At 45.4% G+C, this 144,179-nt stretch overlaps 7 protein-coding genes and 1 pseudogene across 8 annotated transcripts; 4 read left to right on the plus strand and 4 right to left on the minus strand.

Annotated features, from left to right (window-relative positions):
- Nucleotides 1–11,142: 11,142 nt before the first annotated feature.
- On the minus strand, nt 11,143–13,437 carry LOC123395938 (cation/calcium exchanger 1-like). Its single transcript, XM_045090962.1, has one exon. The coding sequence runs from the start codon at nt 13,058–13,060 to the stop codon at nt 11,384–11,386; it is 1,677 nt and encodes a 558-aa protein (XP_044946897.1). The 5' UTR covers nt 13,061–13,437; the 3' UTR covers nt 11,143–11,383.
- A 12,747-nt stretch (nt 13,438–26,184) lies between these two features.
- LOC123398107 (pectinesterase inhibitor 8-like) lies at nt 26,185–26,882 on the minus strand. The gene has a single exon (XM_045092606.1). The coding sequence runs from the start codon at nt 26,825–26,827 to the stop codon at nt 26,300–26,302; it is 528 nt and encodes a 175-aa protein (XP_044948541.1). The 5' UTR covers nt 26,828–26,882; the 3' UTR covers nt 26,185–26,299.
- A 2,521-nt stretch (nt 26,883–29,403) lies between these two features.
- Nucleotides 29,404–30,824, plus strand: LOC123395955 (glutathione S-transferase 4-like). Its single transcript, XM_045090979.1, has 3 exons — nt 29,404–29,612; nt 29,792–29,840; nt 30,240–30,824. The coding sequence occupies exons 1-3, from the start codon at nt 29,463–29,465 to the stop codon at nt 30,710–30,712; spliced, it is 672 nt and encodes a 223-aa protein (XP_044946914.1). The 5' UTR covers nt 29,404–29,462; the 3' UTR covers nt 30,713–30,824.
- A 4,350-nt stretch (nt 30,825–35,174) lies between these two features.
- LOC123395446 lies at nt 35,175–50,872 on the plus strand. 2 transcript variants are annotated; one of them, XM_045090449.1, is made up of 19 exons: nt 35,175–35,292; nt 35,676–35,820; nt 35,935–36,019; nt 36,396–36,498; nt 36,581–36,665; nt 37,082–37,165; nt 37,248–37,277; nt 37,361–37,464; nt 38,432–38,537; nt 46,200–46,624; nt 46,840–46,921; nt 47,131–47,307; nt 47,381–47,434; nt 48,379–48,471; nt 48,563–48,628; nt 48,740–48,786; nt 48,915–49,586; nt 49,724–50,229; nt 50,445–50,872. In XM_045090449.1, the coding sequence occupies exons 2-18, from the start codon at nt 35,704–35,706 to the stop codon at nt 50,112–50,114; spliced, it is 2,721 nt and encodes a 906-aa protein (XP_044946384.1). In that variant the 5' UTR covers nt 35,175–35,292; nt 35,676–35,703; the 3' UTR covers nt 50,115–50,229; nt 50,445–50,872. The 2 variants fall into 2 exon arrangements, with proteins under 2 accessions (XP_044946384.1, XP_044946385.1); XM_045090450.1 differs by lacking the exons at nt 35,175–35,292; nt 35,676–35,820 and adding an exon at nt 36,226–36,304 and having other exon boundaries at nt 35,978–36,019.
- Nucleotides 50,873–57,677: 6,805 nt separating this feature from the next.
- LOC123396170 (subtilisin-like protease SBT1.4) lies at nt 57,678–59,393 on the minus strand. The gene is made up of 2 exons (XM_045091213.1): nt 59,336–59,393; nt 57,678–58,546 (listed from the first exon to the last, which is right to left on the minus strand). Exons 1-2 carry the CDS (start codon nt 59,391–59,393, stop codon nt 57,678–57,680), a joined length of 927 nt encoding a protein of 308 aa, XP_044947148.1.
- On the plus strand, nt 59,392–72,535 carry LOC123396171 (chaperone protein ClpB1-like). The gene is made up of 9 exons (XM_045091214.1): nt 59,392–59,529; nt 59,595–59,701; nt 59,932–60,124; nt 68,722–68,829; nt 68,927–69,037; nt 69,203–69,391; nt 69,687–69,779; nt 70,714–70,734; nt 72,356–72,535. Exons 1-9 carry the CDS (start codon nt 59,392–59,394, stop codon nt 72,533–72,535), a joined length of 1,140 nt encoding a protein of 379 aa, XP_044947149.1.
- Nucleotides 72,536–72,960: 425 nt separating this feature from the next.
- Nucleotides 72,961–74,578, minus strand: LOC123397706 (basic proline-rich protein-like). Its single transcript, XM_045092242.1, has one exon. It carries the CDS (start codon nt 74,554–74,556, stop codon nt 73,000–73,002), a length of 1,557 nt encoding a protein of 518 aa, XP_044948177.1. The 5' UTR covers nt 74,557–74,578; the 3' UTR covers nt 72,961–72,999.
- A 502-nt stretch (nt 74,579–75,080) lies between these two features.
- On the plus strand, nt 75,081–77,483 carry LOC123396172 (annotated as a pseudogene).
- The last annotated feature ends 66,696 nt before the right edge of the window (nt 77,484–144,179 follow it).

Here is a 144,179-nt window from a genome sequence, read left to right on the forward strand (position 1 = left end):
TTGTACAAGGTTTATGAGAAACTTGTATTTCCAAAGAAGTGAATGGGAGCACTATAGAATTTTTGATAAGTATATGTGGTTGACATATTGTTGATCGGAAGTGAAGTAGAATTTCTGTGAAGCATAAAGGTTGTTTGAAAGGGGTTTTTGAAAGGAAGACATGGATAGAGCTACTTGAACATTGAGCATCAAGATCTATGGAGATAGATCAAAATGTTGAATAGAACTTTCAAATGAAATGCATGCCTTGAAAAGTTTTTGAAGGACTTAAAAATAGAGCAGCAAAGAAGGAGTGTATTGTAAGGTGTGAATTTGAGTAAGACTCAAAATCCCGGCCACGGAAGGAGAAAGAGAAAGGACGAAGGTCGTCCCCGATGCCTTAGCCGTAGACTCTAAAGTATGACATGTCGTGTGCCGCACCTAATGTGTGCCTTGCCATGAGTCTGTCAAGGGGTACAAGGAGTGATCCAGGATTGAATCACTAAAACAGCGGTCAAAGTTATCCTTAGTAACTAGTGGACTAAGGAATTTTTTCTCGATTATGGAGGTGATTAAAGAGTTCTTCATAAAGGGTTACGACGATGCAAGCTTTGACACTAATCCAAATAACTATGAGTAATAAAAACGGATTCGTATAGTAGAGTAGATATTTGGAGTATTTCTGAATAGCACGTAGTAGCAGCATCTATAAGATGACATAAAGATTTGTGAAGCACACACGGATCTGAAAGTTTCAGAACCGCTGACTAAAACCTCTCTCACGAGCAAGACGTGATCAGACCCCAGAACTATATGGGTGTTGGATTCGTTAAAATCACATGGCGATGTGAACTAGATTATTGACTCTAGTGCAAGTGGGAGACTATTGGAAATATGCCCTAGAGGCAATAATAAATTAGTTATTTGTTCGTGATAATCGTTTATTATCCATGATATAATTGTATTGAATGAAAACATAGATACATGTGTGGATACATATACAAAACAATGTCCCTAGCAAGCCTCTAGTTGGCTAGTCTGTTGATCAATGATAGTCAAGGTTTTCTGGCTATGTGCAAGTGTTATCACTTGATAACTGGATCACATCATTAGGAGAATCATGTGATGGACTAGACCCAAACTATGAACGTAGCATATTGATAGTGTCGTTTTATTGCTATTGTTTTCTGCGTGTCAAGTATTTGTTCCTTTGACCATGAGATCATATAACTCACTCGCAGCGGAGGAATACCTTGTGTGCATCAAACGTCACAACGTAACTGGGTGACTATAAAGGTGTTCCACAGGTATCTCCGAAGGTGTCCGTTGAGTTAGTATGGATCAAGATTGGGATTTGTCACTTCGTGTGATGGAGAGGTATCTCGGGGCCCACTCGGTAATACAACATCACACACAAGCCTTGCAAGCAAAGTGACTAAGTGTAAGTCACGGGATCTTGTATTACGGAACGAGTAAAGAGACTTGCCGGTAACGAGATTGAAATAGGTATACGGATACCGACGATCAAATCTCGGGCAAGTAACATACCGAAGGAAAAATGGAATGACATACGGGATTATATGAATCCTTGACACTGAGGTTCAACCGATAAAGATCTTCGGAGAATATGTAGGATCCAATATGGGCATCCAGGTCCCACTATTGGATATTGACCGAGGAGTGCCTGAGGGCATGTCTACATAGTTCTCGAACCCGCGGGGTCTGCACACTTAAGGTTCGGCAATGTTTTAGTATAGTTGAGTTATATGTGTGGTTACCGAATGTTGTTCGGAGTCCCGGATGAGATCACGGATGTCATGGGGGTTTCCGAAATGGTCCGGAAACAAAGATTGATATATAGGATGGTTTCATTTGGTTACCGGAAGGTTTTCGGACATTACCGACATTGTACCGGGAGTGACGAATGGGTTCCGGAAGTTCACCGGGAAGGGGGCAACCCACCCGGAGGAAGCCCATTGGCCTTAGGGGTGGCGCACCAGCCCTTAGTGGGCTTGTGGGACAGCCCAAGAGGGCCTTGGCGCTAAAGAGAAGAAAACCAAAGAGAAAAAAAAGGGAAGGTGGGAAGGAAGAGAAGGACTCCACTTTCCAATCCTAATTGGAGTAGGATTCCTCCTCTCCTTCCTGGGCGGCGCACCCTTGGGGACTTTTTCCTCAAGGCAAGCCTCCTCCCCCTCTCTCCTATATATAGTGGTGATTTAGGGCTGATTTGAGACAACTTTTGCCACGTGCAACTCAGATCTAGACACCGTAATTCTTCCTCTAGATCGTATTTCTGCGGAGCTCGGGCGGAGCCCTGCACGAGTAGATCGTCACGGATACGTCTCCAACGTATCTAATTTTCCAAACTTTTTTGCCCTTGTCTTGGACTCTAATTTGCATGATTTGAATGAAACTAACCCGGACTGACATTATTTTCAGTAGAACTGGCATGGTGTTTTTTTTGTGCAGAAATAAAAGTTCTCGGAATGACCTAGAAACTTACGAGGATATTTTATGGAATATATAAAAAATATCAGAGAAAGAATCAACTGCAGATACGCTGCCAATGGGCCACGAGCCCTGCAGGTGCCCCCCTAGGGCGCGCCTAGCAGGCTCGTGGGGCCCACGTGGCTCCCCCGACTTCATCTCCAACTCCATATAACCTCTCTCACCCAGAAAAAAATAGAGAGATGAGTTCATCGCGTTTCACGATACGGAGCCGCCGCCACCGCCTCTTCTTCCTCGGGAGGGCAGATCTGGAGTCCGTTCTAGGCTCCGTAGAGGAGAAATCGACACCGTCGTCATCATCAACCATCCTCCATCGCCAATTCCATGATGCTCTCCATCGTTCGTGAGTAATCTTATCATAGGTTTACTGGACGGTGATGGGTTGGATGAGATCTATCATGTAATCGAGTTAGTTTTTGATGGGGTTTGATCCCTAGTATCCACTATGTTCTAAGATTGATGTTGCTACTACTTTGCTATGCTTAAGGCTTGTCACTAGGGCCCGAATGCCATGATTTCAGATCTGAACCTATTATGGTTCCATCAATATATGTGTGTTCTTGATCCTATCTTGCAAGTTGTAGTCACCTACTATGTGTTATGACCCGGCAACCTCGGAGAGACAATAGCCGGAACCACTACCGGAGATGATCATAGTATGAGGATCCCATGTATTCACTATGTGCTAATGCTTTGTTCCGGTTCTCTATTAAAAGGAGACCTTAATATCCCTTAGTTTCCATTAGGACCCCGCTGCCACGGGAGGGTAGGACAAAAGATGTCATGCAAGTTCTTTTCCATAAGCACGTATGACTAAATACGGAATACATGCCTACATTACATTGACGAACTGGAGCTAGTTACATATCACCCTATGTTATAACTGTTACATGATGAATGCCATCCGACATAATTATCCATCACCGATCCAATGCCTACGAGCTTTTCCTATACTGGTCCTTGCTAAGTTACTTTACCGCTACTGCTGTAACACTTGGTATAGAAATTACTACTACTACTGTTACAGCGGCTACCGTTACTATCATACTACTTTTCTACTAAAACTTTGCTGCAGATACTAAGTCTTTCAGGTGTGGTTGAATTGACAACTCAACTGCTAATACTCGAGAGTATTCTTTGGCTCCCCTTGTGTCGAATCAATAAATTTGGGTTGAATACTCTACCCTCGAAAACTGTTGCGATCCCATATACTTGTGGGTTATCAGTCACCACCACCGGAGCGCCGTCACGCTGCCGGAGAACTCATCTACTTCTCCATCTTGCTTGTTGGATCAAGAAGGCCGAGATCATCGTCGAGTTGTACGTGTGCTGAACGCGGAGGTGCCGTCCGTTCGGCATTAGATCGAAACGGATCGTGGGACGGATCGTGGGACGGTTCATGGGGCAGATCGAGGGACGTGAAGACGTTTCACTACATCAACCGCGTTTCTTAATGCTTCCTGTTGTGCGATCTACAAGGGTACGTAGATCCAAATCTCCTCTCGTAGATGGACATCACCATGATAGGTCTTCGTGTGCGCAGGAAATTTTTTGTTTCCCATGCAACGTTCTCCAACAGACCCGCCAGAGTTCATGGTCACGACGTGTTAGGCCCCACCATGGAAAGCCTCTGCACGCTCCTCCATAGGGTCACTTGGTTGGTCTACCTGCTCAACCCGCAAATCGATCAACTTTCCTTCTGCCACCAACCTCATCAACCACGGGACACCGAGGGATTCGAAGACAATAAGGGATTTGTTGCGGATGCCAAGTATTGTCCATGCAACAACGACACCGTCGTGGTCCCTTTTGGTTTAATCAAAACGCTTGTCGTTGCCAAAGCCACGTGATGTGCATGAGATAGTGGTTCATCATGGTAGATACTTCGCAATCCATGTCTATCTCTGGCCGCTTTTACCACGTCACCAACAAGGTTGTGATTGTCGTGGAGACTTTGCAGACCAATACCACGGTTTGGCATTGCTACCGAACGAACTAGGATGTTTGCCAAGATAACGAATGACATTGCGTGTCCGGTGCAAAATGGCGGGGAACCATACTTGTGTATCGATAATGCAAGGACGATGATGATGACAATGAGGATATAGAATACCATGTGTACTGGGTTGACCTGGATTTAAGGGAAATGGGCCCATCAGTGGGCTCGATGGAGGTGTGGCGTTCATCGGCATTGCAATTTCCCTTTTAATCTCACCTTTGGTGTTCCCCTCCCTCAACGCCGACATGATCTACTTGGGATTTGATATGAAGATTGCAGGTATGCCGTACAATAGCCTAGTTCATATCCTGGATGGAACCACCAAGCCTCGTAAATCGACATTGCCACTTGAACCCCTCGGTCTCGATGACTATTTATCCTTGTGCGTCGCGGGCTATTCATGATCTTTTCAGTTTCGGACTTGCATCCGGAGATGAATTTGCCTTCCCTTACCTTTCATTGTGTTTTTAGGGGATTAGCTTTCATTGTTAAAGAAACAACAATACACGCTTAAGAATCATTCGGCATGTGTAGCATGTACCGTGATCCTTTTGCCATGAACCATATGGAATTCACCATGCATGAATTTAAATACCAACTTACCAGGGGCACAGTTTAGGTTGGCAAAAATGGAATATTGGCTACATGTTTAATGGAAAAGACTAGTGGTAGGCTTAGAGTCCTGGCCAGTTGTCCCATCATATTCCTTGTAACACGTTTGTGTTATGTTTTATGTGAAATCTCCCGACACCAGGATTGTTGCATTGCGTTTGCCTTATGTTTCGTGGAATGAGAAACAACCTCTATTATTGTGTGTACCATGGCCACAACAAAAGCACAACAATTATTCAGAGGCTCTGCCCGCATGCTTCTCATATTCCCTCACCTCAATCGCTGGAGTCGTCAGCTTGCTTAATCGTGTCCATCTAGCTAGGATAATCATCACCTTTTTGCAATCCCCGTGGTGCAATCTCCTGCTGATTCCTTGGGAGTATCTCTCTAATACGTCGTCTTTAGTTATATAGCTGGATGATATTGTTCCTTGCATGATTGGATTAGGCCAGCTTAGTTGGTAGGTGCAGATACACGCATCACCAGTACGAGGCTACTTGTACTGGTGCTACTCTAGCTAATGGTACCATCCTTTGTCTGGGATAACGATCGTGTGTGATCGCATGCACATGTTTTTCTTTAATAGAAAATGACGATCATCCCCGGTATGTGCATCAGAATAGAATGATGCATGCATCCTCTTTATTAAAGATGGTTGCATGTATCATTTTCATGTAGAGGCGGGGATGGTCACTATTAACGCATCTCCAACACCCGTCCAATACGTGGCGCGTTAAAAATGCGTTTGTAGCGCGTTGATTGTCTGTTTTGGCGCGGCGGGAGCGTCGGTTCCAGTGGCTGCTATAAACTTTAGCGCGCGCGTAGCTCTAGCAGACGCGTTAAAATGCAGCGCGTGCGAGCAGCCGACGCTTGCCATATGTTGCATTTTAGACACGAAATGAATTTCAAACATCAAAACAAAGACATGGCATAATTTAAATCACACGAGCAAGTTATTGGGTGCTGGAATCATGCTACAGAAACAAATAATTGTTTCCTTTGAAATTATATGAAAGTAGACCATGAAGAGAAAACCATATAGTTTTCAATCCTAACAGATGAAATGCTACGTAATTTCTTTACTACGGTAAATCCCCTTGATCTTCACCAGCGAGCCCGTATATTCTCCTCCTCTACGCGGTTGGTGGCGAGGAAAGGAACCTTGGTGCCTCGGAGATAGGTTAGAGTTTTAGTCCTAACAGGGTGGCGCTTGGATGGATGACGACGCTTCTTCTACGAGTCGGTCTTTTGGTCTCCATCCTCCTTAAGTTTGTCCACCAGAAAATATTAGATAGAGCTCCATCATAGATTTCTGACGGCGCCTTGGGGTAGCTTGCTTAGGCTTTCTCCTCGTAGGTACACAATGACAAGGCAATGTCAGGTTCTCCAGATCGGTTTAAGAAGGAAAAACTTTGTTTTTGTCACGCTAGCATTTGTCGGCTTTGTTTATGCCACTCTTAGCTTTCAATAATATATCACAAATGTCATTCTGTTAGGTCAATGAACATTTTGACCAAACAGAGCAGGGAAAAGACCAGCTTGCCCTCAATTGTTATGTTTTGCTTTTACCACTCTCCTTTTTTTCAGATATTGCTTTTGCCATTATAGTAACGTCATGGCTAGCCGCATACTAGTTAAAGAGGACATTTTGGTATGACATATTTGAAAATCTAACCATCACACATAGTTACATAATATTTAGAGATCATGACCAACAACATGGTAAATAGGAATCAAATCCATCATCTAATCTTAACAACTGGTTCACATGCATATAGACCACTCCAAAAGCAGCTCCACACAACTTGAGACATAATACAACCTGTGTGAGCTGTTGCAGGCAGAGGAAGGGGGTTCGCTGGTGCGGACAACATCAAGGAAGGAGGCCGGAGTAGAGGAATGGTCTTCACTATTGCGGACCACGTCGGGGAGGGAGGACGGAGCGAAGGAACGAAGCCCGCTGCTCCAGACCGTGTCGGGGAGGGAGGATGGAGTGGAGAAACCAAGCTCCATGTGGCGGACCGCGTCCGTGAGAGAGGCCGGAGAAGGGCGCCGTGGAGGGAAGGGGGAAGTTGCGCCATGCATCGGCGAGGTCGGAGCAGGGTGTCGCGGTAGGGGGAACTAAGATGCGCGATCCGTCAGCAAGGCTGGTGGAGGGGAAGCTAGAGGAGACATGCGTGTTGGAGAGGCCGGGGGGCGTGTTGGAAATATGCCCTAGAGGCAATGATAAATAGTTATTATTATATTTCCTGTTTAAAGATAATCGTTTATTATCCATGCTATAATTGTATTGAATGAAAACATAGATACATGTGTGTATACATAGACAAAACAATGTCCCTAGCAAGCCTCTAGTTGGCTAGCCAGCTGATCAAGGATAGTCAAGGTTTTCTAACTATGTGCAAAGTGTTGTTGCTTGATAACTAGGTCACATCATTAGGAGAATCATGTGATGGACTAGACCCAAACTATAAACGTAGCATATTGATCGTGTTTTTATTGCTATTGTTTTCTGCGTGTCAAGTATTTGTTCCTATGACCATGAGATCATATAACTCACTGGCACCGGAGGAATACCTTGTGTGCATCAAACGTTACCACGTAACTGGGTGACTATAAAGGTGTTCTACAGGTATCTCCGAAGGTGTCCATTGAGTTAGTATGGATCAAGACTGGGATTTCTCACTCCGTGTGACGGAGAGGTATCTCGGGGCCCACTCAGTAGTACAACATCACACACAAGCCTTGAAAACAATGTGACTAAGTGTAAGTCACGGGATCTTGTATTATGGAATGAGTAAAGAGACTTGCCGGTAACAAGATTGAAATAGGTATGCGGATACCGACGATCGAATCTCGGGCAAGTAACATACCGAAGGATAAAGGGAATAACATACGGGATTATATGAATCCTTGACACTGAGGTTCAACCGATAAGATCTTCGGAGAATATGTAGGATCCAATATGGGCATCCAGGTCCCTCTATTGGATATTGACCGAGGAGTGCCTCGGGGCATGTCTACATAGTTCTCGAACCCGCAGGGTCTGCACACTTAAGGTTCGACGATGTTTTAGTATAGTTGATTTATATGTGTGGTTACCGAATGTTGTTAGGAGTTCCGGATGAGATCACGTACGTCACGAGGGTTTCCAGAATGGTCCGGAAATGAAGATTGATATATAGGATAGTTTCATTTGGTTACCGGAAAGTTTCGGGCAATTCCGGCAGTGTACCGGGAGTGACGAATGGGTTCCGGGAATTCACCGGGAGGGGCCCACCCACCCGGGAGTGAGCCCAAGGCCATAGGGTGGCGCCACAAGTCTCTAGTGGGCTGGTGGAGTCAGCCCAAGGGGCCCATGGCACCACATAAGAAAATACCAAAGAAAAGAACAAGGAAAAAGGAAAAAGGGGAGGTGGGAAGGAAGGACTGGACTCCTTCCCCAAACCGAATTGGGGTGGGAGTCCACCTCCCCCTTGGTCGGCGCACCCTTGAGGGCTTGGCCCTCAAGGCAAGCCTCCTCCCCCTTCCTCCTATATACAGTGGTCTTTTAGGGCTGATTTGAGACAACTTTACCACGTGCAACTCAACCCTAAACCACATAGTTCCACCTCTAGATCAGATTTCTGCGGAGCTCGGGCGGAGCCCTGCATGAGTAGATCATCACCACCACCGGAGCGCCGTCACGCTGCCGGAGAACTCATCTACTTCTCTGTCTTGCTTGCTGGATCAAGAAGGCCGAGATCATCGTCGAGATGTACGTGTGCTGAACGCGGAGGTGTCGTCCATTCGGCACTAGATCGGAACGGATCATGGGACGGATCGCGGGACGGTTCGTGGGACGGTTCGTGAGGCGGATCGAGGGACGTGAGGACGTTCCACTACATCAACCGCGTTTCTTAACGCTTCCTGCTGCGCGATCTACAAGGGTACGTAGATCCAAATCTCCTCTCGTAGATGGACATCACCATGATAGGCCTTCGTGTGCGTAGGAAATTTTTTGTTTCACATGGAACGTTCCCCAACAGGGCGTTGATGCGGCGGCGACGAGCAGGGGACGCCACGATATGGATGTGGTTGGTTGAGTTATTTACCCAAAACCACCACACTAGGGGCTAGGGTAACAGGTTAGTACCAGATTCAAGCCAGGTCACAGAAAACCACCAGTTGTGAGCCAAATACATAACGCGGAGGAGTGTCGATGCGTTTTGGCCACGAAAGCAGAACCTATAGGTGGGGGCCGCCTGTGGGGCCCATGTGGCATGTCTACATGTATACATTTGCTGAGATAGACAAGGTCCCATCTGTGAGTGACTAGAGTTGGTGTTTATTTCCCATTTTTTATTTTTTACTTCTACCTCCATCTTCATGGGCATTTCAACAAGCAACTTCTACGCACTGCCCATCTCGTCGTTGTGGTCACCGCAGGAGAAGAGCAAGTCGGCGCGAGCTCATCCAGGCCGCCGCCTGCGGACAAGACGCTGTCAAGCACGCCAGACACTAAATCATGGAGCCTCCCTTGCCCTCCATCATGCATACAACAAGGGTGGCGCACAACTCAACCATGGCGCGGAGCAAGCATCCCAGCCATGGGGCGGAGCAAGCATCCCAACCATGGGGCTCGGCCTCGAGCACCGCAAATCAGCGCCCTCCGATAGCGCGCTGGCGACCGTTGGCCTCGGACTGGTCCTCGGCCGCAAGATGCCTCCCAGCACGCGCAATCGCGCCTCTGTCGTTGACGCATGTGAATCCCTCGACGAGGCGGCGTTGCCATGGACGACTAGCCCTAGCAGCGCAGTGGTGTCCAGTTTACCACCTTGTTGGTCGTGCACCACCTTGGCTCCTCCATGCCGAGCAGAGGCAGCGGTCAGGGCAACAAGGCGGATCCTCGCCGGATCCAGGCGGAACAAGGGCTAGAGGTGCCACTGGGGTTGGATCCACGTGGGCCAGTGACTTGTGGCGGCGGATGGTATGTGGCTGGGGCAGCATGGAGGCTCGCTGGGGTAAGGCTCCTGCGGGGTTGCATGATTTGGCTGGCTGTGTGGGGGTGGTGGGGAAGAAGGTGGCTGGGGGGAGAGAGGCTGACAGGCGGGGCCTTCAGCCACCTCGGCAAATTTATCCATGTAGAGATGCCATATCGGCCCGACAGGCGGGCCCCACCTATCGGTTCCGTTGTTTTCGTGGCCAAAACGCAACATCAGTGCTCCGCGCTACGTATTAGGCTCACGACTGGTGGTTTTTTCTGACCTGGCTTAAATCTGATACTAACCTATTACTCTAACCCCAAGTGTGGTGGTTTTGGGTAAATAACGCTGGCTGGTTAGGTCATGTTTTTGTGGTGTGGTTGGATCCATGTGTGGTGTGGTGTGTGTATATTTTCTGTTTGTGTCACTTACAAAGTGGCCCCACAAATCAGTAGGGGCAACTTATGTTATTTTTACAAATACTGAAAGCTCTTTTTATGGTCAACTAGCTAGAATAAACGATCAACTAACGGATGTGTAACAAAATGGCATTTATGATGTATTATTGAAAGCTAAGAGTGACAAAAGCGAGTGATGAAATTCTAGAGTGGTATAAGCGAAGTTGGCAAAAGCTACAGTGGCAAAAACAAAGTTTTTCCATTTAAGAATTGAACAACAATGTGTGTGGCTCTTGGACATTTTTAGGGGCACGTACACGAAGGCTTTCCGGGTGTTATCGACAAGGTTAGGAAAGAGACGACAGTGTCATGCCGGCGTCGTTCAAAATTTATTTGTGTTTTCAAGAAAGAGAAATTAAAAGTGGTTCATAATTTCAAAAAAAAAAGTCACAATTCAAAAAAATACTGGACATTTGAAAAAAAATGTCCACTTTTGGTTAAAATAACAATGTTCTATATTTGAAAATTGTTGAAGGTTTACAAAATTTATTTGCGTCTAAAAAAAGAACATAAGCTTGATTTTTATTATTTTTACGTTCGCAAAAAATGCTCACCTTTCTTCATAATATTGTTACCCATTAGAACCGGCTGCTAACATTGATCCACTTTTCGTAAATCACAATTTACAACACATAGAATAACTTTGTTTCCTGGCTTTACATATCCATGCATGCATGTACAAGTGATGAAGTGATCGTGAGACAGAGTGTGTGAGACCAAAAGCCGATGCTCCAGACAAGCATCCATCACTTCCGCACCAACCTGTTCAATTTGATCGTGTCTTGTTCGTCCTCTTGATCCTGTTCGATCTTGCCGGCCGCTGCACCATCAAATCAAATCAAATCAAATCCTACAGTCCTCAATCACCGCCTTGGCAGGAGAGAATCTAGGCTGAGGACACCGACGGCATCGGCGACCCGGACGGCGATGAAGCAGAGGTACACGGCGACCAGCCCGGCACCGAGCGTGGCGTCCAGCCTCATCCCCCTCGCCGGCAGCGCCACCAGCGCCCACGCCAGCCCGGCCACCAGGAACGCCACCGTCACGTACGTCGACGCGTCCACGGGGATCTTGTACGGCTCCGGGTAGCGCGCCCCCGCCGCCAGTGCCATCGAGAGCCCCAGCCCCACCACCGTGTTGAACGCCGGCCCGGCGTAGCACCCCGCCACGGCCGTCTGGGCGCCTGCCGCGCCGCCTTGCGTCGCCATTGCGACGTCCGCGACCATGTCGCCGAGGGAGTTACCCCACGCGAGCACCGTGACGCCGAGCACGCTCGCTGGGACGCCGATGATGACGCCGGTAGACACGAGGAGGGCCACGAGCTCCCGGGCCAGGAGGTAGGACCAGAGGATGGACATGAGGAACCCGCCGGTGAGCCACGGGAGGCGGGCGTACCGGCCGTGTGGGGGTGCCGCTGCGTCCGTGGTCGCGGCCGCGGCGATCGCGAGCAGCGTGCCGGTGAGGGCGCCGGCGAGGAGCACCGTTGTTGGTCTAGTCGGGGAGGTGACGGCGGCAAGAAGGAGAGGGGAGAAGAGCGCCGATGCGATGGCACACGGCCTGGACCAGCGGTGCCCGGCGATGTCTGGGATGGTGAGGCGGCGCGGGACGTAGAGCGGCGCGTGGAACGCTGCCAAAAGGAGGCCGCGGGCGAAGGTGTTCGGTGGCTGCTTCGAGTTCGAGGAGACGGCGACGGGGAGGAGGAGCGGGGCGGCGAGGTCATCGGAAAGCTTTGTACTTGTGCTCGTGCTGTCGGTATCGTCGGCGGCAATGGAACAGCAGTGCGATGTCGAGACGAGGAGGACGTATGCGGCGTAGAGGGAGAGGAAGCAGGCGGCGGCCCAGACGGTGACCGTGCCGGCGACCAGCACGGCGAGGAGGTAGCATAGCGCGACGAGAAGAAAGCACACGTCGCGCACGAACCCGCGCCGCTCAATGACGGCGCCTCCCCGGCGAGCCGCGACGATGGCGACCACGCCGGCGACAACGGTGGACACGAACAGGGCGCCACCGAGCGCGCCGCTGAGCCCCACGTCCCCGGCCTCCCCGCCGTCGGACGCGAACGCGACGACGCTGGAGAGCACGTCGGGCGCGCCGTTGCCGAGCGAGAGCAGCGTGACCCCGGCCACGGCGGGCGGCAGGCGGAGCGCGGCCGAGAGGCCCTCCAATGAGGCGCAGAAGTACTCCGACGCGGTGTCGCCGAGGAGGTAGAAGAGGAGGAGCAGCCAGAGCGCGATCGCCGCGCCGCCCAGCCACGGCGACCAGCGCGTGCAGTAGAATAGCGTGAGGTAGTCGATATACCCCGTCGGCGCGCACGGCGGGTGGGACGACGAGCGGAGGTAGCTGCAGCGCGCGGCGTGGCCGTCCAGTGCACGCAGCTCCGCCTCGCAGCTCCCCCGCTCCCGCGCGCCGGCGTCCGAGCGGAAGAAGAAGGCCCCGCCGTGCCGCGTGCGTAGGGAGAGGCAGAGCACGAGCGCGAGCAGCAGGAAGGAGGCGCTCGCGGCATTGCGCCTGCTCTTGTACAGCCGATGCAAGGAAGCCATGGGAGCTTGGTGTCCGGAGCTCGGCCTCAGGTGCAGTGATTATGTGGCGCCATGGCCGCGGTGGAGCTCGATTGCATGCATGTCTTGTAGCACAGCACTGGTCGTACGTGGTCGGTCCAGTTTAGTGATCAAATCAAATTTGCTTTTGTCACTGGAGAGATGAGTAAGTTTGTGACTTTGTGTGGACTTTGGTAGGCAGCTGAGCACGTACGTCCTCTTTGGAAGCTGCTTCATTCTTCTTCTTCTTCTTCTTCTTGGTGACGCGGCAGCCATGTCATAGCCCATAGGTGCTTTTGGAGTGATGGAATGTTCCATCTGCCATGCCATGAGCTGACAAATCATCTTGATTACAGTAACCCAGCTAGCTTATGATTCAGAAGCAAAGCTTAATTCGTCGATCTGTTGATCGACAAGCCACGTACAGTACAGTTATTTCTTCACCTACTCAATCCGGTCCATTGATGAACTTGATATATACTCATAATTCGGCAAAAAGACTCTTTGTAGGAGACAAAAAAAAAAAATTGGCGTTCAGTTCTGACAGAGGTCGTGACGAGCTGCCCGTGTTCAAGGTTGAGTCATGGAAGGAATAATACGCCCTTCGTTTTTATTTGCTGCGCATATTAGAGTTGACTGAAATCAAACTTGATAAAGTTTAATCAGGTCTATAAAAAAGAATATAATAAAGTTTAATATAGCAAATTCATATTATGTGAAAGTACATTACATGATGAATCTAATAATAATATTAATAGTATTTGTTATTGTATGTTAATATTGTTGTCTATCAAAGTTTGGCTTTGATGAATCTAGATCAACGAATAGCGGGAGATTGCACGAAAATCATTTGTAAAAAAAGGTGATGATCCAAGCCAACCTGCAGCGAGTCTCCATGCTGATCTGAATCTGCATGCATGCACACGTACCAAGTTAAGCAACTCGACTCCACCAACTACCGATCTTGAGAATAATTATTCAGACAAGATGATCATCTCCTTGCTCATCTCATCTCGTCTGAATAATTTGCTCTAGTACCGATGGTTGGAATGTTCCATCGTCTTTGTCCATGCTATGAGCATGAGTCATGTACCAGAACAATTTTGATGATCCTACGTACGTACCTACTTAGCCAGACAAGAGAACATCGACACGCATTGCATTGCATTGCAGACAGTACGCTTGCTATTGTAGACGTACAGCTCTCAATTCACTGGCTGTTAAGAAGCAAGCTTCATCGATTCATGTCAGATCAAGAGGTGTTTCTCTTGCGGGGTAGATCAACAGGACACAACACGATCCACAGCAGGCAGTATAATTATTGGGGAAAAATGTTCGCTATTCTCGGGGGAAAATGAATGCACAATTATTTCGGACAAGCTAGTGGTACAATTATCCCTGCATCTGCCCAACCTGGTCCATCGATGATCTTGATATTAAATGATTTATTTACCAAAAAATAGCTAATTTTAGATGTTCAAAATAACAGGGAAAAATAATCGTGCGAAATAGTTGAATTCCACAGAAATCCTAAGGAAATTCTCGTATAAAAGGTTCAGTCATGCAAGGAGCAATATACTGTATTTTCCAAGACAAGGTGGCAGAGGCAGTGAGGCACGTACTCTCAACGAATGAGCAGGGGATTTTGCTAGCTATGAGGACACCACACAATCATCTGCATAAAAGGATGATGATTCCAAGCCAACCTGCGTTGATTCACCATGCTGATCCGATCTGCATGCACACAGGTCAATTAAGCAAAGTTGACTCCAAATTCCAACGTCTAGAATACTTGTGAGGAGATCCTCTCATCTCCTTGCTGATCTTGTTTGAATAATTTGGTGTACTTGTACAACTGCAACCTTGGTAGCATGGTATGCACAATCGCACACCAGATGTCCACATCGGGCATTTTGATTATTATTCTTATTTTTACTTCTAGTTTTTCACGTCCACCACAAAAAGAGTGCCTAGTTTGGTTGATATTTCTGACAAGTTTAGAGCATCTCTAGCAGGCCTCTTAATAATTGTGAGGGGATCCTCTCATCTTCTTGCTCATCTTGTCTGAATAATTTGTTGTACTACTGATGGTTGGAATGTTCCATCGTCCATGCCATGAGCTTAGTCATGTACTAGAACAATTTGCATGATCCTAAGTACGTACCTACTTAGCGAGAGAGCATCGACACGCATTGCGGATAGTACAATTGCAATTGCAGACAGCTCTCGATTCAGAGGGTGTTTGTTTATAGGGATTTCTTAGTATAGAAATTAAAAAAAATCTCTTTTAATTCCATTTAAACTAATCATATGAGTGACTTTTAGGGAATAAAAGTGAGCATTTAAGACTAAAGAAAGAAGATCCTGAGAAAGAATCTTTTTAGGACTTTTTTCAACAATGCCTCGACTTTTAGCATTTCATTTAATAACCTCTAGTATATTATTAATGTTAACATGGTCTTTTAACATATTATTTAATAACCTCTATTCCATGTTTAGTCTCTGAAACCAAACAGACACGGACTAAGAACTTTTTTTGTTAAAACTAAAAAAAGTCCTAGAATTTTTTAACTAAACAGAGCCCTCAGTGTCTGTTAAGAAGCAAGCAAGCTTCAAAGATTTATGTTAAATCAAGAGGTGTTTGTTTTTTCCCGGGGTAGATCAACACGTGACCAGTCAGCTGCCGCGATTTGGACACGACACGAACGACGGCATGTGTGTGGCTGACAACCCGTTGCAGCTGTGCTTGTCTATGTGGACGAAAAAACGTCTATCATTCTCGTGGGAAATTTAATGCACAATTATTTACAAGCTAGTAGTACAATTATTTCTACATCTGTCCAACCTGGTCCACCTGATACACAGGACCACTTGGTAACCCACATAAAAACGCACATACGTCGTCGAGGAAAGAACACAACCGATGTTGCAACCCGGTGTCGTCGCCATCACACCTACATAAGGGCGACTTCGACGACCATTGATGTAGCCCTCCCCACAAGCAAACGCCGAGCTTGCGCCGGCCGATGCCAAACAGTCAACCACACACGCAAACTACCATGCAGCTCCGACTCTATCAACGAGCTTTGCGGGAGAAAACCACCGAGCCTAGGCCGAGCCAGCGCCAGAACCGACCATCCGCCTCGCGTCATCGTTGTCGCAAGGACCCCCCCCCCCTCAGCAGCTTCGACTCCATAAAGACGGGGTGAGGCACGACAACCCCTCGAACACGTTGGATGAGATCGACTACCAAAACTCAGCAGCAGACCAACTCCGCTCAAAGCCACCATCGTTACCACGCAAGAAGTCACGCCAACCATCCACAACGCTAGTCAGGCACATGCCAACCATGATGTTGTGCGCGTACAACTCCGGGAAAGCACGAAGGAGACCCATGACCCACAAGGCAACGCCCCGAAGGGTGTAGCAACGTGGGAGAACGATGCCGTCATCCGACTCACTTCGTAGTCTTAGGCTTTCGCCCGATGGCTATGGTCCGAAGGTGCTGGGCGAGGAGAGGCTCCATAACGACCCCAAGGAGGAAAAACGACGTCTAGGCTTTCGCCCGGAGCCACCTCGCCAAGCACCCCTACGCAACCGGCGGTGTAGCACCTGTTGGGGAACGTCGCAAGGGAAACAAAAAATTTCCTACGCGCACGAAGACCTATCATGGTGATGTCCATCTACGAGAGGGGATGAGTGATCTACATACCCTTGTAGATCGTACAGCAGAAGCGTTAGTGAACGCGGTTGATGTAGTGGAACGTCCTCACGTCCCTCGATCCGCCCCGCGAACAATCCCGCGATCAGTCCCACGATCTAGTACCGAACGGACGGCACCTCCGCGTTCAGCACACGTACAGCTCGACGATGATCTCGGCCTTCTTGATCCAGCAAGAGAGACGGAGAGGTAGAAGAGTTCTCCGGCAGCGTGACGGCGCTCCGGAGGTTGGTGATGATCTCGTCTCAGCAGGGCTCCGCCCGAGCTCCGCAGAAACGCGATCTAGAGGAAAAACTATGGAGGTATGTGGTCGGGCAGCCGTGAGAAAGTCGTCTCAAATCAGCCCTAAAACCTCCGTATATATAGGTGGGAGGGAGGGGAGGAGGCAGCCTCAAAACCTAAAGGTTTGGCCGAAATTGGAGGTGGAGGAGTCCTACTCCAATCCTACTTGGAGTAGGATTCCACCTTCCCACTTGGAAACTCTTTCCACCTTGTTTTTTTCCTTCTCAAACCTTATGGGCCTTAGTGGGAACTTATTCCAGCCCACTAGGGGCTGGTTTATCTCTTCCCATAGCCCATGAGACCCCTTGGGGCGTGACACCCCTCCCGATGGTCCCCGGCACCCCTCCCGGCACTCCCGGTACACTACCGATGAGCCCGAAACTTTTCCGGTAATGCACGAAAACCTTCCGGTAACCAAATGAGGTCATCCTATATATCAATCTTCGTTTCCGGACCATTCCGGAAACCCTCGTGACGTCCGTGATCTCATCCGGGACTCCGAACAACATTCGGTAACCAACCATATAACTCAAATACGCATAAAACAACGTCGAACCTTAAGTGTGCAGACCCTGCGGGTTCGAGAACTATGTAGACATGACCCGAGAGACTCCTCGGTCAATATCCAATAGCGGGACCTGGATGCCCATATTGGATCCTACATATTCTACGAAGATCTTATCGTTTGAACCTCAGTGCCAAGGATTCATATAATCCCGTATGTCATTCCCTTTGTCCTTCGGTATGTTACTTGCCCGAGATTCGATCGTCAGTATCTGTATACCTATTTCAATCTCGTTTACTGGCAAGTCTCTTTACTCGTTCCGTAATACAAGATCCCGCAACTTACACTAAGTTACATTGCTTGCAAGGCTTGTGTGTGATGTTGTATTACCGAGTGGGCCCCGAGATACCTCTCCGTTCACACGGAGTGACAAATCCCAGTCTTGATCCATACTAACTCAACTAACACCTTCGGAGATACCTGTAGAGCATCTTTATAGTCACCCAGTTACGTTGCGACGTTTGATACACACAAAGCATTCCTCCGGTGTCAGTGAGTTATATGATCTCATGGTCATAGGAATAAATACTTGACACGCAGAAAACAGTAGCAACAAAATGACACGATCAACATGCTACGTCTATTAGTTTGGGTCTAGTCCATCACATGATTCTCCTAATGATGTGATCCCGTTATCAAGTGACAACACTTGCCTATGGCCAGGAAACCTTGACCATCTTTGATTAACGAGCTAGTCAACTAGAGGCTTACTAGGGACAGTGTTTTGTCTATGTATCCACACAAGTATTGTGTTTCCAATCAATACAATTATAGCATGGATAATAAACGATTATCATGAACTAAGAAACATAATAATAACTAATTTATTATTGCCTCTAGGGCATATTTCCAACAGTCTCCCACTTGCACTAGAGTCAATAATCTAGTTCACATCACCATGTGATTCCAACGAATCCAACACCCATATAGTTATGGGGTCTGATCATGTCTTGCTTGTGAGAGAGGTTTTAGTCAACGGTTCTGAAACTTTCAGATCCGTGCGTTCTTTACAAATCTTTATGTCATCTTATAGATGCTGCTACTACGTGCTATTCGGAAATGCTCCAAATATCCACTCTACTATATGAATCCGTTTCACTACTCATAGTTATTCAGATTAGTGTCAAAGCTTGCATCGACGTTACCCTTTACGACGAACTCTTTAACCACCTCCATAATCGAGAAAAATTCCTTAGTCCATTTGTTACTAAGGATAAATTTTGACCGCTGCTAGTGATTCAAACATGGATCACTCTCTGTACCTCTCAACATACTTTGAGTCAAGGCACACTTCAGGTGCGGTACACAGCATGGCATACTTTAGATTCTACGGCTAAGGCATAGAAGACGACCTTCATCTATTCTCTTTATTCTGCCGTGGTCGGGTTTTGAGTCTTACTCAAATTCACACCTCACAACGCAACCAAGAACTCCTTCTTTGCTGGTCTATTTTGAACTCTTTCAAAAACTTGTCAAGGCATGTATCTTGTTGAAACTTCTATTAAGCGCTTTCGATCTATCTCCATAGATCTTTGATGCTCAACCTTCAAGTAGCATAATCCAGGTACTCCTTTGAAAACTTCTTTCAAACAACCTTGTATGCTTTACAGAAATTCTACATTACTTCTGATCCACAATATGTCAACCACATATACCTATCAGAAACTCTATAGTGCTCCCACTCACTTCTTTGGAAATACAAGTTTCTCATAAACCTTGTACACACCCAAAATCTTTGATCATCTCATCAAAGTGCTTATTCCAACTCCGAGATGCTTGCACCAGTCCATTGAAGGATCACTGGAGCTTGCATACTTGCTAGTATCTTTAGGATCGACAAAACCTTCTGGTTGTATCACATACAATGTTTGCTCAAGGAAACCGTCGAGGAAACAATGTTTTGACATCCTACGTGCAATATTTCATAAATAATGCAGCAACTACTAACATAATTCTAACAGACCTTTAGCATCGCTACGAGTGAGAAAGACTCATCATAGTCAACTGTTTGATCTCGTCGAAAACATCTTTGCGACAAGTCGAGCTTTTCTTAATAGTGACTTATCACCATCATCGTCTGTCTTCTTTTAAAGATCCATTTTACCCAATAGTCCCATGACCATCAAGTAGTTCTACCAAAGTCTACACTTTGTTTTCACACATGGATCCTCTCTCGGATTTTATGGCTTCCAGCCATTTGTCGGAATCTGGGCCCACCATCGCTTTCTCCATAACTCGTAGGTTCACTGTTGCTCAACAACATGACCTCCAAGACAGGGTTACCGTACTACTCTGCAGCAGTACGCGACCTTGTCGACCTACAAGGTTTGTAGTAACTTGATTCGAAGCTTAATGATCACCATCATCAGCTTCCACTTCAATTGGTGTAGGCGCCACAGGAACAACTTCCTACGCCCTGCTACACACTGGTTGAAGTGATGGTTCAATAACCTCATCAAGTTCTACTACCCTCCCACTCAATTCTTTCGAGAGAAACCTTTTCTCGAGAAAGGATCCGTTTCTAGAAACAAACACTTTGCTTTCGGATCTGAGATAGGAGATGTACCCAACTGTTTTGGATATCCTGTGAAGATGCATTTATCCGCTTTGGGTTCGAGCTTATCAGACTGAAACTTTTTCACATAAGTTTCGAAGCCCCAAACTTTCAAGAAACGACAGTTTAGATTTCTCTAACCTCAGTCTATACTGTGTCATCTCAACGGAAATACGCGGTGCCCCATTTAAAGTGAATGTGGTTGTCTCTAATGCATAACCCATAAACGATAGTGGTAATTCGATAAGAGACATCCCAGCATGCACCATACTAAATAGTGCGTGGCTATGACGTTCAGACACATCATCACACCATGATGTTCCAGGTGGCATGAACTGTGAAACAATTTCCACATTGTCTTAACTGTGTACCAAAAATTCGTAACTCAGATATTCATTTCTATGATCATATCGTAGACAGTTCATCCTCTTGTTACGATGAACTTCACTCTGAAACAAAATTTGAACTTTTCAATATTTCAGACTTGTGATTCATTAAGTAAATACTCCTGTATCTACTCAAGTCGTCAGTGAAGTAAGAACATAATGATATCCACTGCGTGCCTCAACACTCACTGGACTGCATACATCAAAATGTATCACTTCCAACAAGTTACTATCTTGTTTCATCTCAATGAAAACAAGGCCTTGCTCATGTGGTATGATTTGCATGTCACTAGTGATTCGAAATCAGGTGAGTAAAGATCCATCAGCATGGAGCCTCTTCATGCAATTTATACTAACATGACTCAAGCGGCAGTGCCACAAGTAAGTGGTACTATCATCATTTAACTCGTATCTTTTGGCACCAATGTGTAACACTACAATCGAGATTCAATAAACCATTGAAGGTGATTATTCAAGCAAATAGAGTAACCATTATTCCTTTTGAATGAATAATCGTATTGCAATAAACACGATCCAATCATGTTCATGCTTAACGCAAGCACCAAATAACAATTATTTAGGTTCAACACCAATCCCGATGGTAAAGGGGGCGTGTGACGTTTGATCATATCAACCTTGGAAACACTTCCAACACGTATCATCACCTCGCCTTTAGCTAGTCTCCGTTTATGCCGTAGCTTTCATTTCGCGTTACTAATCACTTAGCAACCGAACCAGTATCCAATACCCTCGTGCTACTAGGAGTACTAGTAAAGTACACATCAACATTATGTATATCAAATATACTTCTCTCGACTTTTGCCAGCCTTCTTATCTACCAAGTATCTAGAGTTGCTCCGCCTCAGTGACTGTTCCCCTTATTACAGAAGCACTTAGTCTCGGGTTTGGGTTTAATCTTGGGTCTCTTCATTAGTGCAGCAACTGTTTTGCCGTTTCACGAAGTATCCCTTCTAGCCCTTGCCTTTCTTGAAACTTAGTGGTTTTACTAACCATCAACTATTGATGCTCCTTCTTGATTTCTACTTTCGCAGTGTCAAACATTGCGAATCACTCAAAAGATCATAGTATCTATCCTTGATATGTTATAGTTCATCACGAAGCTCTCATAGCTTGGTGGCAGTGACTTTGGAGAACCATCACTTTCTCATCTGGAAGATTAACTCCCACTTGATTCAAGCGATTGTCGTACTCAGACAATCTGAGCACACGCTCAACGATTGAGCTTTTCTCCTTTACTTTGTGGACAAAGAATCTTGTTTGGAGGTCTCGTACCTCTTAACAAGGGCACAAGCATGAAATCACAATTTCATCTCTTCGGAACATCACTTATGTTCCGTGACGTTTTACAACGTTTTGGGCGCCTTGCTTCTAAGCCATCAAGTATCTTGCACTGAACTATCGTGTAGTCATCAGTAACGTGTATGTCGGATGTTCATAGCATCCACAGACGACGCTCGAGGTGCAGCACACCGAGTGGTGCATTAAGGACATAAGCCTTCTGCGTAGCAACGAGGACAATCCTCGGTTTTACAAACTCAGTCTGCAAAGGTTGCTACTATCAATTTTCAACTAAATTTTCTCTAGGAACATATAAAAACAGTAGAGCTATAGCGCAAGCTACATCGTAATTCGCAAAGACCATTAGACTATGTTCATGACAATTAGTTCAATTAATCATATTACTTAAGAACTCCCACTCAAAAAGTACATCTCTCTAGTCATCTGAGTGGTACATGATCCAAATCCGCTATCTCAAGTCCGATCATCACGTGAGTCGAGAATAGTTTCAGTGGTAAGCATCCCTATGCTAATCATATCAACTATACGATTCATGCTCGACCTTTCGGTCTCATGTGTTCCGAGGCCATGTCTGCACATGCTAGGCTCGTCAAGCTTAACCCGAGTGTTCCGCGTGTGCAACTGTTTTGCACCCGTTGTATGTGAACGTTGAGTCTATCACACCCGATCATCACGTGGTGTCTCGAAACGAAGAACTGTCGCAACGGTGCACAGTCGGGGAGAACACAATTTCGTCTTGAAATTTTAGTGAGAGATCACCTCATAATGCTACCGTCGTTCTAAGCAAAATAAGGTGCATAAAAGGATTAACATCACATGCAATTCATAAGTGACATGATATGGCCATCATCACGTGCTTCTTGATCTCCATCACCAAAGCACCGGCACGATCTTCTTGTCACCATCGCCACACCATGATCATCCATCAACGTGTTGCCATCGGGGTTGTCGTGCTACTTATGCTATTACTACTAAAGCTACATCCTAGCAAAATAGTAAACGCATCTGCAAGCACATATGTTAGTATAAAGACAACCCTATGGCTCCTGCCGGTTGCCGTACCATCGACGTGCAAGTCGATATTTCTATTACAACATGATCATCTCATACATCCAATATATCACATCACATCATTGGCCATATCACATCACAATCATACCCTGCAAAAACAAGTTAGACGTCCTCTAATTTTGTTGTTGCATGTTTTACGTGGTGACCAAGGGTATCTAGTAGGATCGCATCTTACTTACGCAAACACCACAACGGAGATATATGAATTGCTATTTAACCTCATCCAAGGACCTCCTCGGTCAAATCCGATTCAACTAAAGTTGGAGAAACCGTCACTTGCCAGTCATCTTTGAGCAAAGGGGGTTACTCGTAACGATGAAACCAGTCTCTCGTAAGCGTACGAGTAATGTCGGTCCAAGCCGCTTCAATCCAACAATACCGCGGAATCAAGAAAAGACTAAGGAGGGCAGCAAAACGCACATCACCGCCCACAAAACCTTTTGTGTTCTACTCGAGAAGACATCTACGCATGAACCTAGCTCATGATGCCACTGTTGGGGAACGTCGCAAGGGAAACAAAAAATTTCCTACGCGCACGAAGACCTATCATGGTGATGTCCATCTACGAGAGGGGATGAGTGATCTACATACCCTTGTAGATCGTACAGCAGAAGCGTTAGTGAACGCGGTTGATGTAGTGGAACGTCCTCACGTCCCTCGATCCGCCCCGCGAACAATCCCGCGATCAGTCCCACGATCTAGTACCGAACGGACGGCACCTCCGCGTTCAGCACACGTACAGCTCGACGATGATCTCGGCCTTCTTGATCCAGCAAGAGAGACGGAGAGGTAGAAGAGTTCTCCGGCAGCGTGACGGCGCTCCGGAGGTTGGTGATGATCTCGTCTCAGCAGGGCTCCGCCCGAGCTCCGCAGAAACGCGATCTAGAGGAAAAACTATGGAGGTATGTGGTCGGGCAGCCGTGAGAAAGTCGTCTCAAATCAGCCCTAAAACCTCCGTATATATAGGTGGGAGGGAGGGGAGGAGGCAGCCTCAAAACCTAAAGGTTTGGCCGAAATTGGAGGTGGAGGAGTCCTACTCCAATCCTACTTGGAGTAGGATTCCACCTTCCCACTTGGAAACTCTTTCCACCTTGTTTTTTTCCTTCTCAAACCTTATGGGCCTTAGTGGGAACTTATTCCAGCCCACTAGGGGCTGGTTTATCTCTTCCCATAGCCCATGAGACCCCTTGGGGCGTGACACCCCTCCCGATGGTCCCCGGCACCCCTCCCGGCACTCCCGGTACACTACCGATGAGCCCGAAACTTTTCCGGTAATGCACGAAAACCTTCCGGTAACCAAATGAGGTCATCCTATATATCAATCTTCGTTTCCGGACCATTCCGGAAACCCTCGTGACGTCCGTGATCTCATCCGGGACTCCGAACAACATTCGGTAACCAACCATATAACTCAAATACGCATAAAACAACGTCGAACCTTAAGTGTGCAGACCCTGCGGGTTCGAGAACTATGTAGACATGACCCGAGAGACTCCTCGGTCAATATCCAATAGCGGGACCTGGATGCCCATATTGGATCCTACATATTCTACGAAGATCTTATCGTTTGAACCTCAGTGCCAAGGATTCATATAATCCCGTATGTCATTCCCTTTGTCCTTCGGTATGTTACTTGCCCGAGATTCGATCGTCAGTATCTGTATACCTATTTCAATCTCGTTTACTGGCAAGTCTCTTTACTCGTTCCGTAATACAAGATCCCGCAACTTACACTAAGTTACATTGCTTGCAAGGCTTGTGTGTGATGTTGTATTACCGAGTGGGCCCCGAGATACCTCTCCGTTCACACGGAGTGACAAATCCCAGTCTTGATCCATACTAACTCAACTAACACCTTCGGAGATACCTGTAGAGCATCTTTATAGTCACCCAGTTACGTTGCGACGTTTGATACACACAAAGCATTCCTCCGGTGTCAGTGAGTTATATGATCTCATGGTCATAGGAATAAATACTTGACACGCAGAAAACAGTAGCAACAAAATGACACGATCAACATGCTACGTCTATTAGTTTGGGTCTAGTCCATCACATGATTCTCCTAATGATGTGATCCCGTTATCAAGTGACAACACTTGCCTATGGCCAGGAAACCTTGACCATCTTTGATTAACGAGCTAGTCAACTAGAGGCTTACTAGGGACAGTGTTTTGTCTATGTATCCACACAAGTATTGTGTTTCCAATCAATACAATTATAGCATGGATAATAAACGATTATCATGAACTAAGAAATATAATAATAACTAATTTATTATTGCCTCTAGGGCATATTTCCAACAACCGGTCCGCAAGCCGTTGTCTCACACACCTCCTACGAGACGACGACATCACCCCCATGCAGGAGCCACCAACCTCACCGCCAGCAATCATCGGCGAGCCGAAGCCGGCAAACTGGCCAGATCTGGCGCCCACCATCGCTCTGCCACGGAGACCACCAAGCTTCACGAACAGGAAGGTGGGCTGCCACCACACGCTCACACGCTAGAGAAACGGCCAACCGAAGCCTTCAGATCCGTCAACGCCGTCGGAGGCGCTGCAAGAAAGCCATGATGATCGCCAACGCAGCCCGCTGGGCAGAGCCTCCCCCCCCCCCCCCCCCCCCCGTCGCCAGGCACGCCGGGCCAACAAGGCCGGCAGAGCCCCAGCATGAAACCGGGGAGGGGGGGGGCTGTCACCCCACCCCATCCCGTCGAGCAGGAAGATAAATTGTTGTGAAGAATAACCAAATCTAATAAAGGAAAACTCAACAATAGTCTGGAAATAATCCTTCGGCAAGGAAGACAATTGTTGTGATTTTATCATGAAAAAAACTGGAAAATATATACTTTGATTACGTCCATATGCAGAATTATGTGATACATTTAAGATCAAGAAGGACGACACGGCAAAAATAAACATTTTAGTAACGTTTATATATGCAATTATATACTACATTTAAGATTAGGAACAATGCCAGAAATTGGGTCCACGCCAGCGCGAAACACTTGAATGCCATTATGTCAAGAGAGTGATTATTTTTGTATCAGTCTTCGCTCAACCCTTCTTTGTTTTGGTGACATATAAGACAATTCTTTGGCTACGTTACAAGAAAAATAAATATATCACATTGAAACGGCATAGCAAAATTTAATGCACTTTTTATGGAAAGAGCAAAACTAAATCGAGATGCGTTGAGGACTCTATTAGGCATGTAATTAAACCCACAACTAAAAAAAACATGTTTTATTCCTTGCATGTATCTTACAAAGGTTCAGAGTACATGCTACAAGTTTGATCGAACCTCTAAACTCTCCCAGGATTTGGATCCATGATGCTATTCATCACTTGATAAGGTTGATGATGGCCGTGCAGACTATTGCTATCTGCATGGAGTAGATGCTACGTTGCCTGAGAGGCGACGGGATGGCAACCTTCATAAAGGCATCATCGCACTGGTGCGCCAGAGAGACGGCTTTTGCTGCCTCCTCCTTTCCGGCGGCGTAATTTCGACCATTGATTTCATCATAGGCTCCGGCGAACGCGAACTTCATCTTGTCGTACAATCCCTGACATTGTCCAAGCACCACCTTTGTATTGGCATCCGTGCTTGGCTTCGCTACTAGGCCCTCGATGTCATGGAGGGCGCCATAAGCGTTGTTGACACCCATGTTGGCCGCTACCTTGGCCAGCCCCCATGTGTCCGCGTCGGAGCTCCGATGGTGCTTTCTCAACTCCGACACGCAGAAGTCATAGTTGACATGAGTGTCCTTGTCAACCGCTGCCTTGCAGGTTGTTTCCACGGTCGCATCGGCACCGGACAACACGAGAACGACGGTGGCTACGACCACAAGAGATGTTGGTGGCATCATGGATCTTTGTTGTTTGTATTTGAATGGAGACAGATGTTAGGTTGTTTGCGCCGTACAATACTATCTATTTGGAGAAAGCTCGTAGGATGGCTGGCTATTTATAGACGAGGGGTACCCTGGGTCAGCACAACTATTTACAGGCTACAGCTATATCTAGGATCTTTTTTTCAAATATTATTAATTGTTTCATTTATTTAGGGTAGTTATTACGATATTAACTGTCAGTTACATTTTTTTCTAGAAACGTTAGTTACATGTTTTTCCTTTCTTTCTAGAATCATGTTTTTTTAGCGGTGTCAGTTACATGTTGTAAAAAGGGCTATGAGTAAGAATAGTTTTTCCTAAGCCCGACTCAAAATTCCTACGCCTGATCCAGGCCCAAATAAAAATGAAAGTTTCCTAGTATTAACTTCAAAAGAAATTTTACTTCGGCTGCAGTGACCATTGGTTAGTGGCATGTTCACGTGGATGGCTTCTTCGAATAGATTTACTTGGCATGTTTGTACTTGTGCCCGTGCGATATTGGCCATGACGGCGAATTTAGTTGGGTAAATATTTTATTTTAAATAATAACGTCCATACATGTGGCAGGAGGCAACATGGTTCATTCATGTGCATACTCATCCATCTTGCCAAAAGTTACCATGATGTTTATGCTGAAGTTGTCACAGTGTTTACAAGAAAGTTGTCATGACATGTTTCATCTATTTTTTTTCTATATTTAAAGCTACCATTTTATTTCAACTACTTTTCACCGCAATTTTTATTAATTGACCGTGGTAAATTTTAGTAATTAACCACGGCAAATTTAATTCATGGATCGTGACAAATTTTAGTAATTTATAATGGCAAATTGATTGCATAGATCATGACAATTTTACTATTTTGACCATGACAATTCTAGTATTTTGAATCGGGCTGCAAGTGAGACGTTAAGCGGAGGCCCGCCTCCACATCATACATGCCACATAAACTAAGTGGGTTGTCCGCCAAAGCCCACATATTATTATGTGGGATATGTGGGTTTAGTGGGACAACCACATAATTAACTATTTTTAACACGAGTGAAATATTCCCACGAGACAATGTTTCCAACTGTACTATTATGCAGGTTCCTCTAGATTCATACGGAGTGTAGGCGCATAATTCTTGTGCCTCGAGAAGACAAAGAATACTCGCTATAACTCTTGTCATTAGCACAACTCGGTGCTTTGGTTTTGAGGGAAGCCGATTTTGCAGTTTGCGCCTCAAATCGGCTTGCTAGGGGCACAATTGATTTGATCACGCTCACGCATGCAAGATGCAATCAGGAGCTAGCCATCAAATAATTGTCCTAGTGAACATTGGTCGGTGATGGGGATCGATCTGATGATGAAGAGAATACAATTTGAAGGGGGATGCAAGTGAGACTGTCAATATGCTCTTGGGATTCAGGAAGGGCACTAGCACTGTCCCCTCGCTCATTCAACAACCAAAGAAGCACGCGGCCAACCAGGGATCTGTGGAAAGCTGCGACACCGACAACGCTCTCAATCGATGACCAGTGAGCTAGCAGCGGCGCCAGCGGCGCTCTGCATCGACACCCGGCGAGCTGGTAGCAACAATGAAGAAGCTCTTCCCCAGCGGCATGCGAGGGTGACAACATAAGAGCAGTGAGAAGGGGAGACAAACTCGGAGGCGAAGGGGGGAGGTAGAGGCGCAGCAAGCGGCGGCGCTTTGGCCGGCCGCATCATCCCGTATTGGGCTGGGAGAAGATGTGGGCATACATGGATTAAACGGGAAGACCCGCAAGTCCCACATATAATTTGACGCGATAGGCGGGTGTCGACCAACACTGTTTTTTGTGGGCTTGTTCATGGGCACCGTGGACACCCCGTGCCCACCTGCAGTCTGAATTTTGAACATGGAAAATATCTTTTGTATGAACCATGGAAAATATTAGTAATTTATCATGACAAATTGATTTCATAGATCATGACAATTTTATTATTTTGACCATGACAATTCTAGTATTATTAACATGGAAAATATTTTTTGTATGAACCATGGCAAATTTTGATGCATGCATCATGGCAATTTTAATTTATGGTTCATGGCAAATTTAAGCCATTGATCATGCACTTTTAAAGTAATTTACGACATATCAAGGCAAATTTTGTAATTCATCATGGCAAGTTTAAACTTAGAGGAAATATTAGTTGAAATATATCATGGCAAGTACGATGTAATCATGATGGCAATATGTCCCAATTTATAGTGACGAGGCTTGTGATCGGATACTACTTTCACTACAGTGTAGTAATTATCGGGACTTTTTTCTTTGCTTGGGAGAAAAATCCAACACAACACAGCAGGTTCATAGAATCAAAAGAATTGCACTGCGCACGCAAGCAGTGACGATCGGCGTCGCCTAAAAAACTCAAGTTTGACTGGATATACAGGGAACCCCTACTACCGACCAGCGACCACTACCTAGAATATTGTTTGGGATTGGGTTGGACTGACGGGGTACTAAATGAACAGATGTACAGTGTACTAAGTACTCGATGATGATGATTGATCAACTACATAAATGGACGCATAGGAGTACTACATTGCAAACGCAAAGGGAGAAGAAGAAGGAGGAGGAGGAGGGATGGCGCCTATGAAGTTGTACGGCTGGGCGGTGTCGCCATGGATGGCGCGGGTCCTTGTCTGCCTGGAGGAGTCCGGCGCCGAGTACGAGCTCGTGCCCATGAGCCGCAACGGCGGCGACCACCGGCGGCCGGAGCACCTCGCCAGAAACGTACGTGTGCTCTGCCAAGCTTCTCCATATCTGATTCTGCTGCCCCTGCGTGCGTGCGTGCATGCATGCGTACTTGACTTCTGTTGGAAGCAAGAAACAGAGCGATGATCAATTCTGCAGCCGTTTGCGTGGCCAAGCTCACCTACTAACACTACTGTTCCCGTCCAACGATTCTGCAGCCCTTCGGTGAGATCCCGGTGCTGGAGGACGGCGATCTGACGCTCTACCGTAAGCCTCCATGGTTCTTATTTTTATCAGCAGCTACTCCTCCGTCTTACTCCCTCCGCTGCTAAATATAAATCATTTTACAGGTTGCACTAACCGATTTTTTTGTTGTTGTTGCTGTAGTGTTTAGTAAAATTTCTAAAAAAACTTATACTCCCTCCGTTCCAAAATAAATGTCATAAGCTTAGTATAATTTTGTACTAGATGTAGTATAAAGTTGAGATAATTATTTTGGGACAGAGAGTGTATTTAAGAACGAAAGGGGTATAATATAAGAGCTTTGCATAAAAACGCTTTTATATTATGCGACGGAGGGAATATGTTTTTCTATGAATTATTTAGCAATTTAGTGGACATTATATAAAAAGGGTTGCTGATTTCTTGCCGTAATTTTTTCTTTAGAATCCCGCGCCATCGCAAGGCATGTTCTCCGCAAACATAAGCCCGAGCTTCTAGGAGCGGCGGGCAGCCTCGAGGAGTCGGCGATGGTGGACGTATGGGTCGACGTGGATGCCCACCAGCTCGAGCCCGTACTCCAGCCTATTGTGTGGAACTGCATCATCAACCCGTTCGTCGGGAGGGATGTCAACCAGGGCCTCGTCGACGAGAGCGTCAAGAAGCTGAAGAAGGTGTTGGAGGTGTACGAGGCGAGGCTCTCAAGCAGCAAGTACTTGGTCGGGGACTTCGTGAGCTTCGCCGACCTTACACATTTCTCCTTCATGCGCTACTTCATGGCGACGGAGCATGCGATCGTGCTCGACGCGTACCCTCACGTCAAGGCATGGTGGGAGGCGCTGCTGGCAAGGCCGTCTGTAAAGAAGGTGATGGCTGGCATGCCTCCGGATTTTGGATTCGGGAGCGGGAGGATACCATGATAAGGCATGTTTTTGTGTGTTTGCGACCCTCTAATAATCCCAATCCAACCCATTTTTGAGAAATAAAGTAAGCAAAATGTAGGTGTGGATATGAAATAACCTGTTCGGTGAATTGTTCTCTAATCCCCATTAGAAACTGATTCCCAAATTTGCAAGTTGAAGGTCCATGTCCACTATTTTTGTCAGTATTACCATGGTTTTCGCACCAATGTTGTTGCAAAATCAACTAAAGATATTCTATGTGGTTCTCTTCTTGAACAAAAATTAACATTGGAATCACGCCCACTTGGCATATAAGGAAAAGAAAAAAATAAATTGTTCGCCAAACTCATTGTAAATGGGTACTTATTACGAGAAAACTCACGAGCCTACATTTGCGCAAAGGATGATGAAGTAGCCATGAATTATCAACTATGCAAGAATAGGAAGATTCACCCACTTTATCGGCTTCACCTAATTGCATGCATTCGCCTACAAAAGTTGGGCCAATTACGACATGGTACGGGCTACCGATCTTGATTCCAGAAGAGGAAGGACAACTTTTTCTTGCGGCTACGAAATGCTCAGTGTGTAGAGGGGGTAGAGTTAGCAATCCCTCGTGGGTAAGGTAAGGATAGATTGATAAACGCAAATAAAAGTGATAGCAAATAAAACGGAGCAAGGTATTTTTGGGTTTTTTGATGATATAGATCTGAAAATAAAAGAGCAAATAAAATAGAAACGCGAATAGCAAAGTAGAGATTGCAAATAGATGATGTGAACTAGACCCGGGGACCGTAGGTTTCACTAGTGGCTTCTCTTGAGAAAATAGCAAACGGTGGGTAGACAGATTACTATTAGGGAATTGATAGAGGAGAAAATAATTATGATGATATTCAAGACAATGATCATGTATATAGGCATCACGTCCAAGACAAGTAGACCGACTTCTGCGTGCATCTACTTCTACTACTCCACACATCGACCGCTATCCAGCATGCATGTAGTGTACCGAGTTCATTAAGAAACAGTGTAATGCCTTAAGAACAATGCCATGATGTAGACAAGATCTATTTATGTAGGAATAGACCCCATCATTTTATCCTTGATATCAACGATACATCCGTGTCATGCCTCTTTCTGTCACTGAGATTGAGCACCGCAAGATCGAACACGTCACAAAGAAACTCTTCCCAATGCAAGATAAAAGATCAAGTTGGCCAGACAAAACCAAATATCAAAGAAGAAATACGAGGCTATAATAATCAAGCATGAATATGATTTCATAGATCTAATCATTAACTCGCAATTCATTGGATAACAACAGACACACCGCAAAAGAAAGAGTTACATCATATGAATCTCCACGAGACCATTGTATTGAGAAACAAAACGAGAGAGAAAAGCCATCTAGCTACTGCATACGGACCCGTAGGTTTGATATGAACTACTCACGCATCATTGAAGGGGCACCAATGAGGATACTAAACCCCTATATGATCGTGTTCCTCTCCGGAACGGGTTGTAGATTGGATTTCGTGGCTTCTGGAAATTGCGGTGGCTGAAATGATTTATCGTCGACTTCCCTAGGGTTTTCTGAATATTGTGGTATCTATAGAGCTCAGAGGCGGTGGAGGAGACGCTCGAGGGCCCCACTAGGCATGATGCCGTGCTAGGGGCCCTAGGTGCACCCTGGTGTCTAGTGGGCCGCCTGGGCCTCCTTTGGTGCTCCTTCTTGGCTCCCAAGTTTCCTTCTGGTCCAAACAATGTGTGTAAAGTTTCATGACATTTGGAGTTCATCTGATATTAATTTTCCACGAAGGAAAAAAACAACAAAAAATGGCAACTAGCACTATGCACTATGTCAATAGGTTAGTCCCAAAAAATGATATAAAGTTGCTATAGAATGATCATAAAACATCCAAAAATAATAATATAATAACACGTAACAATAAAAAATTATAGATACGTTGGAGACGTATCATCCATCCAGATCATTGTCGAATTCATGGATATGTGGCTAGAAATCAAAAACTCCCCCCTTTATATCGAGACGCAGATAATTTCATTTGGCGTCTTGATGCAAATGGGCAGTACTCTACCAAATTGGCCTACAAGGCCTACTTCTTTGGAGTTGAGATGTCTCACTATGCAACACACTTATGAAAGAATGACGCGCCGCCCAAGGAGAGGTCTTCCACTTGTATTGCCATGCATGACCCTTGTTGGACGAAAGATCACCTGCAATGCAACAGAGAGGAACATGCATTGACCACCAGATTGTTTGCTTTTGTGACCAAGCCCACGAGAATATAAAGCATATGCTGGTCCAATGTTCATATAAGCGACAGTTCTGGTTTTTGCTTCTAGCTACAGTCAGACTTGGGCTTCTTGCTCCTGCTCAAAATAACTTGGCTAGGGTGCACTGGTGCTCCATTGCGAGACAGAACGGCCAATGATCAATGCGATAGAGGGCCGCATGTGATGAATAGTGTCATGCCATTTCACGTGGATGCTCTGATGTTTGAAGAATGTAGAAAGGTGAATCTTGACACGATTATATTTTGAATAAAGGTAATCGTGAATCTTGCGCGCATGAGCTAGCTCGAGTGAACAAGAATAATCCACTAGAGTTGGCTGGATGCCCCCCTAATCAGATTATCGATTTCCTGATTATTTTTTTTGCCATCATTAGTTTATGATACAACTACTCTCTCCTTTCCAGTTTATAGGACTTAAATATGAAATCTCATCAACCAAGATGAATTATGAGTGAATGACACTACTCCCTCCGTCACGGTTTAGAAGACACGCTTGGAAAATCTCTGAGACCAAGGTAGTCATCGATTGGTTGTGAGATGTAGCAGATGTAAATGCTAATGCGCCTAATCAACTGAGAAAATACCAGTACTAATGTGTGAGCAGCAAATTGGGAGGGCGCATGCATGAGTAGTACTAGTACTAATTAATAGAAATAATTGCTTTCGCGCCTTAAACCTTGTCTATTTTGAAAACGCACGCAAGTTTAACCGTGCCTTCTAAACCGTGACGGAGAGAGTAGTTTTGACTAGTCAATTAAATATTTTCTCCCATATTCAATTTTCGAGTCAATAAATGTGGCATCCTCTTTTTCATTGAACTTGCATGGTGGATGTAAAAAAGCGATGCATGCTTAGCCATTCATTTCCTTTCTCTAAACTCTATAAATTAAATATGGCGTGAGACTCAAAGCACTTTAACTTAGTTAGTTTCAAAATGAGCCTAATATAATGGAAATTTGATTTTTTTAAGATGAGCCCTATAAACGAAAAAGGAGGGAGTACGGCGTAAGTTTATTCTTTTTGAGAATGAAGTTAATGACACGGCATCGGTTTGGCTTCTCCAAAATAACTAAAATAAAATTATACTTCCTCCGTCCCAAAATTCTTGTTTTAGATTTGTCTAGATATGAATGTTCTAGTCAAGTTTTAGTATCTAGATACATCTGTTTCTAGACAAACATAAGATAAATTTTTTCGGACGGAGGAAGTACTGAATATGTTTGTGTCTCCAACACGTGTGTAAATTTTCATAAGAAGGCAACGCATATTGTGATCGTTCGGGAGAATAGAACATAATCTATTCTATGAAAAGTAGCTTTTCCCGTAGCAATTTTCTTTCTTGTCCAGATCACAATGTGCGTTGTTTCCTCACATATGTTTATTTTTTAGAAACATGTGGTGCGATCCCTTTGATCTGACCGTCCGTCTGCCCCTGCGATGTTGCCGCCCCTGCATTGCTGTCGCCCGCATCACCGTTGCCTGTCCCCGTCGACCGTCCGCATGGCCGGTGCTCGCCCCTGTTGGCCGCCAGCTTCGTCGGTTTCAGCCTTCGCCTATCGTCCTCGTCGCCTGCTGCCATGGCCGGGATCGCGCATATACAAGTGTTGCATCCGTTATCTAATTTTTTTATCAAACGTTGTTGAAAAAGCTTCAACCATATATAGGGAAAACTTCAATCGGCTATGCTCAGCAAGGAAAGCTGCAACCGTAGTTGCATTTTGCTACTACCGGCTAACTTTTTTGCTACATCCATCAAGGTGGATCTGCGACCTAGCAACAACTGCGACGAATTTTTGCTGCAACTGTAGTTGCATTTTGCTACTACCGGCGATCTTTTTTGTTACATCCATTAAGGCGGTGTTGCGACCTCGCGACGACGACGACGATGGTTTTGCTGCATCAGTGGCCGAAATTTGCTACATCGCTGTTTGTTTTTGTTACTATCAACGATTTTTGCTGTATGACTTGATTTGACGGTTAAACAAGGTTCGATCTGACGACACGCGCATGACCGGCCGAAAGTGTCGGACGGGGCGTCGACGCAAATCAATGCCCTGTTTTTTTTTTAAAGAAAAACAGATGTTTCGACCTTTTTTTTTCTCCTTCTTCTGGTTTTACTGTTCATTCACTTGAGAGGACGTGAGGGCTCTGTTTCGAATTTCCAACCGATTGATGGCCTTTTCGTAAAAACAAAACCTTGCTCACGAATCCCCTCTCTCTCGTCGGCGGCGGCGGCGACGGCGACGGCGACGGCCACGCGTAGTTGACGGCGAGCCTTAGGTCAGTGCCTCCTCTCATCTATCTCTCCGGTATGCCCTGCCCCCCGCCCCCCCCCCCCCCTCTCTGCGCGAGCGGTGGCGGAGGTGGCACCGGAGAACGGGGGGCGGCGGGGGCCGAGAACGGAGGCCGCGCGCCCAGCCTAGGAGATCGCCATAGCCGTCGTCGTAACATCGTTCGCTCCCCGCCCCTTTCCCTGTTCGCGCAACATTTTCCTGGCCTCCGACTGATGCGACTCTGTAACGGACACCGTATCCCTAGCAAAGCTCAAACCTTTTTTTAGCTTATGAACTTGAAATTAGCTCCAGGCGATTCTGGTTCTGGACTATAATCGCATGAATGCAATGTCAACTATCACAAGTCATCACATGGCATACGTTTTGCAGGGTTTGATGCTCTAAGGTTTCTCTGGCCATGGCTCCGCATTACCAGGCCGCCACCCTGATTGCCTCCCCGTCCTATCCAGACGCCATCACTTGGTCAAGCGACAACTTGGTGGCCGTTGCCTCTGGCCACATCGTCACGATCCTGGTACGGGCAATTTCAGCGCCCTATTGTGTGCTGCATTCACTTCCACTCTTCAGTCATTATGATAATTAATCAATCTGTTGGGTTGACCTTTTATTCGTCATGGTTTTCTTGTAGAACCCGGCGGCACTTGACGGGCCTCGCGGACTCGTTGTGCTTCGCCCTAGGGATCCTTTTCCCATTGGAGTGGTCAACAGGGAAGGTAGGTCCTAAGTTGAATGTGTATTGCACATGTTAGTAGAGCACTCATGCAGTTTGACAGGCACAATGAGGTGAAATAATCATTCCATCCTGAGAGTCTTTTGAAACGAGGAATTTAGTGACTTGTTTAGCTGTTCGTTCTGTCAGAAATATTGAAGATTGTTCAGTTGTTCTGTAGTAAGAAGTTTGTTAACATCTATATTTCAGTGAGAATAGGATATGCTAGTATGCTGTTCAAATGAAGTGGAAATACTACAGTACTTGTTTTCGACGGACTACAGTGAAAGTATCTGGATGACATTTAAGAAGTTGCCTGCTTTATGATAACTGGAAAATAGCAATTCTTGTTTCATTTGAAATGTTCTCAACGTTTGCAGATCTCTTTGAACCAAGTTTAGTGCCTACATCCTTAGCCCGTGATACTGAACCGTGTGCACGGTCAGTTTCATGGTCCCAACAAGGATTTGCTCCAAATTCTGGGTAATTTCTGTTGACTGATATATTAAATTCATGTATTCATCTTTTTGCCTAATATTTTTGTTTATATGGATCATTATTTCAGTTGTTTGTTGGCTGTCTGTACTGTTGATGGTCACGTGAATCTTTACCGCTCACCAGTTTCTGAATTTTGTGATGACTGGATTAAGGTAAACCTGTTTGGCTAAATTAGTTCATATTAAGACATCTGGAGTTAGAATCGGTACCCGTCACATTTCTCTTTTTTTTGTGTACTTGGGATTAAAGTTTGCATGATCCATATGCATATGGACCCTATTTTTTTTTTATATCAATAGCTCACTATTAACAGCTTCACCTAGTTTGCAGTCAAGTTTTATATGTTAATACCTTTTTTTCACCTGTTACAAACAAAAGAAACTTGTACATTACAATTTTGGGTTATAGTTTTTTTTTCATTTTTATTAAATCTCCCACAAGTTTGTTCTTGCCAAAATTAATATTTCCTGTTTTCATTAAATTTTATTTTCTTCTGTCATTGTGGAGTTATCACGTGGTCTAGGCCGCAACTTCAAGTATGCTCATCAACTCCTAATCTGTTGGTTAGGTTGTGGATATATCTCAATTGTTGTTTAACTATTACAAAAATATTAACTTTGGAGAGGATGATGGTCCAGATTCATTTCCTCAGGTACGCTCCCTTCCACCTGAGCAACGAGGTTTCCCTGATTATTTAAGAATTTTGTTGTTGACAGTTTTCTCTCATACATTAGGAAAAGGCAAATACTGACCACGCTCCTCAGGTATGCTCCCTTCCACTTGAGCACTGAGTGGTTTTCTTGATTATCATAGAATATCGCCATGATTTTCCCCCTTCATATAATAGGAAAAGTTAAATAACAAGCACACACTGGACACAGGATATGCCGGTGAATTGCAAGAACCTCTTTCTCGGAGGGGTCCTGGACGGAGAAAAAGGAAGCCAGTAAGGTGAATGGTACTGTCTGTTAAATCATCAAAGCTTTACAATTTTCACTGAAAACATAACCAAGTTTTGAAATAACAAGATAATCCAAAGGGGTTAGTTCAAGCAAAATAATAAGATTGATTCACATGCCTTAATGGCTCGGTGACGGGATAGTAGTTTGTGTGAAAAGATTTGCATACCAGTATATTTCTAGATCATACTAACAGCAACTCTAGAGAACTATGGGTTTAGAAGTTTGCTCTGGGCCTCACACTTTCAACACTTGCTTTCTGGGAGACAGATTGTACCTTTATTGCATTAGGCATTTTCTCTGTGAGTGAAGTCCAATGCTTAGTGAGCAATGATGACCTCCAATCATAAGAAGTTAGTAGATTGCAGTAACAGAGCACCACAGCCCTTATATCTAAGGAGCTCGAAAAGGAAAGACCACGCCACAGTATCTAAGGCTTTAGCTATGTCGAGCTTCAGCAATAAGCATTGACATCTCTTTTGGTAGAATTAAAAAGGAGCATTCAAAGTTTTGGCCATGTTTACAAAGCACCTAAAGCTTGCTCATTATATAAAGGAGTGCATGTCCCCTTGTGTGGTTATAAATTTACACTGCAATGGGAAAGCTATGCACGCTTTTCTGTTGTAGTATTGATAGTTAATGTGAGAAATAGGGTAAGCCAAGCTAAGGGTGCACGAAATTGCTAAAAACCTATTCATGTTAGCTATTATCCAGTGCCAACTGTTGATATATCAGCCTCATCTGCCACACATAAATAAGGGGTGTTCGGTTTCAACTTTCAAACCCATCATGCCACATTTTTACTAGCATACATTTTGGTTTTTAACTGATTTATTTTATTTTCATTTGAAATGCCACCATTTGTTGGTGGCCTTCTAGCATTCTTATATTGTGCCTGAACAATCATCCAAAATAATTTTGTGCCTGAATTATTCGAAGTGGATTTTGACCGATTGTAGAGTTGAAGGCTATGTTTATGATGATGATGATGGAGATGATACTTCAAAGGATGCAGACTTCTCTCTGAATCCATGTCCTACATTAGCGAAGATGCCTGCGAAAAAGGTAGTTTTTACATGTTGATATGTAGGCTTATGTTCAGTTTAACTCGATTTATTTGAGAAATTTGACAAAATGACACAGTTTTTCTTTGATTTTGCTTCAAAGGCACACGTTCCATTGTCTTTGCCAAAATGACACATATTTGGATGACAACTAGACAAAATGACACACTTTGTGTTTTTTTCTTCTTCTCATTTTTGTGTTTTACGACCACATATCAGACTTTGTTGGATGAATATGCCCTCTGGTCTTACTCCCTGTGCATCTCCTGATCAAATCGATCAGAACCGGTTTTAGAAGCGATCGGATTGATCAAAATCGATCGAGTCCTCTCCTCGCCTTTCCCCGTCCGACCCTCACCTTGTTCCGCCCCTCGCTGCTGCTTCGCCGCGTCCCTCCCTCTAGCTTGCCGCCGTCCCTCCTCTGTCTGTCTCAGCCGATGGTACCTGGAACTAGGCCATGCGGTGGCTGCCCCGGAGCACGTGAGTCTTGGGTGCTGTGGTGGACAGGGAGCAGCCGACAGGTGAGGGGCGTGCTGAGGTGCCCTCTCAGCCGTCCGTTTCTGTGTGTGCTGAGGACAGCGGCGACTTCTAGGTTCTGCCAACTTGTGTATTGGTGGTGCAACTGGCCCCAGCTAGGCGCTACTTTCTCTGCTCACTGAAGGTACCTTTTTTTTTCGAGAAAAAGCAAAAGACTTTTGCGTTTCATTGTATTGAAAAGAAGGGGTTTGGTACAATCCTCCTAGGAGGCAGATTTACAAGGTGAGTACAGGCACACTAGTGGACATCCCAGGTCTGTGGCAAGATGGCCCGGAGCCCCAAGGCGCCAGCTCTGGCCCAGAGTGCGGCCTCTTCCTTAATCCTAGCCGTCAGGGAGGTAACCGACGGTGTTGCGCCCTCAAACACACATCCGTTGCGATGCTTCCAAATCATCCAAGGGACGAGCAAGGCAGCGAAAGCCAATCCCTTGTGCATAGGTTTAGGGGTGTCATGTCGTGCAGAGCGCCACCAGTCGTGGAGAGTGGCATCGTTATTGGGCAGCGGGCAAGAGAGGCGCAGCCATGAGAGGATCTCGTGCCACACTTCGCGGCTGAAAGGGCATTCCAGCAGAAGATGATGAATCGTCTCCGGGACCTGATCGCAAAGAGGGCAGCGCTGTGGGTGCGGCAGGTTGCGCCTCGCGAGGCGGTCGGCCGTCCAGCACCGATCGAGGTTGGCAAGCCAGTGGAAGAAGCGCACCCGAGGTGGTGCCCAGCACTTCCAGGTAAGCTTCCAAGCCTGGCATCTAGAGGAGCCTTGAAAAGTGGCAAGGTATGCGGACTTGGCGGAGTACTCGCTGTTCGCGGTCCACTTCCAGCGAATGCAGTCCGGTGCGTCAGTGAGGGCAGTTTCGGCGAGCATGTGCCAGAGGCGCAGGTATTCTCCAATCTCCGGGATGCCAATCATGCCGTGGATGTTCGTGGCCCATTGGTTCGCATGAAGGCCGTCCGCAACAGTTCTGGACTTGCGACGCCGTTTGGGGATGAGAGCAAAAAGGAGAGGCGCGATCTCGCGGATCGCATGCCCGTTGATCCATCTGTCCTCTCAGAACAGGGCGCGTTGGCCATTGCCAATAGTCATGGAAGTGGAGGCGAAGAAGAGGGCGCGCTCCTCGGGCGCGAATTGCAGGCAAGGCCGCTCCAGGCCCTGCCATCATCGACTCGGCTGAGCCATTGCCACCGCATGCGAAGGGCGAGGCCAGTGCGCTCGAGGTCATGAACGCCGAGGCCACCGAACTGGATAGGCCGGCAGACGCGCCGCCAGTTGACGTGGCAATTGCCTCCATTGGCCTCGGCGCGGCCATCCCAAAGGAATCCTCTTTCAATCTTCTCCAAGAGTTTGATGGTCTTCTTTGGCGGCGCAAGCACAAGGAGCTGATGAATGGGGATCGCGCTCAAGACAGCCTTGACGAAGGCAAGGCGGCCGGCTTTGTTCATGAGCCAAGCCTTCCAGAAGGGCAGCTTCCCAGCGACCTTGTCGACGACGGGTTGGAGCTGGGCAGCAGTGGGGCGACCCTGCGTGAGCGGGATGCCCAAGTAAGTAAGCGGGAATTCGACGATGGGGCATCCCAGGTGCGCGACAACATGAGCAGCGTCCGCGGTGTCGCAGCGGATGAGGGCCGCAACGCTCTTCTGGAAGTTCACGTGCAGGCCAGAGGCGCGCCCAAAGAGCTGCAGGATCTCCTTCACCGCCGCGATATCATCCGGCGAGGGGTGGCACAGGAGAATCACGTCGTCGGCGTAGAGGGATATGGTAGGGATGGTGCGGCGCGGGTGTAGCTGCTGCATGACTCAGAGCTCAACCGCGCGATGGAAGAGCCTGCCCAATGTATCGACAACAAGGACGAAGAGGTGCGGGGAAACTGGATCACCTTGGCGCAGTCCACAGCGGTGCCAAATCGCGGGTCCAGGGTTGCCGTTGAGGAGAACCTTGGTGCTGGCCGACGACAGGAGAAGGGCGATCCAACCAAGGAAGCGGTTGCCAAAGCCATGGCATCGCAGCACCTCGAACAGGAAAGGCCACGAGACGGAGTCGAAAGCCCGCGCCATGTCAAGCTTCAGAAGCACGCGAGGGGCACCAAGCTGATGCAATAGCCGCGCGGATTGACGCACTAGGATGAAGTTGTCGTGAAGACTTTGCCCGGGGATGAACGCGTTTTGGACGTTGCTGACAAGGTTGTTGAGCTTGGGAGCTAGGCGGAGCGAAAGCAGCTTGGCCAGGACCTTGGCGACAATGTGAATTAGGCTTATGGGCCTATAATCTCCCAGGCCATTGGCATCGGCGCGCTTGGGGAGGAGCGTAATTAGCGCCTGGTTAAGGCAGCTAAACCCTCGTCCACGCAGCGCGTAAACCTGATCGAAGACGCATCGGAGGTCGTGCTTGATGACCGGCCAGCAGGAGCGGAGGAACTCCGCGGTGAAGCCGTCGGGGCCGGGCGCCTTGCGAGACGGCAAGCTTTTGATGGCTTGCCAAATCTCATCTTCGCTGAATGGCGCGTCGAGGTCTTCCAGGTTTGAGGGCTCAATGAATTGTGACAGGTCAATGGTGCAGTCACGCTGCACGTCCGTCCCAATCCGTCTGTCAAAGTGCTCGAAAGTGGCCGCGACCATGTCGCTAGGATCAGTGAGTACGGCGCCGTCGACAGAGATGCCATGGATCCAGTTCTTCTGCTTGCGGTATGTGCACTGGCGATGGTACAACATAGTGTTCGCGTCGCCGTCTTTGAGAGAAGCAATGCGTGCGCGCTGCCGGGCGATCGTCCGCTCAAGAGAAGCAAGGCCAAGGTAGGAGAGCTTGAGTTGACGACGCAACCAGTCCTCATGCGGTGATAGGGCCCGTTGTTCTTGCGCGGCGTCGAAGCGGAGCAGCAGCTCACCAGAGATCGCAAGCTGGTCTCGCACGTTGCCAACGGAACGCGCGCTCCAGCTGGTGAGCTTACGCGTTGTGGCCTGCATGCGCCGCATGAACCGCCGGAACGGGTCGGCGTCGTCCACCGAATGCCACGAGGCCGCCACGATCTTCGGGAAACCGGCGAGACGAGTCCAGTACTCCTCGAAGTGGAATCGTCGGTGCGTTGATGGGAGAGGCGAACAATCGAGCAAGAGGGGGGAGTGATCCGAGACGACCGAGGCCAGGCAACGCAGATGGCATTTGCCGTGCAACTCATCCCAGTCCGTGGAGCACAACACTCGATCGAGATGGACCAAGGTGGGCGGGCTCTGCTCGTTGGACCATGTATAGCGCCGGCCGCTGAGGTAAATCTCCTTGAGCGCGAGGTCGTTGAGGACGCGTCGGAACCGCCCCATCATTCTCCGATTGAGATTGTCGTTGTTCTTGTCTTCGTCACGGTAGATCATATTGAAGTCCCCGCAGATGAGCCATGGGCTGGGGCATGCGTCGCGGACGTCGCGGATCTCCTGCAGAAAAGCGATCTTGGCGTTGTTGTCTCGGGGGCCATAGACGATAGAGAGCCACCACGGCACGCTCGTGCTACCAGGTGTCGTAACCCGGGCGGAGATGGTGTTGGTGGTGAACATCGGGTCCGTGATCGTCACGTCCCGGCTCTTCCAAGCCAGCAGGATCCCGCCATGGGTGCCGTTCGCTGGGAGATAAACATATTCATCAAACTCACATCCCAACGTCTCAAGGACAGTCGACGAGTAGACGAATTCCATTTTAGTCTCTTGGAAGCAAGCGATCGAAGTGCTGGAAGTTACAACGAGCGAGCGTACTGCCGTACGTCTGGCACGGGCGTTGAGGCCGCGAACGTTCCAATTGATGATTTTGAGGCCGTGATCCATTAGGCAGAGGTCGACGAATGGGCACGCGTCGGCGCGGCTAGGCCTCGATCGGGCTGCCCGAGATCACCGTGGTGATAGGCGCCGTGGACGGGTCGGCGGGTAGCGCGCGGCCAACAAGCGTGGCAATGGCCGTCAACACGGCATGAGAGGGGCGCAGCAAAGACCCCATCGTATGCCTTCATGGCCTCGGCGGAGATCACCTGATCGGTTTCGATGATGCCAAGGGTGCGCAGTATCTGGACCTGCGCACGGCGCTCAGCGGTGGGCGGCACGCCGGGCTTGGCCTTCGCAGCGGTGGCAGATCATCCGCGGCGCGGCGAGAAGTTCAGGGGTTGTCGGCGTCGTTTGCGCGCAGGGTTGGGGAGGGCAGAGCAAGTCTGCTTTGTTGCCGCGGCGAGGAAGTCCCCAAGGGTCCAGGAGCTGACAGAGGCCGGCTGTCTGGTTCGTCGCAGAGTGATTGGCGGCGTGGCAAAACGCCCTGCGCTGCGCATCTAAGGCGCATGGGACACAGGGGTGGATTGCAGCGTTGACGGGCTTGGGGAAGCGGGCCTGTTGGCATGGGCATCAGGAGGCGTGGGCCTTTGCAGTATGCTTCTGGGCTCCTGGGCCGCGGGGGAGGGGCAGCCCAAGTCAGCGTCCCCGATGGCAGCGGCAGGAGGGGGCGAAGGCGCGATGGATGGAATCACACGACCCGCGTCCCACGTTGGCGAGGAGGGGGTGGCATGCAGATCAGCCAGGGCCACGGGGGTGGACGAGGGCGCTGCATCACGCGTCGCAGTGGCGGGGCCGGCATGCAAAGCAGCAGGTACTTCATCAGCCACAGGAGCTGACAAGGGCAAAGCGACCCGACAGCGGATCAGCCTCGGGAGCCACAAGGAGTGAGTCCGGGACCTCACTGGCAGAGGATAAGCCGTCCGGATCCCCAAGCGCGCAAGCATTGGCCGGGGTGGGTCCATCGCCAGAGGGGCTGTCTCCCTGCGCGCACGGCGACGCGCAAGACCGGGTCGTTGCGGGCCCGACTGCAGGAGGAGGGCGGGCGGGCGCCAATTGGCTGTTGCCAGCTGTCGGGGTGGCAAGCACCAACGCTGGGGTGGGCGACTCGGTCGGCCTGGGATCCGTTGCAGCTGCAGCTTTGGCCAGCGCAGCCTGAATCCTGGCACGCTTTTTCTTTCCGCCACGCTTTCCTCTTTTGGCTTTGCGACTAGGCGGGTGGGCCCCAGCCTGCGGCCATGCATCCATGCATCTGGCACGGGACGGGCGGAGGCGCATGCGCAGCCGCGGCGGCGCGGGACGCCAGCCAGCCAGGGTTGACCGCCTCGCCATCGGCCCGTAGGCGGCCTCTGGAGCAAGTCCAGCCGGCGGAGTCGACCGCCATGCCGTCGGCGCGTTCGTCGGGGGCGGAGGTTGGGCGGCGACATTTCCGGCTACGACGGCGTTGCTGCCCGCGTCCATGACCACGTCCTGCGGGGTCGTGCGTGCTGCCATGAGCCTCGCCATCGCCATTGGCAGCATCATCAACCACCCTGGGAAGGGCAGCGGACCTCACTAGCCGGATGGAGATGGGGTACTCCAGGGTGCGGACGGCCGGAGGCAGGTCAGGTCGGATGCCGGGGACGTGCTCGACAATCTCCAGGATGGCATCCCGGCGAATGGAGGCCAGGTCCCGCACGCGCCCGGTGAGCCGGAATGTGGCAAGGTCAACGCGGGAACGCGTGTTCGGGTGCAGCCGCTCAACCCAACAGCCAGTCCCAAGGATGTGCTCGGCCGTGGACAGGTGCCATGCCTGCGTCGGGATGCCGCGGAGCTCGAGCTGCACAGAGTATGCAAAGCTCCCAGCAGTGGCGTGGGCGAGCTTGCACCAAGGGCGGAGCAGCAGGGTGAAGTGGGCGGCGTTGATGAGGTGGTCGTCGGCCATCCGGTCCATAATCAGCCGCGAGGAGAAGATGATGAGAAAGTCCTCCGGGGCGTGCTTGTGCACAGTGAAGTCGCCAGGCTGCAGGTCGAACATGGCGTGCAAGGTTGCCTCCACGTCGGTCGGGGAGACAGAGGGCCTGGTGCCGGTGATGGTGGCCACCATGCCGCGCGCAAGCACCTCCTCCGCTTCGTCCATCTCGATGGAACGAGCGATGGTGACACGCGTCGGCGCAGAGGCAGGCGGCGGGGGCGGTGTGGTGTTGCGTGGCGGAGCGGCGTCGCGGGGGAGTTGAGGAGGGGGGTTGCGCGGCGGGGTGTCAGGCACAGGACGGTGAACCGCCGGAGGCTGAGCACGGTGGTCACCGGGCAGCAGCGTCTCGCAGCAGCTGGACTCGTGGCCGGAGATGAGGCAGCGACGGCAGCGCACGGGGTTGGTGCAGGTCCGCACCCGGTGTCTGGCTTCCAGGCACCTGAAGCACAGGCCGGCGACTTCCTCGGGCGACGGGCTGCGACGACGGCGCTGGGAGGGAGGGGTGGCCGCACGACGCGCGCGCGGGCGACGGTTCCTCCGCCGCGGCTGCTGGAATCCATCGGCGTCGAGTACAGGGCCTCCAGAAACGCGATGGACCTCCGAGCGTGGTCCCAGGCGGGCGGCGGCCGGAACGCGGGCGGCCGGCGCGGTCGAGCGGAGCGGCACCAGGGCCGAGGAAGCAGGGGCCGGACGCGGCGCGGCCGGCGGGGTGCTGACGACCTCGCGGTAGGAGCACGAGTCAGAGGATTCGCCCGCAGAGCCGCTCCAGCGGATGCGACCGTCGGGGCTGGAGTTGCCGGAACGGGCATCGGCGGAGGCCATGGCCGGGGGGGGGGGGGGGGGAAGGGGAGGGGATGGCTACCGGCGGGCACACACAACTATTTTGTTCTCACTGAAGGTACTTGTAGGCTGTTGATGTTTGGCTGTTGCTCTTCTGTCTGTAGCAGCGAGTGTCGCAGTTGCTTGCTGCCTGTTGTCTTTTTGATGTCATCAACATTTTGGCAATGTAATTAATTGTATTTGTTTGCCGTTCGTGAGATGAGTGAGGCCGGGGTAAAGCCCAGCAGCGCGACGCCTCTCTGCTTTTTCTCCTCTCCAGGTTGCACGTACTGGCCCTAATTGATCGATCGGTCTTTCTTAGATCGAAATGGGAGCAGGCTACAACAAAAATACCAGGAACATTTTCGTCCTAAAAACTCTGACATTGACTCAATGAAAAAATGAGAAAAAAATACTGTCATTTTGTCCAACTGTCATCCAAATATGTGCCATTTTGGCAAGGACAATGAGAAGTGTGCTTCTAGAGCAAAGGCATAGGAAAAATTTCATTTTGTCAATTCTTCTGATTCTGGATTTAACTTGGGCCCAATTGTGATTCCAGATTGACATGCCTGTGCATGAAATGGCTGTCGTAATTGCGCAAGCTGGCTCACACAATAGCAAAGAAGCATTATCTTGCAATGGAGAAAACAAACTTCCTCCTCTGATCACAGCAAAACAATATTCACGTCGCAATGCACTTTTGTCTTCTCTTGTAGTTGCATGGTCACCAGTTTTGCCATCACACACTGCTATTTCTCATTGGTGCATTCTTGCTGTTGGCTCGAAGTCTGGGTATGTTTCATTTTGGAAACTATACAAGCCCGAGCACTACACATTAAATGTTTGCACTGTTACCAAAGATCCAATATTCGTTGGCGTTCTTCAAGCTCATAATTCATCGGTTTGTGCCATGAGCTGGGAAGTTTCATGTTCAAGGTCTTCAAAGTCTTCATTGCTTTTAGCAACTGGATGCTCAGATGGAAGGTAAACACATTTATACTTATCCTTTATAAATGTTGCAACCTTATCGTTTGTCTTTAAATGGTTTCATTGACCTTGACTCATGACATGTGGAAAAGGGTAGCTATGTTTAATTAATTAGAAATAAGATGTTTTGTGCTATTTCACAAGAAGTCCTGGATGCTAGATCAGCAGCATAGAACCTGCGCGATCAATGATTTTCCATGAACTTTTTTCAGTGTGAAGATATGGTCAGGTGATATCGAAGGATTGAATGAATGTTCAGATGGAAAAGAAGTGTCATTTTCGTCAGCTGCAGAGGTACATATTAAGCAACATCTTTGTACCTGTGTTTATTTGATGCATATAGGTGGATATTGGAGACTAATTGATGTAACATCCAATGAATATAGGTGGATATTGGAGACTAATTGATGTAACATCCAATGAATATAGGGATGCTTGTCTTTAGCTTAATTGCTGTAGCTGCTCTAATTATATACTCAATTCTGAAATGTTCCTCTTTCCAGGTGACCACTAATTCATCAGCTCCTGTCTCATCAATTTCATTGTCCACACCAGCTCAGCCTCAACATGAGGTTAATTTGGCAGTTGGAAGAGTATCTGGATCACTGGAAACATGGATATTTGACCTGCGCAGCAACAAAGTTGAGAATAGCAGTGAATGTCATGCACATGATCGAGTGGTAAAATTTCATTGTAATCGAATGTCTTTTCTCTCCAATAAAATTCAACTAATAATTGTCAACACTACTATAGGTGACAGGTTTATCATGGGGTTTAGATGGCCACTGTTTATACAGCTGCAGTCAGGTGCATTAACTTGTTGCAACTCTGTGATTATTCCTTCTGATTGTGTTAGGGTAAAAAAAATTCATGAAATTGTGTCCTCTTCTACCCTTGGCTCCTAGTAGGCTACCTTAGCCGGTCCCTTAGCTCCCTCCCAGAGAGTGGCAATACTACTAGCTGACGTCCTAACAAATTTTGTTACTATGGTAGTATGGGTAGTATGTGTTTATTTGGTTGTTAAAGTTACTCAAACGCTCCAAATATGCTAGAATTAACAACATAATCATTACTAATATTGTGAGATGGATACTGATGTCAACTGACAACCAATACCATGTGAACATCCCATGGCAATGGCATCATACGAAATGTTGCTGTGACATGTTATGTCGTAATGTCGGTCTTTCTCTGGGTGTATTACGGTCCAATGAAACTCATTAGAGTGGTGGGGTTTTTAGTTCAAGTAACTGAAACTTTGAGGACATGAGTGAGAAGGTAAACGGAGTGCCGGATCTATGTTGATAGTTATCCCGAGCTAAAAGGCTAGTCAACCCCTGACATATGTTGTACTCCCTCCGTCCGAAAATACTTGTCCGAGTAATGAATGTATCTAGATGTATTTTAGTTCTAGATACATCCATTTCTATCATTTTTGTGACAAGTAATTCCGGACGGAGGGAGTATTAGTATTGTTGGCTATGTAGTAACTGTGCTGATCCCGATACCTTTTTATTACTGTTGTCCAAGCTTTGTTGCAAACTTGTAACTGCTAAATTTTACGAGTCCCTTTTGATGCCTTCTGTATTTGATGGAGTTACTTCAGTTTTTCACAAATATGCTTCTAATAATAACTCCCATGTCCATGTTCTTTTCTTGCACCTGAATTGTATTATACTGCACAGTATTATTTTGTGTCATCCTAAACATTGTTTTTCATGCGGATTCTGCAAATTTTCCATCTTTATCAGGATAATTCTGCACGCTGTTGGATCTTTGAAAAGAATCAACTTGAAGAAGTTCCCGTGCACACAAATTTCCCCGAGCTAAAAGAATCGATAGATGTAAAACTGAGACTCCTTGTCGACCTTCTCCTTTTTCCTGAATGTGTGAGCTTGTATCATACTAACTGGTATCTCAAAAATGTTCATGCAGCTCTCAGTAGTATCTCATCAATGCTTTGGTCTTACACTTGCACCTGGAGAAGTAATGATTGCTGTGGTATGCTGTAGGTTGTCCCTTAAATCTGACATATGTTGCTCAACTGCGACTTTTGCACTTGAGCTTGTGTATACATAAGCGACACTAATTGATGTATATTGTCTCTTTCAGGTCCGCAGCTTGGACCCAAATATGCTAGATCAGATGTATCAAGCCAGGTATTATTTATGAGCTTAGTATAGGAAGTACTAGAGTCTTGTAATAGAAATCTTCATGTATTGACTGCTTTGAGATAAAAGTCCATTATCAGTTCATCATGGTAACATTTTGGTGACAAAAACAACAGGACACAAAAGGCAGTGGTTGAGTTCATTTGGATTGGTGGTCAATTCCTTGGCATTCCACTAACCAAGGACATTTATATCTCCAGCAAACAACCTGCAAAGTCATCCGAGACAAACTTCTTATGGTGGGGTTCCAACATTCTTTGGTCATTGAAGAATTATGAAAAATGTGAAACCGGACTTGTGTTATGGGATGTCATAGTTGCTTTACAAGTGCTCATGAAATCTGCACCAGCATTTCTGGAGACACTAATGCATAAATGGGTCTCAGATTTGTTTTCAGATGATCAACAACGTGTTTCTATCGATACCCTGTGTCAGTGTAGAAAGGACATGATGTCGAATCTCAGCTCGCGGAAGCTACACCTGCTGAATATCATTTGTAGGAAAGTAATGCTTCGTGATCCTGCTGGAGAAAATGGTAATAGCACGTCAACTGATTTGTGGAGCAGTCTTCTGTTGAGCAGCGAAAGAGAGCTACGAGAGAGACTTGTGGCTTTCACTTTTGCGGCTGTCTTGAATCGAATGTCATATTTTCGCAAGGGCGCATGTGCTGAAAACATGTGGTTTCCTGTTGGTGTTGCCCAGATGCTTTCTTGGGTGTCTGTGAACAGTGGAGGAGTGCATAATCAGCTCAGGTCTCTCTGTTCGACAATTAAACGCCTTGGAAGCAGGTATTCAGGTTTTGCTAGACTTATTGTTCATCTAAATCTAAGCTGATTCCATTACTTCATCAAGGACCTAAAGTAATATGTTAAATTGTAGAACTGGGCATTCAGTATATCTTCTTTAAATTGTTTTTCTGTTGCAGGATCAACTCTGTTTGTGAATACTCGGCTGAAGAAACATGTGCCTATTGCTCCGCACCGGTTCACTTCGAGTCACCTGACATAGCCTTGTGTGGAAGCGTCGATCCTGCTATTGTTCCCACAGAAAGGCACAAGCTGTCGAGATGCTTGGCATCGATGCGCTTATGCTCTGTTCTGGAACCGACCTGGTACTGTGTATGTTGTGGAGGAATGGTTGATAAGCTTGTGCCTGAGACCTATTTCGCCATGAAGACATCTCCTCTGTTGGGTGCTGTCAACCCAGACGATGAATCGTCACTCTGTTCAGCGCCTGCTGTTCCTCGTTGCCCCTTCTGCGGCATACTGCTGCAGAGGTTGATGCCGGAGTTCCTGCTCTCCGTCTCCCCGGTATAGAAGCTAGTGGGACTTTCCTGCTCAAGTGCACGTCGTCTCTTTTTGCAGTATTGTGCGTTTGTTCTTTATTGCTAGAGTCTGCCAAAAAAAAGGATGGAAAGCAACGTCATCCTGTGTAAGTCCTGAATTTCTTTTATCTATATGTTTGAATTATTGAGCTCCAAACACCCCTTTAACACATGATTATTAAGTTTCTATGGAATATGACCAAGAACAATATGAGCTCTATCTTCCATACAGCATGCACATTATGTCAGTCTACTTTTTAATTGGCCTGTTATTAGGCTTTTGGTTGATTGTGCCACTAAGTTTCTTATAATGGTATTTCAGCGACAGCATGATTGTTCTCGGGGAGATGATTGGTCAGCGTGTGCAGTGGCATCTGTAGCTTCGGTAGAGCTCGAGGAACAGCCAGATAGTCAAGGCAAAAGGAAATGGTTCAAGAGAAGACAGCGCTGCACAATCTTCATGTCCCGTGTTGGAACGTGACCCATAATTGTCGTGTTGGACAAGAGGCCTGGCGGCTTACGGCCTTCCCCGCTCTTCATCATGTTGTACGTATTAATGTTTTTTTTTTCCTTTTGCCTCCGACGGTCCAAAAGTCTTCTAGAGCTTGTATCTGGTCAAGTGTTTTAGCATATGATGTTCACAAGATTACTTTCCACTGCTGAGTCGTGGACATAAGAGTTCATGTCTCCATTTATAAGATTTTATCGTCTTTTCATGTCTTGATTTATATGATTTGTCAGTTTAGCTTTTGGTGAGGCTGTGCTTTAGATTGTTGGTTACCTATATATATAATCGACAAGCAGCAAGTGAATTTGGCAAAACCAGAATTTATAACATTTATGTAGAGGTGAGGCTGCGCTGTGGAGCAGATTTGTTTGATGGGAGAATATCATACGGAAACTAATATTCAATAAAAAACCAGATACTTGACATTAGAAAAGCTTTAGCATACGAACAACACGATCTAGTGCTAAGCTTAGGATTGGGTCTTGTCCATCACATCATTCTTCCAATGATGTGATCCCGTTATCAATGACATCCAATGTCTATGATCCGAAAACAATGATCAACTATTGATCAACGAGCCAGCCAACTAGAGGCTTGCTAGGGACACATTGTGATCTATTTATTCACACATGTATTACTGTTTTCTGTTAATACAATTATAACATGAACAATAGACGATTATCATAAACAAGGAAATATGATAATAACAATTTTATTATTGCCTCTAGGGTATATTTCTAACAACCTCCCACTTGCACTAGAGTCAATAATCTAGTTACATTGTGATGAATCGAACACCCATAGCATTGTGGTGTTGATCATGTTTTACTCGTGGAAGAGGTTTAGTCAACGGGTCTGCAATATTCAGATTCGTGTGTATTTTACAAATATCTATGACTCCTTTCTGGACCTGGTCCTGGATGGAGTTGTAGCGGCGTTGGATGTGCTTGGTCTTCCTGTGAAATCTGGGCTCCTTGGCTATGTCAATGGCTCTAGTGTTATCACACAAGAGTGTCATCGGACCTGACACGCTTGGAACCACTCCAAGGTCGGTTGATGAACTCCTTCATCCAGATCCCTTCATGAGCTGCTTCTGAAGCAGCTATGTACTCCGCTTCACATGTAGATGCTGCCACGATGTCTTGCTTGCTGCTGCACCAGCTCACTGTCCCACCATTCAGAACATACACGTATCCGGTTTGTGACTTAGAGTCATCTGGATCTGTGTCGAAGCTAGCATCGGCGTAACCCTTTACGATGAGCTCTTCGTCACCTCCATAAACGAGAAACATCTGCTTAGTCATTTTCAGATACTTAAGGATATTTTTGACCGCTGTCCAGTGTTCCATACCGGGATCACTTTGGCACCTCTCCGTCACACGGAGTGACAAATCCCGATCTCGATTCGTACCAACCCAACAGATACTTTCGAAGATACCTGTAGTGCACCTTTATAGTCACCCAGTTACGTTGTGACGTTGATACACCCAAAGCACTCCTTCGATATCCGGGAGTTGCATAATCTCACGGTCGAAGGAAAAGATACTTGACATTAGAAAAGCTTTAGCATACGAACAACACGATCTAGTGCTAAGCTTAGGATTGGGTCTTGTCCATCACATCATTCTCTCCATGATGTGATTTCGTTATCAATGACATCCAATGTCCATGATCAGGAAACCATGATCATCTGTTGATCAACAAGCCAACCAACTAGAGGCTTGCTAGGGACACATTGTGATCTATTTATTGACACATGTATTACTGTTTCCTGTTAATACAATTATAGCATGAACAAGGAAATATGATAATAACATTTTATTATTGCCTCTAGGGCATATTTCCAACAAGAGCTTCTTCGACAGTGGCTGCAAAAAACACGCGCGCGGTAAACGCGACTTTTAGCGCGCGCGGGACGAAATCGGCGCTACAGCGGACGTAGCAAAAAAGCGCGCCGGTATACTTTTGCGCGCGCTCGGGAGAAAGTGGGCAGCCACGCGCTAGATTTGGCGCACCGCTTTCAGCGCGCTATAAAATGACGCCCGCCACGCGGCTGCCCACAGCCACGTGCCTCTCCCTCGCAGCTTTCTCGTCTCTTCCTCTGCCTCTCCCGCACTGCTCCCTCGCCGCTCCCTCTGCCACCATGCCGCCACCGCGTCGTGCATCCTCGGGCTATCGCGGCGTCCGCGAGCGCCCCTCCGACACCTACTACGTCGAGATCCGATCCGACGACGTCCGCCTCGGCCTCGGCACGTTCGAGACCGCGCACGAGGCCGCCCGCGCGTATGACACGGCGGCGTGGCGGCTAGGAAGGCCTCACACGTAGATGAACTTCCACGACGTCTACATGCGCGAGCAGGCGCATGACCTCACCCTCCCCCTTGTCTGATCATGGAGCAAGACCGTCAGGAGCACCGTCGGCAGCAGCGCCGGCTCCTCGTCGCCGAGGAGGACGAGCGAGCCATGGCGGAGTGGCGCCGGCGCCACCCGGAGGACGTCGCCGTCGAGAACGCCTACTGGGCGGAGAGGACGGCAAGGTGTCGCGCGGAGAGGCAGGACAGGCGTCGGCGCAAGTTACTCGCTATATCGCAGTGCGGGGCCGTCCAAAGCGGTTTGCAGTCCATCTTCACTTCCGACGATGAACGTTGGAAGAACGCATTTCTATCTACCTCGGTCAGCATCCACAGTGACGACCCAGAGTAGTTTTATCTATATATGCTAGTTTTATGTGTTGAACTAGTTTTATTATCTATATGTAATATATTATCTATGTTTTATTGTCTATATGTAATATATTATCTATATGTTTTATTTATACGACAACCATGAACTATATGCGTGTTGGATAAGTTTTGGATGTTATTTGCAGCGGCTGCTCGAGCGCCGCGCGTGCTAAGTATGCTGCGACCCCTAGAGCCGATGCTCGTCGGCGCCTCAAAAAAAGCTAATTGCGCGCTGTAAATCAGTTTTTTGGGCGTCAATAAAAGCGCGTCTGTTGGAGATGCTGTAAGAAACCATGAGGCAGTACAAAGTACACCAGCCACCATGTTAAAAAAAAAGAGTACACCAGCCACTGTTAAACAATATAGCAAAAGAGCCGTGCGTTGCAACGGGTAAAACAAAATACTACGAGGTTTTTTTTACTGTACCCTCATACTCCTTACATAGACGTGGGAGTGCCAACAAAGTCTCATCGTTTACTTTAGAGGGTATTTTAGACTTTTTGTCTCCTTAGAGCATCTCCAACAGCCGCGCTTCGCGCCGCGCCTAAAAAATATGTTTGCCGCGCGCTGGTTGACTGGTTTGGCGCGTCGCGCAGCGCTGGCTCCAGCGGCAGCTTTAAAATGCAGCGCGCGCTCCGCTCCAGCAGCGCGCAAAAATGCAGCGCGCGCGCCGCTCCAGCAGCGCCAAAATATATGGCATTTGGACAAAAAATAGTTTAAAACATTCATCAAAATGCAATGAACATGTAAAATTTAACACAAACAAGTTGATGAATAAAAAAGTCATGCCCACAAGTTCATCCAACCAAGTTCAAAATGCAAACCAAGTTCAAAATACAAGTTCATCCAACAAAGTTGAAGACATATAACACATCAACCATCTTCCTCGTCTTCTTCCTCTTCTTCCGAAGACGATTCTTCCGCCTTCGAAGATGAATCTTCCTCCCTAACCTCATCACGCACCGCATCACGTGTAGCTCCGACGCTCTTGGCAAGATCTTCAACGACATTTTCATGGGTATGTGTGTGAGGCACATCGAAAGACATTCCACCCATGGCCGGAGGTGCACCCATGCCTCCCATGAGAGAAGCAAAACTCATGCCACCCATGCCTCCCATAGCATTGGAGGGTGCTCCAAAGCCACCCATGCCTCCCATAGCGTTGGAGGGTGCTCCAAAGCCACCCATGCCTCCCATGGCGGCCGGAGGTGCACCCATGCCTCCCATGGCTCCGAAGCCACCCAAGCCTCCCATGGCGCCGAGGCCCATGCCTCCCATGGCGCCGAGGCCACCGCCACTCATTGTGCGGATCATGGCTCTTTTTTGAATCAACACTTCTTCACGGACAAGGTTGACATATTCCTTTTGCGCATCATTGAACAAAGATGTGTCCAAGAAGAACAAGTGCTTTTCCCATTCCAACAACTTAGCTCGCTCCTCCATGCCCACCTTAGTGAGCTCGCCGGCGCTTCGGTAGATGCCGCGCCCGTCCGCCGCCCTGCAAGCTTCTTCTTCGCCTTCGAGCTGCCGGAGCCGTCCGTCGCCTTCTTCTTCGCGGATGTTTTTTCCTTTCTTCGGCTCCGACGCATTGGGGAGCTTTGACGTTGCGGCGGCGGCACGGGAAGGCGCCGGCGCGACGCCACCCGTCGGCGTGGTCATCCGCGGCGGCAAGAAGAGACTGCGCGCGAGGCCGACGGTCGGCGGAGCTCCGGCGGCGGCGGCGTTAGCGCCAAAGCTCGCCGCGCTAGGGTTTTCGGCGGCGGCGGGGGGGGGGGGGGGTCGCGGCTATACAGCGGGGTCAGCGGGGTGCCGGTGTGCGCGTCCATGGTGGCAGGGGCGCCGGCGCCGGCACGCGCGGGTGCAAAGGAGGAAGAAAAGGGCGAGTTCGCGCGCGCGCTCGAGTCTGCCACGCGCGGAAGTGGACGCCCGAAATACACAACGCGGGATGAGGCTATGGCCAGCGCGCCCAACTCGTTTTAGTGCGCACGCGGTTTTTGCACGCCCGCTGGAGCTGTCCGCCGCGTTGCGCGCGCGCTATAATTGCCTTTTTTCCGGCGCGGTGCTAGTATAGCGCGACTGTTGGAGATGCTCTTAATTCAGGTATAGTGTTAAGATTTTTCCCTTGATCTAATTTCCTAAACTAAAAATCTCATCCGATCAAGAGCACGTCGCCTCCTCTGATCATGCACAATGACGGTTGTCGCATCCTTCGAGAGGAATCGACAACTTAGCCGCCGAGGGGATCCCGTTATTCTTGGCTTCACCCACAGCTTAATTGACGGATGCATGTTGATCATAACCCTTAATTAATATAGAATTAATGATCTAATCCTAGATTACCAAATTACCTCTGAAGTGGTGATACTCCGCACCTTTTAGTGGTAGTACTTCAAGACATCTATACTGGAGTATCAAATAATCATATCCATCAAAATAGAGCAAATGAAGGGTTTATATTCATTTGAGGCTACCATAAAACAACTCACTACTAAAATGGAGTGGGACGAAAAAATTGCATCGACAATTGTAAGAAGTAAACCAAAAATGTAAAATGACCAAAAGCCCAAATAATACATTTGCTTAGGGTATTTACGACCACACAATGGGCAAATTTTGGAGTCCGATCAGTGCACGGGTGAATACACCTTGAACCCCTATTTCCTGTGGACGCAACCATGCTTCCCATTTTTTCCCGTTCTTTTTTCTATTGAGGGTCGGGTCGGGTTACCTCTTCCCCCCCTCTCTTGTCCAGGCAGTGGCCGGTTTTTCTGTTCAGAATTTATCTTTTTTCGTTCTCTTTATTGCCTAGACAGTGATCGGGTGATCCCCCCAAACGTTCGAATAGAATTTGACGGGACCGGTTGTAGATGCTCTTAGTAAGTAAAAAATCGCTGTCGGGTCAGAAAGCAAGCTGAACAACAATGCATGGAATTGCCATCATTGAGATTTTCAATCCATTTTCCTATAGTGGTTACAAATCAGGAGTTGAACGGAGTGGGGCGTCGGTGAAGCCCGTTTTACCAAAAAAATCATAATATACTTTAGAGTTTTAAAAAATATCATTTTTCTATGTAAATACATATGCATGGTCGTCAAGTATGTAAAAAGTTTGATCAGGTAATTCGATTATTTGCATGCTACACAAAAAAGATGAATATCTGGCCCAAAAACAACAAAGACAAAGCGCATTTTAATCTGTGTATTTATCTTTTTTTAATATGTTACATGAGAGCATATATGTTCATGGAAACTTGTACGTGTGTAATACAAATACACATATATGTATATACTTTTTTTCAGTTTGTGAAAATAATTTTGGCTGAAAAAAATAAAGAGATATGTGGACCTCGGTCTCTCACTGTTTTTTCGGAGTTGAAGAATGGTACATAAAATTGCCGTCGTTGAGATCTTCAATCAAATTTCCTATAGTAAAATCATCCTCTGACAGAAGCGGTAAGGGAAGATTAATTACTATTTGTAGCAGGAGAATAATTAGAAAATTGACAAAATAATCAAACAAAACTCAAACAAACACCAAAAATGCAAAGTCCACCACTATGTTGCACAGTTTAGAGCATCGTATATCACCACACTTGATACTTGTTGATGATACAGTTTATAACGCATGTTAAGAAATGCATCAGGAGCTCATATTCTCCGTGCATGGCCTCAGCCAAGACTACGATTGAGGAACAAAAATAAAAGAAGGCCCGATCATCAGTAGATTAAAGTAAATGCATGTAAACAAATATAAAATTACCAGAGGTATATTCTACCATGAATAAAGAAAGACCCGATCTGAATTGCTACATCTTTTATGGCAAGGGAGTACACATGCACACACCACAACTGTTCCTGATCTGAACCACGTCCTCCTTGACCTCGCCCCCTCGTCTCAGCGCCTCCCATCTGAAGCACCTCACCGCCTTCACCCTTGGCCTGCATGTAGCTTTGGTAGGCGGTCACGGCGCACTTCACGAGCAGGCCCTCCTCGTCAACACATCAGCGTGGCACGCCCAGGGCTCCAAGCTCGTCGTTGCGTACTAAGCCTGAAGCCAAGTGCACCGGACCATGCAAGCATTGCATCCCGATCAAATCTCTCTTTTTTCTTTTCTCATCATCCGATCCGATCCAATCTCTTCATTTGTTTTTCTCATCGTCGACGATCACCGGGTTGCCGGACACGGCGAGGGTGATCTCGTACGCCAGGCTCCGGTGCTCCTCGTCGAACACGAGCTTGGCCGGAGTCATCTTGGCGACCACGCCGGCGGGGCTCTCCACCTTGGCCTCGTAGTCGTAGACCGCGTTCGCGTCGCTGCCGACGTTACTCAACACCCGGTGGTAGGCGCCCGGCGCCGCGGACGAACGGCATCAACTGGGTCCCGGTGGCCAGCTCCTTGATGATCTCCCCGGAGTTGTCCAGGTTGTACGCCGTGGTAATGAGCGCCGACTTGACCGCCGCGGGGCTCCAGTCCGGGTGCGCCTGCCGGAGCAGCGCGGCGAGGCCGCTCACGTGCGGGCACGACATGGACGTCCCGGAGATGATGTTGAACGGGATGCGCCTTGGGTCGATCTCGAGGTCGGTGGGGGAGGCCTCGCCGGTCCATGCCGCGAGTATGTTGACGCCGGGGGCTGTGACATCGGGCTTGAGGATCTCCGCCGTGCGGTACTGGGGGCCCCGGCTCGAGAACGCCGCGACGCACGGCGCAGACGGCGACTTCCCGATGACTGTGCGGTGGAAGACGATGGTCGCCGTCGGTGACGGGTCGGTCTTGACGTAGTGCCTGATCTTGTCGCCGAACTTCTGCCCCGCCATTGTCGCTGGGATGAGGTGGGAGTCGGCGATGAGCTCCTGGCCGCTCTCCTCCGTGTTGGCGAGAATCATGCCGATTCCGCCGGCCTCCCCGACGGCCGCGCCTTTGTCGACACGGGCGTTGCCTCCGCGCTCACAAAGGACCATCTTTCCAGCGACCTTGTCCTTGTCAAGCTCGCCCCTGCCGCAAAGCCGGGAGCCACAGTCCGTGGCGTACACGACGGGCAGCTTCGTGGAGTTTAAGGGGTCCCCGGCGTAGAGCGACACGCCGCCGTACACACTGCCTTCGTTGAGAATCGCGTCGGCGGGGAACTCCCACCACGACGTCTGACACGGCGCCGGACGCGGCGGGGAGGAGGAGCCCGACTGCGCTGCCGCTGCTGAGGCGGAGGAACTCCGGGGTGTGGGTTGTGCGTGGATGGGAGAGGTGGGTGGGGGTCTGCAGGACGAGACGTGCGTGTGTGGGCTTGGTGCGTGCGGGGAGGAGGAGGTTACGAGGAGATGCGTTTTCAGGTGGTGCAGAGATTTTGTTTTTTGGCATGTGAACCCAATTTTATGTATTTAATCGATTGGTTTAAGGAGGGATGAAAAAAATTGATGAAACTATGTTAACGGTGGGGATCTGTCGTGGTCGAACCATCACGACGACGGCAGATCCCCTTTAATAATAGAGATTGAGTGTTAACTTTATAAATCTCTTGCAAATCAGATAAAGTCTGATATAACGATTCCATATCTCTACTATTAAAGCAGGATGTGCCGTCGTGATGGTTCAACCTTCAGGATGGTTCGACCTCGCTAACAGTTCCACCGCTAACAGTTCCCTCGATTTTTTTCATCCCTTCGTAAACCAAACGATTAACCAGACAAGAAAGAAAAAAACCCTCGATCGATCCCACCTCGCAAGAAAGAAAAAATCGACCCCTCGTTCGCTCCTCCCCCACCCTCCTCGTACTCGTAATCGTGCGAACCCACGACGGCATCCCCCCATCCCCGCACTCCCCGACCCCATCCCCGAGGGCGAACCGCTCCTCTCGCGCAGCCCCCCGCCGCCGCACACGCCCCCGCGCCGCTCGGTGCCGCCGCCACCCCCCGCGCACTCTCCCTTCCCACCGGCCCTCCTCGCCGCCTCGCCCTCTCCCTCCCCGCCGGCCCTCCGCGAGTGAGACACGCCCCCGCGCCGCTCGGCACTGCGCGGAGGAAGGCCCCGCCGGAGATCTCGTCCATGGCGGCGACGAAAGCGTCGAGGTCGGCCAGGAGGGGCTCGGCGAGCGTGAGCGCATCGGGGGTGGGGGAGGTGGGAGTGGCGGTGAAGAGGAGCGCGTGGGCGAAGAGCAGGTCGTGCGCGCGGGAGGCGGCGGCCGCACGTTGGGACGGAGGGAAACATAAATTTTCCCTCAGGCCATATAAGGCTTGATATTTTCCAAGGCGCTCGCCGAGCAGCTGTTCGATGACGAGAACCTGCTCATCCGCATCGACATGTCCGAGTACATGGAGCAGCACTCCGTCGCTCGCCTCATCGGAGCACCACCTGGGTAAGCACACCGAGTCACTGATGATTCTGCTCAACGTTTTATCCCTGAATTTTTTAGCTGTAGAGAAAGACTGAATTGGATGCTTACAGGATTTAATTTATAATTCTGAATACTAAATTCATGCTGTTAAGTGTTACTACTTATTCACATTTCACCCTCCATCTGCAATTGTGAGGGTAAACAAAGACTGAATTTGTTGGGTGCTGATTAAATTGTTTCTCTGAATGCAGGTATGTTGGACACGAGGAGGGCGGGCAGCTGATGGAGCAGGTGAGGAGGAGGCCATACAACGTGATCCTGTTCGACGAGGTGGAGAAGGCGCACGTGGCCGTGTTCAACACGCTCCTCCAGGTGCTCGACGACGGCCGGCTGACCGACGGGCAAGGCATGACTGTGGACTTCAGGAACACCGTGATCATCATTGTTGGGGAACGTCGCATGGGAAACAAAAATTTTCCTACGCGCACGAAGACCTATCATGGTGATGTCCATCTACGAGAGGGGATGAGTGATCTACGTACCCTTGTAGACCGTACAGCAGAAGCGTTAGAGAACGCGGTTGATGTAGTGGAACGTCCTCACGTCCCTCGATCCGCCCCGCGAACAATCCCGCGATCAGTCCCACGATCTAGTACCGAACGGACGGCACCTCCGCGTTCAGCACACGTACAGCTCGACGATGATCTCGGCCTTCTTGATCCAGCAAGAGAGACGGAGAGGTAGAAGAGTTCTCCGGCAGCGTGACGGCGCTCCGGAGGTTGGTGATGATCTTGTCTCAGCAGGGCTCCGCCCGAGCTCCGCAGAAACGCGATCTAGAGGAAAAACTATGGAGGTATGTGGTCGGGCAGCCGTGAGAAAGTCGTCTCAAATCAGCCCTAAAACCTCCGTATATATAGGTGGGAGGGAGGGGAGGAGGCAGCCTCAAAACCCAAAGGTTTGGCCGAAATTGGAGGTGGAGGAGTCCTACTCCAATCCTACTTGGAGTAGGATTCCACCTTCCCACTTGGAAACTCTTTCCACCTTGTGTTTTTTCCTTCTCAAACCTTATGGGCCTTAGTGGGAACTTATTCCAGCCCACTAGGGGCTGGTTTATCTCTTCCCATAGCCCATGAGACCCCTTGGGGCGTGACACCCCTCCCGATGGTCCCCGGCACCCCTCCCGGCACTCCCGGTACACTACCGATGAGCCCGAAACTTTTCCGGTAATGCCCGGAAACTTTCCGGTAACCAAATGAGGTCATCCTATATATCAATCTTCGTCTCCGGACCATTCCGGAAACCCTCGTGACGTCCGTGATCCCATCCGGGACTCCGAACAACATTCGGTAACCAACCATATAACTCAAATACGCATAAAACATCGTCGAACCTTAAGTGTGCAGACCCTGCGGGTTCGAGAACTATGTAGACATGACCCGAGAGACTCCTCGGTCAATATCCAATAGCGGGACCTGGATGCCCATATTGGATCCTACATATTCTACGAAGATCTTATCGTTTGAACCTCAGTGCCAAGGATTCGTATAATCCCGTATGTCATTCCCTTTGTCCTTCGGTATGTTACTTGCCCGAGATTCGATCGTCAGTATCCGTATACCTATTTCAACCTCGTTTACCGGCAAGTCTCTTTACTCGTTCCGTAATACAAGATCCCGCAACTTACACTAAGTCACATTGCTTGCAAGGCTTATGTGTGATGTTGTATTACCGAGTGGGCCCCGAGATACCTCTCCGTCACACGGAGTGACAAATCCCAGTCTTGATCCATATTAACTCAACTAACACCTTCGGAGATACCTGTAGAGCATCTTTATAGTCACCCAGTTACGTTGCGACGTTTGATACACACAAAGCATTCCTCCGGTGTCAGTGAGTTATATGATCTCATGGTCATAGGAATAAATACTTGACACGCAGAAAACAGTAGCAACAAAATGACCCGATCAACATGCTACGTCTATTAGTTTGGGTCTAGTCCATCACATGATTCTCCTAATGATGTGATCCCGTTATCAAGTGACAACACTTGCCTATGGCCAGGAAACCTTGACCATCTTTGATCAACGAGCTAGTCAACTAGAGGCTTACTAGGGACAGTGTTTTGTCTATGTATCCACACAAGTATTGTGTTTCCAATCAATACAATTATAGCATGGATAATAAACGATTATCATGAACTAAGAAATATAATAATAACTAATTTATTATTGCCTCTAGGGCATATTTCCAACAGTCTCCCACTTGCACTAGAGTCAATAATCTAGTTCACATCACCATGTGATTCCAACGAATCCAACACCCATATAGTTATGGGGTCTGATCACGTCTTGCTCGTGAGAGAGGTTTTAGTCAACGGTTCTGAAACTTTCAGATCCGTGCGTTCTTTACAAATCTTTATGTCATCTTATAGATGCTGCTACTACGTGCTATTCGGAAATACTCCAAATATCTACTCTACTATACGAATCCGTTTCACTACTCATAGTTATTCGGATTAGTGTCAAAGCTTGCATCGACGTAACCCTTTACGACGAACTCTTTAACCACCTCCATAATCGAGAAAAATTCCTTAGTCCATTAGTTACTAAGGATAAATTTCGACCGCTGCTAGTGATTCAATCATGGATCACTCTCTGTACCTCTCAACATACTTTGAGTCAAGGCACACTTCAGGTGCGGTACACAGTATGGCATACTTTAGATTCTACGGCTAAGGCATAGAAGACGACCTTCGTCTATTCTCTTTATTCTGCCGTGGTCGGGTTTTGAGTCTTACTCAAATTCACACCTCACAACGCAACCAAGAACTCCTTCTTTGCTGGTCTATTTTGAACTCTTTCAAAAACTTGTCAAGGCATGCATCTTGTTGAAACTTCTATTAAGCGCTTTCGATCTATCTCCATAGATCTTTGATGCTCAACGTTCAAGTAGCGTAATCCAGGTACTCCTTTGAAAACTTCTTTCAAACAACCTTGTATGCTTTACAGAAATTCTACATTACTTCTGATCCACAATATGTCAACCACATATACCTATCAGAAATTCTATAGTGATCCCACTGACTTCTTTGGAAATACAAGTTTCTCATAAACCTTGTACAAACCCAAAATCTTTGATCATCTCATCAAAGTGTATATTCCAACTCCGAGATGCTTGCACCAGTCCATTGAAGGATCACTGGAGCTTGCATACTTGTTAGTATCTTTAGGATCGTCAAAACCTTCTGGTTGTATCACATACAATGTTTGCTCAAGGAAACCGTCGAGAAAACAATGTTTTGACATCCTACGTGCAATATTTCATAAATAATGCATCAACAACTAACATAATTCCAACAGACCTTTAGCATCGCTACGAGTGAGAAAGTCTCATCATAGTCAACTGTTTGATCTTGTCGAAAACATCTTTGCGACAAGTCGAGCTTTTCTTAATAGTGACTTATCACCATCATCGTCTGTCTTCTTTTAAAGATCCATCTTTACTCAATAGTCTTATGACCATCAAGTAGTTCTTTCAAAGTCTACACTTTGTTTTATACATGGATCCTCTCTCGGATTTCATGGCTTCCAGCCATTTGTCAGAATCTGGGCCCACCATCGCTTTCTCCATAACTCGTAGGTTCACTGTTGCTCAACAACATGACCTCCAAGACAGGGTTACCGTACCACTCTGTAGTAGCATGCGACCTTGTCAACCTACGAGGCTTGTAGTAACTTGATCCGATGCTTGATGATCACCATCATCTGCTTCCACTTCAATTGGTGTAGGCGCCACAGGAACAACTTCCTGCACCCTGCTACACACTGGTTGAAGTGATGGTTCAATAACCTCATCAAGTTCTACTACCCTCCCACTTAATTCTTTCGAGAGAAACCTTTCCTCGAGAAAGGATCCGTTTCTAGAAACAAACACTTTGCTTTCGGATCTGAGATAGGAGATGTACCCAACTGTTTTGGATATCCTATGAAGATGCATTTATCCGCTTTGGGTTCGAGCTTATCAGACTGAAACTTTTTCACATAAGTGTCGAAGCCCCAAACTTTCAAGAAACGACAGTTTAGATTTCTCTAAACCTCAGTCTATACTGTGTCATCTCAACGGAAATACGCGGTGCCCTATTTAAAGTGAGTGCGGTTGTCTCTAATGCATAACTCATAAACGATAGTGGTAATTCGATAAGAGACATCATAGTATGCACCATACCAAATAGTGCGTGGCTATGACGTTCAGACACATCATCACACTATGATGTTCCAGGTGGCATGAACTGCGAAACAATTTCCACATTGTCTTAACTGCGTACCAAAACTCATAACTCAGATATTCATTTCCATGATCATATCGTAGACAGTTTATCCTCTTGTTACGACGAACTTCACTCTGAAACGGAATTGAACTTTTCAACATTTCAGACTTGTGATTCATTAAGTAAATACTCCTGTATCTACTCAAATCGTCAGTGAAGTAAGAACATAATGATATCCACTACGTGCCTCAGCACCCATTGGACTGCATACATCAAAATGTATCACTTTCAACAAGTTACTATCTTATTTCATCTCAATGAAAACAAGGCCTTGCTCATGTGGTATGATTTGCATGTCACTAGTGATTCGAAATCAGGTGAGTACAAAGATCCATCAGCATGGAGCCTCTTCATGCAATTTATACTAACATGACTTAAGCGGCAGTGCCACAAGTAAGTGGTACTATCATCATCAACTCGTATCTTTTGGCACCAATATCATGAACATGTGTAACACTACGATCGAGATTCAATAAACCATTGAAGGTGATTATTCAAGAAAATAGAGTAACCATTATTCTCTTTAAATGAATAATCGTATTGCAATAAACACGATCCAATCATGTTCATGTTTAACGCAAGCACGAAATAACAATTATTTAGGTTTAACACCAATCCCGATGATAGAGGGAGCGTGCGACGTTTGATCATATCAATCTTGGAAACACTTCCAACACGTATCGTCACCTCGCCTTTAGCTAGTCTCCGTTTATGCCGTAGCTTTCATTTCGCGTCACTAATCACTTAGCAACTGAACCGGTATCCAATACCCTCGTGCTACTAGGAGTACTAGTAAAGTACACATCAACATCATGTATATCAAATACACTTCTTTCGACTTTTGCCAGCCATCTTATCTACCAAGTATATTGAGTTGCTCCGCCTCAGTGATTGTTCCCCTCATTACGGAAGCACTTAGTCTCGGGTTTGGGTTTAATATTGGGTCTCTTCATTAGTGCAGCAACTGTTTTGCCGTTTCACGAAGTATCCCTTCTAGCCCTTGCCTTTCTTGAAACTTAGTGGTTTTACAAACCATCAACTATTGACGCTCCTTCTTGATTTCTACTTTCGCAGTGTCAAACATCACGAATCGCTCAAGGATCATTGTATCTATCCTCAATATGTTATAGTTCATCACGAAGCTCTCACAGCTTGGTGGCAGTGTCTTTTGGAGAACCATCACCATCTCATCTGGAAGATTAACTCCCACTTGATTCAAGTGATTGTCGTACTCAAACAATCTGAGCACACGCTCATCGATTGAGCTTTTCTCTTTTACTTTGTGGACAAAGAATCTTGTTGGAGGTCTCGTACCTCTTAACAAGGGCACAAGCATGAAATCACAATTTCATCTCTTTAGAACATCACTTATGTTCCGTGACGTTTTACAACGTTTTCGGCGCCTTGCTTCTAAGCCATTAAGTATCTTGCACTGAACTATTGTGTAGTAATCAGAAACGTGTATGTCGGATGTTCACAGCATCCATAGACGACGCTCGAGGTGCAGCACACCGAGTGGTGCATTAAGGACATAAGCCTTCTGTGCAGCAACGAGGACAATCCTCGGTTTTACAGACTCAGTCTGCAAAGTTTGCTACTATCAACTTTCAACTAAATTTTCTCTAGGAACATATAAAAACAGTAGAGCTATAGCGCAAGCTACATCGTAATTCGCAAATACCATTAGACTATGTTCATGACAATTAGTTCAATTAATCATATTACTTAAGAACTCCCACTCAAAAAGTACATCTCTCTAGTCATTTGAGTGGTACATGATCCAAATCCACTATCTCAAGTCCGATCATCACGTGAGTCGAGAATAGTTTCAGTGGTAAGCATCTCTATGCTAATCATATCAACTATACAATTCATGCTCGACCTTTCGGTCTCATGTGTTCCGAGGCCATGTCTGCACATGCTAGGCTCGTCAAGCTTAACCCGAGTGTTCCGCGTGCGCAACTGTTTTGCACCCGTTGTATGTGAACGTTGAGTCTATCACACCCGATCATCACGTGGTGTCTCGAAACGAAGAACTGTAGCAACGGTGCACAGTCGGGGAGAACACAATTTCGTCTTGAAATTTTAGTGAGAGATCACCTCATAATGCTACCGTCGTTCTAAGCAAAATAAGGTGCATAAAAGGATTAACATCACATGCAATTCATAAGTGACATGATATGGCCATCATCACGTGCTTCTTGATCTCCATCACCAAAACACCGGCACGATCTTCTTGTCACCGGCGTCACACCATGATTTCCATCATCATGATCTCCATCAACGTGTCGCCATCGGGGTTGTCATGCTACTCATGCTATTACTACTAAAGCTACGTCCTAGCAAAATAGTAAACGCATCTGCAAGCACAAACGTTAGTTATAAAGACAACCCTATGGCTCCTGCCGGTTGCCGTACCATCGACGTGCAAGTCGATATTTCTATTACAACATGATCATCTCATACATCCAATATATCACATCACATCGTTGGCCATATCACATCACAAGCATACCCTGCAAAAACAAGTTAGACGTCCTCTAATTTTGTTGTTGCAAGTTTTACGTGGTGACCGGGGGTATCTAGTAGGATCGCATCTTACTTACGCAAACACCACAACGGAGATATATGAGTTGCTATTTAACCTCATCCAAGGACCTCCTTGGTCAAATCCGATTCAACTAAAGTTGGAGAAACCGTCACTTGCCAGTCATCTTTGAGCAAAGGGGGTTACTCGTAACGATGAAACCAGTCTCTCGTAAGCGTACGAGTAATGTCGGTCCAAGCCGCTTCAATCCAACAATACCGCGGAATCAAGAAAAGACTAAGGAGGGCAGAAAAACGCACATCACCGCCCACAAAACCTTTTGTGTTCTACTCGAGAAGACATCTACACATGAACCTAGCTCATGATGCCACTGTTGGGGAACGTCGCATGGGAAACAAAAATTTTCCTACGCGCACGAAGACCTATCATGGTGATGTCCATCTACGAGAGGGGATGAGTGATCTACGTACCCTTGTAGACCGTACAGCAGAAGCGTTAGAGAACGCGGTTGATGTAGTGGAACGTCCTCACGTCCCTCGATCCGCCCCGCGAACAATCCCGCGATCAGTCCCACGATCTAGTACCGAACGGACGGCACCTCCGCGTTCAGCACACGTACAGCTCGACGATGATCTCGGCCTTCTTGATCCAGCAAGAGAGACGGAGAGGTAGAAGAGTTCTCCGGCAGCGTGACGGCGCTCCGGAGGTTGGTGATGATCTTGTCTCAGCAGGGCTCCGCCCGAGCTCCGCAGAAACGCGATCTAGAGGAAAAACTATGGAGGTATGTGGTCGGGCAGCCGTGAGAAAGTCGTCTCAAATCAGCCCTAAAACCTCCGTATATATAGGTGGGAGGGAGGGGAGGAGGCAGCCTCAAAACCCAAAGGTTTGGCCGAAATTGGAGGTGGAGGAGTCCTACTCCAATCCTACTTGGAGTAGGATTCCACCTTCCCACTTGGAAACTCTTTCCACCTTGTGTTTTTTCCTTCTCAAACCTTATGGGCCTTAGTGGGAACTTATTCCAGCCCACTAGGGGCTGGTTTATCTCTTCCCATAGCCCATGAGACCCCTTGGGGCATGACACCCCTCCCGATGGTCCCCGGCACCCCTCCCGGCACTCCCGGTACACTACCGATGAGCCCGAAACTTTTCCGGTAATGCCCGGAAACTTTCCGGTAACCAAATGAGGTCATCCTATATATCAATCTTCGTCTCCGGACCATTCCGGAAACCCTCGTGACGTCCGTGATCCCATCCGGGACTCCGAACAACATTCGGTAACCAACCATATAACTCAAATACGCATAAAACATCGTCGAACCTTAAGTGTGCAGACCCTGCGGGTTCGAGAACTATGTAGACATGACCCGAGAGACTCCTCGGTCAATATCCAATAGCGGGACCTGGATGCCCATATTGGATCCTACATATTCTACGAAGATCTTATCGTTTGAACCTCAGTGCCAAGGATTCGTATAATCCCGTATGTCATTCCCTTTGTCCTTCGGTATGTTACTTGCCCGAGATTCGATCGTCAGTATCCGTATACCTATTTCAACCTCGTTTACCGGCAAGTCTCTTTACTCGTTCCGTAATACAAGATCCCGCAACTTACACTAAGTCACATTGCTTGCAAGGCTTATGTGTGATGTTGTATTACCGAGTGGGCCCCGAGATACCTCTCCGTCACACGGAGTGACAAATCCCAGTCTTGATCCATATTAACTCAACTAACACCTTCGGAGATACCTGTAGAGCATCTTTATAGTCACCCAGTTACGTTGCGACGTTTGATACACACAAAGCATTCCTCCGGTGTCAGTGAGTTATATGATCTCATGGTCATAGGAATAAATACTTGACACGCAGAAAACAGTAGCAACAAAATGACCCGATCAACATGCTACGTCTATTAGTTTGGGTCTAGTCCATCACATGATTCTCCTAATGATGTGATCCCGTTATCAAGTGACAACACTTGCCTATGGCCAGGAAACCTTGACCATCTTTGATCAACGAGCTAGTCAACTAGAGGCTTACTAGGGACAGTGTTTTGTCTATGTATCCACACAAGTATTGTGTTTCCAATCAATACAATTATAGCATGGATAATAAACGATTATCATGAACTAAGAAATATAATAATAACTAATTTATTATTGCCTCTAGGGCATATTTCCAACAATCATGACCTCCAACCTCGGCGTCGAGCACCTCCTCGCCAGGATGGTGGGCAAGAACTCCATGAAGGTCGCCCGCGACCTCGTCATGCAGGAGGTATGTATGGATCAGTTCGTTTTCGATTCCAGAACCACCAAAACTATCTCTGTAATCTGTATTCTGATACTGAACTTCGTGTGGCTTATGTGTGCAGGTGAGGAGGCACTTCAAGCCAGAGCTGCTGAACCGGCTGGACGAGATTGTGGTGTTCGACCCGCTGTCCCACGAGCAGCTGAGGAAGGTCGCTCGCCTGCAGATGAAGGACGTGGCCGTCCGGCTGACCGAGCGGGGCGTCGCCCTGGCCGTCACCGACGCCGCGCTGGACGTCATCCTGTCTCTGGCCTACGATCCAGTACGTGACAACAATCTGAATTTCTTCACCTTCTTTGGGCTCGGACGCTGACTCTGAATTTGTTCCACATTGTTGCAGGTGTATGGCGCTCGGCCGATCCGGAGGTGGATCGAGAAGCGGGTGGTGACACAGCTGTCCAAGATGCTGATCCAGGAGGAGATCGACAAGAACTGCACGGTGTACATCAACGCCGCCAACAAGGACGAGCTGGCCTACCGGGTGGACCGCACCGGCGGGCTAGTGAACGCCGAGACGGGCCAGAGCATGGCAGGTCTTGGCATACATCAGCCGTCGGCGACCTAGAGGGGCGCCTGAAGGACGCCGCGGAGGCTGCGGCGCACGCGCCGTATAGCGGGTGCCCATCGGGGTTCGCGGTGGTGTAAGAGTACTACTAATAGCCATAAGTATCAACCCCTATCTCTAGATCATCCTCTATGCCTATGTATAAAAATTCACAGTCCCAAGAGCTGATTAGAGACATAATTGAATATTGTCGTGTATTGTCATTGAGTGCATTAATTTTTTAACTCATTATACTGATTTCTTTCTTGTTCTTTGGCAGCCTCACTGCACACCAAGTCCAATGAGATGGAATCTCCTTTTCAATCAGGAAGGCTGCCTGGACGAAGATGGAATGACAAAAAAATACAGTGTGGTAAGCTATGTCTCTAAACAGAGCAGATGAGAGCTATAGTCTTTATAAGTTGTAGTGTAAAGATTGCTTTTGTAGTGCAATTATTCTGGGCAGTGTTAGATAATTAGTAATGCTTGCGGCTGGTCATTGCTATAGTGGAGATGTCTCCAAAGACCAAGGTTGTCGAGCCAACGAGCTCGATTCTGCCAGGCCCTCATAATTTGACCTCTCCCTTGATCATTTCCTCGTGTTTTTTCAGGTTTGCATTAGGCGTGGTATGCATGTAAAGCTAGATGAGATGACCAGGAAATTCACGAGGAAGCAAATAACTTGATCATACAATGTCACAAATTGTGTTGGTCGTTGGTGACTCAGACAAAGACCTTTATATGCACAAAACAATGTTTTGTGATAGTAGTCTTTCTAAGCAATGACATGACCCTGTGAACATCCTTATCATTAGTTGTTTCCTCATAGTGGGAACTTTCTATCCAACTAAACTAGAGCATCAGGTACGTTAGCTATCGCACACATCCTTTTGAGAACAAGAACACATTTATTTATATGTTTGTCTTATTTGTGTTTGTGCTTGCAGAAAAACGTCTAGCTACTAGAGATTTGAGCTGAAGCACAAGCCTTTCCTCTTGGAATTGATTTAGAACCCCAAGGACGAGTTCCTATCATCAATGCTAGGTGTACAATCAAATGCATATGGTTGTGAGCTCCGTTCTTCAAACACCATAAAGGTAATAGATGTTATTTTGTACTCTTAACAGGTCTCCCATATGGTAGTTGTCTTTATAAAAGCACCCTGTGACATTTCTAGAAAGTAATGTCATGTAGGAAAATGGAGCGCTCCATTTTGGTCATTCTCTACTCAGGTGTTTATTGCGGTGTTGTCCTTTCTTATCTTTCAGTAAACTGCAAATTTGGGACCTGTTTGTTCAATTCGTAGGCCGCAATAGCTGCCACCAAGGTATGTGCTTTTTTTATTATTTTTCAGATCCATTTTTTCACATGGGCATCAGTAAAAATTGGGGATCAATAAATTTGTCGCTCGAAGTACTCAGCATACATATTCTTTCTTAGGCTTCAAGGCAGGAAAGATGGTTTTGTTATCAGCACATGGAATTTTTACTGGCCAACCCATTACCCATCAGCCAATGCCCTCATGATCTGCATGTGTACTTGCACTTTTTTTAAGGCAGGAGGGCTGCTTTAATGAGAAGATTTACGAAATTTAGAGTTGTTGACACTTGATCTATGAATCTTTACACAGATTTGAATAACTTTGAGTCTATGACCAACCCACTTGTTACACCTAATTTCTGCAAAATATGGTTTTGCTGGTCTGAGTATTATTATCACTTATTTGTTGGTGTTCATGTAGCACATTTGCTGATTTTCTGTCTATATGTATGTGCTTCCTTTTAAACTGACGAAATTGTTCTAAGCATATTTCTCATCCAACTATCCTTAATCTAATTATTCTTTCTCTACTAAGGCGAGAATTCAGTTATCCTTTATCTTCTCGAAAAATATATTTGATTTATTTTCTTTTTATATCAACCCGAAAATTTATTGATGTCAGAAGGTTCAGTTAGGTGTCCCTGTTATTATGCATCAACACAAAAATTAACAATGCCCTGCAGCAGGTGCTGTCAGCTGGAGTGAATAATTTTATTTTAAACTCAGTTGATTGTGCAGTCTAAAAGTAGTACCCGGTGCTGAGCTATTGCAAGATTGGACAGTTGACTTGCATTTTAGCTGAAGAAGTGTAGATTCCGCTCTACTTCTCCATAGAGGTATTTTATTAAGCACAACTAACATTTTCTTTTTTGAACTTGCACAACCAACATTTTTTTTTTGAACTTGCACAACCAACAATTTATATTTGTGATGATCGATGGAAGCAACCAAACGCTCCCACTTGTTCCCCAGAAAGTCAATACTCACATTGGCTTCCATTTTTCCTCATAAGCAAGCATCTACTCACTCCACTACTTTCTTTTCCACACTGGACTGCAATAGTGTTTCCTTGTGTTGTGCATGTGTCACGAGCTCTGAGCATTCCAATAGCAGAGCTGGTGGCCAGTCCATTGTGAAGCCTGGACGAGTACAAGGCGATGGAGGTGCATGATGGCATCCCTTCATTCTGGTAAGTATTTTTTGTCTTTCTTAGTCTGCTCTGCTGGATCTCTCACATCCTCTGAATCAAGTGTCTTCACTGCTCTTAGTTGGAACATTTGGCCATTTGCTAATTATGTGTTGTAAATCGTAATATATCTTTATGGCTCACCTAGCAGATCTCTGAAGTTTGGTCATTAACTATTGTGAAGGAGAACGCTCGTGTTGTGGTTGAGGTTCACCGTCTTGGATGTCACAGCCGTTTTGGACCTGCTTGCCGTTGACAACACTAGGTGTGCTTTGTTTTCTCTATTCTTATTCGTCACAACCAATTGATCCACACAAACATGCAGTAAATGACTGGACTTCAGCTTTGGTTCCCAGCCCCTTCTCCAGGTTCAGCAGCAAGGACCTAGCTTGCTCACACCACCATTATCTCCTCCGCCCTATGAGTGGTTCTGCGTGTGTAGCTACGAGCTCTGAGCAGTCTGATTGCAGAGCTCGTGGCCACCATAGTGGTTGGGCCGCTGCTGTCCATTGTGAAGCAGAAGGTGTCCAGCCACCTGCTCGAGAAGTACAAGGTGATGGAGGAGCGAGCAGCACAGGGTGCTCAAGCGCAAGCTGCGCGCCTTTCTGGATGTCATCGTTGACGCAGAGCAGACTGCGTTAAACAGAGTCAGGTCCATCGCCTGGATTATTATTGTATGTTTTCTAAAAAAAAATCTTGAAATTCAGAATAAATCTGTGAGTTACCAAGATTTTTGACAACCATGATATATATTTTTTGAAAATGTAAATATTGCTTCAACTTGTAAATAAATTTAAAAGAAAAAACATTTTCTTGCATTTGTGCATAAATTTTCTAAATCAAGCGATGATATGTGAACATAATGTGGTCATCGTCATTGGAGATTATGTTTTTTTTTCTTCCGTGACAACGCACGGGCCATTTCGCTAGTGTTATTTACATTTATATATATATATATATATATATATATATATATATAATATATATATATATATATATATATAATATATATATATATATATATATAAAGTTTAATAACTTCAACAGATAATTATTAACGATGCACACATCAGCCATCGTAAGTTGCTAGCTGCTGCTCATGGTGCGCCAAACTGACAATGCAATCCCCACGAGCACCGCCACCGCGGCCGCCATGTTGGTCACCAGCTCCTTCGTCGGCGGCGTCCCTGGATCCTCGTTCGCGAGTGGCGATTCCATCTTCTCGTCCGCCGCTGGCGGTCTTCCGCTGTTGGCCGCCTCCATCGCTTTCTTGCCCTCCATCTTCTTCTCCTCTTGCTTCTTCATCTCCTCCAGCAACGGCAACCTGACCTTGCCGGCTTCAACTTGTACCTTGCCATGCTTCTTCTTCGTCTTCCCCTGACTGGGCGCCGGCGGCCGTGGTGGTGGTGGTGGTTTTGAAGGAGGTGGAGGTGGAGGCGGCGACGGAGATGAGACGCCGATTGTTATATCTGACAGCGCGGGTGACTTGGGCTGAGGCAGAGTGGCTGTGCTCTGTTTTGGAGGTGGCAATGGCGGTGGCCCGTGCTCCGGCTCGGCCGTCCATGGGCCAGGAATGATTGCCGGAGGTGCCCAGGGCTTCCGTTCGGCGGTGGCGGCAGGCTTTGTTAATGTGGGCTCGGGAGGGGTGTCTGGAGCGTGATCTGAATGCCGCCACGGCAGCCAGAGCTTTGGCTGGAAAAAGGTGGGCTTCACGAGTGGAGGAGGAGGTGGTGGCGGCGGTGGTGGAAACGACGGCAACCGTGCAGGTTCACGTGGTGGCGGCGGTGGCGGAGGTGGAGGTGGACGCGACGTCAATGGTGCCCGTGCTGGTGGAGGCGGCGGCGGTACATTTGGCTCGAAAAAGCTGGGCGGCCTAGACGTGAACGGAGGGAGTGGACGTGTTACTGGCGGCGGTGGTGGGGGCGGCGGAGGTCGGAGCTTTGTCGGCGGTGATGGAGGCGCCATTGTCTCGAAAAAGCTGGGGGGCTTAGATGGGAACGGAGGAAGTGGACGTGATACCGGCGGCGGCGGGGGTCGGAGCTTTGGCTCGAAAGCGGCGGGCTTCTCCAGCGGCGGTGGCTTTGTCTCGAAAACAGCGGGGGGCTCAGCCGGAAACGGAGGACGTGAACGCGACGATGGCGCCCGTGGTGGCGGCACCGGCGGCCGGATCTTTGGCTCGAAGAAGCTGGGCTTCCCGGGAGGCGGAGGCAAGCGTGGAGGAGGAGGAGGAGGCAGCGAAGGCGGCGGCGGCTGCAACGCCGTCCTCGGCAATGGCACGGGCGGCGACGGCGTGGGCGTTGGGGGCGAGTCAGCTTCACCGTCACCGTCGTCGGCGCCGGGGGGGACGATGGGGAGGCTGATGAGCAGCTTCTCGTCATCGAACCTGGCGCGGACGCCGTCGGCGTCGCAGTTGTCGGGGAGGCGGAGGTCCTTGGTGAAGCGGATCCAGCGGCCGCCCCGGGCCGGGCGGCCGCCGGTGACGCGGAGCACGCCGTAGTTGTCGACCTGCACGCGCACGTGCTCCTTGCGGAACCCCGGGAGCCGGAGCTCCACCACGTCCTGCTCGTCGCCGGCCTGCCGCCACTCCACCGCCGGGTCCAGCTCCTCCTCCTCCCCGTACGCGCGGCCGCCGGGGGCGTCCATGGCTCGCTCGCCGGACAGGCTTTTGGTATATGCCGTGTTTGTGATGGCGATCGATGTCGCCGACGTTCTTATATACATACAGATGTATGTATGTGTTCCAAGGGTTGGAATCGAATCCATGGATGTACGTGGCATCGAGGTTGCTTGATGGCGATGGCGTAGAATGCTACTCGTAGCATTTTCTTGTGCCTTGGGAAAGAATGGTTCCTTTCTTCCATGCCTATATATGCTGTGTGCTTTCATCTGCTTTTGGTTTCTCTCCCGGCCCGGGGCAGGTCTTTGGTTTTCCATCAAAGTCACATTTTCTGTTTGGTGACTTGAGTCTTCTTTTACGACAACTATATATGTTCCGTGCATCTTTATACTATTGAAAACATAATAAGAGGATAAATCCAAGTCGCCATCTCATCTCAGCCGTCTAATTACATCATCAACGGTCATAGATCATTGTTAACGAAATTGATCCCTTGGTTAACGAAACCCACCGCTAACAAAACCTCTCGCTAGCGAAACCCCCACTCTCCATGGTGGGAACTTGCGAACTCGGTTGCTCGGCCCGCCCCCGCCTCGCGCAGCCGCCGGTGCCGCCTACGCCCGCCCGCGCCGGTGCCCTCCGCTCGCCCCCGTCCCTGTCCCCGTCGGTGCCGCCTGAGTCCCCGTCCACCACAGCCCCGCCGTTCTCGCGTCGCCACCGGTCCCTGACCCATACAACGGTCCCTGACCCATACAACGGTCCCTGTCCCAGCCCCGTCGTCGCCGCCGCCGCCGCCGGTACCTATCCCGGCCGCCCCAGATTAGCAAGGAGCCGGTGCGGGGACCACCAGGCAAGCCCCAGATCAGCAGGACCACGGTTGCAGCGGTGGTCGTTTACCAGCAGCAGTGCACTACGGATGGATTTGTGCTCCACTTTCAGCTAAGGCTATCAGATTTCCCTGTTCTGGGAATCCAGCGAAAGAAGAGGATATAGAAAATTTCAATTCAATTAGTTCAGTCGTCAACTGGTTGTGCTACTTTAATTTCATGATTTCTGTTTTCCTCTTACAACATGTTTCCTTAGCAAAGCAATTCTGAAGTGGAAGCAACACTGCATGGGTATTTCTAGGGGTTGCTTTTGTATCCAGGAGCTTATGAAGTTATTTCAATGTAGTCTCTTGACCTCTGGCAACTTTCTTACCCTACATGGGCCTTAAAATTCTAAGATCTCATCACAAGCTAATGGAAGTAGATTAAGTGCATACTATTTTATACCTCGTATTTGAGTTAGATGGAGCTGTATGAAGCAATATCAAAATTCAGAATGGTGACTGAATTTTTCGGCAAAGCTTTCAGTATGTCAATATAATTGAATTTTCAGCACATATACAGATGAACTTTATACAACATGACCATTTTAACACTAGGAATATTTTAAAAATATTCCAGCAAGGAGTAATGCATAAATTTGGAGTAAATTTTGACAGTAATTCAGTTTACTGTTAATGCCAGTAATTCAGTTTACTATTGACCAACAAGGAGTAATTAAGTAGTTGGGTTAGCTTGGACTCCACCAAATGTTCGATGAGTTCCTCTAATCGATCTCTCTATATAGCTAGCCCTATCTATTTCAGTATCCCCCTGTTCATATACTCCATGCCCTGGTTCATCCATATATATATGATCTAATTTTGTTTCAGTTTTTTGCTCGATTTAACACTGACATTTGTTCAAATCCTATCCAGGTTGGACCAATGAAAGGGAACACAAAGCTGCAGAAGCAACAACTCCAAAGGAATCAGTATGGCGGTGTTGTATTTCTATATGTTCAGTGTGACTAGAAATAAACATGCTGACTGCTAAAGTTCTTGCAGGTGTGATTTCTTTAATTTGAGAAAGCACTGATATAACACAAGAAATAGTTACTACTGAAGAAACAATTTCTGCAATACTCGATCTTGAGTCTGCACTTGCTAACGGGGATGCACTCAAAACAATATACTCCTGATTGTTTGATTAGCAACATCCTCTTGCAGTAAACTCCATTTAGATTACTTTTGCATTTAAATTATTATCCTATGTGCACATGATCATAGAAAAATATTATTAATATCTACATTGGAAAGGATCCAAACGCTAAGCAAGTGATTGGTGAATAATTTTTATCTAGGTTCAAATGTTTATAATTCACTACAATTCCTTCATTGTGCATGCAACCTCAGGTTGAGGAAACGGGTTTCTTTTGCTTCCGTCGTCACATTGCTGAATATGACTTTGAATCTCAACCGCACTTCACTGCACCTTCTATCTTGATCTGCATGATGGGTGGGATACACGAGTGCTACTGTTGCCTGTGGCTTGGCGACCCGGCGCGGCTTACATGGTGGCGTGCAACGCTTATGCAGCAGCTTGCAAATGCCAGCGTCTTGGCACGGACGGGGACAGGCCGCGACGCTGGCTCTCGTGCGGTACATGGCGCGGCTCTAACAGGCAGGGCTTGACATAGTGCATAAGTTCAATGTGTCAAGGCGCGCATCACGACCTTGCCAGCGGGTCAACGATGTACGCAGAGGTGGAGATTCATCCGGTGTTTTGCGCCAGCAACAGAGGCTCGCCACTACGGGCTAGCCGCATCGCCTATCTACACTGCCGAGCTGCGGCCCTCGGTGCGTCGTCCCAGTCTGCTAGATGTGGAGCATGTCTCCGCCGCTCAGCTAGCAGCCGTCCTTCATGTCTTGTTCCCATATGCTAGCCATGGTGCATGTCTCCATGCCCAACCGCCCTCAACCCGTCCATAGGCAATATTCCTTCAAACTAACAAGGAGGAGGGAATCCTTTCCTTGGTAAGAGGGCCTCTGCGTTTACTCCAGCGATTTAGTTTTCTCATGTGAATAATTTTATTCGTCTTACTTTACATTGATCTAATATGCATTCACCCTGTCCGTTTCTTGCCATTGATTTCTGTACGCATGGTTAAACTGGCATATCTAGATTTAGAGTAACCATCCAGTGTGGCCGAGGTCGACGTGGTGTGTGTGCGGCTCTACCTCAGTTCCACTGCCCTCCATTTGTATAATTTTTTTCGCTTTCCGTCAAGTTTGAATTAAGTATTTAGGGGCATAGTTTTATTAATTGTTGAATTGTATTCTATAGTTGTTGCCTTCATTATCGATTTTGTATGAGGTAGCACTTTTCCCCCTGCACGAAGATGATCTGATTCTGCTCTATCGAGGGATGTACAATACATGATGCATGCAAGAGTGTATTTCTCTTACTGTCAAAAAAAGATGTATTTCTCTTAACATAATAATGAAATTGATTTTTTTTCCTTTCCAAATGTAAACTAAGTCATTGATGTTGCATTGATCTTTGGATCTGATTTTATCACAAACTAATAACATCATAGTAGAGGATTCATATAGACAAATGAGTGTACATTATAAAGCATCTTAGCACCGGTTTTGTATTTAGTATGTCATTGCAAGTTGATGCATTGTGTCAATTCTTGACTCGCAGCTGCCTATGACAGCCTCTCAAGTAATGGGTTTCGTACACCATTTCAGGACATAACGAACAAAGATAATTCAAGTAAATATATCATCAATCTTGCGTACATCATGCTTTGACATACTAAAGATGTTATTTGTAGGAGAAAGGGCGGATCCGAAAGAATTAAAGAGACAAAGGGAAAGGGGGCGGTATGCATGAAAGAGAGATGAGATATTAAAAATGCGGCATAATGTATCAAATCATAAATAAGTTGCGTCTGCATTTCACAATGAACAGGAAACTCCGTCTAACACGCCAGTAGTCATGTAACCAGCTACATTCATTTTTTTTGGTCCACCAGATATGATGCACTAATCATTATTATGATGTTGACACCATTCACATGTCTGATGCATTCTTTCTGAAGGCTTGATAATGATTTTGTGATGTTAATACATACTTGCTGATTACCTCGAGGAAGGATACTACATCCTTTATATCATATTTTGAGTACATGTGTTACTCATGATTTGGAACTGATGAAGCTCTTGCTTTTTCTCTAATATGCTGATAGAAGTCCAAAAGAAAGTATACTAATCTTATACTCTTCCGTTTAATTTTTCACTGAAATTTTTCTTATGGTTTGCGGTTTATGCTAATGGAAACATATGCTTTAGATATCATGCAGAATCGGTGTCCAAACTTACGATGTGGCTACTATCGTTACATCCATCTAGATATAAGAAATAAGCAGCTGAATTTTTTTACACATCAATATTTTGCTTGTTACATAATTACGAGATCACATAATTTAAAATTCAAGATGTGATGTCAAGTTTGGATTCTTTAAAAATGTTTTAACATGGGATATATTTGGGTAACCCTTTAGCGCATATCATTGTTAAAGTCTTGACTTAGGAAAATTTATGGTTTTTTTATACTGATATGACCCTATTGTCCACTCAGTTAAGTTGAATTGCAACATTATTTCTGCTTCCGGGTCTAATATGTTCTAAATTAACCTCACACCTACACATTTAAGATGATCCTCTTATATATGTCCTATTTGGGGTGATATAGAGCGATTGCACACAGTACTTCTCACTACTGGAACTATTGCTTTGCACGATGTGGAGAGAGTATTAAATCAAGTTCTACATCATCCAGCAATCCGTCTTCATGTTGCTCTTCTACCACGTCTGGTTCATCTCTGCTTTTCTATTCTCTGGCCCTATCATGGGTTCCATGTTTTTCATCTTTATCGATCTCATTTCTAGGCATAGCATATTCTTTGGTGTGGATATATTACGTTGGGTAGTTCATGAGGTCCTAGAATGAGCGATTGCATGTGTCATACAATGTGGTTCTAGATATTCATTGTTTTTATCCCATATAAACCGTTTGGCAACCTGATGAATGAGGAAATTCATTCGATTACACGTGCGTTGCACTTGCACTATTACTAGTACCTTGAAGGAGGTCAAGCAAACACATACATTTCATATTTGACGTCATAGGCGCCCGTTAATGTGCATTCTGCTAACGGGCTTATGAAGCGCGGGAGTCGCGGGTCGGCCCATCTTTGATTTCTTAAACGTGCAAATAAAGACACGCCGAAGGGGGGGGGGGGTCGAACCAGGAACGCCTCATACGAATTGCGCTGCGGTAACCACCACGCCATCTTGTCCGATATGTAAACTGGCCTCTTTTTTCGTCTCTTCTTACTTCTTCTCTCCGTGTTCCTTTCTTCTTTTTCCTTTTTTTTGTTTTCCATTTTTGTTTACTCTTTATTCCTTTTTCTTCTTTCTTCATGGTTTGATGATTTTGTTTCAAATATATGGACTATTTTCATTTTTTCCATGAACTGTTCTGAAAATCATGAACTTTTTTTTCTAATTTGATGAAATTTTTCTTAAACTCTATGAACATATTTTTGATTTCGATGAAATTTTTCCAAATTTGAAGGAAGTTTTATCTTACTATCAATTGGATGAACTTTTTTGTATTTCAATGATTTTTTTAATATTGATGATTTTTTTTCAAATTTGATAAACTTTTTAAAAACTTAATGAACTTTTTCCAAATCCAATGAACTCTTTTCAAGAATGATGGGTTTTTTCCTTCAAATTTGTGAAAATTTTCAACATTGATGAACTATTTTCAAAATCGGTGATTTTTTTGTCAAAGTCGGTGAAAATCTTGCCAAAATCGATGAACTTTTTCCAATAGTGATGGACTTTTTTTCAAGCTCGATTAATATTTTCTGTCAAATTCGATGAACTTTTTGCCAATTGATGGTTTTTAAAAAAAAATCAATGAAGTTTGTTCGAAGCGATGAACTTTTTAAACTCTTTCAGAAAGTTTTTCCAAAACCAGTGAACTTTAATAAGTTTTGTGAACTTCTCTTCAAAAGCGATGAAAAAATTTCAATTCACGATTTCTTAAAAAAATTGTAAGTGATAAATAAATAACATTCCCATACTTGTTCTTAAAATTTAGCCGCAATAAAAACAAAAGTGTGCAATGGCTGCATCGGTTAGCTACGCTCGAAACGCACAGCCTTCGTCGGCTGGCCCAACAATTTTGTTAGCTACGGCGGGGCCAGCTACCTCTTTTCGGACACTTAAGGTGCTGAACAGGAACTCCGAGTAAACATGAACCCGCGAGCGTTATTGCATGGGTAATACGGCCCTTCTGGTTCTGGGAAGGTTTTGTTTGGGTTATTTTTTTCTCTACCGTTTGTTTTCAAGTTTTATTGCCTGTTTGATTCGTATTATTTTTTGATTCATGAATATTTTTCAAAGTTATGAATAATTTTAATAATTTGGGAACATAATTTGAAATCTTGAAAAATCATCGAATTCAAAAATGTTTTCTTCAAAATTGCAAACATTTGAAAACAATCCATGATACATTTTTCATATTTGTCAGCATTTTAAAAATCTATAAATTTTTTATATATCTGGATATATTTTAAAAACTTTTGTGAACAAGTATAAAACTCGAATATTTTTTAAATTCATGAACAATTTTTATCACATTCGTGAAGAACTTTTAAATTTATGAACATTGTTTAAATTCAAGAATGCTTTTAAAGTTTGTAATTTTTTTGGAAATTCAAAAAATATTTATATTTCTGAATTATTTATTTATTTTCGAAAAAAGGTTAAATTTAATGTATTTTTTTAGAATAATACTTCAAATGGAATGTCGGGTCCGATATTGTAATGCAAAACCCATGACCCGACCAAACCCTTATAAGTGGGTCCACTTCAAGGCATAAACTCTGGAGCTGTCCTGCCTCTATTTCTAGGAAGCCTAGTATTTCTAGGAAGCCTAGTATTGTAAGGCTAAATCTATTCAAAGAAGAAGGCCAAAAGAAAATCATTTCAACATAGTTAAAACATAGACTATATACGAACTGAGTGCTTAGAGCCGAAAATAACCCGCAAAAAGAAGAGTTTATGTCATTAAAGACTAAATTATTTTTACAAGACAAAGAGGCAATTATACGGCATACACTCCCATCCTTACTAATGTTTTCACTAGTAAAAAAATGGCTAGTCACAATTTTAATTAATGGCGCTTCATTTTTAATTCACGCAATCACTGTCTTTTCTAAATAGTGGTGGTGTTGGCTTATTTGATAGGTCATCCGTAGTAGGTTACTGGTGGCGTGCCGACTAAAATCTATGCCACCAGCATTTGGGATCCAACAATACGGAGATGCAAGTTATTTATGATGTGTGAAAATATACCATGCCATTGATACTATAAATAACTAGCTAAATGTCCGTGCGTTGCCACGGTACAATATACCAATATGGCTCTAAGTGTATTTGTCATGTTTCAACACTTCCTCTATTGGTTCTATTTTTATGGACACATATCTTATTTCTACTTTTCGTACTAATAAAAAGATAAACGCTCCCCCCTCTTGAGAAGACAAATATGAGATAACAATTAGCTCAAAATAGTTTGTATTATTTTTCATCATACACCATGCATAATCCTATCTTTACATATATACAAAGTTCTACTTCAATGGAAGAATGCATCCAGCATAGATCCTCATGCTACTTCTGTTGGTACAAAATTGACAAAAACAGCACCAACCTAAGCTTCCAAGGAATGAGAATAATTAAATATTGATTAGAAATGTGTTAAGCAAGAGGTGCATACCTTTGGTTTAGAAACCATATTAGAACCCTAGAAATCCATCATCTCTTTTTCAACTAAGTAACCATCAGGTATGACACGTTATGAGTTCATGTTCTACACATGGTTACCCACATCAACTGTGTTCAGGAAAGACATTGTAAATTATGCAAGATGCTTCCATTTTTATTACCTGGTTAACCCCTAAAAGAAAATATAAAAGAGGAGATTCCGAGGTTAATCTGCATAAATTATATAAACAAAGTCTCTTTCTTAGAAGCGTAGCGAGATATTTTCTTCTATGATGGTCGCATAGTAACAACTAAGCTGCTAGGTAATGATATAAAGTACTGCTAGGTAATGATATAAAGTTACCACTCTAGTTACATTCTTCCTCACTTCACAAAAGGAAGATGATCCAGATCACTAAAAAGTCTAACAACATTAGATGCTGAGAAAATATTTTGACTGAGTAGGTTATCCTGCACGATGATTGTCAACATAAAACAAGAACAAGTAATAGCAAGGGTTTGTCCACTGAAAATACCTTATTAGTTTCAGATGAGGCCAATCGAAATGATATTATCAAAATCTAATTACAAATTAAAAAGCATTGCATGTGTGATCTTAACAATGGACTAAACAATTATATGGATGGCTCAACTACAGTGTCAATGATTGTGCACGTCGTAAACAATAAACCAACCGTGCCATTGTGAGCATTCTGATGCGAGTTGTATTGCCATAGAGTTATCAAATTTAATTATTTTAATAGTTCCCACTCGCCACGAACTTATCACGTATTAAGAGACCAGCATACAATAAATTTTCCTTGTTTAAAAATATTAGCGTAGGAGCTCTAGATGTTAATTAATGCACATGCCACTCTGAATAATATGTTAATCTGTCGGAGATTGAAACCAGGCAGGACACTCTTTCCAGGTCTATCTGATTCCTGATTGTATCCACGAGCTAAAAAATAAGAACAAAATCATCAACGAAACGACAAGAGAGCATATTGAACAATTTAAAGGTGAGTCAGACACAAACTTCATAAACTAAGATCTTCTCCAATCTCCAGCAAGGAGGCAGGATCATCCCAGGTTATCTGGTGGAGCTCTAGAGCCGATGGACTAACCGACGTCGCCCATCAGATGCACACAACACCGGAGCATTCTCCTACCTGCACTAATTTTTTGGAAGTGCTAATTGTTGGAAATATGCCCTAGAGGCAATAATAAAATGGTTATTATCATATTTCCTTGTTCATGATAATCGTCTATTGTTCATGCTCTAATTGTATTAACAGGAAATAGTAATACATGTGTGAATAAATAGATCACAATGTGTCCCTAGCAAGCCTCTAGTTGGCTAGCTCGTTAGTCAATAGATGATCATGGTTTCCTGATCATGAGCATTAGATGTCATTGATAACGGGATCACATCATTGGGAGAATGATGTGATGGACAAGACCCAATCCTAAGCATAGCACTAGATCGTATTGTTCGTATGCTAAAGCTTTTCTAATGTCAAGTATCTTTTCCTTCGACCGTGAGATTGTGCAACTCCCGGTTACCGTAGGAGTGCTTTGGGTGTATCAAACGTCACAACGTAACTGGGTGACTATAAAGGTGCACTACGGGTACCTCCGAAAGTGTCTGTTGGGTTGGTACGAATCGAGATCGGGATTTGTCACTCCGTGTGACGGAGAGGTATCTCTGGGCCCACTCGGTAGAACATCATCATGAGCTCAATGTGACTAAGGAGTTAGTCACACGATGACGTGTTACGGAACGAGTAAAGAGACTTACCGGTAACGAGATTGAACAAGGTATAGGTATACCGACGATCGAATCTCGGGCAAGTTCTATACCGACAGACAAAGGGAATCGTATACGGGATTGATTGAATCCTTGACATCGTGGTTCATCCCATGAGATCATCGTGGAGCAAGTGGGAGCCACCATGGGTATCCAGACCCCGCTGATGGTTATTGGCCAGAGAGGTGTCTCGGTCATGTCTGCCTGTCTCCCGAACCCGTAGGGTCTACACACTTAAGGTTCGATGACGCTAGGGTTGTAGGGAATTGTTATACGAGGTTACCGAAAGTTGTTCAGAGTCCCGGATGAGATCCCGGACGTCACGATGAGCTCCGGAATGGTCCGGAGGTAAAGATCGATATATAGGACGGATGGTTTCGGACACCGGAAGTGTTTCGGGCGTCACCGGTAACGTACCGGGACCACCGGGACCATCGGAGGTGGCCCCGGGGGTCCATCGAAGGGGGGCAACGACCCCGAGAGGCTAAATGGGCTAAGTGCGGGAGGGAACCAGCCCCTAGGTGGGCTGGTGCGCCTCCCACACCCAGCCCAATGCGCAAGTGGTGGGGAGAGGGGGCAACCCTAGGCGCAGGTGGGCCTTAGGCCCACCAGGTGGTGCGCCACACCCCCTCCCACCCTAGCCGCCGCCCCCTCTCCCATCTGGTGGCCGCCGGCCCCTAGGGAGGGAACCCTAGGGGTGGTGCAGCCCTCCCCCTCCTCCTATAAATAGAGAGGGGTTTTGGCCATTGAGAGACACACTTTTCCCTCTCCCTCGCGCAGCCCTGCTCTTCTTTCTCCTCCTCTCTGCCGGTGCTTGGCGAAGCCCTGCCGGGAGACCTCGTCTCTCCATCGACACCAAGCCGTCGTGCTGCTGGAGTTCTTCCCCAACCTCTCCCTCCTCCTTGCTGGATCAAGGTGCGGGAGACGTCACCGGGCTGCACGTGTGTTGAACGCGGAGGTGCCATAGTTCGGCACTGGATCGGAATCGCTGCGAGTACGACTCCATCAACCGCGTTCTAGCAACGCTTCCGCTTAGCGATCTTCAAAGGTATGAAGATGCTCTTACCCCTCTCTCGTTGCTGGTCTCTCCATAGGAAGATCTGAATATGCGTAGGAAAATTTTGAATTCATGCTACGTTACCCAACAGTGGCATCCGAGCCAGGTTTTCTATGCGTAGATTCTATGCACGAGTAGAACACAAAAGTTGTGGGCGATGATTTGTCAATTTGCTTGCCGCTACTAGTCTTATTCTTTTCCGGCGGTATTGTGGGATGAAGCGGCCCGGACCGACTTTACACGTACGCTTACGTGAGACTGGTTCCACCGACAGACATGCACACCGTGCATAAAGGTGGCTAGCGGGTGTCTGTCTCTCCTACTCTAGTCGGATTGGATTTGATGAAAAGGGTCCTTATGAAGGGTAAATAGCTTTGGCATATCATCGTTGTGGCTGTCACGTAGGTAAGGAGGCGTTCTTGCTAGAAACCCAAATCAGCCACGTAAAACTTGCAACAACAATTAGAGGACGTCTAACTTGTTTTTGCAGGGTTTGACATGTGATGTGATATGGCCAAAGTTGTGATGTTGCATGTATGATGTATGAGATGATCATGTTATTGTAATAGGTTTCACGACTTGCATGTCGATGAGTATGACAACCGGCAGGAGCCATAGGAGTTGTCTTAATTTATTGTATGAGATGCAACGCCATGTGCTTACTACTTTTACTTCATTGCTAACGGTTAGCTATAGTAGTAGTGATAGTAGTAGTTGGCGTGGCGACTTCACGGAGACACGATGATGGAGATCATGGTGTCACGCCGGTGACGATGATGATCATGCGATGCCTGAAGATGGAGATCGAAAGAGCAAAGATGATAATGGCCATATCATGTCACTATATGATTGCATTGTGATGTTTATCATGTTTTACATCTTATTGCTTAGAACGACGGTAGCATAATAAGATGATCCCTCTTAAAATTTCGAGAACGTATTCCCCTAAGTGTGCACCGTTGCGAAGGTTCGTTGTCTCGAAGCACCACGTGATGATCGGGTGTGATAGATTCTAACGTTCGCATACAACGGGTGTAAGCCAGATTTACACACGCGAAACACCTAGGTTGACTCGACGAGCTTAGCATGTACAGACATGACCTCGAATACAAGAGACCGAAAGGTCAAACATGAGTCGTATGGTTGAATACGATCAACATGGAGTTGCTCACCATGGTGACTAGTCCGTCTCACGTGATGATCGGACACGGGTTAGTCAACATGGATCATGTATCACTTAGATGACTAGAGGGATGTCGATTTAAGTGGGAGTTCATACTTAATTTGATTAAATGAACTTAATTGTCATGAACTTAGTCTAAAAGTTGTCTTTATAAATATTGTAGATGGCCAACGTCAACCTCAATTTCAACGCATTCCTAGAGAAAAACAAGCTGAAAGATGATGGTAGCAACTATGCGGACTGGGTTCGCAACTTGAAGCTCATCCTTGAAGCAGCTAAAAAGGCTTATGTCCTTAATGCGCCGCTAGGTGACCCTCCCGCTCCCGCAGCAGCCCAGGACATTCTGAACGTCTGGCAAACACGGAGTGATGACTACTCTCTGGTTAGCTGTGGCATGTTATACAGTTTAGAAACGGGGCTCCAAAGGCGTTTTGAGCAACACGGGGCATATGAGATATTCCAGGAGCTGAAGCTAGTTTTTCAAGCTCATGCCCGTGTCGAGAGATATGAAGTCTCCGACAAGTCCTTTAGCTGCAAGATGGAGGAGAACAGTTCTGTTAGTGAGCACATACTCAAAATGTCTGGGTTACACGGTCATCTGACTTCACTTGGAGTCGAACTTCCGGATGATGCTATAATTGACAGAATCCTCCAGTTTCTCCCACCAAGCTACAAAGGCTTTGTGCTTAACTACAACATGCAAGGGATGGAGAAGACCGTTCCCGAGTTGTACTCAATGCTCAAGTCTGCCGAAGTAGAAATCAAGAAAGAGCATCAAGTGTTGATGGTCAACAAGACCACTAGTTTCAAGAAAGGCAAGGGTAAGAAGAACTTCAAGAAAGACGGCAAAGCTGTTGCCGCACCCGGTAAGCCAGATGCCGGGAAGAAGAAAAAGAACGGACCCAAGCCTGAGACTGAGTGCTTCTATTGCAAGGGAAAGGGTCACTGAAAGCGGAACTGCCCCAAATACTTAGCAGACAAGAAGGCCGACAACGTTAAAGGAGCCCCTATTTTATTTACTTTTTCTATCTAATTTGTTTTCTTACCATTGTATTTCCATTGACAAAGGTCTATTGAACAAATAGAATTTGTAGATAGATGGGTCTCTTTATCCTCACTCCATATTTAATTTTTCAGCTTACACTTCGCTCAAATGATAAGGGTGTTCCTCTTGCATGTTATTGATGTGTACCTTACCAGCGCTCGTAGTAGCTCCTGGGTATTTGATACCGGTGCTGTTGCTCACATTTGCAACTCAAAGCAGGAACTGCGGAATAAGCGGAGACTGGCCAAGGACGAGGTGACGATGCGCGTCGGGAATGGTTCAAAGGTCGATGTGATCGCCGTCGGCATGCTACCTCTACATCTACCGTCGGCATTAGTTTTAAACCTTAATAATTGTTATTTAGTACCAGCTTTAAGCATGAACATTGTATCAGCGTCTTGCTTAATGCGAGACGGCTACTCATTTAAGTCAGAGAATAATGGTTGTTCTATTTATATGAGTGATATGTTTTATGGTCATGCTCCGCTGGTGAATGGTTTATTCTTGATGAATCTCGATCGTGATGTTACACATATTCATAGTGTGAGTACCAAAAGATGTAAAGTTGATAATGATAGTCCCACATACTTGTGGCACTGCCGCCTTGGTCATATCGGCGTTAAGCGCATGAAGAAGCTCCATACTGATGGACTATTAGAGTCTTTTGACTTTGAATCATTTGACACATGCGAACCGTGCCTCATGGGCAAGATGACTAAGACTCCATTCCCAGGAATAATGGAGAGAGCAACCGACTTATTGGAAATAATACATACTGATGTGTGTGGTCCAATGAACGATGAAGCTCGCGGTGGTTATCGTTATGATCTCACTCTCACCGATGATTTGAGTAGGTATGGGTATATCTACTTGATGAAGCACAAATCTGAGACGTTTGAAAAGTTCAAGGAATTTCAGAGTGAGGTTGAGAATCAACATGACAGAAAAATCAAATGTCTACGATCTGATCGTGGAGGAGAATATTTGAGTCACGAGTTTGGCACACACCTAAGGAAGTGTGGAATCGTTTCACAACTAACGCCGCCTGGCACACCGGAACGCAACGGAGTGTCTGAACGTCGTAATCGCACTTTATTAGATATGGTACGATCTATGATGTCTCTTACCGACTTACCGCTATCATTTTGGGGATACGCATTAGAAACTGCAGCATTCACTTTAAATAGGGCACCGTCTAAATCCGTTGAGACGACACCGTATGAACTATGGTTTGGCAAGAAACCTAAGTTGTCGTTTCTTAAAGTTTGGGGCTGCGATGCTTATGTGAAGAAACTTCAACCAGAAAAGCTCGAACCCAAAGCGGAGAAATGCGTATTCATAGGATACCCTAAGGAAACTATTGGGTATACCTTCTATCTTAGATCCAAAGGTAAAACCTTTGTTGCCAAGAACGGATCCTTTCTAGAGAAAGAGTTTCTCTCGAAAGAAGTAAGTGGGAGGAAGGTAGAACTTGATGAGGTAATTACACCCCCTCTCGAACAGGATAGTAGCACAGCGCGGAAAGTTGTTCCTGTGGCGCCTACACCGACTGAAGAGGAAGTTAATGATGATGATCATGAAGCTTCGGATCAAGTTACTACTGAACCGCGAAGGTCCACAAGGGCACGCTCCGCACCAGAGTGGTACGGCAACCCTGTGATGGAAATCATGTTGTTAGACAACGGTGAACCTTCGAACTATGAAGAAGCGATGGCGGGCCCGGATTCCAACAAATGGCTTGAGGCTATGAAATCCGAGATAGGATCCATGTATGAGAACAAAGTATGGACTTTGGTGGACTTGCCCGATGACCGGCGAGCCATAGAAAATAAATGGATCTTCAAGAAGAAGACTGATGCAAACGGTAATGTAACCGTTTACAAAGCTCGACTTGTTGCAAAGGGTTTTCGACAAATTCAAGGAGTTGACTACGAAGAGACTTTCTCTCCCGTAGCGAAGCTGAAATCAGTCCGAATCATGTTAGCAATTGCCGCCTTTTATGATTATGAAAATTGGCAAATGGACGTCAAAACAGCGTTCCTTAACGGGAACCTTAAGGAAGAGTTGTATATGATGCAACCAGAAGGTTTTGTCGACCCTAAGGGTGCTAACAAAGTGTGCAAGCTCCAGCGCTCCATCTATGGGCTGGTGCAAGCATCTCGGAGTTGGAACATTCGCTTTAATGAGGTGATTAAAGCGTTTGGGTTCATACAGGTTTACGGAGAAGCCTATCTGTACAAGAAAGTGAGTGGGAGCTCTGTAGATTTCCTCATACTGTATGTGGATGACATATTATTGATGGGGAATAATATAGAGATGTTGGAGAGCATAAAGGCCTATTTGAACAAGAGTTTTTCAATGAAGGACCTTGGAGAAGCTGCATACATATTAGGCATCAAGATCTATAGAGATAGATCAAGACGCCTCATAGGTCTTTCGCAAAGTACATACCTTGACAAGATATTGAAGAAGTTCAATATGGAAAACTCAAAGAAAGGGTTCTTGCCAGTTTTGCAAGGTATGAGATTGAGTAAGACTCAGTCACCGACCACGGCAGCAGATATAGAGAAGATGAGTTCTGTCCCCTACGCTTCAGCCGTGGGCTCTCTAATGTATGCCATGTTGTGTACCAGACCTGATATAAACCTTGCCATAAGTTTGGTAGGGAGGTACCAAAGTGATCGAGGTATGGAGCACTGGACAGCGGTCAAGAATATCCTTAAGTACCCGAAAAGGACTAAGGAAGTGTTTCTCGTTTATGGAGGTGACGAAGAGCTCGTCGTAAAGGGTTACGTCGACGCTAGCTTCGACACAGATCCGGATGACTCTAAGTCACAAACCGGATACGTATATGTGTTGAATGATGGGGCGGTGAGCTGGTGCAGCAGCAAGCAAGAAGTCGTGGCAGCATCTACATGTGAAGCGGAGTACATAGCTGCTTCAGAAGTAGCTCATGAAGGAATTTGGATGAAGGAGCTCATCACCGACCTTGGAGTGGTTCCAAGCGCGTCGGGTCCAATGACACTCTTCTGCGATAACACTGGGGCCATTGCCATAGCCAAGGAGCCCAGGTTTCACCGGAAGACGAAGCACATCAAACGCCGCTACAACTCCATCCAGGACCATGTCCAGAGTGGAGTGATAGATATTTGTAAAGTACACACGGATCTGAATATTGCAGACCCGTTGACTAAACATCTTCCACGAGCAAAATATAATCAACACCATAATGCTATGGGTGTTCGATACATCACAATGTAACTATATTATTGACTCTAGTGCAAGTGGGAGACTGTTGGAAATATGCCCTAGAGGCAATAATAAAATGGTCATTATCATATTTCCTTGTTCATGATAATCGTCTATTGTTCATGCTATAATTGTATTAACAGGAAACAGTAATACATGTGTGAATAAATAGATCACAATGTGTCCCTAGCAAGCCTCTAGTTGGCTAGCTCGTTAGTCAATAGATGATCATGGTTTCCTGATCATGGGCATTAGATGTCATTGATAACGGGATCACATCATTGGGAGAATGATGTGATGGACAAGACCCAATCCTAAGCATAGCACTAGATCGTATTGTTCGTATGCTAAAGCTTTTCTAATGTCAAGTATCTTTTCCTTCGCCCGTGAGATTGTGCAACTCCCGGATACCGTAGGAGTGCTTTGGGTGTATCAAACGTCACAACGTAACTGGGTGACTATAAAGGTGCACTATGGGTACCTCCGAAAGTGCCTGTTGGGTTGGTACGAATCGAGATCGGGATTTGTCACTCCGTGTGACGGAGAGGTATCTCTGGGCCCACTCGGAGAACATCATCATGAGCTCAATGTTACTAAGGAGTTAGTCACACGATGACGTGCTACGGAATGAGTAAAGAGACTTACCGGTAACGAGATTGAACAAGGTATAGGTATACCGACGATCGAATCTCGGGCAAGTTCTATACCGACAGACAAAGGGAATCGTATACGGGATTGATTGAATCCTTGACATCGTGGTTCATCCGATGAGATCATCGTGGAGCAAGTGGGAGCCACCATGGGTATCCAGACCCCGCTGATGGTTATTGGCCAGAGAGGTGTCTCGGTCATGTCTGCCTATCTCCCGAACCCGTAGGGTCTACACACTTAAGGTTCGATGACGCTAGGGTTGTAGGGAATTGTTATACGAGGTTACCGAAAGTTGTTCGGAGTCCCGGATGAGATCCCGGACGTCACGAGGAGCTCCAGAATGGTCCGGAGGTAAAGATTGATATATAGGACGGATGGTTTCGGACACCGGAAGTGTTTCGGGCGTCACTGGTAACGTACCGGGACCATCGGGACCACCGGAGGTGGCCCCGGGGGTCCACCGAAGGGGGGCAACGACCCCGAGAGGCTAAATGGGCTAAGTGCGGGAGGGAATCAGCCCCTAGGTGGGCTGGTGCGCCTCCCACACCCAGCCCAATGCGCAAGTGGTGGGGAGAGGGGGCAACCCTAGGCGCAGGTGGGCCTTAGGCCCACCAGGTGGTGCGCCACACCCCCTCCCACCCTAGCCGCCGCCCCCTCTCCCATCTGGTGGCCGCCGGCCCCTAGGGAGGGAACCCTAGGGGTGGCGCAGCCCTCCCCCCTCCTATAAATAGAGAGGGGTTTTGGCCATTGAGAGACACACTTTTCCCTCTCCCTTGGCGCAGCCCTGCTCTTCTTTCTCCTCCTCTCCGCCGGTGCTTGGCGAAGCCCTGCCGGGAGACCTCGTCTCTCCATCGACACCACGCCGTCGTGCTGCTGGAGTTCTTCCCCAACCTCTCCCTCCTCCTTGCTGGATCAAGGTGCGGGAGACGTCATCGGGCTGCACGTGTGTTGAACGCGGAGGTGCCGTAGTTCGGCACTGGATCAGAATCGCTGCGAGTACGACTCCATCAACCGCGTTCTAGCAACGCTTCCGCTTAGAAATCTTCAAAGGTATGAAGATGCTCTTACCCCTCTCTCGTTGCTGGTCTCTCCATAGGAAGATCTGAATATGCGTAGGAAAATTTTGAATTTATGCTACGTTACCCAACACTAATTACACACAGAACCAACAAGAGGACATCTGGGTTAAACACCTTTTGGTGGCAGTATCACAATAACAAGCGTGTCAATGGCAATATCAATCTCACCCAGCAAGGAGGCGAGCATGTAGTCTAGGATGACTTGGAGGAACTTCTCAGGAGCTTGAGGGCCGCCAGGTTGTGCAATTACGGTACAAAGCCGATGTGGCACCGTTGGCCGCCATCCTCTCTCTATTTGCCCCGGCTTCTCATCCCCACCCTTCCCGATATGTGTAGATTCTCACGTACCACTGAATGAGGTCGCGGACCTATGCACGACGCACGTCGTAGTCTGTGGCAAGGGATCGAAGGATGCTGTAGTAGCAGCCTTCCTCTCGGTAGAGAACGACATAGGGAGCAAGGGGTTGGGAAAGATTAGGGCGTGGCCGCCTGTGTTCGTGGGTCGTGCGATCGTGGTTGTTTTGTCTCTTTTTTACTTTTGGCTTATTCTTTGAGGGAAGACGGGAGGATCTGTGGGCTTCTTTTGCCATAGAAGGAAGGGGTTAATTGAACCGCTTGATTCTCTTATTTACTTGTCTCTTATTTTCAAAGGGACTACCAAAAAATCGGTGGGAGGAAGAATGTATCGATGGAATAGAGAGGGTGGTCGCTCCAGGTTGAACCATCACGACGGCAGACCCCCCTTTAATAGTAGAAATGATGGTGTGAGTAAATAGTGTCACACCACCAGTAATTAAACCAGTTACTCGTGGCTTTGATAAATAGTGACACATCATTAATAATAAAATCCATGCAATTTCTGTCCACGCCATCAATAAAAGTGTAGCCGAAAAAGGCCAAAATTGCCACGAGGACCAACCCAGCCCGCAAAGCATATCTTTCTTTTGTCTCCCCCATTCGCTCTCATCTCTCTCAATAGAACTCTCTGTCCCTAACTTCCAAAATCACCGTCATCACGTCACCTCGATCTCTACCCACATTGCATCCCTCTCTCCTCCCGTTCCTTACCACAAACCGCGTAATCCATCCACACCAAGCACCTTACCCATCCATCTTCTTGTGAACCTTCTCTATCTCTCCTACAACCCCTCGCTGCAGCCACCAACGCCGGCCGATTCCGACGACCCACGACGGCTATGGTCGGTGCGCAGCTCGATGCGACCTCGCCTGTCTGGATGTGTCCTTGCCTCCGGCCAGATCCGCCGCACACGACCTCGAGTGCTTGTGCCCAGCCCCTCCCCGCAACTAGGGTTTCAGGCACGACGTCGCCTTCGTCGTCCACATGGCTCCAGTGTCCCTGGCGGCTCCTCTCTTATGGCGTTTGTGCACGACATCTGCTACAAAATTGCCATCATGAGCTCCTCTCCTTCCTTCGTTCTCTGGCAGTGTGTGTACACCATGTAGTTCTATTCATTGTCATGTTGATGTTCATGTAGGTGTAGATGTGTGTACATCACCTCAAAATAAAATCGTCTTCCTTCCTTCGTCCTCCGGCAGGGTGTGTACACAATATGGATGAATGTATGGATTATATAACTGCTATATATGAATATATGCATGAATGTATAAACATTTGGATGCATGAGTAAATTATATAATTATTTTTTAAATCCATAAATACATAGTGGTGGCGTCGGTTGGTTTTGCTCACATCACTACTAGTAGTTAATAGTACTCACATGTATAAATGTCAAGGCCATTGCTATTTTAAATAGTTGTTATGTTGGTGAACAGTGCCACGCCACCAGTGTGTAAAATATCGATGGCGTGGTCGCATGAACGCCATTGGTATTTTGTTAACAATGCCGCCATACGGGGGTGCTACCTCTCGAGCTTGCCTTGGTTTTGCCCTTAAAGAGGAAAGGGTGATGCAACACAGTAGCAATAAGTATTTTCTTCAGTTTGAGAACCAAGGTATCCATCCAGAAGGAGTATCAAGATGAGGCACCAATGTACCTGCGCAAAAACAGACAAACTTGCACCCAACGCTATAAAGGGGTTGTTAATCCCTTCACGATTATTTGCAAGGTGAGATATGAAGGTGGAAAGTGCAACAAAGTAATTTTGTAGATCTGAAAATATGAGGTGAAGTAGACCCGGGGGCCATAGTGTTCACTAGAGGCTTCTCTCATGATAGCAAGTATTACGGTGGGTGAACGAATTACTGTCGAGCAATTGATAGAATCGCGCAAAGTCATGATGATATCTAAGGCAATGATCATACACATAGGCATCACGTCCGAGACATGTAGACCGATACTTTCTGCATCTACTACTATTACTCCACACATCGACCGCTATCCAGCATGCATCTAGTGTATTGAGTTCATAACAAACAGAGTAACGCCTTAAGCAAGATGCCATGATGTAGAGGGATAGATTCATGCAATAGATATAAACCCCATCTTTTTACCCTTGATGGCAACAACACGATGCGTGCCTCCCTACCCCTTCTGTCACTAGGTGAGGACACCGCACGGTATGAACCCAAAACCAAGCACTTCTCCCATTGCAAGAATTATATATCAAGTTGGCCAATCGAAACCCACAACTCGAAGAGAATTACAAGGATACAAAATCATGCATATAAGAGATCAGAGGAGACTCAAATAATATTCGTAGATAATCTGATCATAAATCCACAATTCATCGGATCTCGACAAACACACCGCAAAAGAAGGTTACATCGGATAGATCTCCATGAAGATCATGGAGAACTTTGTATTGAAGATCCAAGAGAGAGAAGAAGCCATCTAGCTACGAGCTATGGAACCAAAGGTATGTGGTGAACTACTCACGCATCATCGGAGAGGCAATGGTGTTGATGAAGAAGTCCTCCGTGTCCGAATCCCCCTCCGGAAGGGCACCAGAACGGTCCCCAGATGGGATCTTGTGGAGACAGAAGCTTGCGGCGGCGGAAAAGTATTTTCGTGGCTCTCTCTGGGGGTTCTGGATTTTTAGAGAATTTATAGGCGACAGAAGTAGGGCAAAGGAGCCACGTGGGGCCCACAAGCCTACTAGGCGCGCCCCCCAGGCCGTGGCTAGGGGGCTTGTGACCTCCCCCGGGGTCTCCTGCCTTGGTTCTCAAGTCCCATGCGTATCTTCTATTATGGAAAAAAAATCATCCCGCAGGTTTTTATTCCGTTTGGACTCCGTTTAATATTCTTCTCTGGAAAAGGTCAAAAACACGAAAAAAATAACTGGCACTTGGCACTGAGTTAATAGGTTAGTCCCAAAAAGATATAAAATAGCATATTCATGCATACAAAACATCCAAAGTTGATAAGATAACAACATGGAACCATCAAAAATTATAGATACGTTGGAGACGTATCAAGCATCCCCAAGCTTAACTCCTGCTCGTCCTCGATTAGGGAAGTGATAAAGAGCGAATTTTTGATGTGGAATGCTACCTAACATATTTGTCCTTTGTAACTTCTTTCTTGTGGCATGAATGTTCAGATCCGTAAGATTCAAAACAATAGTTTACTATTGACATGCAAACAATAATACTTCAAGCATACTAGCAAAGTGATCATGAACTTTTGACAAGGCCAAAGAAAGTTATCCCTACAAAATCATATAGTCTGGCTATGCTCCATCATCCCCACACAACAAATTTAAATCATACACAACCCCAGTATTGGCCAAGTAATTGTTTTCACACTCTTACTTTCTCAAACTTTTTGAACTCTCACGCAATACATGAGCGTGAGCCATGGATATAGCACTATAGGTGGAATAGAGTGTGGTGGAGGTTATGTGGCAAAAAGGAGGAGATGGTCACATTGACTCGGCATATCAATGGGCTATGGAGATGCCCAGCAATAGATATCAATGTGAATGAGTAGGGATTAGCATGCAACGGATGCAGTATAGCTATAAGTGTGTGAAAGCTCAAAAGGAAAACTAGTGGGTGCGCACCCAACTTGCTTGCTCACGAAGACCTAGGGAAATTTTGAGGAAGCCCATCATTGGAATATACAAGCCAAGTTATATAATGAAAATTCCCACTAGTATATGGAGTGACAAAACAAGAGACTCTCTGTCATGAAGAACATGATGCTATTTTAAAGCACAAGTGTGGAAAAAGATAATAGCATTGTCCCTTCTCTCCTTTTCTCTCATTTTTTGTTTGGGCTCTTTGGCCTCTCTTTTTTTTCATTTTTTTGGTGGGAGTCTTTGTCCTCTTTTTTATTTTATTTCCTCACATGGGACAATGCTCTAATAATGATGATCATCACATTATTATTTACTTACAACTCAATACATAGAACAATGATGACTCTATATGAAATGCCTCCGGCAGTGTACTGGGATGTGCAACGATCTAGCTTAGCGTATGGCGTTGAAGCATCTTGCTAGCTATCTTACGATCATGCAATGGCAATATGAAAGTGATGGCACATGTCATGAGACGAAAGGTGGCAGTTGCATGGCAATATATCTCAAAATGGCTATGAAAATGCCATAATAGGTAGGTACGGTGGCTGTTTTGAGGAAGGTATATGGTGGGTTTGTGCACCGGCGAAAGTGGCGCGGCACTGGAGAGGCTAGAAATGGTGGAAGGTGAAAGTGCATCTATACCATGGACTCACATTAGTCATGAAGAACTCATGTACTTATTGCGAAAGTTTTATTAGTAATAAAAACAAAGTGCTAAACGCATACTCCTAGGGGAAGGGTTGGTAGGTGTTTAACCATCGTGCGGTCCCGACCGCCACACAAAGGGTGACAATAAATAAATCAATTATGCTCCGACTTCCTAACATAGCGGTTCACTATACGTGCATGCTATGGGAATCACTAACTTCAACACAAGTATTTCTAGATTCACAACACCCTACTAATATAACTCTAATATTACCATATCCATATCTCAAAACTAATTGAGAGGAATCAAACTTCTCTTAGTAACCAATGCACTTGAATATGGAAGTTTTTATTATATCCTCTTTGGATGCCTATCATCTTTAGGACTACTTTCAAAGCACACGCCAATTGCCAAGTTACTTAGAGAGAGCATTCTCAAAAAGATATAAGTGAAGATCGAGAGTTCTTGTTTCTTCAAAATATGACACCGCCGTGCTCTAAAAAGATCTAAGTGAAGCACTAGAGCAAAGTTATCTAGCTCAAAAGATATAAGTGAAGCACATGCGAGCTAAATTGCCTAACTCAAAAGATATAAGTGAAGCTCAATGAGTATTCTAGCAAATTCACGATGAGTGCATGTCCCTCTCAAAAAGGTGTGAAGCAAGGATGATTGTGACAAAACAAAAAGAAAATACTCCTATAATACACGACGCTCCAAGCAAAACACATATCATGTGGTGAATAAAAATATAGCTCCAAGTAACGTTACCGATGGATTGAAGACGAAAGAGGGGATGCCTTCCCAGGGCATCCCCAAGCTTAGGCTTTTTGGTGTCCTTCAATTTGGCTTGGGATGCCTTGGGAATCCCCAAGCTTAAGCTCTTTCCACTCTTTATCCCATTGTCCATGAGAACATCACCCAAAACTTGAAAACTTCACAACACAAAACTTAAACAGAAACTCGTGATATCATTAGCATAAGAAAACAAACCACCAATTCTTTAGGTACGGTAGTGAACTTGATTTCTATTTAGATTGATGTTATATTACTGTATTCTCACTTTTCCATGGCTAGTACCCCCCGATACTATCAATAGTTTCATCAAAATAAGCAATCAACACAACGGAAACAGAATATTTCAAAAACAGACCAGTCTGTAGCAATCTGTATACTTCGTATACCTCTGGTATCCCAAACATTCTTAAATATTATGGAAATTAGGCAATTTGCATATCAACCAGCATAAAAACAAATCAACTCAAAACCTCTTTCTGGATAGGAATTAAAAATAATTTAGTGAGCACAAAGTTTTTGTCTTTTTCAGCACGATCAAACAACCATCACCAAAACTGATCATAAAGGTTCTACTTGGCACAAACACAAAAACAAACATAAAAAACACAATCAGAACAGAATTATGATGGTGTGAACATAACAAAACAGAAAGCAAAAAGCAAAGATAAATTCATTGGGTTGCCTCCCAACAAGCGCTATTGTTCAATGCCCCTAGCTAGGCATAAGGCGATAGAATCAAGTATCATCGTCTTTGGTGCTCAAACCATAAGTAGGGTGAACACTCAACATTTTAAGATCTTCATCTCTCTTACTATATGGTTCACCACTGTTTTTAGGAACAAAAACAAACTTGGTGGCCTTATTGTGGGCAAAATTTGGAGTGTTCTGAACAGTGGCAAAAGCGGAACCCAAGTTGGTTATAACATCCTCTAGTTTGCCAATTCTAGCGGAATCAAGACCTAGTTTTTCGTTAACTGTGGGTTCCTTCTCCTTTAAATTTTTCAAAGTTATTCCCACCTTGGATCCATACTGAGTGATTTGATTGTGGATCTTTTAATCCAAATTTTCAATGAGTTCTATCGTAGCAACTTTATTTTCAATGATATCCAGCCTACGCATCACATGTTCCAAAGTTAAAGTAGTTCCATTAACCATGAGTGGGGGTGAGCCAAACAAATTTATTAAAGCACGTATGAATCAATGGTATGGCTACCAAAAAAAATTCCGCCTACGATGGTGTCAAGAACATACCTATTCCAAGGGGAAATACCCACATAAAAGTTGCGAAGTAGAACGGTAGTAGATTGCTTACGAGTAGATCTATTCTGAGCATTGCAAATTCTATACCAAGCATCCTTTAAGTTTTCCCCCTCATTTTGTTTGAAATTAAGAACTTCGCTCTCGGGAGTAACGTTCAAAGCGATAGGACTAGCCATAAGGATAGGTAGACTATCCCACACAAGCAAACAGAAAGCAAGCGAAAGAAAAGGGCGAACGGAAAAGGCAAATATTTTTGTAAATTTTGTTTTTTTCAGAAGTGGGGGAGAGGAAAACGAGAGGCAAATGGGAAATAATGTAAATTCAAGAGATGAGTTTGTGATAGTTACTTGGATAAGCTTCACTTCGAATACTCCCCGGCAACGGCGCCAGAAATTCTTCTTGCTACCTCTTGAGCTTGCGCTGGTTTTTCCATTGAAGAGGAAAGGGTGATGCAGCACAGTAGCAATAAGTATTTCCCTCAGTTTGAGAACCAAGGTATCAACCCAGTAGGAGTATCAAGATGAGGCACCAATGTACCTGCGCAAAAACAAACAAACTTGCACCCAACGCTATAAAGGGGTTGTCAATCCCTTCACGATTATTTGCAAGGTGGGATCTGAAGGTGAAAAGTTCAACAAAGTAATTTTGTAGATCTCAAAATATGAGGTGAAGTAGACCCGGGGGGCATAGTGTTCACTAGAGGCTTCTCTCATGATAGCAAGTATTACGGTGGGTGAACGAATTACTGTCGAGCAATTGATAGAATCGCGCAAAGTCATGATGATATCTAAGGCAATGATCATACATATAGGCATCACGTCCCAGACAAGTAGACCGATACTTTCTGCATCTACTGCTATTACTCCACACATCGACTGCTATCCAACATGCATCTAGTGTATTGAGTTCATAACAAACAGAGCAACGTCTTAAGCAAGATGACATGATGTAGAGGGATAGATTCATGCAATAGATATAAACCCCATCTTTTTACCCTTGATGGCAACAACACCATGCATGCCTCGCTACCCCTTCTGTCACTAGGTGAGGACACCGCATGGTATGAACCCAAAACCAAGCACTTCTCCCATTGCAAGAATTATAGATCAAGTTGGCCAAACAAAACCCACACCTCGAAGAGAATTACAAGGATACAAAATCATGCATATAAGAGATCAGAGGAGACTCGAATTATATTCGTAGATAATCTAATCATAAATCCACAATTCATCGGATCTCCACAAACACACCGCAAAAGAAGGTTACATCGGATAGATCTCCATGAAGATCATGGAGAACTTTGTATTGAAGATCCAAGAGAGAGAAGAAGCCATCTAGCTATGAGCTATGGAACCGAAGGTGTGTGGTGAACTACTCACGCATCATCGAAGAGGCCATGGTGTTGATGAAGAAGCCCTCCGTGTCCGAATCCCCCTTCGGCAGGGCACCAGAACGGTCCCTAGATGGGATCTTGCGGAGACAGAAGCTTGCAGCGGCGGAAAAGTATTTTCGTGGCTCTCTCTGGGGGTTCTGGATTTTTCGAGAATTTATAGGCGAAAGAAGTAGGGCAAAGGAGCCACGTGGGGCCCACAAGCCTGCTAGGCGCGCTCCCAAGGCTGCGGCTAGTGGGCTTGTGACCTCCCCCCGGGTCTGCTACTGCAACAAAAGACCTTCCAACGGCGCCAGAAATAGTCGTGTTGACGGGAGACTGTCCTTGTCTTGGTACTCCTCAGCAACGACACCAGGAATCCTTCTGCTACGGCTACACTTAAGGGACTTCCTAGGAAAATATGCAAATGATTTCCCCCGTGGCCTTGGAGCCTTGTGTTGGTGTTCCCTCGAAGCGGAAAGGGTGATGTAGCGCAGTGGTGGTAAGTATTTCCCTCATTTTGAGAACCAAGGTATCGATCCAGTGAATGAGTATCTCAAGTGCCTGCACAAACACAAAAAGCTTGCTCCCAACGCTATGAAGGGCTTGGCAATCCCTTATAGATTGTTCGCCAAGTGAGAACTGAAAGCAACAAAGTAACAAAGCAAAGTAAAAAAGCGAAAGTGGAAACGATAGGTGTGAATAGACCCGGGGGGCGTAGTGTTTACTAGTGGCTTCTCTCATGAAAGCAAGTAGACAGTGGGTGAACAAATTACTGTCCAGCAATTGATAGAACCGTGCAAAGTCATGGCGATATCTATGGCAATGATTATATCTATAGGCATCACGTCGAAAACAAGTAGACCGATACTTTCTGCATCTACTAATATTACTCCACACGTCGACCGCTATCCAGCATGCATCTAGTGTATTAAGTCCAAAAGAACAGACTAACGCCTTAAGCAAGATGACATGATGTAGATGGACAATCTCATACCTACGACAAATCCCACCTTGTTACCCTTGATGGCAACTAGACGATGTGTGCCTTGCTGCCCCTACTGTCACTGGGAAAGGTCACCACACGGTAAGAACCCAAAACCAACCACTTCTCCCATTGCAAGAATCATAGATCTAGTTGGCCAAACAAAACCCAAGACTCGGAGAGACTTACAAGGATATCAAATCATGCATATAAGAAATGAGCAAAGACTCAAATATATATCATAGATAATCTGATCACAAATCCACAATTCATCGGATCTCGACAAACACACCGCCAAAGAGGATTACATTGGATAGATCTCCATGAAGATCATGGAGAACTTTGTATTGAAGATCCAAGAGAGAGAAGAAGCCATCTAGCTACTAACTACAGACCCGTAGGTCTGAAGTGAACTACTCACGAGTCATTGGAGGGGCGATGATGTTGATGTAGAAGCCCTCCAACTCCAAAGTCCCCTCCGGCAGGGCACCAGGAAGGGTCTCCAGATGAGATCTCGCGGAAACGGAAGCTTGCGGCGGCGGAAAAGTATTTTCGTGGATCCCTTGATTTTTTTCTGTATTTTAGGGAATATATAGGTGAAGGATCTAGGTCAGGGGGGCGCTAGGGAGGCCACAAGCCTGCCATCCGCCGTCCCCTGGTGGCGGATGGGGGGCTTGTGGGCCCCCTGCAGCCCTCCTGGCTTGGCCCTCAAGCCCCCTGATCTTCTTCCGTTCGGGAAAATTTTATTTCGGGGATTTTATTCCGTTTGGACTCTGTTCCAAAATCAGATCTGAAAAGAGCCAAAAACACAGAAAAAACAGGAACTGGCACTTGGCACTGAATTAATAAGTTAGTCCCAAAAAAGATATAAAAGGTACATAAAACATCCAAGGATGACAAGATAACAGCATGAAACCATCAAAAATTATAGATACGTTTGAGACGTATCAAGCATCCCCAAGCTTAACTCCTGCTCGTCCTCGAGTAGGGAAGTGATAAAGAATGAATTTTTGATGGTTTCATGCTACCTAGCATAGATGTCCTTTGTAACTCCTCTTATGTGACGTGAATGTTTAGATCCATTAGATTCAAAAAAATAGTTTGCTATTGACGTGGAAACAATAATAATTCAAGCAAACTAGCAAGGTAATCATGAACTTTCAAAATAACAAGGCCAAAAGAAAGTTATCCCTACAAAAGCATATAGTCTGGCTATGCTCTATCATCATTGCACAACGAATTTAAATCATGCACAACCCCGGTATTGGCCAAGTAATTGTTTCACACCTTTACTTTCTCAAACCTTTTCAACTCTCACGCAAGACATGAGCGTGAGCCATGGTTTTAGCACTATAAGCGGTGTGGAGTGTGGTGGAGGTTGCAAGACAAAATAAGGAGAAGATGATCACATTAACTAGGCATATCAATGAGCTGTGGAGATGCTCATCAATAGATATCAATGTGAATGAGTAGGGATTGCCATACAAATGATGCACTAGAGCTAAGAGTATGTGAAAGCTCTTAAAGAAAACTAGTGGGTGTGCATCCAACTTGCTTGCTCACGAAGACCTAAGGAAATTTTGAGGAAGGCTATCATTGGAATATACAAGCCAAGTTATATAATGAAAATTTCCCACTAGCTATATGGTGGTGACAAAACGAGAGACTCTCAATCATGAAGATCATGGTGCTTAATATGCACAAGTGTGGAAAGGTGGTAGCATTGTCCCTTCTCTCTTTTTCTCTCATATTTTTTTAATATTTATTTGGTGGGCTCTTTGGCCTCTCTTTTTTTTGGTGGGAATCTTTGGCCTCTTTTATTTCCTCACATGGGACAATGCTCCATTAATGATGATCATCACACTTTCAACTCAAAACTTAGAGCAACGTTGACTCCATATGGAATGCCTTCGGTAGTGTGCCGTGACAATGATCTGACATGGCATAGACATTAATGGAAACATCATGCTAGCTATCTTACGATCATGCAATGGCAATGTAGACGTGGTGGCACATGTCATGGTGGTAGTTGCATGGCAATATATCTCGGAATGACTTTGAAAAAGCCATAGTAGGTAGGTATGGTGGCTGTTTTGAGGGAGGCTAATGGTGGGTTTTGTGCACCGGCGAAAGTTGCACGACACTAAGAAGATAGTGATGGTGGAAGGTGAAAGTGCATCTAAACTATGGACTCAACATTAGTTATGAAGAACTCATATACTTGTTGCAAAAGTTTTATTAGTAATCGAAACAAAGCATTCAACACATACTCCTAGGGGAAGGGTTGGTAGGTATAAACCATCGCGCGATCCCGACCGCCACGCAAAGGATGACAATCAATAGACTAATCATGCTTAGATTTCATCACATAGCGGTTCACCGTACGTGCATGCTACGGGAATCACTAACTTCAACACAAGTATTTCTAGATCCACAACACCTTACTAGCATGACTTCAATATTACCAAGACCACAACTCAAAACTAATTGAGATGAATCAAACTTCTCTAACTATTCAATGCACATGAAGGTGGAAGTTTTCGTATCCCTTTGGATAACTACCCCTTTTGAGACTACTTTCAAAGCATAGATCAACTACCAAGCCACGCACCGCTGTGCTCTAAAAGATATAAGTGAAGCACATAGAGAAAAAGTATCTAGCTCAAAAGATATAAGTGAAGCACATCTGAGCTGAATTGTCTACCAAAAGATATAAGTGAAGCTCGACAAAATCACGGTGGGTGCATGTCTCTCTCTCTAGGTGTGCAGCAAGGATGATTGTGACACAACAAAAATAAAAGACTCCTACGATGCAAGACGCTCCAATCAAAAACACATAACATGTGGTGAATAAAAATATAGCCCCAAGTAACGTTACCGATGGATTGAAGACGAGAGAGGGGATGCCTTCCCGGGGCATCCCCAAGCTTAGGCTTTTACGGCATCATTGAATATCTTGGGGTGCCTTGGGCATCCCCAAGCTTGAGCTCTTGCCACTCTTTATCTCTTTGTCCATAAGAACCTCACCCAAAACTTGAAAACTTCACAACACGAAACTTAAACAGAAACTCGTGATAACATTAGTATGAGAAAGCAAACCACCACTTCCTTAGGTACTGTAGCAAACTTAAATTCTACTTATGCTGATGCTGGGTTACTGTATTTTCAATATTCCATGGCTAATACCCCCCGATACTATCCATAGTTTCATCAAAATAAGCAACCAACACAACAAAAACAGAATCTGTTAACAGCAGACCAGTCTATAGCAATCTGTATATTTCGTATACTTCTGGTACTTCAAAAGTTCTGAACAATTACGACAGTTTGAAGAATTTTCGTAGCAATCAGCATAAAAAAGAATCAACTCAAAAGCTCTTACAGAAAAAAATGAAAATTCTTTTCGTGAGCAGAAAGTTTTTGTCTTTTCCAGCATGACCAAACGATCATCCCCAAGACTAATCGTAACGGTTTTGCTTGGCAAAAACGCAAAAAGAAACACAAAAAACACAATCATAACAGAATTATTAAAGTTTGAAAAACACAAAACAGAAAGAAAAAGGATATATTCGTTGGGTTGCCACCCAACAAGCGCTATTGTTTAACGCCCTTAGCTAGGCATAAGGTGATGGAATCTAAGTCTAACATACTTCCTATGCATAGGCATTTTATAGGGAAACAAATTGGCAAGACAACCAATAGTTACCAAATGCAAGGAAGAAGAAAGATACAATACCAATCTCAACATAACGAGAGGTAATTTGGTAACATGAAAGTGTCTACCAAAATATCTTCCTCTCTCATAGCAATTACATGTGGGATCATAATCAAATTCAACAATATAGCTATCCCATAGGATATTCTTTTCATGATCCACATGCATGCAAGGTTGACGCTCTTCAAAAATAGTGGGATTATCATCAACTAAACTCATGACTTCTCCAAACCACTTTCAATATTATTGCAAATATCATATTCATCATGAGGTTTGAACAAATTTTCAAGATCATAAGAAAGATCATCACCCCAATCATGATTATTGCAACAAGTAGTGGACATAGCAAAACTAGCATCCCCAAGCTTAGGGTTTTGCATATTTTTAGCATGATTGTCACTAATAGAATTTATAGTGAAACCATTGCAATCATGCTTTTCATCCAAGGAGCCCTCGTGAATCACTTCATAAATTTCTTCCTCACAATTTTCAGATTCACGCATCTCAAGCAAAACTCCATAAAAATAGTCAAGTGCCCTCAACTTACTAGCAATTGGATCAACATAATTGGATCTCTTAAAGAGATTAGCAAGTGGGTGAGGATCCATATCGCTAGATTTTTAGCAAGCGAAGATGCAAGCATAATGAAGGCACATGTCACACAAGCAAAGGAAAGGCAAGCGAAGAAAAGGGCAAACAAAAAAGGCAAACGAAAAAAGGCAAATGAAAACGGCAAATGTGAAGTGGGGGAGAGGAAAACGAGAGGCAACTGGCAAAAAAGTAAATGCAAGAGATGAGTTTGTGAGACCTACTTGGATAGATCTCTCCTTCCCCGGCAACGGCGCCATAAATACTTCTACTACTACAACAAAAGACCTTCCAACGGCGCCAGAAATAGTCGTGTTGACGGGAGACTGTTCTTGTCTTGGTACTCCTCAGCAACGGCACCAGGAATCCTTCTGCTACGGCTACGCCTTAAGGGACTTCCTAGGAAAATATGCAAAGGATTTCCCCCGTGGCCTTGGAGCCTTGCGTTGGTGTTCCCTCGAAGCGGAAAGGGTGATGTAGCGCAGCGGTGGTAAGTATTTCCCTCAGTTTGAGAACCAAGGTATCGATCCAGTGAAGGAGTATCTCAAGTGCCTGCACAAACACAAAAAGCTTGATCCCAACGCCATGAAGGGGTTGTCAATCCCTTATAGATTGTTCTCCAAGTGAGAACTGAAAGCAACAAAGTAACAAAGCAAAGTAAAAGCAAAAGTGGAAACGATAGGTGTGAATAGACCCGGGGGCCGTAGTGTTAACTAGTGGCTTCTCTCATGAAAGCAAGTAGACGGTGGGTGAAAAAACTACTTTCGAGCAATTGATAGAACCGCGCAAAGTCGTGACGATATCTATGGCAATGATTATATCTATAGGCATCACGTCCAAAACAAGTAGACCGATACTTTCTGCATCTACTACTATTACTCCACACGTCGACCGCTATCCAGCATGCATCTAGTGTATTAAGTCCAAAAGAACAGAGTAAGGCCTTAAGCAAGATGCCATGATGTAGATGGAGAATCTCATATCTACGAGAAAGCCCACCTTGTTACCCTTGATGGCAACTACACGATGTGTGCCTTGCTGCCCCTACTGTCACTGGGAAAGGTCACCACACAGTAAGAACCCAAAACCAAGCACTTCTCCCATTGCAAGAATCATAGATCTAGTTGGCCGAACAAAACCCAAGACTCGGAGAGACTTACAAGGATATTAAATCATGCATATAAGAAATCAGCAAAGACTCAAATATATATCATAGATAATCTGATCACAAATCCACAATTCATCGGATCTCGACAAACACACCGCCAAAGAGGATTACATCGGATAGATCTCCATGAAGATCATGGAGAACTTTGTATTGAAGACCCAAGAGAGAGAAGAAGCCATCTAGCTACTAACTACAGACCTGTAGGTCTGAAGTGAACTACTCACGAGTCATTGGAGGGGCGATGATGTTGATGTAGAAGCCCTCCAACTCCAAAGTGTTGGAATTATGCCCTAGAGGCAATAATAAATATATAGTTATTATTATAATTCATGTATCAAGATAATAGTTTATTATCCATGCTATAATTGTATTGAATGAAGACTCATTTACATGTGTGGATACATAGACAAAACACCGTCCCTAGCATGCCTCTAGTTGGCTAGCCAGTCGATCAATGATAGTCAGTGTCTTCTGATTATGAACAAGGTGTTGTTGCTTGATAACTGGATCACGTCATTGGGAGAATCACGTGATGGACTAGACCCAAACTAATAGACGTAGCATGTTGATCGTGTCAGTTTATTGCTACTGTTTTCTGCGTGTCAAGTATTTATTCCTATGACCATGAGATCATATAACTCACTGACACCGGAGGAATGCTTTATGTGTATCAAACGTCGCAACGTAACTGGGTGACTATAAAGATGCTCTACAGGTATCTGCAAAGGTGTTAGTTGAGTTAGTATGGATCAAGACTGGGATTTGTCACTCCGTGTGACGGAGAGGTATCTCGGGGCCCACTCGGTAATACAACATCACACACAAGCCTTGCAAGCAATGTGACTTAGTGTAAGTTGCGGGATCTTGTATTACTGAACGAGTAAAGAGACTTGTCGGTAAACGAGATTGAAATAGGTATGCGGATACTGACGATCGAATCTCGGGCAAGTAACATACCGAAGGACAAAGGGAATGACATACGGGATTATACGAATCCTTGGCACTGAGGTTCAAACGATAAGATATTCGTAGAATATGTAGGATCCAATATGGGCATCCAGGTCCCGCTATTGGATATTGACCGAGGAGTCTCTCGGGTCATGTCTACATAGTTCTCGAACCCGCAGGGTCTGCACACTTAAGGTTCGACGTTGTTTTATGCGTATTTGAGTTATATGGTTGGTTACCGAATGTTGTTCGGAGTCCCGGATGAGATCACAGACGTCACGAGGGTTTCCGGAATGGTCCGGAAACGAAGATTGATATATAGGATGACCTCATTTGATTACCGGAAGGTTTTCGGAGTTTCCGGGAATGTACCGGGAATGACGAATGGGTTCCGGGAGTTCACCGGGGGGGGGGGGGGCAACCCACCCCGGGGAAGCCCATAGGCATTGGGGGAGTAACACCAGCCCTTAGTGGGCTGGTGGGACAGCCCACAAGTGCTCAATGCGCCAAGAGAAGAAAATCAAGAGGAAAAAGAAAAAAAAAAGAAGGAAGTGGGAAGGGAGGGGGACTCCTCCCACCAAACCAAGTCCAACTCGGTTTGGGGGGGAGTCCTCCCCCCCTTGGCTCGGCCGACTCCTTGGGGGTCCTTGGACCCCAAGGCAAGGCCCCCCCTCCCTCCTCCTATATATATGGAGCAATTAGGGCTGATTTGAGACGACTTTCTCACGGCTGCCCGACCACATATCTCCATAGTTTTTCCTCTAGATCGCGTTTGTGCGGAGCTCGGGCGGAGCCCTGCTGAGACAAGATCATCACCAACCTCCGGAGCGCCGTCACGCTTCCGGAGATCTCTTCTACCTCTCCGTCTCTCTTGCTGGATCAAGAAGGCCGAGATCATCGTCGAGCTGTACGTGTGCTGAACGCGGAGGTGCCGTCCGTTCGGTACTAGATCGTGGGACTGATCGCGGGATTGTTCGCGGGGCGGATTGAGGGACGTGAGGACGTTCCACTACATCAACCGCGTTCTCTAACACTTCTGCTGTACGGTCTACAAGGGTACGTAGATCACTCATCCCCTCTCGTAGATGGACATCACCATGATAGGTCTTCGTGCGCGTAGGAAAATTTTTGTTTCCCATGCGACGTTCCCCATCAGTGGCATCATGAGCTAGGTTCATGCGTAGATGTCTTCTCGAGTAGAACACAAAAGTTTTTGTGGGAGGTGATGTGCGTTTTGCTGCCCTCCTTAGTATTTTCTTGATTCCGCGGTATTGTTGGATTGAAGCGGCTTGGACCGACATTACTCGTACGCTTACGAGAGACTGGTTTCATCGTTACGAGTAACCCTCTTTGCTCAAAGATGACTGGCAAGTGACGGTTTCTCCAACTTTAGTTGAATCGGATTTGACCAAGGAGGTCCTTGGATGAGGTTAAATAGCAACTCATATATCTCCGTTGTGGTGTTTGCGTAAGTAAGATGCGATCCTACTAGATACCCTTGGTCACCACGTAAAACATGCAACAACAAAATTAGAGGACGTCTAACTTGTTTTTGCAGGGTATGATTGTGATGTGATATGGCCAATGATGTGATGTGATATATTGGATGTATGAGATGATCATGTTGTCATAGAAATATCGACTTGCACGTCGATGGTACGGCAACCGGCAGGAGCCATAGGGTTGTCTTTATACTAACGTTTGTGCTTGCAGATGCGTTTACTATTTTGCTAGAATGTAGCTTTAGTAGTAATAGCATGAGTAGCACGACAACCCCGATGGCAACACGTTGATGGATGATCATGGTGTGGCGCCGGTGACAAGAAGATCGTGCCGGTGCTTTGGTGATGGAGATCAAGAAGCACGTGATGATGGCCATATCATGTCACTTATGAATTGCATGTGATGTTAATCCTTTTATGCACCTTATTTTGCTTAGAACGACGGTAGCATTATGAGGTGATCTCTCACTAAAATTTCAAAACAAAATTGTGTTCTCCCCGACTGTGCACCGTTGCTACAGTTCGTCGTTTCGAGACACCACGTGATGATCGGGTGTGATAGACTCAACGTTCACATACAACGGGTGCAAAACAGTTGCGCACGCGGAACACTCGGGTTAAGCTTGACGAGCCTAGCATGTGCAGACATGGCCTCGGAACACATGAGACCGAAAGGTCAATCATGAACCATATAGTTGATATGATTAGCATAGGGATGCTTACCACTGAAACTATACTCAACTCACGTGATGATCGGACTTGGGATAGTGTAAGTGGATCATGAACCACTCAAATGACTAGAGAGATGTACTTTTTGAGTGGGAGTTTAGCATATAATTTGATTAAGTTAAACTCTAATTATCTTGAACATAGTCTAAGTCCACTTTGAATATATTTGTGTTGTAGATCATGGCTCACGCGAGTGTCATCCTGAATTTTAATACGTTCCTAGAGAAAGCTAAGTTGAAAGATGATGGAAGCAACTTTGTAGACTGGGCTCGTAATCTTAAGCTAATCTTACAAGCTGGGAAGAAGGATTATGTCCTTAATGCTGCGCTAGGAGATGAACCACCCGCTACGGCTGATCAGGATGTTAAGAACGCTTGGTTAGCACGTAAGGAGGACTACTCAATAGTTCAATGTGCAGTCTTGTATGGCTTAGAACCGGGACTTCAACGTCGCTTTGAGCGTCATGGAGCATTTGAGATGTTCCAGGAGTTGAAGTTTATCTTTCAGAAGAACGCCCGGATCGAGAGGTGTGAGACCTCCGATAAATTCTATGCTCGCAAGATGGAGGAAAACTCGTCTGTCAGTGAACATGTGCTCAAAATGTCTGGGTACTCAAACCGTCTAGCTGAGCTGGGGATTGAACTCCCGCAAGAGGCTATCACTGACAGAATCCTTCAACCACTGCCGCCAAGCTATAAAGGCTTTGTGTTGAACTACAACATGCAAGGGATGAACAAGTCTCCCGGCGAGTTGTTTGCGATGCTGAAAGTCGCAGAGTCTGAACTCCGCAAAGAGCATCAAGTGTTGATGGTGAGCAATACCACTAGTTTCAAGAGAAACGGCAAAGGCAAGAAGGGCAATTCGAAGAAGAGCGGCAAGCCTGTTGCCAATCCGCCGAAGAAACCCAAGGCTGGACCTAAGCCTGAAACAGAGTGCTTCTATTGCAAGGGTATGGGTCACTGGAAGCGCAATTGCCCCAAGTATCTGGCAGATAAGAAGGCGGGCAAAGAAAAATCAGGTATATTTGATATACATGTTATTGATGTGTACTTAACTAGCTCTCGTAGTAGTGCCTGGGTATTTGATACCGGTTCTGTTGCTCATATTTGCAACTCGAAACAGGAACTGCGGAATAGGCGAAGGCTGGCGAAAGACGAAGTGACGATGCGCGTAGGAAATGGTTCCAAGGTTGATGCAATCGCCGTCGGCACAGTGTCACTTCAGCTACCATCGGGATTAGTGATGAACTTAAATCATTGTTACTTAGTGCCTGCGTTGAGCATGAACATTATATCTGGATCTTGTTTATTGCGAGACGGTTACTCTTTTAAGTCTGAGAATAATGGTTGTTCTATTTCTATGAGTAACATCTTTTATGGTCATGCACCGAATGTGAGAGGATTGTTCATATTGAATCTTGATAGCGATACGCATATACATAACATTGAGACCAAAAGAGTTAGAGTAAACAATGATAGCGCCATATTTTTGTGGCACTACCGTTTAGGTCATATTGGTGTAAAGCGCATGAAGAAACTCCATGCTGATGGACTTTTGGAGTCACTTGACTTCGATTCACTTGACACGTGCGAACCATGCCTCATGGGCAAGATGACTAAGACTCCGTTCTCCGGAACAATGGAGCGTGCAAGTGACTTGTTGGAAATCATACATACCGATGTGTGTGGTCCAATGAGCGTAGAGGCACGCGGCGGATATCGTTATTTCCTCACCTTCACTGACGATTTAAGTAGATATGGTTATGTCTACTTGATGAAGCACAAGTCTGAAACATTTGAAAAGTTCAAGCAATTTCAGAGTGAAGTGGAAAATCATCGTAACAAGAAGATCAAGTTCCTACGGTCTGATCGTGGGGGTGAATATCTGAGTTTCGAGTTTGGTGCTCACTTAAGACAATGTGGAATTGTTTCGCGGTTAACACCGCCTGGAACACCACAACGTAATGGTGTGTCCGAACGTCGTAATCGTACTTTGTTAGAGATGGTGCGATCTATGATGTCTCTTACTGATTTGCCGTTATCATTTTGGGGTTATGCATTAGAAACAGCTGCATTCACTTTAAATAGGGCACCATCAAAATCCGTTGAGACGACACCATACGAACTGTGGTATGGCAAAAGGCCAAAGTTGTCGTTTCTTAAAGTTTGGGGATGTGATGCTTATGTCAAAAAGCTTCAGCCTGAAAAGCTGGAACCCAAAGCGGAAAAATGTGTCTTCATAGGTTACCCAAAAGAGATAGTTGGGTACACCTTCTATCTCAAATCCGAGGGCAAAGTGTTTGTTGCTAAGGACGGAACTTTTCTCGAGAAGGAGTTTCTCTCGAGAGAATTGAGTGGGAGGAAGATAGAACTTGACGAGGTTGTCGAACCTCTCATCCCTCTGGATGGTGGCGCATGGCAAGGGGAAACCTCTGTCATTGCGACGCCGGTTGAGGAGGAAGTTAATGATGATGATCATGAAACTCCAGTTCAAGTTTCTGTTGAACCACGCAGGTCGACGAGATCACGCGCTGCTCCAGAGTGGTACGGTAATCTCGTCTTGTCAATCATGTTGTTAGACAACAATGAACCTGCAAATTATGAAGAAGCGATGGTGGGCCCAGATTCCAACAAATGGCTAGAAGCCATGAAATCCGAGATAGGATCCATGTATGAGAACAAAGTGTGGACTTTGGAGATACTACCTGAGGGCCGCAAGGCTATTCAGAACAAATGGATCTTTAAGAAGAAGACGGACGCTGACGGTAATGTGACCGTTTATAAAGCTTGACTTGTGGCAAAGGGTTTTTTCACAAGTTCCAGGAATTGACTACGATGAGACTTTCTCTCCCGTAGCCATGCTTAAGTCCGTCAGAATCATGTTAGCGATAGCTGCATTTTTCGATTATGAAATCTGGCAGATGGATGTCAAAACGGCGTTCCTTAACGGTTTCCTTAAGGAAGAGTTGTATATGATGCAACCCGAAGGTTTTGTCGATCCTAAAAATGCTGACAAGGTGTGCAAGCTCCAGCGATCCATTTATGGACTGGTGCAAGCATCTCGGAGTTGGAACAAACGCTTTGATGAGGTGATCAAAGCATTTGGGTTTATACAAGTGGTTGGAGAATCTTGTATTTACAAGAAAGTGAGTGGGAGCTCTGTGGCGTTTCTAATATTATATGTGGATGACATATTACTGATTGGAAACGACGTAGAGCTTTTGGAGAGCATAAAAGGTTACTTGAATAAGAGTTTCTCTATGAAGGACCTAGGAGAAGCTGCTTACATTCTAGGCATTAAGATCTATAGGGACAGATCAAAACGCTTGATAGGACTTTCACAAAGCACATACCTTGATAAAGTTTTGAAGAGGTTCAAAATGGAACAGTCCAAGAAAGGGTTCTTGCCAGTGTTACAAGGTACGAGATTGAGTAAGACTCAGTGCCCAGCAACTGATGAAGATAGAGAGCATATGCGCTCCGTCCCCTATGCTTCAGCCATAGGCTCTATCATGTATGCGATGCTGTGCACTAGACCGGATGTAAGCCTGGCCATAAGTATGGCAGGTAGGTTCCAGAGTAATCCAGGAGTGGATCACTGGACAGCGGTCAAGAATATCCTGAAGTACCTGAAAAGGACTAAGGAGATGTTTCTCGTGTATGGAGGTGACGAAGAGCTCGCCGTAAAAGGTTACGTTGATGCAAGCTTTGACACAGATCCGGACGACTCTAAGTCGCAAACCGGATACGTATTTATTCTTAATGGGGGTGCAGTAAGCTGGTGCAGTTCCAAGCAAAGCGTCGTAGCAGATTCTACATGTGAAGCGGAGTACATGGCTGCCTCAGAGGCAGTTAAGGAGGGTGTCTGGATGAAGCAGTTCATGACGGATCTTGGAGTGGTGCCAAGTGCACTGGATCCAATAACCTTGTTCTGTGACAACACTGGTGCCATTGCCTTAGCAAAGGAACCAAGGTTTCACAAGAAGACCAGACACATCAAACGACGCTTCAACCTCATCCGCGACTACGTCGAGGAGGAGGACGTAAATATATGCAAAGTGCACACGGATCTGAATGTAGCAGACCCGCTGACTAAACCTCTTCCACGGCCAAAACATGATCGACACCAGAACTGTATGGGTGTTAGATTTATTACAATGTAATTCACATGGTGATGTGAGGGCTAGATTATTTACTCTAGTGCAAGTGGGAGACTGTTGGAATTATGCCCTAGAGGCAATAATAAATGTATAGTTATTATTATAATTCCTGTATCAAGATAATAGTTTATTATCCATGCTATAATTGTATTGAATGAAGACTCATTTACATGTGTGGATACATAGACAAAACACCGTCCCTAGCATGCCTCTAGTTGGCTAGCCAGTCGATCAATGATAGTCAGTGTCTTCTGATTATGAACAAGGTGTTGTTGCTTGATAACTGGATCACGTCATTGGGAGAATCACGTGATGGACTAGACCCAAACTAATAGACGTAGCATGTTGATCGTGTCATTTTATTGCTACTGTTTTCTGCGTGTCAAGTATTTATTCCTATGACCATGAGATCATATAACTCACTGACACCGGAGGAATGCTTTGTGTGTATCAAACGTTGCAACGTAACTGGGTGACTATAAAGATGCTCTACAGGTATCTCCGAAGGTGTTAGTTGAGTTAGTATGGATCAAGACTGGGATTTGTCACTCCGTGTGACGGAGAGGTATCTCGGGGCCCACTCGGTAATACAACATCACACACAAGCCTTGCAAGCAATGTGACTTAGTGTAAGTTGCGGGATCTTGTATTACGGAACGAGTAAAGAGACTTGCCGGTAAACGAGATTGAAATAGGTATGCGGATACTGACGATCGAATCTCGGGCAAGTAACATACCGAAGGACAAAGGGAATGACATACGGGATTATACGAATCCTTGGCATTGAGGTTCAAACGATAAAATCTTCGTAGAATATGTAGGATCCAATATGGGCATCCAGGTCCCGCTATTGGATATTGACCGAGGAGTCTCTCGGGTCATGTCTACATAGTTCTCGAACCCGCAGGGTCTGCACACTTAAGGTTCGACGTTGTTTTATGCGTATTTGAGTTATATGGTTGGTTACCGAATGTTGTTCGGAGTCCCGGATGAGATCACGGACGACACGAGGGTTTCCGGAATGTTTCGGAAACGAAGATTGATATATAGGATGACCTCATTTGATTACCGAAAGGTTTTCGGAGTTTCCGGGAATGTACCGGGAATGACGAATGGGTTCCGGGAGTTCACCGGGGGGGGCAACCCACCCCGGGGAAGCCCATAGGCATTGGGGGGAGTAACACCAGCCCTTAGTGGGCTGGTGGGACAGCCCACAAGTGCTCAATGCGCCAAGAGAAGAAAATCAAGAGGAAAAAGAAAAAAAAAGGAAGGAAGTGGGAAGGGAGGGGGACTCCTCCCACCAAACCAAGTCCAACTCGGTTTGGGGGGGAGTCCTCCCCCCCTTGGCTCGGCCGACTCCTTGGGGGTCCTTGGACCCCAAGGCAAGGCCCCCTCCCTCCTCCTATATATATGGAGCAATTAGGGCTGATTTGAGACGACTTTCTCACGGCTGCCCGACCACATATCTCCATAGTTTTTCCTCTAGATCGCGTTTGTGCGGAGCTTGGGCGGAGCCCTGCTGAGACAAGATCATCACCAACCTCCGGAGCGCCGTCACGCTGCCGGAGAACTCTTCTACCTCTCTGTCTCTCTTGCTGGATCAAGAAGGCCGAGATCATCATCGAGCTGTACGTGTGCTGAACGCGGAGGTGCCGTCCGTTCGGTACTAGATCGTGGGACTGATCGCGGGATTGTTCGCGGGGCGGATCGAGGGACGTGAGGACGTTCCACTACATCAACCGCGTTCTCTAACGCTTCTGCTGTACGATCTACAAGGGTACGTAGATTACTCATCCCCTCTCGTAGATGGACATCACCATGATAGGTCTTCGTGCGCGTAGGAAAAATTTTGTTTCCCATGCGACGTTCCCCATCACAAAGTCCCCTCCGCCAGGGCACCGGGAAGGGTCTCTAGATGAGATCTCGCGGAAACGGAAGCTTGCGGCGACGGAAAAGTATTTTCGTGGATCCCTTGATTTTTTTCTGTATTTTAGGGAACATATAGGCGAAGGATCTAGGTCAGGGGGGCGCCTGGGAGGCAACAAGCCTGCCATCCGCCGCCCCCCTGGTGGCGGATGTGGGGCTTGTGGGCCCCCTGCAGCCCTCCTGGCTTGGCCCTCAAGCCCCCTGATCTTCTTTCGTTCGGGAAAAAATTATTTCGGGGATTTTATTCCGTTTGGACTCCGTTCCAAAATCAGATCTGAAAAGAGCCAAAAACACAGAAAAAATAGGAACTGGCACTTGGCACTGAATTAATAAGTTAGTCCCAAAAAAGATATAAAAGGTACATAAAACATCCAAGGATGCCAAGATAACAGCATGAAACCATCAAAAATTATAGATACGTTTGAGACGTATTAGGGTCTCCTGCCTTGGTTCTCAAGTCCCGTGCGTATCTTCTGTTATGGAAAAAATCATCCCGAAGGTTTTCTTCCGTTTGGACTCCGTTTAATATTCTTCTCTGAAAAACGTCAAAAACACGAAAAAAAACAAAAACTGGCACTTGGCACTGAGTTAATAGGTTAGTCCCAAAAAAGATATAAAATAGCATATTCAGGCAAATAAAACATCTAAAGTTGACAAGATAATAGCATGGAACCATAAAAAATTATAGATACGTTGGAGACGTATCACGGGGCGTCGAGTGTCTACGCCAGCAGGGTCATTTTTAGAACGCCGGTACTAGGCTTTTCTGCACTAGTGTTTGAATCTAATTGGGATATTGTCCGACCAATGACAAAATAATTGGAAACAGTTGTATGTATATTAATTGAATGATTCCGATACCTAGCCACGTAGAGCGTGCAAATTTCCACCGGAATAATATGTGTCTAATTGTCTCAACATGAATACAAAATTTGTACTTCTTGTTTTCTTGCGAATTACGACAAACGAGGTTGTCTTTGGTTAGCACAACACCTCTCTAAAGATACCATATGAAAATTTTGTTTTTAATGGGATCTTCGACTTTCATATCTTGTTTTTATTCATTAAATCTCTGAATACGTGAGAGCATTATATGGTACATAGAATCAACTATTAAGGATCCAGATGTAATGAGGATCCTTGTGTTAGTTAATCAAATTCAATCGGGATAGGAGATTTTGCCCTGACATGAGACGGGAGGCAATCAAATCTCGTGGAAAGGAGATATTCGTTGGTGATGAACTGAGCACATGTGCAAGTGTTTCATCCTTATCACCTCGAATACACGAGGAAAAACGATACAAGGCTGGATATTGTTCTCAAAAACTAGCGTCGCCTAGCCAGTTATCCTCCCATAAACAAATCTATGACCCGTCCTCTAACGCGAAGGTTCCAATACGAGAGAGATGTTTTTTTGTCGTCGGTATACCAGCCCAAAAGTGTGAATCATCAGGTTTTCAATAGACCCGAATTAGAACCTTTTGTCCTAGATACTTGTTGAGCAATATGGTTTGTTAGGCACTATCCTGAATAAGTAGTTTGATCAACCATTACTAAGGAAAGCATCATTATTGACCTATGGATCCGGAATGCCAAGACATCATTAGTCTTTGGGCATGCAAACCACGCTTCATCTAGTCAATATATATTTCATTCTCCCAAAGCTTAATATGCCAATTCATATTCCGTGCATAGTTTTTCTTTTGAGAATTCTAGCCTGCCTTATTCATTCAAAACAAGTGCAATAGGTATAATGTTTGTGTCATGGGGGGTGCCCAACCACACATGTCTACCTACACCTAAATTACACGCAAACTTGACGAGATTATTGGCCTCACGATTAAAATCCCTAGTCTCAACAGAAAAAGAACTATACTAGAATCTATTACAACGGTGATTGATCTCATTGATTATGGCTGCATTAGGGCCTCCTCTTCCCCCTAGTGATGTCGTTTACCACCTCTTGACAGGTTGAGGCAACACAAATGTTGTGCTCGTCCAGGTCCTCTGCGATAGATAAAGCTTCCCGGCAAGCATAAGTATCCCAGATAGCAGGATCGTTGGTTCCCTAGAAAACTGCAGCCGGAGACCCCAGGTAGCGAGCCATATGATCACGACAAATGGCCACCACCGCGCCTCCATGGAATAGCTGTGATCGAACTCCAGTAACATTGATCTTGACTAAACTGAGCGGAGGGGTTCTCCATGATGCCGCCGGTGTCTGTACTGCCGCTGAAGGGCCTCTCCTAGCGGTGTTAGCCACATGTCCGAGTTGTGCAACAAAGTTGTCAATGAAGGACTTCATTTGCTATTGGCTTTGGAAGATGGCTTCATATACAGCCTTGCGTCTGGCATACCAGATAGACCACAAGGTTACAGAAATGCGTGTGAAGCTGTCCTGGTCCAGAATATCACTAAGCTCAAAGAGCCAGAGCCTTGCATTCAGTTCAGTGTTTGCTGCCATGTGAGAGACAATCCCGTCGTCTGTTAGCGCCCACACACACACTTGTCTACGGTGCAAGAGACCAGGGCATGTTGCCATGAATCCAGGTCGCCGCAGAGAGGACATACATCCTCGCCTGCCATCTTCATGTGCTTCAACACATCTGTGGTAGGGAGAGAATGGTGCGCAAGTCTCCATAGAAAAATTCTGACTTTGGATGAGACGATCAGCTTCCACAGGGAGCACCAAGATTGCTCATCCCTGTAGGAGTGAGAGGAGCCGCTGTGACCCTCCAGCCATTCCCCCGCTGCAGTTTTATTTGCACGAGAAACTTGTAGGCACACGAGACAGAGAACTTACCCTTTTTGTCATAAAACCACGCCCATGAATCTGGGGTATTATTAGTACATATAGGGATCTTCAGGATGGCATTCACATCAATCAGTAGAAAAACTAACCGCACTAAACCTTCATTCCATGACGTCGTTGTTGGAGAAAGTAGTTCGGACCCCATGGTGGTAGGGTTTGCGATCAGAGAAGTGATCGGACGAGGTGTAGTTTCCTTCGGCATCCAATTGTCAACCCAAATTTTGGTAGACTGGCCGTTCCCGATCCGCCTAATCAGACCCTGCTTGAGCAGTGCTACGGCAACAAAAGTCCTTCCCCGGCAATGCCAGGAATTCTTCTTGCTACCTCTCTTGCTTGCGTCGGTTTTCCCTTGAAGAGGAAAGGGTGATGCGGCACACGAGCAGTAAGTATTTCTCTCAGTTTGAGAACCAAGGTATCAATCTAGTAGGAGAATCTCGTCAAGTCCAGAGTACCTGCACAAACACAAAGAGCTTGCACCCAACACTATAAAGGGGTTGTCAATCCCTTCAAGATTGATTGCAAAGTGAGATCTGAAGGCGGAAAGTGCAACGAAGAAAAAGTGTAGGGCTGAAAATATGGTGTGGAGTAGACCCAGGGGCCATAGTGTTCACCAGAGGCTTCTCTCAAAATAGCAAATATTATAGTGGGTGAACAAATTACTGTCGAGCAATTGATAGAACCGTGCAAAGTCATGATGATATCTGAGGCAATGATCATACATATAGGCATCACGTCCAAGACAAGTAGACCGATACTTTATGCATCTACTACTATTACTCCACACATCGACCGCTATCCAGCATGCATCTAGTGTATTAAGTTCATGACGAACAGAGTAACGCCTTAACCAAGATGACATGATGTAGAGGGATAATCTCAAACCAATGTTGAAAACCCCATCTTTTTACCCTTGATGGCAACAACATGATGCGTGCCTCGCTACCCCTTCTGTCACTGGGTGAGGTCACCGCACGGTATGAACCCAAAACCAAGCACTTCTCCCATTGCAAAAATCATAGATCTAGTTGGCCAATAAAAACCCACAACTCGAAGAGAATTACAAGGATATGAAATCATGCATAAGAGAGATCAGAAGAAACTCAAATAAGATTCATAGATAATCTGATCATAAATCCACAATTCATCGGATCTTGACAAACACACCGCAAAAGAAGATTACATCGGATAGATCTCCACGAAGATCATGGAGAACTTTGTATTGAAGATCCAAGAGAGAGAAGAAGCCATCTACCCGTAGGTCTATGGTGAACTAGTCACGCATCATCGGAGAGGTCATGGTGTTGATGAAGAAGCCTCCGTATCCGTATCCCCCCTCCGACAGGGCACCAGAACGTGCCCCAGATGGGATCTTGCGGAGACACAAGCTTGCGGCGGCGGAAAAGTACTTTTGATGATCTCCTGATTTTTTGGGATTTTTAGGGAATATATAGGCACAACCCCTAGGGCAGAGGACGTCCAGGGGGCCCAAAAGCCTGTGGGCAGCGGCCTCCCCCCTAGCCGCGGGGTGGGGGCTTGTGGGGCCCCTGGGGCCCCCTGCCTTGGCTCTCAAGTCTCATGATCTTCTTCCGTTACGAAAAAAATCTTTCGGGGATTTTATTCCGTTTGGACTCCGTTTCAAAATCTCCTTTGAAAGGGGACAAAAACATGGAAAAAATAGGAACTGGCACTTGGCACTGAGTTAATAAGTTAGTCCCAAAAAATATATAAATGGCATGCAAAACATCCAAAGTTTGACAAGATAATAGCATGAAACCATCAAAAATTATAGATACGTTGGAGACGTATCAAGCATCCCCAAACTAAACTCCTGCTCGTCCTCGAGTAGGGAAGTGATAAAGAATGAATTTTTGATGTGGAATGCTACCTAGCATAGTTGTCCTTTGCAACTTCTTTCATGTGACATGAATGTTTAGATCCGTAAGATTCGAAACAATAGTTTGCTATTGACATGAGAACAATAATACTTCAAGCAAACTAGCAAGGTAATCATGAACTTTCAAAATAACAAGGCCAAGGAAAGTTATCCCTACAAAATCATATAGTCTGGCTATGCTCCATCATCCTCACACAACTAATGTAAATCATGCACAACCCCAGTATTGGCGAAGTAATTGTTTTCGCACTCTTACTTTCTAAAACTTTTTATAACTATCACGCAATACATGAGCGTGAGCCATGGATATAGCACTATAGGTGGAATAGAGTGTGGTAATGGTTGTGGTACAAAAAGGAGGAGATAGTCACATTGACTCGGCGTATCAAAGGGTTATGGAGATGCCCATTAATAGATATCAATGTTAATGAGTAGGGATTGCCATACAAGAGGTGCACTAGAGCTATAAGTATGTGAAAGCTCAAAAGGAAAACTAGTGGGTGTGCATCCAACTTGCTTGCTCACGAAGACCAAGGGCAATTTTGAGGAAGCCCATCATTGGAATATACAAGCCAAGTTATATAATGAAGATTCCCACTAGCATATGGTAGTGACAAAGCAAGAAGCTCTCAATCATGAAGAACAAGGTGCTATTATGAAGCACAAGTGTGGAAAAAGATAGTAGCATTGTCCCTTCTCTCTTTTTCTCTCTTTTCTTTTTTTTCATTTGGGCTCTCAGGCCTCTCTTTTTTTATTCTAATTTATTTTGGGCTCTTTGGCCTCTTTTTTTTATTTCCTCACATGAGACAATGCTCTAATAATGATGATCATCACACTTTTATTTACTCATAGCTCAAAATGATGATGACTCTATAGGAAATGCCTCCGACAGTGTACCGGGATGTGCAACCATCTAGCATGGCGTATGACGTTGAAACATCTCGCTAGCTATCTTACGATCATGCAATGGCAATATGAGAGTGACGGCACAAGTCATGAGATGGAACGGTGGGAGTTGCATGGCAATATATCTCAGAATGGCTATGAAAATGCCATAGTAGGTAGGTGTGGTGGCAGTTTTGAGGAAGGCATATGGTGGGTTTGTGTACCGGCGAGAATTCCGTGGAACTAGAGAGGCTAGCAATGGTGGAAGGTGAAAGTGCATATATACCATGGACTCACATTAGTCATGAAGAACTCACATACTTGTTGCGAATATTTTTATTAGTAATCGAAACAAAGTGCTAAATGCATACTCCGAGGGGAAGGGTTCGTAGGTGTTAACCATCGCGCGATCCCGACCTCAACACAAAGGATGACAATCAATAGATCAATTATGCTCTGACTTCCTAACATAGCGGTTCACCATACGTTCATGCTACGGGAATCACTAACTTCAACACAAGTATTTCTAGATTCACAACACCCTACTAACATAGCTCTTAGTATTACCAAATCCACGTCTCAAAACTAATTGAGAGAAATCAAAACTTCTCTTTCTACTCAATGCACATGAAGATGGAGGTTTTTGCATCCTCTTTGGGTACCTATCACATTTGGGACTACTTTCATAGCATAAGCCAACTACCAAGTCACGCACCGCCGTGCTCTAAAAGATATAAGTGAAGCACATAGAGCAAAAGTATCTAGCTCAAAAGATATAAGTGAAGCACTATGAGCATTCCAGCAAAATCACGATGAGTGCATGTCTCTCTATCTCAAAAAGGTGTGCAGCAAGGATGATGGTGGCACAAAAAGAAAAGACTCCTAAGATAAAAGTATCTCCAAGCAAAACACATATCATGTGGTGAATAAAAATATAGCTCCAAGTAATGTTACCGATGGATTGAAGACGAAAGAGGGGATGCCTTCCCGGGGCATCCCCAAGCTTAGGCTTTTTGGTGTCCTTGAATTTGTCTTGGGATGCCTTCGGCATCCCCAAGCTTGAGCTCTTTCCACTCCTTATCTCATCGTCCATGAGAACATCACCCAAAACTTGAAAACTTCACAACACAAAACTTAAACAAAAACTCGTGATAACATTAGCACAAGAAAACAAACTACCACTTCTTTTGGTACTGTAGCAAACTTCAATTCTATCTATATTGGTGTTGGGCTACTGTATTCTCACTTTTCCATGGCTAGTACCCCCCGATACTAACCATAGCTTCATCAAAACAAGTAACCAACTCAACAAAAACAGAATCTGTCAAAAACAGACCAATCTGTAGCAATCTGTATACTTCGTATACTTCTGTTACCTCAAAAAATCTGAAAATTACGAAAGCCTGGGCCGAAGGCATATCAACCAGCAGAAAAAATAATCAACTCAAAAGCTCTTTCTGAATAAAAATGAAAAATCATCTCGTGAGCGAAAAGTTCCTGTCTTTTTCCAGCAGGATCAAACAACCATTACCAAGACTAGTCATAAAGGTTTTGCTTGGCTCAAACACAAAAGACACAATCAAAACAGAATTTTGATGGTGTGGACGCAACAAAATAGAAAGAAAAAGATAAATTCATTGGGTTGCCTCCCAACAAGCGCTATTGTTTAATGCACCTAGCTAGGCATAAAAGCGATAGAATCACGTATCGTCGTCTTTGGTGCTCAAACCATAAGTGGCCCTCATCATGGATTCATAAGGGAATCTTATTTTCTTTCTCGGAAAGTGTTCCATGCCCTTCCTTAAAGGAAATTTAAATCTAATATTCCCTTCCTTCATATCGATGATAGCACCGATAGTCCTTAGGAAAGGTCTACCAAGAATAATAGGGCATGTAGGATTGCAATAAATGTCAAGCACAATGAAATCCATGGGTACATAGTTCCTATTTGCAATAATAAGAACATCATTGATCCTTCCCATGTGTTTCTTGACAGTAGAATCTGCAAGATGCACATTAAGAGAACACTCTTCAATCTCATTAAAACCCAGAACATCACATAAAGACTTTGGAATCGCAGAAACACTAGCACCCAAATCACACAAAGCATTGCATTCATAGTTTTTGATTTTGATTTTGATGGTAGGTTCCCACTAATCATGAAGCTTTCTAGGGGTAGAGACTTCCAATTCAAGTTTCTCTTCAAGAGATTTTATCATGGCTTCGACGATATGACCGGTAAAGGCCTTGTTTTGGCTATAAGCGTGTGGAGAGTTTAACATGGATTGCATCAAAGAAATGCATTCAATAAAGGACAACTATCATAATTGAATTCGTTGAAATCCACGGTAGTAATTTCATTACTACTCAAAGTTTAACATCTTCTACTCCACTTTCAATGCTTTTAGCATCAAGATAGATGGACTCTGAATCATTGGGGCACTTTTCAACCAAAGTGGATTCATATCCAGTCCCATAATCATCAGGTTTGACACAAGAAAACAAAGATTCAATGGAAGTCACACCAAGCACTTTAAGATCTTCGTGATTCTCATCACGAGAACACGCCTTTTTAAGCCATTCATGTCTAGCACGAATTTGGGCGGTTCTTTCTTGGCTCTCAATCATGGAAACACGCATAGCTTTCAAAGTTTCATCCATGTTGATTTTGGGAGGAGCACATCTAACTTTCAAAGCATCAACATCACTAGACATTCTATCAACGCTCTTAGCCAAATTGTCAATTTTGAGTAGCTTTTCCTCTATGGACGCATTGAAAATCTTTTGAGAGTTGATGAACTCTTTGATATTACTCTCTAGATCAGAGGGTAATCTATTGTAATTTCCATGAGTATTGTTGTAGGAGTTGCCAAAATTATTAGAGGAGTTACTAGGAAAAGGCCTAGGAACACTACAAGAAATATGTCAACTAACGACCTTCAATATTGGTCACTCAATGGTCACTGATTTCCATTTGTGACCTTTTTATGACCAAAAACAGAAGGTCTAAAGCTTAGGGTGTTTAATGAACTATGACGACCTTTTTTCTGGATTGGTCGTAGGATTTTATGACCAAACAGAAGGTCGTAGGTTTAACAACCAAATGATTTGTTCACTAGCAATCTGCCCGCACCACGTCAGAGCCACCGTGGCAGGCCGATGTGGCAGAATTATAACCAAATGAAAAGGTCGTAAATAAGATTCAGCCCGGTCCATTCCGGTCGTCTACATGGGCCGGGCCCAATAATTTGGCCTTTTATTTTCTAGGATAGAATCTTTTACTGAGCAGGTTTTTTATTAGTCCACTTTTCTTTTGGGCCTTGGCCTACTCTTTTTTTAGGCCAACATTTTTAGAGAAATTCTAATTTGGGCCTTGGCCTACTCTTTTTTTAGGCCCAAGCCTTCTTAGTCTATTTCTTGTTTGGGCCTCGGCCTTTTTGCTGTCCAAACTAACTTTAGTGCCCAAACAAAATGGTCCAAACAAAACTTAAATAATTGACAACTTCACAAAATACTTCATCAGGTTCACAGATTCAAATAGAGCAAGACATTGTTTCATCACCGGAATGACCAATCACTTAAATAATTGACAACTTCACAGGTGCAAAGCTTCACAAAAACTCATCAGACATTTCCACCGAGCTCTGAAAGTCCATGCCCAGCGGACTTTCCTGATGGTCCGTCGCATCCGCCATAGTTGCTTTCTGCCTTGTGACTCTATCAGGTTCATCAGGTTCCAGGATCCTCTTTGTTTGTCCTGGAGGTGGGGTCATCACCCTTCCTGGAGATATTGCAGCAGATGCTTCTGAGCTCTTCCGCTTCTTGCTGGCTGTCTTCTTAACACCGGGCCTCTTCGTTCTAGATTCCTTCAGTGCCTTGTATAAATAGCACAAAAAAATTAGATCACAAGATAAATATGTGAGCACAAGGAAACACAGAGCATACAAGAACCCGAACCCTCCAAGCAAGACAGAGTTTGCACCTTAACAGTCTTGTGCACTACAACTTCATCCTCCTTAGGATTGTACTCTGGGTCATCACTAATAACTCCACTACCTTCTTGAACCCCATTAGTTGTACCTTCTTGTACATCATTTGTTTTCCTAATCATTGACGCTATTGCATCAATGCCAAGGGACTGGAATATCCGATTGTTCCTCATCATATTTCTAGCCCTGACCTTCTCGTACTCGGTGAGAGGATGCTCATCTTTGCAAGGCAAAGTAAACATAATTATTAGGTTAATTTTTGGAATGCATGGACAGACAGCCAAACATATCTTATGATATTTCATTATCATTTAATCCTACTTATTCAGCTAAGGAAGAGTAACAGCACACAAGCACAGCTAAGCCAGCTAATTCAGATTACAGCAATACATTTGCATAATAAAATTTGACAGTATTTTACATCACCAGCCTCCAAGATATTTTACTTAGCATATTACATTTCACTTAGCATATTAAGACACATTTTATAAATCTGACAGTATAACCACAAGGAGCAACTTGCATACCACTGGTTGGCCTCGGGTTTGACCTTGTCATCCTTGACATGGATGATCTTGAGGTGGTGCTTGCAAAATAGAATAAACAACAATCAGATACAACAGGGATAAAGTAAAATGATGCACTTATATCAATAAAGGAAAGCATTTAGACGAGCATGCACATACATGTAATACATGTGAAGCAAACTTGTTGGATCAACAATATAGTGATGTAGTTAATGCATCACTACTGATACATGTAAAACACTTGGACCAGCATGCACATACACGTGTAGCAATGCACATACAGTTAATGCATCAGTACTAAACTGACAGTTGAAGCAAGCAACTAAATTGAAGCACTTGGACTAGCATGCACATACAATTGTAGCAATGCATCAGTATTAAAACATGTGAAACAGGAGGTAGTAATGTACTAAACTGATAGTTGAAGAAAACTATATATGTGAAGCAATGCATTAACTATTTACAACAATTACTTTTATGTTTTAACTTGCAATTTTATCCATGTACCTGCAATCATCTATAAGCAAAGTAATTACTCAACTGTATCCTTAATGGAGGCAAACATATGCATTCATAGCAACTGGTTGCCCAACATTTGGTGAATAAAGAAGCAAGCAGTGTGCAAGCAAGCAAGCAAAGTGCATAAGTGCTACTAATACAAGCAAGCAAGCAAGCAAAGTGCATAAGTGCTACTAATACAAGCAAGCAAGCAAGCAAGCAAAGTGCATAAGTGCTACTAATACAAGCAAGCAAGCAAAAGAAGTGCTACTGATAGAAACAAGCATAGTGCTACTGATAGAAACAAGCAAGCAAGGAAGAAAATTGAAGAGGAGCAAGCAAGCAAGTACTGTTGATACCAACCCTAGTAGCTTCTTCTCCAAGTGCTACTGATACAAGCAAGTATTGCTGATGGAAACTCTAATTAACCATGTATGCTAGCAAGCAAGCAAGCCATAGTAGTCAAGCAACATGAACATGAACCATGAAGCAGACTACCAGAGGGGGATAGAACGAACCACTAGGAATAAATCCCATGAACATGAACAAGAACCTCCAGGAGCTCCTAGATTGACTGAATCCTAACCCTAGATCGACCAGGTGGGGGATGTACCCCCATTTGTTACCCATCACAAATGCAGGACCCCATGATCCAGCCCCATTGATCCAGCCCCATGACAACTACAACCCTAACCCCATGAATCTAACCCTAACCCCATGAACCCTAACCCTAACCCCATGAATGTACCGAACCATCCCAATTGATCCAGTCCCATGAACACTAGAAGAACACATGAGGGGGATCTATCAAACCCTAGAAGATCTACTAGAAGAACACATGAGGGGATCTATCAACGGGAGATGGGTCGAGGGGAGAGGTACCTATCGTCGTCGACTGTTGATTATGTAGATGTACCCGCTGTCGTCGTCGATGTTGTCGTAGCCGTCGACGTCGATGTAGATGTAGCCGTCGTCGTCGATGTAGATGTAGCCGTCGACGTCGTCGATGTAGTCGTTGTCGATGTAGATGTAGCCGTCGACGTCGTCGATGTAGTAGTCGTCGGGGAGAGGGGAGAGGGGCGGAGCGGAGCACGGGAGGGGCGGCGGAGTGGGGAGTGGAATGGATCCCGCGTGGGTAGTGGGGAGTGGAATGGAGAGGGGACTGGGAGAGGGAGTGGTGGGTCCCATGTGGTAGTGGGAGAGGGAGTGGAGGGAAATTTTGGTGGGGTGAGAGGGAAAATTTGGTGGGGTGGGAGGGAAAATTTTCACTAGTTTTTTGGGGTTTGGAGGCAAACTTTTTCTTTTTCTTTTTTATAAACATTGTAGAAATAATGGTTAAAATCATACCGAATAGTTCAATAAGACATCGGTACTCAAATTTATATATCTTTTCTAGTTGGCAGGTCACATGTGATGATGTGACACGAAGGTTTCCCTTTTTTTGATTTTTTTGAATTTTTCATGGCCATTTCAAAATGCGGTCGAAACGGCGGGCATGACCGTTCCTACCTAGTGGTTGAATCTTGGAAACCTTTTGGTGTTTCTATGATTAAATAGATACTGGTGTACCTAGAAATGATTTTTGGAAAAAATAAAGAGCAAACTATAAGGTAGCCGCAGTTCAAATTTGACCCGCTTCGAGCTGATTCGACATAGATTTGTCCTTTTCACGAGAGATGGATAAAAACTTTTGACACCCCACAATTTTGTCAATTGTACATTAAATATGGCCTAGTATGTTAGAAAAATGATTTGGACCAATTTTGAAACAAATATATGGTAGGCCCTTCACAAAAAACTCATTTCGGGCACTTGAAAAATGAATTTTTCATACAAGGAAGATGAAAACTTCCTTAATCAACATTGTTTGTCATTCCAACATGCACCATTATGCAAAATATGAGACCATTTAAACAAACTATGTCATGAATATGACCATGAGATTGATCATGTGGCTTGAGAGCCATGAATCTTCACACATGATAGCTCATTTGTGTGAACACTTTTAAAAAATAATTGTCGTATTACAAGTTTATTATTTTACATGGTAACTTTATCACATATGATGACATAATGCAAAGGTTTCCCATTTTTTTGATTTGTTTTTGAATTTTTCATGCCCGTTTCAAAATGCGGTCGAAACGGCGGGGATGACCGTTCCTACCTAGTGGTTGAATCTTGGAAACCTTTTGGTGTTTCTATGATTAAATAGATACTTGTGTACCTAGAAATGATTTTTGGAAAAAATAAAGAGCAAACTATAAGGCAGCCGCAGTTCAAATTTGACCCGCTTCCAGCTGATTGGACATAGATTTGTCTTTTTCACGAGAGATGGATAAAATCTTTTTACACCCAACCATTTTGTCAATTGTACATTAAATATGGCCTAGTATGTTAGAAAAATTATTTGGACCAATTTTGAAACAAATATATGGTAGGTCCTTCACAAAAAAACTTATTTCGGGCACTTCAAAAATGAAAAATGAATTTTTCATACAAGGAAGATGAAAACTTCCTTAATAAACATTGTTTGTCATTCCAACATGCACCATTATGCAAAATATCAGACCATTTCAACAAACTATGCCATGAATATGGCCATGAGATTGATCATGTGGCTTGAAAGCCATGAATCTTCACACATGATAGCTCATTTGTGTGAACACTTTTTAAAAACAATTGTCGTATTACAAGTTTATTATTTTACATGGTAATTTTATCACATATGATGACATAATGCAAAGGTTTCCCATTTTTTTGATTTTTGTTGAATTTTTCATGCCCGTTTTAAAATGCAGTCGAAACGGCGGGCATGACCGTTCCTACCTAGTGGTTGAATCTTGGAAACCTTTTGGTGTTTCTATGATTAAATAGATACTTGTGTACCTAGAAATGATTTTTGGAAAAAATAAAGAGCAAACTATAAGGCAGCCGCAGTTCAAATTTGACCCTCTTCCGGCTGATTCGACATAGATTTGTCTTTTTCACGAGAGATGGATAAAAGCTTTTGACACCCAACCATTTTGTCAATTGTACATTAAATATGTCCTAGTATGTTAGAAAAATGATTTGGACCAATTTTGAAACAAATATATGGTAGGTCCTTCACAAAAAAACTCATTTCAGGCACTTGAAAAATGAAAAATGAATTTTTCATACAAGGAAGATGAAAACTTCCTTAATCAACATTGTTTGTCATTCCAACATGCAACATTATGCAAAATATGAGACCATTTCAACAAACTATGTCATGAATATGGCCATGAGATTGATCATGTGGCATGAAAGCCATGAATCTTCACACATGATAGCTCATTTGTGTGGCTTGAAAGACATTTGCAACAAATAAGAATTCACTTAAACCAATCTATGAACAAATAAGATACACCAAGTAAGATCAACCAATCTATCAACATACTTGGGTTGAACAAAGATAAAGTCACTTAATCATACATAATTAAGAGATTCTTCTCATCTTGCATTACAACATTGGTATAAAAGAGCAACACACCAACAATAGCATAGTACAGTTACAAACATAGCATAGTGGAGTCACTTAATCATACATAATATAGAGATTCTGATCATCTTGCATTACAACATTGGTACAAAAGAGCAACACATCAACACAACAACACATCAACCATAGCATAGTGGACTTCATCTTCATTTGATCAGCTCATCCATCCAAAATGTCCCTGATCATCTTCAACTTCTCTTGGTTCTTCTCCAATGCCTTCAACTGATTAGCAATCTGGATCTTCAGCTCATCCCTGCGTTTAATCAGATTCTCAATTCCTTTCTTCAGACCATCAATGTGAAGGTTGAGCACCAAAATTTCATCATTAAGTTTGTCCTCCTTCAAATGATTTGCCTTCTGGGTCCTAATGACCCCGCCTTGAGCTTCTGCAAGGTTGAGCAGTTGATTCACATCTTCTACTAGTTTGTCATAGTTTGCATCAAGATTTCTTTTCTCCTCTGTGTGGTGGTGAATTTTCAGTGAATTCTCCAAATTATCATCCCTCCTAGCACTCTTGCTGTCTTCCAACATTTCCCACAGTTTTAACAATGCATTTTGCATTGTGGGAGGCCACTCTTGGTCTACCCAACCAACAAAACCATAGTTTTGAGGTGGCTGCAATACAAAATAACCACTACTTCAGCAATACAAAATAACTAGAAAATAACAAGCCAGAATTCTGTAATAAACATGCAATGACAGTGATGTAATAAACAAGCAATGACAGTGATGTAACAAGCCAGAATCCTTTAGCTAAACTAGCAATGACAGTGTTGTAATAACAATGACAGTCTGAATATTTGAGCTAAACAAACAATGACAGTGATGTAGTAAACACTGACAGTCTGAATCTTTTGAGCCGGATAGAAAAACAGAAGCAACTTCATGCATATCTAACACTAAAAAAGATAGAACTAACCGGCTGAGCACACACTAAAAATCTTCTCCCTTTCTCAAATCCTTCGAATGCTACGCGACGCTCAGGCGGCAGCCCATGCTCCAAGCAAACATCCAGGGCAAAATTCTCGATGCCCATGTAGTCTTCATCGTCGATGCTAGCAGGGATCTAAAGAAGAACCAAGAAACAGAGATAAATCCCCAATGTGAAAAAACTGAAACCCTAAACCTAACCCTAGCTCTACAAATTACCCGGTACATCATGTCGTCCGAGGAAGAGCTGGTGTCCAGGCTCGATAGGTCGATCCTACTCTCATCCTCGTAAACCATGGCGCGGCAGAGGTGGTGGCGGCCGACGAGCTTCGGCGATGAGGGGGGCAGAGCGCGAGCAGAGTAGACTGGCTCGGTCGACCAGGTTCGAGCGAGACACAAAGACTGACCGAACCGGTTCGTGCCGACCAGGTTCGAGCAGGCCATTTGTTTTTTTTTGAAGGTGTCTATGCCATTTGTTTTTTTGTAAGATGTCCCGGACGGCACGTGGCGGACGGGACGTTGCAGGAACTGTCACATCGTATAAAGAGGGAACTGCCACTTCGTCTCCCTCATCTCCTTAGTCGCCTCGTCTCCCACTTCGTCTTCTCGCTCTCTCCCGTCGCACCGTCTCCCTCGTCGCCTCGTCTCCCACACCCAATGGAGGGCGCTCGTCGCACCGTCGCCGCTGCAAATCTTGAGGTGCCGAACCAAGAGGACACGACCGCAACCGCTGTCGCCGTTGCGGAACTTGAGAAGGAGGTGCCGAAGCAGGAGGACACGACCGCAACCGCTGTCGCCGCTGCGGATCTTGAGAAGGAGGACACGACCTCGAGCGGTGCTGCGCAGGCTCACGATGATGAGGTAGGTTTTTTAGATAGGGTTTTCTGGATTTTTTATAGTTGATTCGTGCTTGAATGCTACATAGATTTATTGAGACTTGGATTTCTTTAATTTCAATCTTGATTTGTGCATGTGGATGTGGTAATGCTTACCGTTCCCCTGCTTTCATAGTTATCGTTGATAAGCAGGAGATTTAGCATATATTCAGAGAGCAGAACACACTCTGCTTTTGCATGTCTTGGCAAACTTTTGCATTTTGTTGGCTTGAATCAACGGAATCTTTCTCTTATTAGTAAAGATTTCACCTAGGTCTTGTGCTTGATATGTACGAACACCCATTCCTAAATTTCGCCTAGGTCTCCCCCCTCTCTTGCATTTTATTGGGATTATTAGTAAGGATTTAATAAGAGTTAGGTTTTGAATTGGGATCTTGATTGCTGCATGTGCTTATATTTTATTACGTGCCGGATATGTTGATAGATTTGTTGTGGTTATTCCCTCACCGGGGCACGGCAGGGGCTGAGCAGCCCAATAGTGCAATGTTCTGCTATATAAAATGCAGAACAGAGAGAATCGTCTTATGCAAACAGATAAGAAAAGATAATGAAGTGATACTTACAAATTGCTTGCAGACATCACATTTTGGATGAAAGCGCTCCTTGTAACAAGTTGTATGGTATGGAAGGTTTCCTGACATGGAGAACTGCATGTTTTTGTTGGTAAAGTCAATACCAATGCAACTGCTTAATTAGTACACAAAACAACAAAGAGCTACCTCATAGTCATATATTGGCTGATTACAAGCATGGCAGCAAAAGCACTCTGGATGCCAAACAGCTCCCATGCAACTAAGAAAACGTCCATGGCCAATTTCATTGTGACATCCAACACATGTCCTGACAAAAGAAGTGTATACATAACATATAGTTACAGAGTACAGATAACTCCCGTAACTGATTGCAATCAGAGTGTTCTGGACCAACACAATATTCTCCTGGCATGCTTTAAGAAACAAATTATACATACTCTCTTGTTTTTTTACCATGTATCTTTTTTATTTTCTTTTGACAGCAATGGAAGATTTCACACACCCAAGGCACTTCATGTGAAGATATAATTCACAGTATCGCACCCAATAATGTCTTTCCGCGCTTCAATAACTACATTAAATGGTTTATCAAATAAAGACGGGGGCAAACCATGTCTGACGGGTTTTTCTTTCATGTCTATGCTGGATATCCAAGTTTCATTTTTTGAAAGGACATTTAAATCTTTGTATGAAGGATCGAAAGATTGTATAAGTGAAATGCACAAAGGACAGACCGAGTGCAGAGAATAGGGTGGCTGATGCAGCAGCACTATGAATGTAATTAGAAGCACATTGTTGAATGCTTGACCTTTTGAATACTGTGTTACATAGTTTGTACTAATCGAATTACTTATATTGTAGGAAAAGGAAGCTGCAGGCATGAAGAGGAAGCTCGCCAAGACTGGGTTCAAGAGCCCGTATGACTCTGACTACGATGATGACGACCCGTATGAGGTAATCCCAACTATTTTAGTTCAGCGTAAGCACTATATGAATGCATGTTGGTGGGCTTTTTAATGAAATTGATGTAGAGAGTGTTTTAATGTTGTTTGTTTAAATAGATTACTCTACATGACTTTTTTCTTTGTTTGTTCATTAAAATTTGGTAAATGGGAATTATCTGATGTTTGTTCATTGCATCATTCTGAATCGGAAGTGTGTGTTCTGGCTCCATAATGCCTATATGAATGCATAATGTGTTCCTACAATTAATTTGTGTGTGCAGTATAACTCTGGAGATGACATGAAGGACGGCAACAAAGAGTCCTTCATTGAGAAGGAAGCCCAAAAGATCAGGGAGAAGGGGAAGGCGGCGTACTTCAAGAGGGGAATGTTCAGATGCCCATACTGCACCACAAAGCCAAAGCCCAAGGATGGGATTTATGAACACCTTATGTCACATGCACGCGGTTTATCGACGAGTGCTGCAGACATCAAGACCAGGGCAGAGCATGCAGCCCTCCTGAAGGCTCTAGGTCCCATTTAGTCACCCTCCATGATCCTACGCGGTTTATCAATGTCGTTGTGAACTATTTTACTTTTGGCAAATGGCAGGTTGTTGTGAACTGTGTTGGAATGTTATGGCAGGTTGTTGTGAACTGTTGGAATGTTCTACTTTTGATGTTATGGCAGGATGTTATGGCTGCTTCTATTTTGCTTCACTGATCATAAAGAGTGGGTCGACTGGTTAGCAATAGGCAACATCTCAATTCAGCTCTCTGATGTAGATAGCAACAGCAACAACTGCCGATGGGTGAGGTGGCCGTGGTGTCAGCACCACCACCGCTGGTCACCGCCCCCGTCGATCACCGCCCCCATCCTCGTCGGTCGTCGCCGCCCCCGAGATCTAGATTTGCTCGTCCCTTGTCGGAAATTGGCTAAGTGTTGGCCGCTGTCGGAAATTGGCCAAGTGTTGGCCGTCCCCATCGGTCCCACTTGTCAATGATACGAGAGACCCGTGATTTAATATAATATACCCCCAAATACCGATACCTGAGAAACAGTCCCTCTCTAGCCCAGCGGTAGCAAACACTTAGCGGAAGCGCTCGGTCGTGGGTTCGAGTCCCACGGGAATTAAGCAAGGCTCGCGCATGTTTTTTTCGGGAATTAAGTGAGGCTCGCGCATGTCCCCGCTCGGTTGCCGGCCCCTCACCTGCGTGTCAAATGGGTCCTACCTCAGTGACAAGTAAGCGAGGATGCTGAGGTGGCTGCATAACCAGCCTAGTGCATTCGAACTATTTAGTAACAACCATTCATATTGGTCATTATCACCTAGAAATAAGGCAGTGCCACATGCTGTCCGCTTTATGACCTTTTCCAGTAAGCGAGTGATGACCTTTCTGATGAAAATGGTCATTGGTTATTGGGGCTAGGACCCCTCCAGACAGCTTACGACCAAATGATGTCAAATGGTCATAGATTTATGACCATACCTGCCAGCGTCACTCACAAAAGGTCGTTAGTTGACATATTTCTTATAGTGGAACATAGTTTCCTCTAAAAGCATTGTTGTTGCCACAGTTATTCCTACCAACAAAATTAACGTCCAAGCTAGCGTTGCTACTCTCAATCAAAGAAGACAAGGGCATATCATTAGGATCCAAAGGAGCACTTCTACTAGCAACCAAATTCATTAACTCGTCCATCTTAGCACTCAACGAGTTAATTTCTTCTAAAGCGTGTACCTTCTTACTAGTAGGTGACCTTTCTGTGTGCCACTGAGAGTAGTTCGTCATGATGTTGTCTAGGAGCTTTGTGGCTTCCCCTAACGTGATTTCCATGAACGTTCCACCTGAGGCGGAGTCCAAGATATTTCTAGAAGCGAAATTCAAGCCAGCGTAAAAGATTTGAATAATCATCCAAAGACTCAAACCATGAGCGGGACAATTTCTAATCATTAATTTCATTCTCTCCCATGATTGTGCAACATGTTCATGATCAAGTTGCTTGAAATTCATTCATGGTGACTTCGGCAAGCAAGCAAGCACACAAGCGAACAAAGAGCAAGCGAGAAAAAAGGCGAACGAAAAAGACAAATTGGTGAAATGGGGGAGAGGAAAACGAGAGGCAACTGGCAAACAAAGTAAATGCAAGAGATGAGTTTGCGACACCTACTTGGATGAGTTCTTGACTTGATCTTCCTCCCGGCAACGGCGCCAGAAATTCTTCTGCTACGGCAACAAAATTCCTTCCCTAGCAACGCCAGGAATTCTTCTTGCTACTTCTCTTGTTTTGCATCGGTTTTTCCCTTGAAGAGGAAAGGGTGATGCAGCAGAGGAGCAGTAAGTATTTCCCTCAGTTTGAGAACCAAGGTATCGATCCAGTAGGAGGGTTTCGTCAAAACCAGAGTACCTACGCAAACACAGATAAGCTTGCACCCAACGCTTCAAAGGGGTTGTCAATCCCTTCAAGATTGTTTGCAAAGTGAGATCTAAAGGAGGAAGTGCAACGAAGTAAAAAGTGTGAGGCGGAAAATATGGTGTGGAGTAGACCTGGGGCCATAGTCTTCACTAGAGGCTTCTCTCAAAATAGCAAATATCACGGTGGGTGAACAAATTACTGCCGAGCAATTGATAGAACCGCGCAAAGTCATGACGATATCTAAGGCAATGATCATACATATAGGCATCATGTCCGAGACAAGTAGACCGATACTTTCTGCATCTACTACTATTACTCCACATATCGACCGCTATCCAGCATGCATCTAGTGTATTGAGTCATGACGAACAGAGTAACGCCTTAAGCAAGATGACATGATGTAGAGGGATAATCTCAAACCAATGATGAAAACCCTATCTTTTTACCCTTGATGGCAACAACACGATGCGTGCCTCGCTACCCCTTCTGTCACTGGGTGAGGTCACACCACGGTATGAACCCAAAACCAAGCACTTCTCCATTGCAAGAAGATCTAGTTGGCCAAACAAAACCGACAACTCCAAGAGAATTACAAGGATATGAAATCATGCATAAGAGAGATCAGAAGAAACTCAAATAAGATTCATAGATAATCTGATCATAAATCCACAATTCATCGGATCTCGACAAACAGACCGCAAAAGAAGATTACATCGGATAGATCTCCATGAAGATCATGGAGAACTTTGTATTGAAGATCCAAGAGAGAGAGAAGAAGCAATCTAGTTACTAGCTATGGACTCGTAGGTCTATGGTGAACTACTCACACGTCATCGGAGAGGTCATGGTGTTGATGAAGAAGCCCTCCGTATACGAATCCCCCCTCCGGCAGGGCACCAGGACGTGCCCCAGATGGGATCTTGCGGAGACAGAAGCTTGCGGCGGTGAAAAAGTACTTTCGATGATCTCCTGATGTTTTAGGATTTTTAGGGAATATATAGGCGCAACCCCTAGGGCAGAGGACGTCCAGGGGGCCTACAAGCCTGTGGGCCGCGGCCTCCCCCCCCTTGCCGCGGGATGGGGGCTTGTGGGGCCCCTGGGGCCCCCTGCCTTGGCTCTCAAGTCTCCTGATCTTCTTCCGTTACGGAAAAAATCTTTTTGGGGATTTTATTCCGTTTGGACTCCGTTTCAAAATCTCCTCTGAAAGGGGTCACAAACATGGAAAAAACAGGATCTGTCACTTGGCACTGAGTTAATAAGTTACTCCCAAAAATATATATATAAGGGATGCAAAACATCCAAAGTATGACAATATAATAGTATGAAGGGAAAATCTAATTAGAAGCATGCCCACAGCTGCTTTGCCGTGCGGCGGGCAGAACGATCCGGCTAATCTAAGCATATCATGCGGGACCGTTAGATTAAGGAAGGGAAAGAGTTTTGCATGCTAGAGACAACATGCAATTTCTTTTGATGTTTGAAATAAAAAAAAATCTCTACAAAACCGTTAATTCAATTGATGATCCGTTTTCACCATTGGCTTTCTCGCGACGAGTTCTTCGATACTAGATCCCATGTCGATATGTTTCGTCAACTTTTTCTTCCGTTCATATTTGGCACATTTTTTGACCCACTTGTCATATTATTAACCACTTACTTGGCTCGAAAAAATAACTTGATTGTCACTTTTAATGTTGTTTCGTACAAAAGCCTTGTAACAGATTTCATTATACATGATATAAAAACACGTTGTTGGTTGTGTTTGCCAATTTAAAATATATCAACTTGTCATATTTACAATGACTAACAAGTTGTATGAGACAATATGATAACGATGTAGGATTAAAATGACAAGCACAAAAAATATATGTGGCAACTCTGATTTTATAAGCACCTACAAGCTTTATGAGACCACATGAGAACTTAGTAGAATAAAAATGACAAGCACATCAAAACATTTTGGGGACTGCATTTATAAGCATCGACAATCTTTGCACGAAACGACATCAAAAAATATGGAAATTAAGTTATTTTTATTGGGGAAGTAAGTGGTTAATAATCTAGCAAATGAGTGGAACAATGTGGCAATTACGGAAGAAAAAAAAAGTTTGTCGAAACATGTCAACATGGGATCTAGTTTCGAAGGCCTTGTCGTGACAAAGCCAACGGCGAAAACAGATCATTGATTGAATTAACGGTTTTAAAGATAAAACTTTTTAAATTTCAAGCATGGGAGAGAATTCTTACGTCTATTTTTAGGTGCATGTGCATGAGAGACGCTGTTGAATCCATCTTTTTAATAACCCGCGATAGCGACATGCATGCATACTCATAAATAATATTTTATTATTTAGACCGGCTACTACCGCATGCATGCATGCATGCATGCATACAGTTCTTACGCATGCATGGTGGGCTTGCTACAGCCGCAGCACGGCAAGACTAACGTGTGGCGCCGCTACGTAGTCTAGTCCTAGTATGAAACCATCAAAAATTATAGATACGTTGGAGACATATCACACTTATCCCAAGAATTGATACTATTTTTGGGCAAAGACGAAAACCAAGTTTTTGCTCGATCTCGCAACGAGAAAGGAAAAAGCTTCAACTTAATTAGATCATTATCCACATCTTTCTTCTTTTGCATATCGCAAAGCTCAATGACGGTATTGAGATGGGATGTGACATCTTCACTCCGAAGGCCGGAGAATTGCTCTTTCATAACAAGATTCAGCAAAGCGGCATTGATTTTGTATGACTCCACACTAGTGGCGGGAGCAATCGGACTACTAATAAAATCATTATTATTAGTATTCGAGAAGTCATAGAGTTTGGTGTTTTCATTTATGGTGACTTCAACAAGCAAGCAAGCACACAAGCGAACAAAGAGCAAGCGAGAAAAAGTGCGAACGAAAAGGCAAATGGAAAAGGCAAACGAAAAAGGAAAATTGTGAAGTGAGGGAGAGGAAAACGAGAGGCAACTGGCAAACAAATTAAATGCAAGAGATGAGTTTGCGACACTTACTTGGATGAGTTCTTGACTTGATCCTCCCCGGCAACGGCGCCAGAAATTCTTCTGCTAAGGCAACAAAAGTCCTTCCCCGGCAACGCCAGGAATTCTTCTTGCAACTTCTCTTGCTTGCGTCGGTTTTTTCCTTGAAGAGAAAAGGGTGATGCAGCACAGGAGCAGTAAGTATTTCCCTCAGTTTGAGAACCAAGGTATCAATCCAGTAGGAGAATCTCGTCAAGTCCAGAGTACCTGCACAAACACAAAGAGCTTGCACCCAACGCTATAAAGGCGTTGTCAATCCCTTCAAGATTGATTGCAAATCGAAGAGAATTACAAGGATATGAAATCATGCATAAGAGAGATCAGAAGAAACTCAAATAAGATTCATAGATAATCTGATCATAAATCCATAATTCATTGGATCTCGACAAACACACCGCAAAAGAAGATTACATCGGATAGATCTCCATGAAGATCATGGAGAACTTTATATTGAAGATCCAAGAGAGAGAAGAAGCCATCTAGTTACTAGCTATGGACCCGTAGGTCTATGGTGAACTACTCACGCATCATCGAAGAGGTCATGGTGTTGATGAAGAAGCCCTCGTATCCGAATCCCCCCTCCGGCAGGGCACCAGATGGGATCTTGCGGAGGCAGAAGCTTGCGGCGGCGGAAAAGTACTTTCGATGATTTCCTGATTTTTTTTGGGATTTTAGGGAATATATAGGCGCAAAACCTAGGGCAGAGGTGGCCCAGGGAGCCCACAAGCCAGGGAGGCATGGGCCCCCTGGCCACGGCTAGGGGGCTTGTGGGGTCCCTGCAGGCCCCCTGCCCTGATTCTCCGGCTTCCCGATCTTTTTCTGTTTCGGAAAAAATCTTTTTGGCAGTTTCATTCTGTTTGGACTCCGTTCAAAATCCTCCTCTGAAAGGGGTCAAAAACATGGAAAAAAACATGAACTGGCACTTGGCACTGAGTTAATAAGTTAGTCCCAAAAAATATATAAAAGGCATGCAAAACATCCAAAGTTTGACAAGATAATAGCATGAAACCATCAAAAATTATAGATACGTTGGAGACGTATCAAGCAGGTCTCGTCCCTCGATAGAGATGGTTTGGACCCAAGTTCTGCGTCTAGGATAGAGCCATTAGGGAAGTAAGATCCCCTCAAAATTCTTGCACTCAAAGTTTCAGGTTCCTGTAATAACCTCCATGACTGTCTTGCCAACAGAGCCAAGTTAAAAATCTCTAAGTCTTTAAATCCCAGTCCCCCAAGGTTCTTTGGTCGCGTCATGATGTCCCAGGAGACACATGCCGGCTTATGTTCTCCTTGATTGCATCCCCACCAGAACATCTGGATGGTAGATTTTATGTGCTCACATAGTCCTCGTGGGAGATTGAAGCAGGACATCGAGTAGACACGGATGGCTTGGGCCACAGATTTGATTAGAACATCCTTACCCCCAGCCGAGAGACATTTGCTCATACAACCTTTCACCATTGTCCCAAACTCTGTCACAAAGGTACTTAAAAGTTCCCTTCTTCGAGCGGCCGACATCTGTTGGCATCCCCAAATATCGATCGTTTAGGGACTCGCTGGGCACCTGTAAAAATTCTTTTACCGCATTTCTGACAGTTTCTGGGCAACCCTTACTAAAGAATATTGAAGACTTATCTCGATTGATCCGCTGCCCCGAGGCCATACAGTAAGAATCCAACACGTTTGATACCTCCTCCGCTCTGTTTACACATCCCCTGAAAAACAGCACGCTGTCGTCCACGAATAAAAGATGGTTCACCCCCGGGGACGTTGGTGCCACCTTAATGCCGCTAAGGTGAGATGACTGGTTCTGAGATTTTAAGAGGCCAGAGAGGCACTCTGCTGCTAATAGGAAAAGGTATGGAGAGATAGGATCTCCCTCACGAATACCTCGTGTTGGTTTAAATTCTTCACACTTGTTACCATTGAACATAACTGAGAATGAGACCGAGCTAAGCATTATCATAATTACCTGCACCCATGGTGCTGCAAACCCCAACTTCACCATGATTGCTTTTAGGTAGGTCCATTCCACCCGATCATATGCTTTCATCATATCAAGTTTCAGTGCAGCGTAGCTATTGCTATTGGCTCTATTCCTCTTCATAAAATGTAAGCACTCATAGGCAGATATAATACTATCAGTGATTTGCCTCCCGGGCACAAAAGAAGATTGTCCATCAAAGATGATCCCCGACAGAATCAGCTTGAGGCGGTTGGCAAGTACCTTAGAGGCAATCTGATAGGGTACAATACATAGACTGATGGGATGAGACAGTAATGTAGGGTTTGGAACCTTAGGAATCAACACCAACAGAGTATCATTAAGCCCCTCTGGACTCTCTTCTCCTCTGACAATGCTTAGCACAACCTTCGTTATCTCCTTGCCACAAATATCCCAATGTTTCTGAAAAAAAGTGAGCTCGGAACCCATGTGGCCCAAGGGCTTTAGTTGGAAACATTTGGAGTAAAGCCGCTTTTACCTCCTTCGGATCATAAGGGGCCAGCAGAGCATTGTTCATCGCCTGTGTTCCTTTGAGAGGGACATGTTCCAAAACGTCCTCCACCCCTTGGACCCCTTCCGAAGTGTACATATTATTGTAATACTTGATTCCCAGCTGTTGCATTTCAGCCAGGTCCTTAGTTAATTGCCTATCTGGCTGTTGCAGTGCCTTAATAAGATTCTTACAACGTCTCATAGACGCCCTCATGTGGAAAAACCTAGTGTTGCAGTCGCATTCAGCTAGCCACTGAACGCAAGACCGTTGTCTCCACATCATATCTTCGCCAAGATAGAGTTCGATTAAGCGATCGTTGATTTTTATTTCAGCATGAGAGGTACCCAGACGAGTTGTATCACTCCGCAAGCGTTCCAACTCCTTCTTCAAGCTACATATCTCCCCTCTAACACTGCCAAAGGTAGGTTTCGCCCAGGCGCCTAGATTTCTAGCTAGGTCCTCCACTTTTGCTCTCACGGTGTTCACTGACAGATTGTGATCATCAGATCACCAATAGTTTGAGACTGGCGTCTTGAGGCCGGTGTGAGTGTCCCACATCACCTCATACCTAAACATCTTCCCTTTCGGTCTACCCGGTGGATCATCAAGTTGGATTGAAAGGGCCGAGTGGTCTGAGGTTGCCATGGTGAGATGCTCGACTGTCGTTGATGTAAAGCGAGTGTTCCATTTAGGGGTGCCAAGGGATCTGTCTAGCCGCACCCGGGTGTACGAACCTGCTGCCACTTTCTTCTCAAAATTCCATTTCATCCCCTTGAAACCTAAGTTCAAGACTTCACAAATATCAACTGCTTCGCGGAATCCTTGGATCTGAGATTGGTCCTAGATCCGCTCCCATCATGTTCATCGTGTCTCAAGACTTTGTTGAAGTCTCCCATACAGATCCATGGCAGACCTTGCATCATTCCAAAACAAAGCTAAACCTCCACTTCTACCGGAGGAATCAACATCAAAGGTATTATCAAATCCTAGAGTACTCTTTCACTTTTTAGTCCTACTCCCATTAATTTGGGTGTCAACAATGCCGACGACTCTAGGGGCAAACTTTTGCGCTATTTCGCACAGCTCTTGGACTGTCGGGGCGTTGCCAATACCCCGGCAGTTCCAACATAAGAGATTAATTGTCCCCGCGGACCTCCAGCATGCACGCCGTCAATTGTGCATTTTGTTGTTTCTTTACTTGTAGAGACTTTTTGATTCCGCCACTGCTGATCCTCTCATTTGACTGACCCGATCTCAGGCGCTTCGGGTCTTGCTTCAGAGGAGGGCTAGGGGGCACATCAACCCCACCCTTAGTAATTAGGGCGAGTTCCTTCCTAGAATTGTCATTCATCTTAGTCCTAGCGACCACCTGGTCTGAGGCCCTCTTCCTATTATCCTCCACTGGATCCATCTCCATGTCTTCTATCTCTTGCTTGTCGTGTCCATCGGCCCCTGAATTGGCCTCATGTCCCTCAACATCAGCATTCATGTCCTGCTTCCCTTGCCTCTCGTTGTAGTTCCGACGTCGGGTGCCCCATGTTGTAGTGGTCGGGGCGCGCAAGTTTTTAGAGATCAAAGCCGATGGTGGGTGCACCCCGTCCCCATGCTCCTTGAATTCATGACCCATTATCCCACAGACTTGGCACCAGTCCGGCAGCCTCTCATATTTGACTGCACAAATTTCTCTCATGCCCCCTCGGATGATGGAGGTAGCCCTCTTCAGTGGATTGTGCACATCCAAGTGCACCCTTACCCTAAAGAAGTTCCCTTCAAAGTCAAAGGAGGACGGCTCTGAATCCATAAATTCGCCCAATTTGGATGCTAGGGCTTTCACTTTCCCATGATATGCTATGTGCAGGTCAATGATCCGTGCCTAGATCTCAAACTTGTAAAGCTCTATCGAAGTAGGCTTGGAGTATCCATCATACAGAGCTATGATCACAGGGTTGCCTCTGAAGTGCCACGGACCCCTTGGGTGACCTTCTCCCAGTCTCCCACGCAGTTAAACTTCATCATGAACAGGTTCTCCTCCAATGTTTTGATCTTGACTATCCTCGCAAGATCCCATGCCGTTCTCATGTTGCGGAAGAACCAGTAGGAGTTGAACGTTCTCCTCCAAGGTTTTGATCTTGACTATCCTCGCAAGATCCCATGCCGTTCTCATGTTGCGGAAGAACCAGTAGGAGTTGAACCCCTTGTCAATGTGTACACGGGCCATAATCATCCAGTGGATTTCTTCGTCCGCCTATGCATCAGATTCTTCAAAGACGACATCGTCGAGATCATTTTCTTACAGCGCAAGTTCCTTCATGAGATCCTCCACTTTGCCACCCCTCCTGCCGATGATGATGGCGAGCCCCATGACGCACCATACTTGCACAAACAAAGACAAATCAATCTGGCGATCGTAGTCAGGCAAGCTTTCGAGAAAAAATAAACTCCCGATCAACCGACAGTACCCAGGATCAGCAGCGGCACAAGACTACCACCAACGCAAGGGCTGGGAGCCAAAGTTACGGGGAGGGGAAGGAAACGATAGACTCAACGTCGCCGTAGGCGACGAGAGGAAGAGAACCCTAACGTGAGGGAAAATCTCGACCTATTCCGTGCATAGCTTGAAGTCGGTCAAGCAAAAATGGACCTAGTGGGCCTTATTGGGTTGGTCATATAGGACAGTCCTTCTGGTTTTGAAAAAATTCCGTTCGGGTTATTACTTTTTTTCTCTACCA

Source organism: Hordeum vulgare, chromosome 5H, assembly GCF_904849725.1.
Source record: "Hordeum vulgare subsp. vulgare chromosome 5H, MorexV3_pseudomolecules_assembly, whole genome shotgun sequence".
In the NCBI taxonomy this organism is placed as follows: domain Eukaryota; kingdom Viridiplantae; phylum Streptophyta; class Magnoliopsida; order Poales; family Poaceae; genus Hordeum; species Hordeum vulgare.

Bases quoted from the DNA above. Each gene is read 5' to 3' on its own strand.
- LOC123395938 (XM_045090962.1), bottom strand. From the start codon at position 13,060: ATGGCTTCCTTGCATCGGCTGTACAAGAGCAGGCGCAATGCCGCGAGC.
- LOC123395446 (XM_045090449.1), top strand. From the start codon at position 35,704: ATGGCTCCGCATTACCAGGCCGCCACCCTGATTGCCTCCCCGTCCTAT. The intron at 37,278-37,360 runs GTATGCTCCCTT...TTCATATAATAG, and splicing joins ATACTGACCACGCTCCTCAG to GAAAAGTTAAATAACAAGCA. The intron at 38,538-46,199 runs GTAGTTTTTACA...TTGTGATTCCAG, and splicing joins CGAAGATGCCTGCGAAAAAG to ATTGACATGCCTGTGCATGA.
- LOC123395955 (XM_045090979.1), top strand. From the start codon at position 29,463: ATGGCGCCTATGAAGTTGTACGGCTGGGCGGTGTCGCCATGGATGGCG. The intron at 29,613-29,791 runs GTACGTGTGCTC...ACGATTCTGCAG, and splicing joins CGGAGCACCTCGCCAGAAAC to CCCTTCGGTGAGATCCCGGT. The intron at 29,841-30,239 runs GTAAGCCTCCAT...TTTTTTCTTTAG, and splicing joins CGGCGATCTGACGCTCTACC to AATCCCGCGCCATCGCAAGG.
- LOC123396170 (XM_045091213.1), bottom strand. From the start codon at position 59,393: ATGGACGAGATCTCCGGCGGGGCCTTCCTCCGCGCAGTGCCGAGCGGC. The intron at 58,547-59,335 runs GTCTCACTCGCG...CCTCCGCCTCAG, and splicing joins GCCGAGCGGCGCGGGGGCGT to CAGCGGCAGCGCAGTCGGGC.
- LOC123396171 (XM_045091214.1), top strand. From the start codon at position 59,392: ATGGCGGCGACGAAAGCGTCGAGGTCGGCCAGGAGGGGCTCGGCGAGC. The intron at 59,530-59,594 runs GCACGTTGGGAC...ATATTTTCCAAG, and splicing joins GCGCGCGGGAGGCGGCGGCC to GCGCTCGCCGAGCAGCTGTT. The intron at 68,830-68,926 runs GTATGTATGGAT...TTATGTGTGCAG, and splicing joins GCGACCTCGTCATGCAGGAG to GTGAGGAGGCACTTCAAGCC.
- LOC123398107 (XM_045092606.1), bottom strand. From the start codon at position 26,827: ATGATGCCACCAACATCTCTTGTGGTCGTAGCCACCGTCGTTCTCGTG.
- LOC123397706 (XM_045092242.1), bottom strand. From the start codon at position 74,556: ATGGACGCCCCCGGCGGCCGCGCGTACGGGGAGGAGGAGGAGCTGGAC.